This window comes from Podarcis bocagei (assembly GCF_964188305.1).
Source record: "Podarcis bocagei genome assembly, chromosome: 17".
Classification (NCBI taxonomy): domain Eukaryota; kingdom Metazoa; phylum Chordata; class Lepidosauria; order Squamata; family Lacertidae; genus Podarcis; species Podarcis bocagei.
The window spans coordinates 8,759,305-8,884,705 of record NC_138143.1 but is presented as its reverse complement, the minus strand read 5'-3'; the positions used below and the strand labels follow the sequence as shown (position 1 = coordinate 8,884,705).

The window sequence follows — 125,401 nt, the reverse complement described above, 5'->3', positions numbered from 1 at the left end:
CGGGATGGCGGCGCTCCGCTATCCCGCTTTTCCCCGACCTGATCGGGAGGCTGGGGGAGGGAGAAGCAAGCCTGCTTCTCCCCCCCCACATCCCCACAACCTCCAGATCAGGTCGGGGGAAAGCGGGATGGCGGCGCTCCGCTATCCCGCTTTTCCCCGACCTGATCGGGAGGCTGGGGGAGGGAGAAGCAAGCCTGCTTCTCCCCCCCCACCATCCCCACAACCTCCAGATCAGGTCGGGGGAAAGCGGGATGGCGGCGCTCCGCTATCCCGCTTTTCCCCGACCTGATCGGGAGGCTGGGGGAGGGAGAAGCAAGCCTGCTTCTCCCCCCCCCACCATCCCCACGACCTCCCGGCTTCAGGAGAGCCCCACCGCCAGCCCCACAAGCTCGGGGGACAGCGGGAGAGGCGCAGCGCGCCATCCCGCTGTCTCCCGACATGGTTTGGAGGTTGGCGGAAGGCTTCCTCCTCCCCCAGCCCCGCAAGTTCCCAGAGCGATGCCAAAGCATGGCTCTGGGTCCCGTTCTGGGGGAGGGGGAAGCTCGGGCTTCCCCGCCCCAGCCCCGCGCCTGGGGGGGGGGATAAATTTTTTTTGCCTTTATTTCCCCCCCCCCCAATCTAGGTGCGTCCTATGGACCGGTGCGTCCAATAGTCCGAAAAATACGGTAAGTTCATTAATTTCAGTGGGTTTTCTCTGAGAGGGCCTTAGTTGAATACTAAGTTAAATAATCCAAACCTAAATGAAATGCTCAAAAAAATGGTAAGGAAAATGGCATAGGATAAGCTTGCAGTTTCATAGAAGCAGAATCTTAGAATTTTAGAGTTGGAAGGGGCCACCGAGGCTCCTCTTGTCCAATCCCCTGCAATTTAGGAATCTCAGCTAAAGCTAAAGGAGCCAGTGTGGCGTGGTGGTTAAGAGCAGTAGACTCGTAATCTGGGGAACCGGGTTCGCATCTCCGCTCCTCCACATGCAGCTGCTGGGTGACCTTGGGCTAGTGACACCTCTCTGAAGTCTCTCAGCCCCACTCACCTCACAGAGTGTTTGTTGTGGGGGAGGAAGGGAAAGGAGAATGTTAGACCTTTAAAGCCCTAAATGGCCTCGGTCCAGTATATCTGAAGGAGCGTCTCCACCCCCATCGTTCAGCCCAGACACTGAAATCCAGCGCCGAGGGCCTTCTGGCAGTTCCCTCGCTGTGAGAAGCCAAGTTACAGGGAACCAGGCAGAGGGCCTTCTCGGTAGTGGCGCCCTCCCATCAGATGTCAAAGCGATAAACAACTACCTGACATTCAGAAGACATCTGAATGCAGCCCTGTTCAGGGAAGTTTTTAATATGTGACTTTTTAGTGTATTTTTCATCTTTGTTGGAAGCCGCCCAGAGTGGCTGGGGAAACCCAGCCAGATGGGTGGGGTACAAATAATAAATTATTATTATTATTATTATTATTATTATTATTATTATTAGCCGCTTTGAGACTCCTTTGAGTAGTGATAAAGCGGGATATCAAATCCAAACTCTTCTTCTGACAGATGGCCACCCAACCTCTGCTTTAAAAGCTCCAAGGAAGGGGGGTCCACAACCTCTTGAGGGAGTCTGTTCCACTGTCAGCTCCTATTGTCAGAAAGTTTTTTTTCCATATGTTTTATCCAACAGTTTCAACAGAAGCCTCCAGAGCTCTCTTGCCTCATCAGAAAAGTAGGCTCCTTACGCAAGCAAATGTCCACTTTTTTCTCACATCCATCTCTGCAAAGGAGAAACGCTGGGCCCTGCATGAATTTTTCTCACCTGAGTTTTGCGACAGAAGAAAATTAAAACTCCCTCCCCCCCCCTTTACCTCAATTTCAGAGGAGGGATGGCAAAAATGTCAACAGTTTGGGCCCTGTCCCAGGGGCTGGGCAAGAACCGCTCCACCCAACCCTCTCCCCTCCAACTCCTTCCCTCCAGAGCAGGGGAAATACTCTAAGTCAAGCTACATCAAGCAATCTTTTCTACTTTGAATAATAAAAGCAATTATGCCAGATAAAATCTATATCCCTCCCTGAATGTGATTGCAAGCTTTTCTGGCACTTTTGGTAGTGAATACAGAGCAGCAGGTGGAAAAGAGGAACCAGAAAGCAAAGGAATTTCATGGGCATTTTCCAAGAAAGCAGAAATTCCTCTGAGTCACACAGGATGGAGTTTCCTTCTGACAACGGTGAAAAGAGCACCTAAATCTCCACTTTCTTCACTTCTGGTCTGCTTCAGTTACCTCAAAGTAGAATCTATGTATGGGTGAGGAATTTGTCCAGACTTGCCAACCGCAGGAGCTACCAAATTCTGAATCAGGGGTTTTCATCCACCTGCTCAGAAACTAAAGGGACTTGCCAAATACTGTACAACTGAGTGCAGTAACGGATATAGTAGGCGCACTGCTCATTTCAAAGCATCGAGGGATGGAAAAGTTTCATAATAATTTTTGCACACACACACACAAATACACACACATGACTCGCCAGTCAGAAAGAGGAGAGTGAGAGACACTATAAAAACTGATTTACCCCTTCTTCAGAAATAAACTTCGGGGAATTCCTCCAGCTAATTCATTCAAATGTTATTATGGAGTTGTTGTGACATTGTTTTTCAAAACAATTTTGTAGCTGAGGACCTTAAAAACTGCATGAGCAATTTTTATCATAAACTGTCATCATCAGTGAAATCCAGGTATATTTTTTTAAAGTTATTTTGCTGAAATAGTGATGCCATTTTTTGTACTCTGGGGTTCTAAAGAACTGCTGTGTTGAACTCATCTCCTTGTTAAAAGTGCTTTGGTTTATCTTTTTTTCTTTTTCCTTTTCCTCCAACCCTTTGCCATTGTTTACAACCACAATTTTCATCTCAGTGTTGCCACCCCTGCTCTACTCAAATTTCTGTTGAGTAAAAGGAGGGACACTGTTTAAAAAGGGAAAGTTTGACTGTATTCAAATTGCTCTTAGCATTTCATTCTTCTTAAAGATACAGCTTATTCAGTCTGCTCACTGTTGGTGGGCCATATCACCTGGTCACAGTCTCCCCAAAATGCTGAGATGATGATGATGATGATGATTAATTGAATTTATATACTGCCCTACAACTGGAGGTGTCAGGGTGGTTCACAGAATAAAACCAAAATATAAAACCACAAAATACATAATCAGAATAAAAACAACCCAATAACCCCCCACCCAAAAAAACACATTTGAAAAGGGCCTAAGATCCACACAACATTTAAAGTAAGACAATTAACAAACCTGCACGAGAGCCATTAGCTGGAAAGACCACAATCTCAGAAATATGCAGCAAAATTTATTTATTGGCAACCAAATTGGCCATGTGCCAATTTGGCCAAGTATTTGCATCTTCCAGACAGTCAAACTAAATGACCCAATGCAGTTCACAAACAACGTAGTTCTGTTCCAAAGTTGCTGGAGTACTGAAGTTAGCCTTCTCGTGTACCCAGATATATTCTGGATCCTTCAAGCTCAGCCGGGCCAGGTCCTTCACCGATTTTGTTTGCGTGGATGAGAAAAACAGAGTCTGGCACATCTGAGAAAGGTTTTGTATGATTGCGCTCATCTACCACCTCATTTGCAGTGATCTGGGAGTAGCTCTGCTGCAGCCTGGCAATGCCTGCCTTCCCCACCTCCCAAGCGGGGCACTTCTTCTTTTGGGGCTGCTGGCGCAGCCGGTCCATGTGCTTGGCGTAGTTCCTCCAGCTGTTGAAGGTGTGTACCGGGCCCGGACTGGGCCCACCGAGGATCCCCCCAGCTTTTTTCCATTTCCTCAATTCAGCAGGCTGCAATTCCTGCTGATACACAGGGCAGCGAAGTGATGAGCAGGCTTCAAAGTTCACATCCCACCCTACAGAAATGGGGAAGACCCATTTATCCATGTTTCCAGAGGTGGTGTGCACCCAGGGGTGGGGCTAGCCGACCGCAGGGCGCATCCCAGAGGGGAGCCCCCTGCCGTGAGCGTCCCAGGGGGTGCCGCCAGCAGCAAGCGGCAATTGTCCCGGGGGGGGGTGCTGCCCACGGCGAGCAGTGAGCAGCCCGGGGGGTGTGTGTGTGTAGCTATGTCACCCTCCCTCAGGGATGAAAAAGGGAGCCAGTTGTTATTTGGGCAGTGTGGGATAGAGAGACAGAGAGGGATAGAGAGGGATAGCAGTTGCATTGGAAGTAAGCATGGACACCGCAGGGGCTTGAACCCCGTCCTGGGAACCGGGAGTACCAACCACCAGTGTCTTTTCCTTTTTTTTGAGCAATGCAACAAGGGGAAAAGCAAAACCTGAGAGAACATTCTGTGAATGTTCTCTCAGGGGGGGGGGACCTTAAGATGTTAAGTAGAGCTCTGTGGAGAGTCCTGTGGAGAGAGCAGAAAAGAAAATGGGAAAACACAATGGAGATTTTCTCGCTAGCCAAGCAAGGCATGCTCTGGGAAGCCTGATTAGAAGAAGAGCTGGAACAAAAGGAAAGAAGAAGTGTTGCAGAAGTACTGCAGGTGAGCCTTTTCTTATCACCATGACTTCTGGGACCCTCCAGCAAGAGGGGTTCATTTGAGGCTTCATTTGAGGGTTGGGAGCTCTTTGGAGAGACCTGTGGAGAGACCAGCAGAAAAGAAAATGGGAAAAAGGAGAGGCCAATACAAAAAACATGGTCTTGGGAAAAAAGACCACTGAGTGGTGGAATGTGAACTTACCTAAAGCAGCACAGCCCGAATGCAGGTGACTCTCACTTCAGTTACAATGAACTCTTGAAAACTTGAAGGGCTGCAACAAAAGAAGAAGTGTTTCTCCTACCTGCAGGTGAGCCTCATTGTGGTGACCCAGAATAGGGCCTCTTCTGACAACTCAGTCATCGCAACCTGAAAGATTCTTAGCACAATGAGTTGCAGACGGAACCCCATATTCTTCCTAGTCAAGCAAGGAATACTCACCTAAATGTCCTTCAGTCATGGAATACCATTTTGACTGCCATTTTTGATTGAAGCTGGATTAGCCATTGATCTAGAGGGGCACAACAGAGAAATGAGATGCAGACTTCAATCTCTGCCATTAAGCTTGGGGTGGAAAGATTGCTCAGTGGTCACCCTTTTGTTTGTCCATTTGAGATACGACCTCATGTTTCTGAGATCTAGAGTCACTGGTTTGTCCCCAGCCACCTTCTACCACTCCTACAGAAAATGTGTTTCTAAAAAAACAAAACATCTTTTCTTACCACCATGACTTCTGCCCATGCCTCCTCTAAACACACACACACACACACACACACACACACACACACACACACAGACGTCACTTCCAAGCCCATCATTTTCATGCTTGTATTGGATTCCTCTCCTTCTGCGACTCCCCACCCCCCACCTTCAGATTGTAACACCCCCATAACCTCCTCTGTGTGTAATAGGGATCCTCATCTTGGATGGAGAAGCCATGCCTCTTGATTTTAAAGCTCTAGCCAACACCCCCCCCCCGCCGCCCTCTTGCCACTAGGTTCCATCGACAGATGGGTTCCCCGCCCCTGCCTCTTTGAGCCACTGGGAGCCAGCTAGGTGCGCCCGCCATCCTGCCCCACTTCAAATATTGGTCCTTTATAGGGAAGGATTTCCTCTACTTGAGTGTCTGATTGTGTGTGTGATGGACGCTCCTAATGGCTCAAAGGGGCAGGGAAACCTGGGGTGTGTGTGTGTGTGTGTGTGTGTGTGTGTGTGTGAATCTTCAGGTGTTGTTGAGCTACAACTCCCATCATCCCTGACCACTGATCCTAGTAGCTAGGGACGGTGGGAGTTGTAGTGCAAAGAACACTTGGGGATCCAAGTTTGAGAAAGGCACACATCTGTATAAGCGCACGCACACACACACATTCACAGTTCTCTTTTCTGAACCTGTTAAAAAACATTCCTATTTAGACAAATCTACCCAGATGCTTAGAAAGTTGCGTTAATTTTAATATGCTTTATTATTTTAACTTTCGTGTGTTTTAAAGTACGATGGTAATTTTTGCTTGCTTTTACTGGCTTATCCATTGTAAAACACTTTGGGGGGTTTTACAATCAAGCGGTGTATAAATTTGATAAAATAAATGAACTCAAACAAACATATGTAGGGCAGTATTTTGTCTTATAGAATCATAGAATGGTAGAGTTGGGAGGAAATCTAAAGTCATCTAATCCAGCCTCCTGCAATGTGGGGGGGGGGGGGAGAAAACGTAATATTTCATAATAGATGCCTGTTGTTTTAACTATATAATTGTTAACTAGATTTTAGTAAATCTTACTCAGCAGCATAAGTAGGAATGCCAAGCAGAAACTAACAAGTATTATTCTTAATGATATTTGAATGAACAAGCACATTTTTAATCTAGAATGGAATACTTTAAAGTTAATCCAGTCACTAATAGGATGAATGGAGGGTGGGGTAGGGAGAAGGAGACCAAGACAACTTCCCAACCAAGTGGATGTCAAGCCTGTTTTAACCTTTTAACCCGTCTAAAAATTTGTTCCTTTGTTTTTATTTGATAAAATATGTCTGACCCAAAGAGTGCTTTTTAAAAAAAGAAAGAAAGAGAGAATGAAAGTAAGAATACCAAATTGTTTCGTAGAACTTTGCACTCTTATATAGGGTAAAGTCACCCTCCCTGGAGTGCTGCTTCTTGGTATTCTTCAGGTCAGATGCTGGAAATTGCAGGTGGGGCCACCAACAAGTAATTGGTTAAGAACACAATATCCAAATAATTTCATCAAAATAATCCACTGTTTGTATGGATTGCGTTTTTGTTGTAAACTGCTTTGAGAGCCTTTTTGGCAGAAAAGTATGGTGGAAATAAAAAAAAGAGATGTCAGCAGTTTGTTGTTTAACTCTTGAAACAGGTCTACTTTCATGGGAATAAACTACCTCCCGCCTTCTCCTCCCCCCCAAACCCCCCCCCCCCAACAGCTATAGGTATCAGGGCTGAAATAAGAGCTGGAAATCATGAGGACCTGTGAACTTGAAAATTTTGCTCTCCTTTCCTCTTGATTACTAGTGTTAGTGGCCCAAAAAAGCACATTCCTAAAGCAATTGCTACTATTTCACATTGCTGTTGTTATACTCATCATCATTAATGACACAGCCTTTACCAACAGGTCCCAGAGTGGGTTACAATTTAAAATTCAAAATTTTAAACAGTTAAAACAGTTAACAATCAACGGAATAGAATGGGCCCTGAAAACCCACATCTCCAAGGTTCATCTCCATCTTTTGCCCAAAGCCACACACATATCTGTGAGGAGGGAATTCCACAATTTAGGGAATTCCACAGAGAATACCATCTTCTGGGCCACCCCCACCCCCGAATCGTGAGGGCTGTGAAACTCCCAAGAGCTTCTCCTCTGCTGACCTTAACACCTGTGAGGTTTTGCAGGGAAGGAAGAGGTCTTTCAGCTGTGTGGGGCCTAAGTTACCGTATTTTTCGCTCTATAACACGCACCCGACCATAACACGCACATAGTTTGTAGAGGAGGAAAATCCGTAGGCATGCCACCCGTAGGCATTCCCTCCATAACACGCACAGACATTTCCCCTTACTTTCTAGGAGGAAAAAAGTGAGTGTTATGGTGCAAAAAATACGGTATTTAGGGCTTAAAACACTCAAGTGAGTACAAGAAATTGGAGCCAGAAATGAACTGGCAGTCAATGCAGCTCTTAGAACAGGGCCTATATGAGGTTATGTTCAGACTTTATTTTCATACAATCCAGTCTGAGGGAGTGCATGGTTCTGGGACAGTTAGCTTAGCACAGTATTTAAGTGTGCTCTGTAGCATTCTGTTCAAAAGGACATAGTGAATCATCATCATCATCATTATTATTATTTAAATTTATTGGTCTTTTCTACCATGGTAATTCAAAGCAACTTTCAATATATGTACCTACAAGCACATACATTGAAAGCAGCATGAAAGAAAAAATAAAGGAAAATCCTATTTTTAAAAGGCAGGATTAAAACATTCCACCCACTCAAGGCCAAAGATAATTGAGAGGCAAAGGCCTGGTTAAAAATGATTTTTATATAATGATGGTGCCAGAACATTCCACAAACGGAGTCACCACCGAAAAGGTCCATTCTCACATTGCCACCCTCCAGATCTTCCGGCTCTCTTTGGCAGAGGGGGGAGGGGGGGAGGAGGCAGGATCTGCACCCAGATCGCCTGAATGGCTCTCTTTGACAGATTTTAATTTCAACGTGTGGGGGGGGGGGTGAGACAAAAAAAGTCCACACCGGGTACCACCTGCCCTTGCTGCGCTGAGGCATCAGATCAAGGCCTGCATTTTAAAATGAGCTTAAAAATATATTTGCAAATGTTTGTATGTTTTATGCCAGGCATAAAGCAGCTGGCTGGGTGCTTTGGCAGATGTTTATCTTCCTAAACAGGGCCCCTCTGATCTATAGCAGTGCCTCGGGGTTGTAAAAGGAAATTACAGGCTGGGAGCAAAAGGTCACACTGACCATACAAATTACAGAATACAATCAAGCTGCAAAAACACTAATTAAGAGTTGGTAAATAGTAAAATTTATTGTAATACCATGTGCCTCCCATTAGACTTGAGCCACATCTTCCTAAGGATAAAGGGCAAGAGCTAATAGAAACAGCAACTGGCTTGAAAGGGGAGTTGTAAATTGAAGAAGTTGCTTTTAGAAACAGCAGCTGGCTTGAAAGGGGGGTGTGGATCTAAGGGGTTGCTTTTGGAAACTGTTTTTATTAAAGTTCCTTTTTACTTTGAAAAGGCCTTTCCTTCTAAAAATCTATCTATGTTATGTATGAAATATACTGGCTTAAAAATGTAATTATGCAAAGGATTTAGAAAGTAAGAAATGTTAGATTCTTATGTTAGATTCTTATTTCATTGATGGTGTGTGAGAAGGTGAACCCAAGATCTCTGTTTAAGATAAAAATTAAAACCATTAGCCATCTGTTTTGGAGTGAATAGGGCAATAGGGCAATGATGATCTGATAATTAAGGTGCCTGGTCGAGGCAAATGTAAGATACCGTATTTTTCGCTCCATAGGACGCTCCTGACCAAAAGACGCACCAAGTTTTTAGAGCAGGAAAACAAGAAAAAAAATCTGACTCAAATTTTGTACTAAACTATTTAAAACAGCAAAGTGTGTGGCTTCTGTCCACTTTGCTGCTTTAAAGCGAGCCATGGTATATAATGATGAGAATGGAAAAAGGACACATTCCATTATAATGTAGCTGTTTTCATTATCACTGGGAAGTCAGTATTGGCAGCAGTCACAAAAACTAAAATTTGAGCATTTTACTGTTAATAATCAAGAATATTAATAGTCAGGGAGAGGAACCAGGGCTGTGCAAATGAGAAGTGCTTGGAGTATGGAGGAACAGCAAAAAAATGATGATGATGATGATGATGATGATAATAATAATTTATTATTTATACCCCGCCCATCTGGCTGGGCCTCCCCAGCCACTCTGGGCGGCTTCCAAAAGAATATTAAAATACTGTGAAGCTAAAGATCAAATGATTGTGCTCCAGTTCCTAAATCTCTGAAGTTTTCTCAAAACAGGCATGGTTGTTTTGAAAGGAAGATTCAAAATGGAGTGACTGAGCAAGGAACAGAGGAGGAAAAGAGGGCAGATAAATAGCTTCCATTCAATACCAAGAGAACACAATGTTTTTGGTTTAGTATAGGTGGACTGTACTTGTAAGAATTTGTATAATGAATTATAGAGTTGGAGTGGAATATCAGAGCCTCTTTTCAGCAGTAAAGATTAGCTACTAGGAACATGGTCCACACACACACAGGATGTCTGGTTATAGCTGTGCAGTTTAAACTGTTCCTGAGCCAGATACCTGCTCAGTTTTAGCTGAAATTACTATTACTGGTTTGTAGAGATGCTTTGCATGTATTTATGACTATTTCCCCAAAACTGCTACTTGAAGAAATCCCCAAACTTACTATTTTTAAACTTCAAATGGAGCTCAGAATCCAGTTAGGCAATCCTTTGCAGTTGAATTAGGAGGCACTGAGAGACAGCAATTTGCTGCTCCCCACCCCCACCCTCCACCCCAGGAGCACACAGCCTTCCCTCTGCTTGCAAACCTTGTCCGGACTTCAGGGGAAAGCAAAGTCTGTAGGCAGAGCAGTGTAGCTCCCCACCCCCACCAAGCACCCCAGCAGCACACAATCTTCCCTCTGCTTGCAAACCTTGCAAACCTTGTCGGGACTTCAGGGGAAAGCAAAGGCTGTAGGCAGAGCAGTGTGGCTCCTCCCCCCACCCCCAAAAAGCACCCCAGCAGCACACAGCCTTCCCTCTGCTTGCAAACCTTGCAAACCTTGTCGGGACTTCAGGGGAAAGCAAAGGCTGTAGGCAGAGCAGTGTGGCTCCTCCCCCCCACCCCCCAAAAACACCCCAGCAGCACACAGCCTTCCCTCTGCTTGCAAACCTTGCAAACCTTGTCGGGACTTCAGGGGAAAGCAGAGGCTGCCGGTAGAGCCGTGTGGCTCCTCCCCCCACCCCCCAAAGAGCAGCCCGGGGGCGCACAGCCTTCCCGCTGCTTGCAAACCTTGTCGGGACTTCGGGGAAAGCAGAGGCTGCCGGCAGAGCACCGTGGCTCCCCCCCCACCCCCAAAGAGCAGCCCAGGAGCACAGGACAACAGCGATTTGGCTCCAGGGAACACACATTCGCTCCATAAGACGCACAGACTTTTTCCCTTACTTTTTAGGAGGGAAAAAGTGCGTCCTATGGAGCGAAAAATACGGTATATGGCTACTTGTCTGCCATTTATGGATAGAAGGAAATATAGCTCTTTGTCTCCCATAAAAGGTAATAGGAAATGGGTGTATCTTTTATGATTGGTTCTAGCAAACAGCCAATAGGAATTTCAACCAGGCTGATTGGACAGAGGCAGCCAAAGGAGGAGCAAGGGGGCTGGGCTGAGGGAATATAAGTGCTGGCCATCAGGGCTGGAGTGGGCAGAGCTTTGGTAACCATATACCACTGTGTCTCTCATTTATTTGTCTGACAAATAAATTATTATTTTAATTTCTCTATTGCTGCGTTGAATATTTCATTCCAGCTAAGCGTTAACCACAAGCAGGGTGCTACAGCGCCACTGGTCCACAATTGACTGTCCCTCTTTGATTAGGATTAATTCTTCTTTGGTCTTCTATTTTCTTTCCGTTTCCATTTGGTTTACAAATTATTGCCTCTCCTAATACTTTTTAGAAAGATACCATATATGTGTATGTATATGTATATGTACAGTGGTGCCTCGCAAGACGAAATTAATCCGTTCCGCGAGTCTCTTCGTCTAGCGGTTTTTTCGTCTTGCGAAGCAACCCTATTAGCGGCTTAGCTGTTTAGCGCTATTAGCGGTTTAGCGGCTATTAAAGGTTTAGCGGCTATTAAAGGTCTAGCGGCTATTAAAGGATTAGCGGATTAGCGGCTGAAAGGGTATTAGCGGCTTAGCGGCTTAGAAAAAGGGGGCGAGCAAAAAAAATCGGAACACTTGCAAGACGTTTTCGTCTTGCAAAGCAAGCCCATAGGGAAAATCGTCTTGCGAAGCAGCTCAAAAACGGAAAACCCTTTCGTCTAGTGGGTTTTCCGTCTTGCGAGGCATTCGCCTTGCGGAGCACCACTGTATATGTATATGTATATAAATGTTTGTTTGTGTGTGTGTGTGTGTGTGTGTGTGCTCACATATGAAAAACTTGTAGCTCTTTTTGAAGTTATAAACAGTAATGTTTCAGTAGAATAAAAAAATCTTTAAAAATCTAACCTAAACTGTTTTCAGTTGTGTTTACAAACCTGTTTCACCTTCATCAGCCGGGTCTCTTTCCTAATCCCTCGGCCCCTTAACTCCTTCAGCTTTGACCAGTGAGAGGGCTAACACCGGTAGTATAGCCAGGGACAGGCTCACTCACTGGACTGTGACTTGCTCCCTCCACCACCTGTTGGTCATAATGACACATAAAAAAGTCCCTTGCAGCATTAATCCAGTGGGTGCAAATGTCTTCATTTTCAGCATGCAATCATTGCAGGGCTTGGGTGAGAAATTAGTATTTTCTTCCCACATAAATACATTCTGGATATAAATAAGTGTGTTTCACACTGCTCCTTTCATCAGCTGGTATTTCCTTAGCTGGTATTTCTTCCCTTTTCCATCTTTGGGCAGGTAACATCCTAGCCGCAGTCGTGGCAAGACTAAAGAGTTTCTTCTTTCCTCTTGGCAGCTCTGGCCCTGAACTCCCCTTCCCGCCCCCCCTTCGCCTGCCAGCCAATCCGCTAGCTGGGGGGCGTGGCCGGGCCCCATTTAAACCGAGGCGCGAGCTTCCTCCAACTGCCGGCTTCTGCCTTCCTCGGTCTCCCTTGCTGGGGCTTGGCTCCTTCTGCCGCTGCGGGGAGAGCTGCTGCCCCAACCCCCGAGCTACAGCGGAGAGCAGATCTGGGGGCGCCCTTATAGCCGCTCTGCCGCTGCGACGGGAGGGAGAGCCGCCCATTGGAGCCATCATTACACCCCCTTCTACACTTAGGTTGCCCAGCTGTGTGAGTGAAGGGCAAGGGGCTGCTTCGTGGCTCTGCGCAGCCACTGGGACCTTGCCTCAGACCTAAGAGTGTGTGTGTCCGTGTCCCGCCTTCCCTGCATCCCATATAGTCCATTTGCTCCATTTCCTCGCTTGGCCTCCTGGGCGCCTGTCGGTCTTTGCTTGCTTTGGGAGAGCGAAGTGGGTTAATTTCGCGGAGCTTTATTGGGGGGGGGGCAGTTGATTTCCTTCCGTGAAAGTCAACCCTCTCTTCGCCCACCGGCTTTTGCTGTGTTATTCTGCCGGCTGCAGGGCTTCCTCATAGCGAGCTTCCCTTCCTTTCCTGACAGTTAACCTCTGGGCGAGGTATAAGTAATTTATTATTATTATTATTTCTTCGCCCACCGGCTTCTGCTGTCCTGAGGCGTCCGTGTTGTTTTTGGCCACGTGGGTTTCATTACAAGCTCTCTTAACGGTTTACCGTTTACGGTTAACGGTTACGGCGGCCATTTTTGAAGTGGGCAAACGACCTATATTCTACAGGTCTGCGAAGCTTGGCTGTGGGCCGCCATTTGGTCGCAGTCGTGGTCCGAGGGCGACCCATCAGAGTCTGTTATACACGTAGTCGCATTCAGCTGCAGCAATAGTAGCAGGCGTGTTAAAACTGCTTTTTGGCTCGGTTTTCTTGTGCTTAAGGCTTTGGCTGGGGGAAATTTTGCGCCGCTGTGCGGGACTGTCAGGTCTTCTTGCTGCATTGGCCCCTAGTGAGCCGCTTCCATTATGAGTAATTGTGTGCTGAAGTTTATTTATTTACTTAATTTTGATTAAATATCACTTTTTTATTTTTACACAATTAAAATTGATTTCCAGAATTTTGATTCTAAGTGAAGCTTTAAAGCATAATTAATAATAATATAAATAATAAATTTGAAATAAAAATAAAAGAAACAAATACATGTAAGTCTGCGCTTCACTGCATTGTCCCTCTGTATTTGAATCTGGTTACTTTGCTTATGTGGTTAGCACCAATCATGTGGGTTGCTGTTTTGTTCGGGTGTTTTGCATTCAGTACAGAGGAATCCTTTTAGTGGTGCAGCAAGAAAACTGCTGGCACACTTGCAAAGCTAAGCAGCGCCCTGGATGGTTTCAAGTTGGATGGGGCACCACATTTGATCTTCAGACCTGATTTAGAGGATGTAATTGAAGGTTAACTATACAACAGCTGGTTCATTTTATCACTTGGGTTCCTTGGGTGGGCTCACTTTATCAGGCTGCGGTGTGTTTAAGAAGAGTTTAGTGGATCAAAACGCCTCAGCTTAGTTAAATCACTTAGAATTTTTATTGCTTAATTTGGTCTAGCACTAATCACTTACAGGCACTCAGGATATTTGGCAGTCGAATCATTTGAAGATTGCTTCAGTTCATATTGTAACTGCCTGGTCAATAATTCTGAGCCAAGCTTGCCTGCGCATCTGGTTCTGAACCAATCAGGGCAACAGGTTTTTTCTGTGGTAGTTCTAGAACTGCGATTGGGGTTGTCTCATGGCTCCCAAGAAGAACCAGGCATCCGCTGCTGCCGGCACTGGGTCGAAATGTGCTCCGGCTACCAGGGCCCGGTCCCAGTCAGCCCAGTAAGGAAGGGGTTCCTCACTTGCAGGGCAGGCAGTAGGGCCATTGGAGTCAGCATTGGCAGGTATGGCAAAAGACCCACGGGCAATGCGCCAGGTTTTTGCTGAATTGGATACCTTGATGCAGCAGTTTAGGCATGAGGACGTGAGCCAAGATGCAGACCCTGAGTCTACCCCTGATTTTATTCCTGACACTGCAGCCAGTGCTTCCAGTGGGTCTCAGACCAGCGATGAGTCTGAGGAGCTGCCTGGTACGTCCTAGGCTCCCTCTATTTAGTGATATGCAGCTTTCCGGCTCGGCATCTCGGCCTACGTCTTCTGCACCCTAGCCCCGGAGTAACACGCCCTCCACTGCATCGCACCCGTGTCGCACGAGAGTCTTCCAATGCTCAGCATGGGGCGGCAGAACAGTCATGGCGCACAGGCGCTAGGGTCACCTGATCCACAGGCAAGACAGCTTCTCCTCCTCCTTCCCAATCGTCCTCTGGGCGGCAGCCCTCTCTAGCATCGCTCTTGACTTATTTCCTCAATCTCCTTCCCTCCCTCCCTATTTTCAGGTTTCTAATTTGGCCTTGCTATGGACCTCGGTTAGTTGCCATTGAGGGGCCTGGTAGGAATTTTTCCACTTGGCAAATTGGCATGGGCCATTGGGTTTTTGCCTATCTCGTAGTAATAATCACAACTTTGTAAGGTTTGGCGGTTAGGCATTGGTTTATCTTATGATAGAGGAAGGGTGGTGTGGCCATCACCTGCCCCTTCAATCTTAAAGGTATTCCGTTAATGGAATCCGGGGGTGTGGACCTTGTCCGAAGTCCAGGACTAGGCTCACCCTACAGAAAAATAGGAATACCTATTTATCGTGTTTCCAAAGGTGCTGTGCACCGGGGGTGGGGCTAGCCACCTGTGGGGGCACCGCCAGAAGTGAGCAGTTAGCGTCCCAGGGGGGTGCTGCCCGCGGTGAACATTTCGTTACTTCTGCGTCGCCGTGGAGTGCAACCCGAAAGTGCTCAGCCTGAAGCAACTTCAACCCGAGATATGACTGTACTTAACTTGAGGCTCATGCCTCAAGTTTATTAAAAATCTTTGCATCCTATATCTACTCAAGTATTTTTATCTCCCCTTCAGCAGATGTAGACCAAGTCTGATGCATCATAAAGGCTACAATCCTACATACACTTAGCTGGGAATAGGTCCCTTTTGAACCAATTTGGGTTTACTCCAGAGTAGATAAGCATAGGGTTGCATTGGAAATCCCTCTGTTGACACTTTTTATTTCAAAAATATCTTTTTAATTTGCAGGCTTGCCACGTGACCTCCAAAAACAGACTCACCGTTATGAGAAAGCACATCAAATCTAGCCTTGAAATAGAGGCCTCCTTGCACAATAGTTGGGTTGTACCTGCCAATCTGAAAGCAAGCAAACATAGACACTGAACTTTCTAAGTTGCCAGAACACCTGTCATCAAAGTTGCATCTGCACCTGCATCACACAAAGTTGTCAACAAAGTTGCATCTGCCAAGGTCTCTCCTCAATTCTCCTTGCTTCATGATCCACCATTTACTGACAGAAGATTGGTAAGCAATTGATCATGAATTGTTAAAAAACAAAAAAACATAAACACCACCCTACATAGCAAGCTCCACAGCATGTTTCCCCCATAAGGTCACTTTGTCTGTTACCTTTGCAGGGAGAATTGCTCCTCCAGTAGTGTCTGGAATGCAGACAGACAAGGTGCATAGAGAGACTTCTCACACCAGTGAGTGGGAACGCTAGGAGGAGAAGCAGGCACTGGATTCAGCCGACCTAGACACACACCAGTGATGCATCAAGTGAGCATCTTCCCAGCAACAGCACATTGGCGTGGTGCTTGAAATGGTCCTTTGGTCCAATGGTGGAGTTAAGAATCAAGCTCAGTCACTGAAGTCACCCCCCTCCCATGCTAATACTTTGGCTTAAGAAAAAGGGAGCCAGTCGTTATTTGGGCAATGTAGGATAGAGAGGGATAGCGAGACAGAGAGGGATAGCAGTTGCATTGGAAGAAAGCATGGACACCGCAGGGGCTTGAACCCCGTCCTGGGAACCGGTAGTGCCAACCACCAGTGTCTTTTCCTTTTTTTTGAGCAATGCAACAAGGGGAAAAGCAAAACCTGAGAGAACATTCACGGGGGGGACCAGGACCTTAAGATGTCAAGAAGAGCTCTGTGGAGAGAGCAACAGAAAAGAAAATGGGAAAAAGGAGACACTAATACAAAAAACATTGTCTTGAAAAAAGACCACTGAGTGGTGGAATGTGAACTTACCTAAAGCAGCACAGCCCAAATGCAGGTGACTCTCACTTGATGTACAGTGAACTCTTGAAAACTTGAAGGAAAGAGGAGCTGGAACAAAAGAAGTGTTCTCTCACCAGGTGAGCCTCCTTGTGGTAACATGGAATAGGGCCTCTTCTGACAACTCAGTCACCGCAACCCGATAAGAGTTTTGGCGCAATGAGTTGCAGACAGAACACAGTAGAGATTTTCTCCCTAGCCAAGAAAGGCATACTCTGGGAAGCCTGAAGGAAAGAAGAGATGGAACAATAGAAGAAGTGTTCTCCTACCTGCAGGTGAACCTTTTCTTACCACCATGATTTCTGGGATGCAGCTGGAAGAGCTGGCTTCATTTGAGGGTTGGGAGCTCTTTGGAGATACCTGTGAAGAGACCACCAGAAAAGAAAACGGGGAACAGGAGAGACCAATACAAAAAACATTGTCTTAAAAAAAAAGACCACTGAGTGGTGGAATGTGAACTTACCTAAAGCAGCACAGTCCAAATTGTGAACTCTTGGAAACTTGAAGAGCTGCAACAAAAGAAGTGTTCTCCTATCTGCAGGTGAGCCTCATTGTGCTGACATGGAATAGGGCATTTTCTGACAACTCAGTCACCTCAACCTGAAAGAGTCTTAGCACAATGAGTTGCAGACGGAACACAATAGAGATTTTCTCCCTAGCCAAGCAAGGCATACTCTGGGAAGCCTGAAGGAAAGAAGAGATGGAGCAAAAGAAGGGTTCTACCTGCAGGTGACCCTTTTCTTACCACCATGACTTCTGGGACTCAGCTGGAAGGGCTGGCTTCATTTGAAGGTTGGGAGCTCTTTGGAGATACCTGTGAAGAGACCACCAGAAAAGAAAATGGGGAAAAAGGAGAGACCAATACAAAAAACATGTTCTTGGGGGGGGAAGACCACTGAGTGGTGGAATATGAACTTGCCTAAAGCAGAACATTCCAAATGCAGGTGACTCTCACTTCAGGTACTGTGAACTCTGGGAAGCCTGAAGGAAAGGAAAGATGGAACAAAAGAAGTCTTCTCCTACCTGCAGGTGAGCCTCATTTTGGTGACACAGAATAGGGCTTCTTCTGACAACTCAGTCACCGCAACCTGAAAGAGTCTTTGCACAATGTGTTGCAGACAGAACACAATAAGAGACTTTCTCCCTTGCCTAGGAAGGCATACTCACCTAAATGTCCTTCAGTCATGGAATGCCATTTTGACTGCCATTTTTGTTTGAAGCTGGATGAGCCTTTGATCTAAAGGGGCACAACAGAGAGATGAGATTCAGACTTAAATCTCTGCCGTTAAGCTTGGTATGAAAGAAGGAAGACTGTTCACCCTTTTGTTTATCCATCTGAGGGTGACATTGTGTCCTGCGGATCCCATTCTTGGTCTGCGATCTAGAGTCGCTAGTTTCTCCCCAGCCACCTTCCACCAATCCTACAGAAAATTTCAAAAAAACCACAGCTTTTCTTACCACCATGACTTCTGGGACTCTGCTGGAGGAGCTGGCTTCATTTGAGGGTTGCGAGCTATTTGGAGAGACCTTTGAAGACACCACCACAAACAAAAATGGGAAAAAGGAGAGACCGATACAAAAAACATTGTCTTGAGAAAAGACCACTGAGTGGTAGAATGTGAACTTACCTAAAGCAGCACAGCCCAAATGCAGGTGACTCTCACTTCAGGTACAGTGAACTCTGGGAAGTGTGAAGGAAAGAGGAGCTGGAGCAAAAGGAGTGTTCTACCTGCAGGCGAGCCTCATTGTAGTGACACAGAATAGGGCTTCTTCTAACAATTCAGTCACCGCAACCTGAAAGAGTCTTAGCACAAAGAGTCGCAGATGGAACACAATAGAGATTTCCTCTCTAGCCTGAGATCCAGAAACACTAGTTTGTCCTACCAGCAGGTGAACCTCATTGTGGTAACACAGAATAGGACCTACTCTGTAGTGGCACCCTGATGGCAGAAGTTCCTTCGATTGGAAGCACAGATGATGACCACATTGGCTTTTCAAGTTCTCTTCTGAAAAAAAATGATTGAATGAACAGGATTGCTCAGTACAGGCCCCTTGGGAACCTTCGTTTGTATTTTATGTGTTACTACATTTATAGCCTACCTTTCGTCCAATGAGCTGAAGGTGGTGTGATGGTTGTATCGTGACCAAGAAGAGCCTTAGCAGAAAGAGCTGCGGATGGAACACAATATAAATTTTCTTTCCAGCGAAGCAAGAGATGCTCGCCTAGATGCCATTAATTCAGAATGCATCTGTATTGTTCCTATCATTATGATCTAGCATTCAGACATCACTTGTTAGGTATTTGTGTGTGCTGCCACCTCTGAAAAGTCAAGAGTATTTGATAGTTACCTTCCTTCAACAAGTGAGATGTTAAAGGCAAAACAAGCAATTAGTTAGATCTAGTTTTTAAATCGTTATTTTAAAAGTATCACCTTGAAAACGGAAGTACTGGAGATGATCCAAGGTTTAATATTATAGAGTCAATGCTGTGTGAGCTATGAACTAAATAGCTTTTCCTAGAAGTTGCTTAACAAAAATAAAACAATTTTTAAAATCCAAAAACATGGTTGCAGCGTATGAAATTTTCAGTGAAACTGTAGGCTGTAATGAGAGTTATTGAGTTATTGCAGTCACAGCCACATTGTGTACTGGTGATGGTTTTGCCTGCCCTGTTTGCATTGTTACCTTTTGAGGTCCATTTCCCATATTTTACATAATTTTCTGCACAGGTGGTATAATGGTCCCCCTCTATTTCATCCTCACAACAACCCTGTGAGGTAGGTTAGGCTAAGAGGCAGTGACTGGCCCAACGTCACCCAGGAAGAGCTTTCCTCAGAGAAATAATACACTTTCACGCAGGGTCCTGGAGTTGCTACGTCCCTGAGTAGTTGCTCTGCATTTCCTCCTCCACAGGAGCCAAAGACAAACCACCTCTTATTGCCATCAGCAGCTTCATCCTCCAAATGCCTTCTTTGCTTTTCCACACTGGAATTGGCAAAGTCACCTTCAATTTGCTTGTGGTTTTTCTCTTCCTAAAATGTGGGCATGTTTGGGACCTTATGGATTTAGAAACAGCTCAAGGAACAAAAAACCCTCAACAATATTTTGGTGCCCATCTTCTGCAGTTCCCCCATAGCTTCAAATTAGGTAAAATACTCTGACCTGTGATGAGTGCATTTTGCTGTTGCTGCAGCTTCTGCTGCTATTTGCGGCACTTGCTATTCCCCAAAATCTTGGCACACTCATCCTAAGAGAGTCTTACAGATGCTAGATGCCACTCTCAGGGCTAGTTAGTTTGAAAAGTAAACAAAACTTGATTTATCCCTTTCATATTCCTTCATTTTCTCTTGGCTGCTCCAGTTGTCACATGGTTTTTTTTGTTTTGGTGATTATCCTTAAAATCTTCATCTTGGGATTTTTCTGAATTTTCAGTTTAGATTTTACTTGGCTAAGCTTTCTTTTGGGGACTTTTGTTCTCATCCTGAAGCAAAGTTCTTAACCCGAGGTACTATTTCTGGGTTAGCGGAGTCTGTAACCTGAAGCATCTGTAACCCGAGGTACCACTGTAATCAAAACCTTTCTAACTAAATGAAATTTTATCTTCCCACAAAGAAAAGAGGTGCAGAAATGTGCAAAGAGAAAAACAAGAGCCAAAGAATGATTTGCCCACACACAACACTTGATACTGCTTCTTCTTTTCTCTGCCATCCCTTCTTACAAACAACCCTTCATCTCATGCACTGCCAGGTTTTTTAAAGTAAAAAAATTCCTTCCAGTAGCACCTTAAAGACCAACTAAGTTAGTTCTTGGTATGTGCTTTCGTGTGGATGCAGAAGAATCTGGCAACTTCTGTTTCAGTGTATCTGAAGAAGTGTGCATGCACACGAAAGCTCATACCAAGAACTAACTTAGTTGGTCTTTAAGGTGCTACTGGAAGGAATTTTTTTTATTTTGACTATGGCAGACCAACACGGCTACCTATCTGTAACAGGTTTTTTTAAACTTCTGGGTCATTGCAATCTTTATGAGCATTCCATAACACCTCAGCAGTAGAGCCAATGGGTAAGGAAGGCTGTTGTCTTTATGTGTTTGCTTACATACCCAGATGTGTCTCATTGCAACCTCAATCAAACCAGCTCTGCAGAGATGCTTTCCTGAGAAAGAGGCTCAAGGCTGCAACTATCATTTATATTAGGGCTGAGCTACATAGTATGTTGGGGATGCAGGTGGCGCTGTGGGTTAAACCACAGAGCCTAGGACTTGCCCATCAGAAGGCTGGCGGTTTGAATCCCCACGATGGGTTGAGCTCCTGTTGCTTGGTCCCTGCTCCTGCCAACCTAGCAGTTCAAAAGCATGAAGTGCAAGTACATAAATAGGTACCGCTCTGGTGGGAAGGTAAACGGCGTTTCCGTGCACTGCTCTGGTTCGCCAGAAGCGGCTTAGTCATGCTGGCCACATGACCCGGAAGCGAGATGAGCGCCGCAACCCCAGAGTTGGCCACAACTGGACCTAATGGTCAGGGGTCCCTTTACCTTTACCTTACATAGTATGTTATTCACATACTTTAAAAAAGAAGTGTGCATAGATGAAACATTTTTATTTTGTAGAACAGAGCAGCCATGGAGGGGTGATTTTTCACTAGTCTGCGAATATATTAGGTTTATGGATGCTTATTTTTCAAAACAAAATTGGCCAGTTTAAGTGATCTTCCCATCCTCTTCTGACCTTCGGCCACTCTGGCTGGGACTGTTGGGCAACTGCCAACAACATCTGTAAGGCCACTATTTTCCCATCCCAGTGTCTTTTTGACCTGCAGCTCCTGATAGACATGTGTTTACTTAGCTAAGATTTCAAACTGTGACCGCAGAACAAATTCTTTAATAGGCCTACAAATGAAGACATTGTGCACTGTAGCCTGTACTGCCCTTATTATAATAAAAAAATTCCTTCCAGTAGCACCTTAAAGACCAACTAAGTTCTTGGTATAAGCTTTCGTGTGCATGCACACTTCTGAAGTGTGCATGCACACGAAAGCTCATACCAAGAACTAACTTAGTTGGTCTTTAAGGTGCTACTGGAAGGAATTTTTTTATTTTGACTATGGCAGACCAACACGGCTACCTATCTGTAACTGCCCTTATTATATTCCTTATGCGTCTTCCCCACCCCCTACCCCGTTACTGTCAAGCACCTTGAATGTTTGTCATCAGGCAGAAAGGTAAAATGAAAATATTTCAGATAAAATAAATAAAACAAATACACAAACGCCTTATCAACTTCTCCCCTGCCTGAAGATATTCCATTTCAAAATACACATTTCCCCACGATCAACAGCAATGTGCCATTTTTGTCATGTGGAAAAGACAGGGAAGAACAGGCCAAATCTATGCAACGACGTTTTTCTTAGAGGGGAACAGCCAGGGGTTTAGGAGGCACTGCCCCAGCACATGTCACAAGAGGCCTTCACCTCACTTTGCTGGTCCTGGAAGGGATGAAGCCTTTGCCTCCAGCATGGATCAACCAGCTTAAATCTGCCCTTGAAGCAGCTCCTTGGCATCTGAAAATAAAAGATATGGCTCAGACTTAAAGCAGCACACCAGCCAGCAGCTTTTCTCTGGTTCTTAATGACCACAATGGCAATTTGAAAGAGGTGTTCCCGCTCCCCTGAGCTTGCCTTAAGTGAAGGCAGAACTGGCACAGATAAGATGATAAGATTTTTCACTCATTGTTTGACATTTGGCCAAGGTTAATTGTGCGTTTTCCCTTTAGTGGTTAACTACCATTGCCTCATCACTTACTGAGATGATCTTTCCAAATATAGCCACATACAGCTGCAGCAGAGGGAACAAAGTGAAAGCTGGGCTCCCATCCGCTTTTCCGAGAAACCAGCTCCATCAGAGTCCTCTCTCCTATCAACAGTCATCTAACAGCAGCCATTCTCGGTGATCTCAGTGGCTCAGTGTCCATTGCCAACTTCAGCTGGTGCACTGCTCTCCCCCTCATCCCTCCCAACCCTTTTTCCTTTTGTGCCACACCTTTTAGAGTGCAAACCTGAAGACAAGGGCTGTCTTGCTTTTGACCTTTGTAAGGCACTCTGAGAGCATGGGGGGGGGCTTGAAAAGTGAGGCAAATATGCTCCCCCCCAAAAAAAAATTATTCCATGTTCTTCTTAAGACAAGTACCCAAGTCTGCATAGTTTATATGCTCAAACGCACTAATATATACATACTATGTAAATCACGTAAGGGCATCATGCAATGTGTGTGGGGAAAACACCACTTGACAGCTTATGAATGAGCCCTCACCATCCACTGAAGGGAGTGGATTGACATTGTGAACTGGTGTCATTCATTATAGAGGTGTACAGTGGTGCCTCGCAAGACGAAATTAATCGTTCCACGAGTTTTTTCGTCTAGCGAATTTTTCGTCTTGCGAAGCACGAAATCCCATAGGAATGCATTGAAATTCAATTAATGCGTTCCTATGGTCAAAAAAAGTCCAAACAAGGCCAAATTTGGTACAACAAGAGTTTATTAAGTGCTCTTTAAAGTCACACATACTGTAAAGAGCATTTCAAAAATTGAAGGAACAATAAATTCAAAAATTGAAGGAACAATAAAAATCAGAAAAATTCAGAAAAAAACCACACAAGCTTCCAGATTCTTGCAAACCCTTCCTCAACTGTTCCCCCAGCCACCCACCACACAGAAATTCAAATCCAGATTTTTTAAAAAAAAACCAGCAGAGTGGCCCAATGGTCACAGAAAATCATAAAAATGCAGAAAAAACACACAAGCTTCCAGATTCTTGCAAACCCTTCCTCAACTGTTCCCCCAGCCACCCACCACACAGAAATTCAAATCCAGATTTTTTTTTAAAAAAACAAAAAACAGCAGAGTGGCCCAATGGTCACAGAAAATCATAAAAATGCAGAAAAAACACACAAGATTCCAGATTCTTGCAAACCCCTCCCCAACACCAAGTCCTTGAATTCCAAACACCCCAACCCAAAATCCAAAAAACCCAAAAAAAGTTTTAAAAGTTTAACTTACCAAATGGCTGCAAAAGAAGTTTTGGAAAAGCTTCAAAAATCACCAAAGTCTTCAAAAACCTCAAAAAAGGCTACCACACCGCGTGCTATGAGTTGCTCCTCAAAGTCTGCACCTCTTCAAGCAATGCACCCTATATTACTGTAACAGTTTTAAGAAAAAGGAAACAAACTTGCAAGACATTTTCGTCTTGCGAAGCAAGCCCATAGGGAAATTCGTCTTGCGAAGCAGCTCAAAAAACGCAAAACCCTTTCGTCTAGCGAGTTTTTCGTCTTGCGAGGCATTCGTCTTGCGGGGCACCACTGTATTAAGTTACATCTGGCAAAAGGTAACCGTTTTTTTTTTCCTTTTACAAGCGACGAAAGAGCTCTGAGCAGCTCCACAGCACCATCTACTGTGTCGATAATGAATAACACCAATTCACAATGTCAATCCACTCCATTCATAAACTGTCAAGTGGTGTTCCCCACACACACTGCATGATGCCCTTGCATCATCTCTACATAGTACAGTGGTACCTTGGTTCTCAAACTTAATCCATTCTGGAAGTCCATTCCAAAACGTTCCAAAACCAAGGCGTACTTCCCCATAGAAAGTAATTCAAAATGAATCAGAATCATAGAGTTGGAAGAGACCACAAGGGCCATCGAGTCCAACCACCTGCCAAGCAGGAAACACCATCAGAGCACTCCTGACATATGGTTGTCAAGCCTCTGCTTAAAGACCTCCAAAGTAGGAGACTCCACCACACTCCTGGGCAGCAAATTCCACTGTCGAACAGCTCTTACTGTCAGGAAGTTCTTCCTAATGTTTAGGTGGAATCTTCTTTCTTGTAGTTTGGATCCATTGCTCCGTGTCCGCTTCTCTGGAGCAGCAGAAAACAACCTTTCTCCCTCCTCTATGCGACATCCTTTTATATATTTGAACATGGCTATCATATCGCCCCTTAACCTCCTCTTCTCCAGGCTAAACATGCCCAGCTCCCTTAGCTGTTCCTCATAAGGCATCGTTTCCAGGCCTTTGACCATTTTGGTTGCCCTCCTCTGGACACGTTCCAGTTTGTCAGTGTCCTTCTTGAATTGTGGTGCCCAGAACTGGACACAGTACTCCAGGTGAGGTCTGACCAGAGCAGAATACAGTGGCACTATTACTTCCCTTGATCTAGATGCTATACTCCTATTGATGCAGCCCAGAATTGCATTGGCTTTTTTAGCTGCCGCGTCACACTGTTGGCTCATGTCAAGTTTGTGGTCAACCAAGACTCCTAGATCCTTTTCACATGTACTGCTCTCAAGCCAGGTGTCACCCATCTTGTATTTGTGCCTCTCATTTTTTTTGCCCAAGTGCAATACTTTACATTTCTCCCTGTTAAAATTCATCTTGTTTGTTTTGGCCCAGTTCTCTAATCTGTCAAGGTCGTTTTGAAGTGTGAGCCTGTCCTCTGGGGTGTTAGCCACCCCTCCCAGCTTGGTGTCATCTGCAAATTTGATCAGGATGCCCTTGAGTCCATCATCCAAGTCGTTGATAAAGATGTTGAATAAGACCGGGCCCAAGACAGAACCCTGTGGCACCCCACTAGTCACTCTTCATGGATTAATCCGTTCCAGACTTTCAAAAACAACCCTTAAAACAGCAATTTAACATGATCCATAAAATGAAAGCAATAAACAATGCACTGCAGTCACACAATCAATCAGTAGCTGAACTGGGTTCCACACAGTCACAAAACCAAAAAAAAGCCGCAAAAACAGACAGACCTCAGCGTATCAATCAAATTGGAAGCGTAACACTCAAAACGGAGCATGTTCACAAATCGGAACACTTCTGGGTTTGCAGTGTTTGGGTTCCAAGTTGTTTGAGTACCAAGGCGTTTGAGAACCAAGGTACCACTGTATGTAAATAAGCCGAAGAATCCACTGTAGGTAAAACAATAAAGTTTATTATTTAGACAAGGAATAAGGTGATGATTTAAGTCTATATATTCTATACGTTGTTAAGCTACAAAAAAATTTCCAAGTCTTGGACTCTCTTGAGATGCTCCTTTGATACTACCTTTTCACATTCCTAAGGATGTGTTGCCCACTGTTTGTTCCTGCAAAAGACAATAATAAGTACCGTAATTGTTAGCATGTTATCGATATTAGGATGTAAGGAAAAACAAAAACAGGAACTGGCAGAAAGACATTTTTGAGGCAACAGGCTGAAACCCATCCATGCCTGACTCTCCTTTTGTCTCTCCGTTTTAAGGGTTGTAAAGGTAAAGGGACCCCTGACCATCAGGTCCAGTCATGGCCGGCTCAGGGGTTGCGGCGCTCATCTCGCTTTATTGGCCGAGGGAGCCAGCGTACAGCTTCTGGGTCATGTGGCCCACATGACTAAGCCTCTTCTGGTGAACCAGAGCAGCACACAGAAACGCCGTTTACCTTCCCGCTGGAGTGGTACCTATTTATCTACTTGCAATTCATGCTTTCGAACTGCTAGGTTGGCAGGAGCAGGGACCAAGCAACGGGAGCTCACCCCGTCACAGGGATTCGAACCACGACCTTCTGATTAGCAAGCCCTAGGCTCTGTGTTTTAACCCACAGCACCACCCGCATCCCTAATGGTTGTATAAATGCTAAATAAAAACCCACAGACACTTGAGGAGGTGTCAATGACTTACCTGTAACCTGTGAAACTTACCTGTAACTATCCAATGTCCCTCCTTTCTATGACGTATTTCTGATGTATGACTGATGTTCTTGCAGGCCAGGCCGCGGGCAGATCCGACTCAAAAGGTATAAAAATTCTGGTTTCCTTTTGTTCTGGGATCTCCTCCCTTCTGTGTGTAGGGACCCTGTTGCAACAGCTTATTTTCTATTAGGGCGCGGGTGGTGCTGTGGTCTAAACCACTGAGCCTATTGGGCTTGCTGATTGGAAGGTTGGCGGTTTGAATCCCCGCATCGGGGTGAACTCCCATTGTTCGGTCCCAGCTCCTGCCAACCTAGCAGTTCGAAAGCATGCCAGTGCAAATAGATAAACAGGTACCACTGCGGCGGGAAGGTAAATGACATTTTTGTGCGCTCTGGCACTCGTCACGGTCCTCCGTGCACCAGTAGTGGTTTAGTCCTGCTGGCCACATGACCTGGAAAGCTGTCTGTGGACAAACACCAGCTCCCTCAGCCTGAAAGCAAGATGAGCATCACAACCCCATAGTTGCCTTTGACTAGACTTAGCCATCCAGGGGTCCTTTACTGTTTACCTTTTAATTTATTTTAATAAAGATTTGGTTTATTAGCTGCCTACCTTTCAGATACTCTTCTTGGCCTCTGTTTCTTCTCTCCAACCAATAGAGACTTTCCTGAGGGAGTCTATATGGGGCTCTAGAAACCCCATAAGGGAGATAGAGGTTTTTTCTTCTTCTTATAACACTACATTTAACATAGATAAGAGACATCAGAATTACAGCCTGCTCCAATTTATAAACTAAGAGAAAGGCATGTTAAACAAATGGGCAGCAGGGGGCGCTCAGCCTCCACCTGGTCTATTTTTAAATGCTTAAAGTCAGGTATGATTTAATTTAGTTACAGTGGTGCCTCGCAAGACGAAAAGAATCCGTTCTGTGATTCTCTTCGTCTAGCGGTTTTTTCGTCTTGCGAAGCAAGCCCATTGATGGATTAGAGCTATTAGCGGCTTTTAGCGGCTTATCTGCTGATCGGATCAGCTGATAAGCGGCTTAGCGGCTTAGAAAAAGGGGGGGGAGGGAAAAAAACCAGCAGGAACTCGCAAGACATTGTCGTCTTGCGAAGCAAGCCCATAGGAGATTCGTTTTGCGAAGCACCTCCAAAACGGAAAACCCTTTCGTCTAGTGGGTTCTCCGTCTTGCGAGGCATTCGTCTTGCGGGGCACCACTGTAGTTAGTTAGGTATGATTTAATTGGTCACAGGTTCAGCTTAGGTACAGAGCACACAAGCATGGACTTTATTTCTGACATTTTATAATGTCAAACTCTTATAAATCCAGATAGTTCCAATGCTTACATGGCAAAATCAGAACTATTGGTATTGACTTGGAACTCTTTCAAGTGTGCAATATATTTATTATAATATTCAAATCGGATTAAGGGACATTGAAAAACAAAACATTGAGTCAACTGTAAATAAAATTTGCTCCCCCAAATTTTATGGTTTAAATCCGACAAATAACAGGGTCACTTATATTTCAAAATTAATAATTGCAGTCCAATGCAGGGCCTTTACGTTAGCCCAACTGAATGTTTCCCCTCAGCTATTGTCAAGGGCAGATATTTAAGCATCCCCAGATGTTTTTTGAATGTGCCGGGCACAGTAGAACATATTCTTTTCTACATTGTACAACCAGCTACACAAACACGTCCTATCCCCTTTTCTGGGTAGTCTAACATCATGGAATAATGAAAATATCAGTTTCTATCTGTCTGACATTAACCCAGAAGTAACTGCAACGGTGGCTTGCAAGAGTTTTTATCAATAGTATCTCTTGGAGTGGTGAATGGCACTATTTAGCGGGAGGAAACCCCAATGAAAATCCTCGTTATTGCATATTTTTACATGGCTGTTTATTTGTATATATTTAAAAATTTTATACATGGACATTTTTATGATGGCTTTTATTTGTAATGCCTAATAAAGGTTTGGCAAAGTAAATAAGTAAGACAACATTCCTTTTTGCCCCATGTAAAATGCCCTCTGCTTTTAGGTTGGCCAGTCTGGAGAATTTCCCACGAGCTTCAAAAATGGAATAAGTCACATCAGGCAAGAGAGAGGGCAAAAAGTGGTACATTGGGCACCTGTGCAGCAATTGAAACGTACCAGCAGACAAGAGTCTGGAAGAGAATGGGCTAGACTCATGTTAAGTTCTGAAGTGATCAGTATGGTTCTGCTCATGCCTTCCTTAAGGAAAATCTTTTCCCCAGTAGCTGGATTGTCAGAGTTTTAAGGTATTATTAGTTGAAGCAGTGCCAGATTTACACATAAACTAAACAAGCTATGGGGACGCGGGTGGCGCTGTGGGTTAAACCACAGAGCCTAGGACTTGCTGATCAGAAGGTCGGCGGTTCGAATCCCCGCGACGGGGGTTCAGTTCCAGCTCCTGCCAACCTAGCAGTTCGAAAGCACATCAAAGTAGATAAATGGGTACCGCTCCGGTGGGAAGATAAACAGTGTTTCCGTGCGCTGCTCTGGTTCACCAGAAGCGGTTTAGTCATGCTGGCCACATGACCTGGAAGCTGTACGCCAGCTCCCTAGGCCAATAAAGCGAGATGAGCGCCGCAACCCCAGAGTCAGCCATGACTGGACCTAACAGTCAGGGGTCCCTTTACCTTTAAACAAGCTATAGCTTAGGGCCCAACTCTCTTGGGGCCCCAAAAAAAATTTAAAGGAAAAAAACCTGCATGTACATTTCCAAAATATAAGATAAAAAACAAATAAAATAAAACCTACATACAACAACAACAGTGTTTTGTGTTGTATAGGCTCCTGTGATGTAAGTAATGGGTCCCGCCTGCTAGCCTGCTCCCTAAAATATCATTGCTTTGCTCATTCCTATACAGTGGTGCCTCGCAAGACGAAAAGAATCCGTTCTGTGATTCTCTTCGTCTAGTGGTTTTTTCGTCTTGCGAAGCAAGCCCATTAACGGATTAGCGGATTAGCGCCATTAGCAGCTTTTAGCGGCTTATCAGCTTATGGGATCAGCTGATAAGCGGCTTAGCGGCTTAGAAAAAGGGGGGGAAAGGGAAAAAAACCTGCAGGAACTCGCAAGACATTTTCGTCTTGCGAAGCAAGCCCATAGGAGATTCATTTTGCGAAGCACCTCCAAAACGGAAAACTCTTTCGTCTAGCGAGTTTTCCGTCTTGCGAGGCATTTGTCTTGCGGGGCACCACTGTATATAGAGTACCTATCCTATTTTGTTATGTGCAAATGACTTTAGATACCTATTGGGTCCATAAATTACCATATACAGTGGTGCCTCGCAAGACAAACGCCTTGCAAAACGAAAAACTCACAAGACGAAAGAGTTTTCCGTTTTTGAGTCGTTCCGCAAGACGAATTTCCCTATGGGCTTGTCTTCCAAAACAGGGTTTTAGCAGTGAGTCCATAAGTGACTGTGGAGGCAAATTCTGGATCCACATGTCCTTCCATAGCAGGGGCCTAGATTTCTGGGCAGGAGTTAATCACAGTGAGGGTTTGCCAAGCACCCCTTCCTCTTAGCACATTTCTCCCTTTCATCCTGAGTTCGAGTGTCTTCAAAGCTCATGACACCTTTGGTAAAGGCTGTTCTCCAGCTGGAGCGCTCGCAGGCCAGTGTTTCCCAGTTGCCGGTGTTTATACTACATTTCTTTGGATTTGCCTTGAGAGAGTCTTTAAACCTCTTTTGTAGACCACCAACATTCCGCTTTCCATTTTTAAGTTCAGAATAGAGTAGTTGCTTTAGAAGACGATAATTAGGCACCTGAACAACATGACCAATCAACGAAGTAGATGTTGAAGAACGATTGCTTCGACACTGGTGATCTTTGCTTCTTTCAGTCCACTGCCATTAGTTCGTCTGTCTTCCCAAGTGATGTGTAAAAATTTTCAGACACACCTTTGATGGAATCTTTCTTTTTTTTTTTAATTTTAAAAAGTTTTTATTATAATCCAACATTTAAAAACACATATACCTTGTTAACAAAAGCAAAACAAAAAAGAAATTACAAAAATCAGTATACAATCTTTTATATTACATAGCTTCCCACCACCACGACGTGACCTTTATCTCAACACTATATACCGCAGTATCTTTTGTTAATCCGGATGCTCTACCTCACGGTTTTTATATTATACCGACTGTTATTTTAACATTTCCTGATGTCTTCTCTATATACGAAAAAAATTTGTTCCAATCGTTAATAAATTTGGTATTTTTCTGTTGCCTAATCCTCTGAGTCATTATTGCCAAATCGATATATTCAGTTAGCTTATTTTGCCAGTCCCTGATCGTTGGAATGTTGGGTTTTTTCCAATTCTGCGCTAGGAGTATCCTAGCGGCAGCTGTCGCATACTGGAATAGAGTTTGGTCGTCTTTGTTGATCTCGTTCCCCACCATTCCCAGAAGGAACGCCTCGGGTATTTTTGGAAAGGTGTACTTTAGGATCTTTTTTAATTCATCATAAACCGCACCCCAGAACCTCTTTACCTCATCGCAGGACCACCACATATGGAGGAAATCTCCCTCTTTCTTTTTGCATTTCCAGCAGGTATTGTCTCCAGTTTTATACATTTTAGCTAATTTTGTTGGGGTGATGTACCAGCGGTACATCATCTTTTCCATATTTTCACGGAGACCAACACAAGCTGAAAATTTCATATCTTTATTCCATAGTTTTTTCCATTTTTCATAGTCTAAGGGGTGTCCTAAATCTATAGCCCACTTAATCATAACCTCTTTAATTTCCTCATCCTTGGTATCCCAATCTAGTAGTTGGTTGTACATTTTAGATAGGAGTTTGGACTTCCCTTCTATTATTTCCAATTGGAATTTGGACTTGTTCTTACACATACCGGCTTTTTTGTGTACGTTCCATAAAGAATTAATTTGGTGGAAATGCATCCACCCCGATAGTTTGTCTTTTAGTTCATCATAAGGTCTAATTTCCCATCCTTTCTCAGATCTTGTCAAAAGGTCGGCATATGTCCACCTTTTGCCTTCCATATTTAGTTTTTTGATTCCTAGAATGTCGACGGGTGACAGCCACAGTGGAGTTTCATTTTCTACCAAATTCTTACATCTATTCCACACCTCTAGCAATGCCCCTCTTATGATGTGATTAGAAAAACTTTTATGCACACTCCCCTTATCTTGCCACAGGTAAGCATGCCACCCAAACCTGGCATTGAAACCCTCTAAGTCCAACAGGTCGGTGTTGTCCAAGACTATCCATTCCTTGACCCAGCATAGACACGCGGCCTCATAATATAGTTGTAGATTCGGGACCGCAAACCCACCTCTATCTCTTTTATCAGTAAGCAACTTATATTTAATTCTGGCCCTTTTGCCCTGCCAGATGAACCTAGAGAGGGTCCTCTGCCAGTCCTTAAACATAGTCGTGCCCCTGATTACTGGGATGTTTTGAAATAAGAATACCATTTTTGGAAGAATGTTCATCTTAATGGCCGCCATTCTCCCCTCCCACGACAGGTGTAGTCTGCTCCAACTATCAAGGTCTCTTTTACATTCTTTCCAAATTCTGCTGTAGTTGTCCTGCACCAAATTTATATTTTTAGTTGAGACCCAAATACCCAAATATTTAACCTTTTTTGATATTTTTATCCCAGATTCCACCTCGATTTTATTCTTTGATTGTTCGTCTAGGTTCTTTACCAGCATTTTTGTTTTTGTTTTATTTAGTCTAAACCCCGATAACTCCCCAAATTCCTCCATTAAACCCATAACTGTATTTATTGTTTCTAGCGGTTCTTCTATTGATATTACTAGGTCGTCAGCGTATGCTTTGACTTTATATTCTTTTTTGCCTACCTTAATCCCTCTTATTTCTGATGTTCCTCTAATCTTATTCAATATGACTTCCAGGACCATAATAAATAACAAAGGTGATAATGGGCAACCCTGTCTTGTGCCCTTTGTAATCGTGAATGAGTCTGTTAAATTACTATTGATGATAAGTTTCGCCCTTTGGTTTGAATAGATCGCTCTGATGCCTTCTAGGAATGGCCCTCTTATTCCTACCCTTTCCATACATTTAATGAGAAATTGCCAGGATACATTATCGAAGGCCTTTTCGGCATCTATAAAGATTAAGGCGGCAGGAATATCAATTTTAAGGTCCAGATACTCGATTATATTGACCACATGTCTTACATTATCTTTTGTTTGTCTACCGGGCAGGAATCCGGCTTGATCTTTATGAATCGCTCTATTAAGATATTTCTTTAATCTATATGCCATTATTCCTGCGAAAATCTTATAATCTATGTTAAGCAGAGAAATTGGTCTATAGTTTTTTATATTAAGTGTATCTGAATCTGCTTTGGGTATTAATGTGATATACGCCTCTCCCCACGAGTCGGGTATTTCCCCTCCTAGGAGGATATTGTTAATTACGTCGCGGAGTACCGGAGTTAAATGTTCCTCTAAAGTTCTGTAATATTTTTGCGAAAGGCCATCTGGGCCGGGGGTCTTCCCGGGTTTCATTTTCTTAATTGCATCCCTGACCTCATCTATTGTTACCGGCTCGTTTAGGACTGTCTTTTCTTCGTCTGATAGCTGCGCCCCTTCGTTCCTCTCCAAATACCTTCCTATTTCAGCTGTATCCTCATCCTCTTTCTTCTTGTACAGGGTTTCGTAGTATTGAAGGAACTTTCCCTTGATCTCACTGGGGTCCTCTATTAATTGGTCTTCGAGTTTAATTTTGTTAATCACCTTTGTTTTTTTTTTCTTCCTCAATTGCCACGCTAGCAGCTTACCGGTTTTATTTGCTGATTCAAAGTACCTTTGTTTCATCAATTTTATTCCCCACTCTATTTCCTGATTCAGCAGTGATGAGTATTGGGTTTGTAATATTTTACAAATTTGTTTGAGGCTCTCATCACCGGGTTTTATTGTTAGTTTATCCTCTACTTCTTTTAATTGTCTGATTAGTTCTTCCTTCTTAGCCTCTCTCAAGATTTTTCTATATTTGTTCTGTTGAATCAGAAAACCTCTAAGGACTGCTTTGCTGGCATCCCAAACCACATTAATCTTAGTTCCTTTATCCAAGTTATGATCAAAGTATTCCTTCAAGATGTTCTTTGCCCTACCGATAATCTCGTCTTGTTCCATTAGGTAATCGTTCATTCTCCATCTGTATGTACCTGATGGGATACTCTTTATTTCCAAAAGGATTGAGCTGTGGTCCGATAATGTTCTGGGCTCTATTATACATCTCCCTGCTCTTAACAAGAGATCTCTGGAGACCCAGATCTGGTCTATTCTGCCCCAGCTCTGATGTACTCCGGAGAAATGTGTGAACTGTTTTCCTGTTGGGTTTTTGTGTCTCCAAACATCAATTAGGTCTAAATTTTCTTGAAGGTCCTCGAAGGTTTTGGGGAGTTTCCCCTGTTTCCCTTTCCTTCTCTTTTCACTTCTATCTATTTCGGGTTTAGGGACTCCATTCAAGTCACCTAATAAAATTAATTTATAGTTTTCTAATTCTAGTAATGTTTGTTCTAGTTTTTTGAAGAACTCAAATTTGTTTGTATTAGGGGCATAGACCGACACCACATTAAACCTTTCCCCTTGGTGGGTGATTTGGATCCCTAAAATTCTCCCCTCCTCATCTTTACATATTATTTTGGGTTCCAGCTTCTCTTTAGCATAGATGACCAACCCTCTCTTTTTATTCACCTCCGAGTTTATAAACTCCATTCCCAGCTTTTTATTAATCAGTATATGTTTGTGTTTTTTGGCCACATGAGTTTCTTGGCAGCAGATCACGTCACATTTTTTATTTTTCAAAACTTTCTCTACTTTATTTCTTTTTGATTTCTTATTTAGACCATTAACATTCCAAGTTAAAAAGGTTAAAGACATAGTTTGGGTAGAGCGTTACGTTTATAACTAATTTCAATTCCTAGTTTCTTCCTCTTCCTCTGTTTCCTCCTCTTCCGCTACGTCTTCCCCCTCTTCCTCCTTTCCCTCACCCTCCCCCTCCCCTCTTCTCAACCTCGCCCTCCCCCCTCCCTCCCCCCCCCCGGCGTCCCCTCTATCTGTTAATCCATCCTCCTTTCTACTAAGCTCCTTCTCATATCTTCTCAGGAACTTTTCTACTTCCAAGGAACTAGTCAGTTTAAATCTCTTATCTTTAAAAAAGAAAGCAATTCCCTCAGGGAATTCCCATCTAAATTGGATATTGTTCCTTCTTAAGACACCTAATATATGTCTATATCCTTCCCTCTTGCGTAATAATCTGACCGGGATCTCTTTCAGGAATCTTTCGAGGAGTTGGAGATGGCGTTTATAAGTGGTCCATGCTTTACAAGCATACAGTAAGGTTGGTAGTGCAATAGCTTTGTAAACAAGCATTTTGGTTTCCCTGCAAATGTCCCGGTCCTCAAACACTCTGCACTTCAGTTGGGAGAAAGCTGCACTCACAGAGCTCAGGCGATGCTGGATTTCAGTCGGCTCAGGTAGTGAAAGTGATGTAAGTTTGATATAAGTTGCTTATTTTAAAGTTATTGTGACTTTTATATTGGATCAGATTGTTACTATTAATGTTTGATGTTTTATTATGTTTTTTTTTGTCTTGGAAGCCGCTCAGAGTGGCTTAGGCAACCCAACCAGATGGGTGGGGTATAAATGAATTTATTATTATTATTAGGCAGAATGTGTATCTTTCATATTTCATGCCTCAGGCATCAAACTGTCTAAGTTCTACATCTCAGTCCTACTTCTCCTCGTTGTTTCCATATTTTCCACATCTCGATTTTGACACTTTATAATTCCCGTCCCTGAGTTCACAATTGTCAATCATGTCAAGCATCATATACTTTCATCCATCAAATACAGCTTTGGTAGTATACGTTTTTCCAACTGTCTTTTTATCAGCGCAGCTTCCTCTGACTCCGTTCCGATCTGGGATGTTGTCCAAGTCTGTTATCTGAAGTTTAATGCTGCAGCAACTCCCAATCATTAACATGCTTCAGGGATCCAGACTGCGGGGAGCCCCGAAAAATTAATAATTATAATTTGGACTATAATTTGGTCTTTTTATTTTAGTTTTTTATTTTAATTGGAGTATTATGATTGGATATATTAATTGGATATTTTTTATTGGAAAATCAATAAAAATGATTTTTTAAAAACCAAACTGTCTAAGTTCCAAGTCTGAACTTTTCCAGAATGAGTTGCACCTCTGCTGTTGATCTGAATAGCCAAAGTTTTCTCCTTTGGCAGCAATGGAACTCATTCAGTCAGGAAACCACTGGGTGTCCTTGTGTTTATTTTCAATCTGTTTCTGCTACTGTATAATAGTTGTCCTGTGGTTTGGAAGTTCCAGCTCAACTTGGCTCCCTTGGGAAGAATTGTTCCACTACTACACCATCCGCACAAACCAGACTGTTATTGAAGGGATTTGCCCACAAACCCTACAAGCACTGTTTTTGGTTGCGTGCAGCAGGAGGAGAGCGCAAAATATGGTTTGAAGCTCAACATAAAAAAAAAAAACGAAGATCATGGCCACTGGTCCCATCACCTCCTGGCAAATAGAAGGGGAAGAAATGGAGGGAGTGAGAGATTTTACTTTCTTGGGCTCCATGATCACTGCAGATGGTGACAGCAGCCACAAAATTAAAAGACGCCTGCTTCTTGGGAGAAAAGCAATGACTAACCTAGACAGCATCTTAAAAAGTAGAGACATCACCTTCCAACAAAGGTCCGTGTAGTAAAAGTTATGGTTTTCCCAGTAGTGATGTATGGAAGTGAGAGCTGGACCATAAAGAAGGCTGATCGCTGAAGAATTGATGCTTTTGAATTATGGTGCTGGAGGAGACTCTTGAGAGTCCCATGGACTACAAGAAGATCAAACCTATCCATTCTTAAGGAAATCAGCCCTGAGTGCTCACTGGAAGGACAGATCGTGAAGCTGAGGCTCCAATACTTTGGCCACCTCATGAGAAGAGAAGACTCCCTGGAAGAGACCCTGATGTTGGGAAAGATGGAGGGCACAAGGAGAAGGGGACGGCAGAGGACGAGATGGTTGGACAGTGTTCTCGAAGCTACCAGCATGAGTTTGACCAAACTGCAGGAGGCAGTGGAAGACAGGAGTGCCTGGCGTGCTCTGGTCCATGGGGTCACGAAGAGACGGACACGACTAAACAACAACAACAACAACATGCAGGAGGATAGGGCAACATATTACAACGGCGCATTTTACAAAATAAAAATATTCTGCTTCAATTTCTTCCTCGTTGCACATACTGCCAAAACATTCCTTTGACATTCCTGCAAAATGCACGAGTTTCTTCTCTGTCCACAAGCTGGCACTGTTTTGCATCCTGTTTGATTCTCTGTGCAGGAAGGAAAGTGGATAGCTGGATGCAGAATTCCAGTCCTTTCCTCAGCCTGACTCAACATCACCCCCAACAGGGCAGAATGAGACAGCTGTACCAGGCTGCAGATTTTGGGCAGCAAATTGTTAGTTACCGTATTTTTAGCTCTATAAGACGCACCAGACCACAAGACGCACCTAGTTTTTGGAGGCGGAAAACAAGAAAAAAAATATTCTGAATCCCAGAAGCCAGAACAGCAAGAGGGATCACTGCGCAGTGAAAGCAGCAATCCCTCTTGCTGTTCTGGCTTCTGGGATAGCTGCGCAGCCTGCATTCGCTTCATAAGACGCGCACACATTTCCCCTTACTTTTTAGGAGGGGAAAAGGGAGTCTTATAGAGCAAAAAATACGGTATTTAACCCAAGGGTCCCAACTCTACAATTGATTCTATGATTCTATGGACCACCTGAAAACTGAGTGTCTTGGTGGCTCGCTTAATGATTTTCCCACTTGTTGCAATTGTAATGCATACTAAATGCTGTGTGGGTTTTTTATTGCTTCTTTCATTTCTTATACAGCGGTGCCTCAGTTTAAGAACAGCCATGTTTATGAACTATTCAGTCTACAAGCTCCACAAAACCGGAAGTAGTGTCCTGGTTTGCGAACTCTACCTCGGTCTAAGAACGGAAGCCAAATGGTGGAAGGGCACCAGCGGCGGGAGGCCTCATTTGGGAAATACTGTATATTGTATTTCGTTGCATTACATTTTGAATTCCATTGAATTAAGTGAATTAAGTGTCCTGAGTCAGCCTTCTGAGCCCATCTGGGCGATCTCAGTCATATTATTCTATGCCTACAAAAATACCCAAAATCAGTTTTCAAATTCATTGGTAATTCTACCTACCAGGGAAGCAATATGGATACATGATTTCTTCCTCAATGCAGAAACACTGGTCTGCCAAATAGCTATTAGACCTTCCTCCTGGAAAGTTCACGTTAAAGTAAATCATGTGGATCAGAATTCTCCCATGTTGTAGAGATAACAACCATAAAATCATTACTCATGAAGTCCTGTTCTCTCCCCTGATCCATCTCTAAAGAAACAGAATGCTACAGAGCAAAAGGCATTTGGGTATCATTAGCAAATTCCAATTACCCTGCCAGGTAATATAAAAGTGTTGTCATTTTTGTTGTTAAACTATACTTTTCTATGCAGCTCACATGCATAAAATGCTAACATGCAATTAAAATAACAATACAGCGGTACTTTGGTTCTCGAACTTAATCCATTCTGGAAGTCCGTTCGACTCCCGAAACTGTTTGAAAACTAAGGTGTGGCTTCCAATTGGCTGCAGGAGCTTCCTGCACACAAGCGGAAGCTGTGTCAGACATTCGGCTTCTGAAAAACGATTGAAAACCGGAACACTCACTTCTGGGTTTTCGGCGTTTGGGACCTGATTTGTTCAACAACTAAATAGTTCGAGAACCAAGATACCCCGGTATCCTAAAATAAAAACTTGCAGCAAAGAAACTCCAGCAGAGAGAATAAGGTCAAAGTAAATAAATAAAAAATGTACAGCCACATGAAACAGTAAAAAGTAAAATGTTACTAACTGGGACCGTTTTTATGAAGTCTTGGTGCAGGAATGACCAGGCAAGCCTCTGCAGGGAGGCTATTCTACAGTGGTGCCATCACTGAGAAGGCCGTCTCTCTGGTACGTTTACCTTCCCACTGCAGTGGTACCTATTTATCTACTTGCACTGCCATGCTTTCAAGCTGCTAGGTGGGCAGGAGCTGGGACAGAGCAACAGGAGCTCACCCCGTTGCAGGGATTTGAACCGCTGACCTTCTGATTGGCAAGCCCAAGAGGCTCAGTGGTTTACACCACAGCTCCACCCACATTCTACTCTGGAGTAAGAATATGGGAGCCAGCTGTACATCATCTAGCCTAATGAGAGGACCCTTCCCCTCTGAACTGCATTCAATGGTAAAAAGAGGTGTGGGATATAGCTATTAATGATAAATTAACATGTGCCATTAAGGTAAGATGAGGAATATGCAGGAGAAATTATTTTGAGGAGATGTGGAAGGTGTTTGTAGAATTTGTACTGTTAAAACGGAAAGGGGTCAAACCATTGCAAGAGGGGCTGAAATTTTGGGAGGTTGGATAGTTACAATGGAATGGTCTCAGCAGTGGGGTGTACATTTTTATTCTTGTTTATTTATGATTATTACTTTGATAAAATAAACTAATTTTTAAAAAGAGTCAATTAAAATGTGTTTTGTTTTTTTAATTGAACTGCATTCAAGTCAGGCTCCTTGGAATGTAGGAAGACCAATACCAGAAACTTTATTGTCAGTTAACTTGTGTTTTGATTTGCACTTACGTACATAATCCTAGACCAGTTTTCTTAAAAATAATTATAATATTTATAATATAATTTTATTATTTGAAGCCTGCCCACCTGACTGGCTTACTCCAGCCACTCTGGATTGCTTCCAACATATACAAAACCATAATAGAACATTACACATTAAAAAGCTTCCCTATTTAGAAATTGTTGGTTTTTGGCCTTTTATATATATATAATTTACTGATGTGCTCTGTATTTCATATATTTGCATTTTTTGAAAGTTTGCTGTGAGCCAGTTTGGGAAAGTGACATATAAGCAAACTCAATCAATGGTATACAGCATGGGTAGGCAAACTAAGGCCCGGGGGCCAGATCCAGCCCAATCGCCTTCTAAATCCGGCCCACGGACGTTCCGGGAATCAGCGTGTTTTTACATGAGTAGAATGTGTGCTTTTATTTAAAATGCATCTCTGGGTTATTTGTGGGGCCTGCCTGGTGTATTTACATGAGTAGAATGTGTGCTTTTATTTAACATGCATCTCTGGGTTATTTGTGGGGCATAGGAATTCGTTCACACCCCCCCCAAAAAAAAATATAGTCCGGCCCCCACAAGGTCTGAGGGACAGTGGAAAAAGTTTGCTGACCCCTGGTATACAGTATAAGCCTAAGGTGATAAAAGGTGATCTGATCTACAAAGGCCACTTGGTCCTGTAACGACAGGACTGGATCAACAAGCACCCCAAACTGGGAATCAGATCCTTACACAGGATGCAACCTGCTCTAGAACAGGGAATAGGCAGAAGGTAGCTTGGAATTACTTCCAGAACTCAGTGCGGCTTGCGGTACATTGGCAAGGATTTCTACCCTCTTGTTAAACAGCAACAACACATATACACAAAATTAAGCTGCCAGAATGAAGAAAACGGGGGAAGGAAAAGGGGTGCTGCTTTAGTGCAATGGGTATCCTCTATCATCATACTGGTGAGGAACTGCCATCATTTTGTCTGACATCATTTGGTCTTACTACCAGCCTCTGGATTTGGCCATTTTGGGTAAAAAACATTCACCTTTCTCAAGCTGGAATTCAGCTGATGTAGCTTCATTAATGTGTGACCCCGAAATTCCGGACCCCACCCAATTGATGCCAAAGTTTGGTGCTAATTTTGTGCCACAAACCCGTTTTGTGCCACCCCCCCAATCAAGCAATTGACACATCAAATTGGGGTCACAGGTTAACGCCAACTGACTTCAAACATGTCACATGTGGGAAAGCTCCGGGACCCCCTTCTAAATCCAAAGAGTGCATTCTTTATTCTTTCGTTACAGCTGTCGCTTAAATTGGGTGCTTTTAAAAACTACTGTAGTGCCTTTTTCTAACACCCATGGCAACAGAAATATGCACCAGCGTCAAAAAGTCCAGAATTCTCGCCTCTTTCCCCCGGCCTTTGATACCTGGGACATGTGCTCTCAGGACACACACACACCTCAAAAAAATTTCCGCGACTGCAATTTGTTTCAGGGAAGATTCTGGAGCAGATCATTAAGCAAACAGTCTGTGAGCACCTAGAAAGGAATGCTGTGATCACCAATAGTCAGCATGGATTTCTGAAAAATAAGTCATGTCAGACTAACCTGATCTCGTTTTTTGACAGAATTACAAGCCTGGAAGATGAAGGGAACGCAGTGGATGTAGCCTACCTTGATTTCAGCAAGGCATTTGACAAGGTGCCCCATGATATTCTTGTAAAGAAGCTGGTAAAATGCGGTCTTGACTATGCTACCACTCAGTGGATTTGTAACTGGCTGACTGACTGAACCCAAAGGGTGCTCATCAATGGTTCCTCTTCATCCTGGAGAAGAGTGACTAGTGGGGTGCCACAGGGTTCTGTCTTGGGCCCGGTCTTATTCAACATCTTTATCAACGACTTGGATGATGGACTCAAGGGCATCCTGATCAAATTTGTAGATGACACCAAACTGGGAGGGGTGGCTAACACCCCAGAGGACAGGATCACACTTCAAAACGACCTTGACAGATTAGAGAACTGGGCCAAAACAAACAAGATGAATTTTAACAGGGAGAAATGTAAAGTATTGCACTTGGGCAAAAAAAATGAGAGGCACAAATACAAGATGGGTGACACCTGGCTTGAGAGCAGTACATGTGAAAAGGATCTAGGAGTCTTGGTTGACCACAAACTTGACATGAGCCAACAGTATGACGCGGCAGCTAAAAAAGCCAATGCAGTTCTGGGCTGCATCAATAGGAGTATAGCATCTAGATCAAGGGAAGTAATAGTGCCACTGTATTCTGCTCTGGTCAGACCTCACCTGGAGTACTGTGTCCAGTTCTGGGCACCACAGTTCAAGAAGGACACTGACAAACTGGAATGTGTCCAGAGGAGGGCAACCAAAATGGTCAAAGGCCTGGAAACGATGCCTTATGAGGAACGGCTAAGGGAGCTGGGCATGTTTAGCCTGGAGAAGAGGAGGTTAAGGGGTGATATGATAGCCATGTTCAAATATATAAAAGGATGTCACATAGAGGAGGGAGAAAGGTTGTTTTCTGCTGCTCCAGAGAAGCGGACACGGAGCAATGGATCCAAACTACAAGAAAGAAGATTCCACCTAAACATTAGGAAGAACTTCCTGACAGTAAGAGCTGTTCGACTGTGGAATTTGCTGCCAAGGAGTGTGGTGGAGTCTCCTACTTTGGAGGTCTTTAAGCAGAGGCTTGACAACCATATGTCAGGAGTGCTCTGATGGTGTTTCCTGCTTGGCAGGGGGTTGGACTCGATGGCCCTTGTGGTCTCTTCCAACTCTATGATTCTATGTTCTTAATACTGAATTTTAACTTGTAACCCGCTTTGGGACCCACTGATGAAGTTTAGCACGCTACACCTCACGGTCCACAGCGTGGACTGTGCGGAGGCCCAGACTAGGACAGCACTTTTGTCCTGGGGGCGGGGCGGGGGGGAGAACTTCCCCAGTTGCAGCTTCCCCCTTCTACCCTACCAACACAGTTTTCCCAAGGCAGCGAGAAATGGCTGGGATTCCCCCCTGGCTTTTACGCAGAGCCTTCTCCCTCCGGCCTCGGACGTGGCAGCACAACTGAGAGCCAACGGCTCGGCTGGCTTTCGTCGGGAGCAGCTCCGATTGAACCCGGGGAGCTCGCTTCCAAGTCGATGCGGCTTGGATCCCATCCGGCTTCCTTTTCCCTGGACGGAGCCGGGCTGCGCCGGGAGGAGCGACCAGAGCGGGGCTGGCCGGACCAGGCCAGGCTGGAAGAGGGCGGTGGGCGAGACCCACTTCGCTTCTGGCTCCGGGCCTGGAGGAGCGACGCCCAGGCGGGTCTCTGCCCCGAGGCAGCTGCTGCCGCTGCAGCCACCGCCCCCGAACACGCTCCGCCCCTCGACGGGACGCTCTCGCTCCGCCCCATCGGGTTGCCCGAGCATTTCGGGGGCGGGGGGACCCGGAGGAAAGCTTCGCCCAGCGCCTCCGGGGCCGGCGAGCGCGGGGTTGGCTCTCCCTCCGCCGCCCGTCCGCCCCGTCGTGCCGGACTTTGGCCCCGCTCCTTGGCCCCGCCTCGTGGGGAGAGGCGCCAGGGGTCCTTCCCAAGTGGCCCCGGCCCGAGGTTGCTGCGCTCTCGTGCGCTCTCGTGCGCCCTGAGCGCCACCGGGGCTGCTCTTTGTTCCCGGGCTGATGCCGAGGCGAGGAAACTTTGTTTGTTTGTTTGTTTGCGCTCCTTGCCAGGCGGCCCGCCCCTCCCCCCCTCCTTCGATCCCTGAGAAGATCCGGATTGCAGAGGACTTCCAGGAGCCGACCGGAGCCCCTGCCCCACCCTGCCGCTCCAGGTCCTGCTTTCTGCCCTCTCCAGCCGCTCTCACCAGGGACTAGAAGACTTGGCGTCTTCCTCCCCGGTGACTGAACCACAGTGCGGCTCTGCTCTCCTCCCCCAGGGACCCGAGGCTCCGGAGTGGGTTTGAACCGCATGGACTAACGAGCTGGATCCCGCCCGATCCCGCAGCGGCAGGTTGCTCTGCAAAGATCATGCAAAAAGATCCCGACGCGCTCCTTCACGTCCTGTCCCGGCAGCCGCTCAGCGCGGAGCCTCTGGCTTGGCCTCGCCACCAGGGCGACGTCCAGGTGACGGTGCGGAGGCCCAGATCCCGAGCTGGGGACTTCGCTGCTCCCAGGGCTGCGCTGAGGAAGACCTTGGTGGCTGTGGATGTCGTGTGCCTGCTCGTGGGTGAGTGGGGCGCGGAGGGGCTGGGACTTTACTGGCCAGGTAACCAGGAAAGTGGGAATTTGCCAATTAGCTTTCTCGAGATGAATCTAGGCAAAGGTTTCTCTTAATCCCCCTAATTAGTGATTTGCAATTGCTTAATTTTTTTGTTTGTGTTGGCGTCTTATGGCGTGTCGCTCATTTCACCTTCTGGTTATTTGCACATCTGGTAATGCAGCCTGGAGCTTGGTACAGTATTAAGATCACCAGGCAGCCAGTGCTCATTTCTCCAGCGTTTCATAGAATCATAGAGCTAGCAGGCACCCTGAGGGTCATTTAGTCCAACCCCCTCCAATGCAGGAATCTTTTGCCCAACATGGGGAGCTAACCTACAACCCTGAGATTAAGAGTCTGACTGATGCCAATTCTGCAAGCTGGAAGGGTCTATCTAAATCGGAACATGTGCAGCCCAACACTCTGCTCAAATATTATTGTAATTCATGGAGCACTTTGCTTTGATCCTTGGCAATCAATGCAAGGGACATTAAAGGTAAAGGGACCCCTGACCGTTAGGTCCAGTCGTGGACGACTCTGGGGTTGCAGCACTCATCTCGCTTTAAAGGCCGAGGGAGCCGGCGTACAGCTTCCAGGTCATGCGGCCAGCATGACTGAGCCGCTTCTGGCGAACCAGAGCAGCGCATGGAAACACCGTTTACCTTCCCGCTGGAGCGATACCTATTTATCTACTTGCACTTTGACGTGCTTTCTAACTGCTAGGTTGGCAGGAGCTGGGACCGAGGAACGGGAGCTCACCCCGTCGCGGGGATTCGAACCGCTGACCTTCTGATCGGCAAGCCCTAGGCTCTGCGGTTTAACCCACAGCGCCACCCGCAAGGGACATTAAGCCTCCATATATTCAGCCCAGCTAGTACAGGAATACCTTAATCTCTTTTCCACTGAGAATCAAATTTAAGACACTAACAGCAGCATAGTTCTTTCTTTACCCTTTTGACCAGTGCTTTGAGTTGTTGGGCCAGAGGCTGCTGTTGAGATCCCAGCTAAGGAGTAATAATAATAATAATAATAATAATATATTATTATACCCCACCCATCTGGCTGTGTTTCCTCCAGCCACTCAGGGACCATGCTGGATACCTGGAAGCCATGTGGAGGATTTGAGGAATTGTAGCAGTGGCATTTCTTGCCTGGCTCTTTAATTCCAGATGCCATTGCATGATTCCTGATGGGGAACTGCTATGATTAAAACATCCTGGCTGGCTGGCGCGCGCGCGCACACACACACACACACATCTTTGCATTGGAAGCTCTTCAGCTTTTATTCCTGACTTTTGGCCCTGTTCCTCCCTGGACGACTTTTAGCAACACATTGCAAAGATGTGCACATGGAAGAACCCAAGGCACCTGGTTTGTGATCAGAGGTGACCTTGCTTTGAGTCAAGGTGAGGAGGCTGCCTTCAGGGCAGAACTACGCATGAGAAGGAGCCCATACAGCTTTCCTGGTTAATGATAATACAGAGGAGGGGTCATCTTCAGAGGAGATCTGGTGGGTGGAAGGGCAGGGCTTCCTGCTTCCTCACACCCACTGGTTTTCCCAAACCGCCCCTCCCCTTCTTTCCCCAGTCAGGCATATTTCTGGTCACGGGTCATGGGGGAGAACTGGTGAGTGGAGAAGGGTTAATTACCCCTGAAATCTGTGCTTTTGTAAGGAATCACAGGGTTGTGATAACATCTAGTTTCTCCCTTAGATGTTGGATTTTCAGATGCCTGGCCCATGGGGCACAGTTGCTCTATTAAGCCCTGGTGTAATCAGTAATAATAATAATAATAAATGTATTACTTATACCCCACCTATCTGGATGGTCCTCCCCAGCTACTCAAGGCGGCTCTCAGCAGAATAAAACATCAAACATTAGAAGTTTCCCTAAACAGGGCTGCCTTCAGATGTCTTCTAAAAGTCAGATAGTTATTTATTTCCTTGACATCTGATGGGAGGGCCTTCCACAGGGCAGGTGCCACTACCGAGAAGGCCCTCTGTCTGGTTCCCTGTAACTTCACTTCTTGCAGTGAGGGAACCACCAGAAGGCCCTCGGCGCTAGATTTCAGTGTCTGGGCTGAATGATGGGGGTGGAGAGGCTCCTTCAGGTATAGTGGGCCAAGGCCATTTAGGGCTTTAAAGGTCAGCACCAACACTTTGAATTGTGCTCGGAAACGTACTGGGAGCCAATGTAGGTCTTTCAGGACCGGTGTTATATGGTCTTGGCGGCCGCTCCCAGTCACCAGTCTAGCTGCTGCGTTCTGGATTAATTGTAGTTTCTGGGTCACCTTCAAATGTAGCCCCATGTAGAGAACATTGCAGTAGTCCAAGCAGGAGATAACTAGAGCGTGCACCACTCTGGCGAGACAGTCTGCGGGCAGGTAATAAACCTATGGTCAGAGTTTAATGAAACGTCATGCTGGAGTCATTGCCCTAGTGCAGTGTTTCCCCACCTTTTTTGGGCAAAGGCACACTTGTTTGATGAAAAAAATCTCGAGGCACACCACCATTACAGCCCCGTGACGTCAGCGTGCAGCGTCACGCCAGGAGGGACGCACGAAAGTGTAAGTTTCAATTTTTTCCCCTCCCCCTTGCCGGGGAACCTCCAAGCTTTGGGGGTGGGGGGGGAGGAGGCAGCAAAGCGAGGCAGGAAGGAGAGCGCGGCTTGGCTGGGTGAGCTTTGGCAGGGGCAGGGAATGAGAGCCGCGAGGCGGGCGCTGCGGACGGAGGCGCTGCCCGCCGAGCTCGCAGGCAGCCAGGCAGGCAGATGGCGAGAGCCCCGCGCTGGGCGGCCTCTCCTCGCCGCCGCCGCCCCGCCTCTCGCCGCCCGACTCGCCCGCCTCCCTCCAGGCAACATCTCACGGCACACCAGGCAACATCTCGCGGCACACTAGTGTGCCGTGGAACAGTGGTTGGGAAACACTGCCCTAGTGCACCCAGCCATCCTATCTTACTTTTAGCTTGCTCTGCGTGGTTTAATGCAAATGTTGGTTTCCGATTCAGCTAAGTATGGAGAAAGGCAAAAAGCTTTGGGGGTTCAAAACTCAACCCCTAGAAACCTAATCCAGCAACTCTTCTGGCTTATGCCATTCCCCCAGGCACAGCCCATTTGTTCCCTAATCATTGCTCCAAAACCTCAGGGCTAGAAACTTACTTGGTTGCAGTTTAATTAAAACTGATTCTCCCAGGGAACTCAATTCTATCCCCCAATACCAGATTTGGGGTTTATACAACCCCTTAATTACCTGCTGGATGGTGTTGATGAATACATAAGGGAGTTGAGGGGAAACTTGGGAAGGCACCTTGATCAAGGGGCTGGGCTCAGAAGCAGGAAACGCAAGTTCAAATCCCTGCTCAGCCAGAGAACTCTTGCTCCCGTCTCTTTAAATCATTTTCTGGCCAGGTTCCCAACTGGAAGTAGCTTGGAAGTAGAGGAGGGAGGAGGTGTCAAGAGGGAAGCATTTGAGAATTGAGACTGATGGGAAGTGGAAGCCACTGGGGTAGGAAACCATAGCTCTAGCGCAGGGGTCAGCAAACTTTTTCAGCAGGGGGCTGGTCCACTGTCTCTCAGACCTTGTGGGGGGGCGGACTATATTTTGAAGGGGGAAAAGAATGAATTCCTATGCCCCACAAATAACCCAGAGATGCATTTCAAATAAAAGGACACAGTCTACTCATGTAAAAACACACTGATTCCCGGACAGTCTGCGGGCTGGATTTAGAAGGCGATTGGGCCCCCGGGCCTTAGGTTGCCTACCCATGCTCTAGCCCAGGGATCAGCAAACTTTGTCAGCAGGGGGCTGGTCCACTGTCCCTCAGACCTTGTGGGGGGGCAGACTATATTTTTTGGGGGGAGGAATGAACAAATTCCTATGCCCCACAAATAACCCAGAGATGCATTTTAAATTAAAGCACACATTATGCTCATGTAAAAACACCAGGCAGGCCCCACATTTTAAATAAAAGGACACAGTCTACTCATGTAAAAACACGCTGATTCCCCGACTGTCTGCAGGCCGGATTTAGAAGGTGATTGGGCCGGATCCGGCCCCCGGGCCGTAGGTTGCCTACCCCTGCTCTAGCCGCTAGTAGGACAGGGGACAGGGTGGCTCCATTCATTCCCCACCTCTTCTACAGCAAGGGCAAGAGTCTTCCGCTGTAGAACAAACAAAGCTGAGGCAATGTGTCATGCAAGAACCAACGCCTGTCTTCTTTCATGCTTCCCTGGTTATTCTGGCCCGGATGTCACCAATATGCCACTCTGTGGGTGCCTGCAGAGGCCTTCCACATTGTCCATAGGTTGCCTTTCCCTTTCCTCTGATGAAATTAGGCCTTTCAGGGGCTATTGCAATAGGTTGGGTGCGAGGTGTTTGGTGTGGTGCCCATAACAGTTTCTGCAGTTTGCAAATGAGCCCATGGGCCCCAAAAGAGGGAAACGTGAGTCACCTGAAATATTTACTGGATATCTCTCCTTTTTTTATATAACAATTTATTGATTTAACAAAAAACAAGAACAATACAGTGGTACCTCTGGATGTGAACGGGATCCATTCCGGAGCCCCGTTCGCATCCAGAAGCGAACGCTATTTGCGTCTGCGCGGGTCACGATTTACTGCTTCTGCGTGTGCGTGTGACATCATTTTGACCATCTGCGCGTGTGCTAGTGGTGAAACCTGGAAGTAACGCGCTCCATTACTTCCGAGTCACTGCAGCGCACAACCCGAAAATACTTATCCTGAAGCTACTCCAACCCAAGGTATGACTATACAAAAACAAAGCAAAACAAAACAAATTGACTTCCCTCTAGTCCCTTCCTTGGTTCCATAATTTATCAATATACTGCATGTCCATTGTTCAGTTTGAAACCTTATTTAAATTACTTATTATCCATTCATAACAAAATTACAAGTAATTAAAAAACCCTGCTAATGTATTAACTGTGCGCAATGCTTCTGTATATATGCAACAAACACCTTCCACTCTTCCTTAAATTCATTGTCATCTCTTCCTCTTAGTTTCATTGTCAGTTCTGCCATTTGAGCATATTCCATTTATTTAACTTGCCAATCTTCTTTAGCTGGGACTCCTTCTTCTTTCCAGCGTTGTGCTAATAATGTCCGTGCAGCTGTAGTTGGATACATAAATAAATTCTTTTGTGATTTTGGTAGATCCACTCCTATAATACCTAATAGGAAAGCTTCTGGTTTTTTTAAACAAAGTTTATTTTAAACATCTTCTTTTCATTATAAATCATTTCCCAGTATTTCTTTACGATTTTACAGTCCCACCACATGTGGAAAAATGTCCCTTTACTGGATATCTCAAAAGGACATTCTCTCCAGCCCAGCATCCTGTTTTCCACAGTGACCAACCAGAGGCCTAAGAGAAGATCATGATCATATAATACATTTGATGGTTTTTTTGTTTTTTGTTGTTTGTTTTTGTGTTTAAAAACACATTGTTTTGAGGTAAAAACACCTGAAAAATCAGTTAGTCTGTTGCATTGTAAGCTGTAGCTGTAGCTGTAGCAGAGGGAAAGAGAGAGAAGGGAAGAAAGGAGAGGAACTGCTTGTACCATCGCTGCCATGGTAAGGTTATCAGTTTCCATAAAGTTCAAGGAAGCCTGTGTTTCAGTGGGCTTCTGTCTATAAAGGCAAGCATTTACCGGATTTTTTTGCTCTATAAGACTCACTTTTTCCCTCCTAAAAAGTAAGGGGAAATGTGTGTGCGTCTTATGGAGCGAATGCAGACTGCGCAGCTATCCCAGAAGCCAGAACAGAAGAGGGATTGCTGCTTTCCCTGCGCAGCGATCCGTCTTGCTGTTCTGGCTTCTGAGATTCAGAATATTTTTTTTCTTGTTTTCCTCCTCCAAAAACTAGGTGCGTCTTGTGGTCTGGTGCGTCTTATAGAGCGAAAAATACGGTATATAGTTCTTTAAGGTGTTCAAATGGCTTAACGGCAACTAGATTTTTTTAAAAAAAATCTTTTAACAAACCTGTAAGTTAGATCAACTGTGTTATACCCAATTTGCAGATACAGCAACTGAGGCTGAGAAAGTAGATTGCCTAAGGGCATCCTATTAGTTCATGGCGGAGGAAGTAAGATCCTTAATTGCTGGCTGTAGATGTTTAAGGGCAGAGGGTTCACCTCATTCTAGTGCCATAATAATAGTACAAGTGTTGTTAACCAGGGTTTGAAATTAGCAGGCGCATTTTGCGCCTAACGATTCTCCATTTGCATGCACCTCAAAAAGTCTGGGTGCCATTTTTTGTGCCTGGCTGACACTCAAGGATTACTGAAATGAATGTGCTTTGAAGCCTCAAAGTACATTCTAAGGATAAGCAATATGTTAAGGAGTTTAACAATAAAGGGTAGAGTGTTTTGAAAACTCAAGTATGGTACCAATATTTTTATTGTAAACACCAAATTAAACATGTATTAACCATTTATGTTAAAAAAGTGATATTCACAATGTGTCACTTATGTGAATTATGTATTAGTTCATGCTTATCAAAATAATAAATAAAATGTGTTGCTGATACCCCCCTCTCCAAATGGTGACTAGATATTCTGTTTTGGCACCCACAACCCAGGTCCCAGGAGCCATTTGGCTCCTAGCTTTTCTATCCCAGTTTCTAACACTGTTGTTAACGTTTAAATGTGGCCATATCCCTGTGAAAGAAGCTGAGTAGATTGGCTGTGCTCTGTTTGCATAGAAACCAATAGATCCTTTCTCCCTCACTTAGCTATTGCCAAGGCAATATGTACTCAGTGCTTAAAAAAAAAAAGTCAAAGTTCCGTACCAGAAATGTCTGGATTCTGTAACCTGGGAATATACAAATTAAGCAAAATGTGCCTTGGGTTTCAAACATAATCTGTTCCGGAAGGCCGTTTGACTTCCAAAACATTCGAAAACTGAGAGGAAGCCTCAATTCGATAGGTAAACTCAAAACGGAAGCTGTGTAGTACGTTCAGCTTCCAAAAATCGTTCAAAAACCAAAGCAATTATTTCCAGGTTTTCGGCATTCAGCTTCCAAAGTGTTCGTCAACGGAGCCGTTCGAGAACCAAGGTTCCACTGTATATTTTTTTCCTTGGTTTTAATGTATCGATGTGGTTTTGGTTTTGTTTCTTTGGTTGCAAGTCACTTTGAGTTGCCTTGGGCAAGAAGAAGCAACTGACAAATGTAATAAATAATAAGTTGGCAAATTTTGCATGGTTTGTAATCATCTAGTAGGCAAAAGGGACACACAAGAGGTGTTCTCAGACCCCTGGAAAGCCCAATGGAAACTCACTTGGTGTCTGAAATTCCTCTGAACATTTAAGTGCCGGGTGGGGAGAATATGAAGAGGAGTTACTTAGGACTCCCATTTTTTGCCCCATCACCTAATTCTCCGCTTATGTGCAACATGACGGAATTTCACAGTGCCCAGCCCTTGGCACTGCGAGCCTCTAAAGGGCTAGAAATGCCAGGAGCAAAACTATCCTATTAGAGGGGGAGGAGTTGTCCCTTGACACTGATCCTTGGATGCCAGTCCTGTGAGCTGCTGCCTCTATACAGCTGGGCCATCAGGGAAGGACTTAGCAGAATGAACTCGCTATGTTTTGAACCAAGGGAAGTACCGTATTTTTCGCCCTATAAGATGCACCAGACCATAAGACACACCTAGTTTTTGGAGGAGGTAAACAAGGGGGAAAAATATTCTGAATCCCAGAAGCCAGAACAGCAAGAGGGATCTGGCTTCTGGGATAGCCTCTTGCTGTTCTGGCTTCTGGGATAGCCACGCGAAGCCTCTTCCGGGCAGGCTAAGCCAGGATGAAGGCTTCCCCTGCCCGGAAGAGGCTTCGCGCGGCTATCCCATAAGCCAGGACAGCAAGCAGGATCGCGGCGCAGCGATCCCTCTTGCTGTCTTGGGTTATGGGATAGCTGCGCGAAGCCTCTCCTGGGCAGTGGCGTAGCGTGGGGGGTGCAGGGGGGGGCCGGCCGCACCGGGCGCAACATCTGGGGGGTAGGGGGCGCAAATCCACGGGTTAGGGGGCGCATATCCACGGGTTAGGGGGCACAAATTACTTGCCTTGCCCCGGGTGCTGACAACCCACGCTACGCCACTGCTCCTGGGCAGTGGGATGAAGGCTCCCCCAAGAGCCGTGCTCCCTTTAAAGAGCGTGCGGAGCATGTGTGCGGCTCTTGGGGGCTTTTCCCTGAGGAGGGAGTAGGGCACACTCACTCCATGTGGCTCTTTAAAGGGAGCAATGAGCAGAGCCTCCTGCCTGCATTTGCTCCATAAGACGCACACACATTTTCCCTGATTTTTTAGGAGGGGGAAAGTGCGTCTTATAGAGTGAAAAATACGGTGATACACAAGCCCTTCCCATCTGAGGAAGGAGCCCTGCAAGGCCACTTGAAGTAAGCTGTGACCATGCACAGTCCTGCTGACAGGAGCTTCCAACCAGAACTGCAAACCCAGATTTCAGCAGTGGTATGATGGCCTGGGACTCGGGCTCAGACTCGGAACCAAAGGAGTCTCAGTCTGCACCAGATCCTTTGCCTCAGGCATCATCTGAACCGAGTCAGGGGCCTGAGCCTGCCCTGGCTCCAGATGCGGGGATTACCTCGTTGCCTTCAGCTGGGCCATCACTTACAGCTGCTCCACTACCGGTTGGGTCAGGGGAGGCTGAGGCGGCCCCTGGGTCTAGTAACCCACCAACGTCTCCCAAGCTGCAGAGACTAAGGTCTGAGAGAAGGAGAGACCTGAGTACTCGCAGGAGGAGTGCTCGCCTTCGGGCGAAACAGGGAGGTGAGTCGCCGGGGGATCAGGACCGGCCGTTACACCGACAAAGATAAAAGGCTGTCGGACCTCGCCCCAGGTTGCGGGAGCAATATTGCTGTATGCTAGATCCTGCCTGAGATCCTGTACCTGTCCTTGCCTGGTTTCCTGCCTTGTATCCTGCCTTGACCCTGTCAGACTGACCTTCGGATTCTGGACCCAACATGGATCACGGTTCTCAGGTTACCCCCAGGCCCATCACAAGTGGTCAGCTGCAACCGAGAGTTCCCAGTGAGATTTGTAGGGATCCACTGGAGATCTCTGATTGGGAGCTACCAAGTGAAGCCACTTGGTATTTGACACCAGCTTTAAAAGGTGCCACCTACAGTCCCTGTTGCCAAGGAACAATCAAGAGCTCGTTTACGCTTTCCCAGCCAGCCACATCTTTTATATGCCTATTGTCTTTGTCCACGGAGTTTTCTTTCCTTTTTTTATAAAATATTTATTATTAAAGTTTCAGAAAAAGGAGTTACATAAAAGCAAGAAATACAAAAGTACAAGACAAAAATAAAAATACAAGAAAAATAGGGAATAAAAAAGAAAATAAATACACTTACAGAAAAAAATAAAAAAATAAAAAAATCAACCTTTCCATATCTTACATTCATATCCTTGTTTCCCTGACCTCCTCGTACCTCCCTTTTTTGTGATCCAATTCAATTAATTAATTCAGCAATTTCTTTCCCTCTTTATTATCCTGATCTTTGATCTTAATATATTATAACATTAAATTTTTACCTATTTAGAAATCAAATTTTTCCATATTCTTTTATATCATTACAGCTAGAAACCGCTTAACTTCAATCAAACATCATTCTAACATTCATTAATTGTCCATGGAGTTTTCTTGGCAGGGATGCTGGAGTGGCTTGCCGGTTCCTGCTCCAGGTGGATCACGTTTAGTCAAAACTCTCCACTATGACCTGTCCATCTTGGGTGGCCCTGCACGACATAGCTCATAGCTTCTCTGAGTTATTCAAGCCCCTTCGCCACGACAAGGCAGTGCTTTTTCTTGGGTTCCATGATGGTGACAGCAGTCATGAAATTAAAAGACGCCTGCTCCTTGGGAGAAAAGCAACGACAAACCTAAACAGCATCTTGAAAAGCAGAGACATCACCTTGCCAACAAAGGTCCATATAGTTAAAGCTATGGTTTCCCAGTAGTGATGTATGGAAGTGAGAGCTGGACCATAAAGAAGGCTGATCGCCAAAGAATTGATGCTTTTGAATTTATGGTGCTGGAGGGAACTCTTGAGAGTCCCATGGACTGCAAGAAGATCAAACCTATCAATTCTTAAGGAAATCAGCCCTGAGTGCTCACTGGAAGGACAGATCCTGAAGCTGAGGCTCCGATACTCTGGGCACCTCATGAGAAGAGAAGACTCCCTGGAAAAGACCCTGATGTTGGGAAAGATGGAGGGCACAAGGAGAAGGGGATGACAGAGGACGAGATGGTTGGACAGTGTTTTTGAAGCTACCAACATGAGTTTGACCAAACTGCGGGAGGCAGTGGAAGACAGGAGTGCCTGGCGTGCTCTGGTCCATGGGGTCACAAAGAGTCGGACATGACTAAACGGCAGCCACATCTTTACCTGTCCCATAAGATCTGTGTGACAGGCTGATAGGGTGTGGTTTGGGGGGAAACAGCCTTGCAGACCAAATTAGGGTCCCTGACAGGCCTGATCCAGGGGTCAGATATCAGTTTCCTTGAGAGTTAAAGGCATGGTAATTAATTTTGGACCTGGTGAGTTACTGGTGCCATCCTTCTTCTCAGTTTCTTCGCATATCTGTTGTGTGTAGGCAGGTATGTGGGGAAACTGTTTTGAAATACAGTTTGGGGTTTATGCCTAAAGTTGTCTTATCTGCTTTTGTGATGGTAGCCTGTCGTTCCCACAGGATTCCTGATTCAAATCCCTGCACACATTTTTGGGGAGAGGCTCATAGCTCACAGGTAGAGTGTGTGCCTTGCACAGAGGCCTATAGTTCATATCCTTTGCATCGCCAGTTAAAAGGATCTTGAAAAGCAAGGCTGGGGTAGAAGATTGCCTGGAGAGCTGTTGCTTGCCAGAGCAGGCAGTACCAAGCCAGCTGGACCAAATCAGTGGTTTGGTATAGTTCATTGTTTATTTATTGAAAGTACAGTGGAGCCTCTACTTACAACCATAATCCGTTCCGGAGGTCCGGTTATAACTAGAAATGTACATAAGTAGAGGCGCACTTTTCCATAGAAAGTAATGAAAAAGTGAATTGATCCGTTCTAGACGATGAAAAACACCCCTAAAATAGCATTTTAACTTGGATTTTACTGTCTAACGAGACCATAGATCCATAAAATGAAGGCAATAAGCAATATACTGTACTATCAAATAAATAAGACAGTACTGTAGATGGAAAAAATTAACTTTTTTTTCCTTATGTGCGCTGAGGGTGCGTGGGCTTACCTGGCTACAAGCTGGGGGTGGGGCAAGGGTCAGTAAAGAGCTGATTCACTTTGGCCAGGGTCACCTTTTTTTCTTGCCAGGCCAGGTTCTTCTCTGGACTTCCTCAGGTTAGTTCCTTGGTGGGGTTTGGGGCTGCAGTGCGCCCTGCTGTGCCTCTTGCAAGCAGCACCTCTTCCACAGCTTTGGAGGTGGGATGGGGCCCCTCTCCCTGGCAGCAGGAGCCTCAGCGTTGCCCCGCAGCCAGCCAGGCGAGCTCCGGGCTGCTGGTAAGGCCTCTGTTCATATTGAGAGGAAAGTTCATAAGTTGAAGCACCTACTGAAGGTCGTAACTGGAATCGTACATAAGTAGAGCCCTACGTAAGTCGAGATTCCACTGTATGTATAGTCCACCTTTCAGGGCAATGCCCAAGCAAGTGACATACTCTAGAGAGAAGATAAACTTGTTACGTCAAAATAGTATACAGCACTAAGAGGCAGCTCTTTGGTACTGTAGGCCTCAATGGAGCTATAGGATTTTGTTGTAGAAAAAAGAGCAGTTGGGGAGAGAAATAACTCAGAATCACATAGCCTACAGCTCCTGCTCATCTTGATGAGACTTTTTCAGAACTTCTTAGCAGGTTGTACAGGTGGAAGCAGTGTTAGAAACTCAGGTATTTAAGCTAGGCGCCAAATGACTCCTTACACCAAGGCTACAGTTGCCAAAATGGAAAGTCTAGTTGCCTTTTGGGTAAGGTTACCAGATTTTTTTCAATGAATCCGGGGACACTTTTCAACATCAATAGATTTTGTATGGGGACTAATTTGTAAATCTGGGGACTGTCCCTGGGAAACAGGGATGTCTGGTAACGTTACTTTTGGAGCAAGACGTCTCCAAAGTCTTATTTTTCAAAGGACTGACTGACTGTGATTGATTATCTGGCTAGTTCAGATGACAACCTTGAGCTCAGTTAAGAGCTTTGAGAACTGAAAGAAGAAAACTCTATCCAGGGACAGTCCACGTATATATTGGGCTATTCCTATCTCTTTTTCTTAATGGTGACACAGACCATTCATAACATAGGAATATTCTTCACAACTGTGAGCAGGGCACTGGGGTGGGGTAAGTGAAGACAAGCAGCAATAATTAACTATAACATTGTTCACTGCTCCTGCCCGGGCTGCACAGAAAAAGCATAGTTCCTGAAATTCATTCTGATTGTGCAGATAAAATATACGTAACTGATAAAATTCTACAGGATGTAGTATTAGTGTGTGAAAGCAGCCAAAATCCAATGACCTCCAGGTATGCACCTCCAGATGGGGGAGATGTCAGGCACAACCCTGATGCCCAGGCATCTTCACTGGGTCACAAGTGGTTGATAGCCAGGTGAAAATGCACCTAGCGCCTGACTAATTTCTAACATTGGGTGGAAGGCGTGACTTGTAGCTTGTCTGTGGCAGGAAGAAGGGCTGTCTCTCTGCCCTGTGGAAACTTTGGAGTTTAGAGAGTTTCCCATCCTTACCTTTGTTGGTGATGCACTGTGGGGTGGGCAGCCGTAGTATGGACCCTGCAGGATAGGAATCCATATTGGAATACATTGGTACCTTGGGTTAAGAACTTACCGTATTTTTCGCTCTATAGGACGTACCTGACTATAGGACGCACCTTGTTTTAGAGGGGGAGAACAAGAAAAAAAATTATCCCCCTCTCTGCGCAGCGCCCCTTCAGCGAAGCGGCAGGGGAAACGGAGCCCCTTCCATTTCTCCTCCCGCTTAGCTGAAGGGGCACTGCACCTTAGCTGAAGGGGCACCTACCCTTCAGCGAAAGGAACCCAAAGCCTGGAGAGCGAGAGGGGGTCGGTGTGCACCGACCCCTCTCGCTCTCCAGGCTTCAGTGAAGGCAACCCGAAGCCTCCGGAGAGCGGCGGGAGCGCTCCCACTGCGCTTCGGAGGCTTCGCGTTGCTATCGCTGAAGCCAGGGAGCCTGCATTCGCTCCATAAGACGCACGCACATTTCCCCTTAATTTTTGGAGGGGAAAATGTGCGTCTTATAGAGCGAAAAATACGGTAATTTGTTCTAGAGGTCCGTTCTTAACCTGAAACTCTTATTAACCTTAGGTACCACTTTAGCTAATGGGGCCCACCACACTGCCGCCATGCGATTTCTGTTCTCATCCTGAAGCAAATTTCTTAACCCGAGGTACTATTTCTGGGTTAGTGGAGTCTGTAACCTGAAGCATATGTAACCTGAAGCGTCTGTAACCCGAGGTACCACTGTACAGCACTGGGACATGTGCTCCGCAAACCTAGACAGAGAACCCGGGGAGCAGGTTTGCCTTAAGGTTGCAGAGGAAGGGCAATCTGAAGGCAGGACTTGATTGCAGGAAAATGTTTCAGGGTTGGGTCCGATTGATTTGCAGTCTGGCAAGAACAAGGGCTTAGGGAAGCAGCTGGCTGGCAGGCAGGCAACCTGGTAGCATTGGCATTAGGGAGATCGGGTGGCCATGGAACTGGCTGGTGCAGAGGCAGCCAGGAAGAGGTAGAGTGATAAATCTCAGCCCAGGGGGGAAATGTGGTCCTTCAGGGTTCTCCACCTGGTCCTCAGGATTCTATCTAGGCCACGCACACTTGCCAGGCCACACCCCTCACCAACCCACCTCAAGTGTCAGGAATGTGTCTTTTAGCTGAGGTGTTGCCCTGCTTACTTGCCTGGATGGAGAGGTGAGGCTTAAAGGGTAAAGGTAAAGGGACTCCTGACCATTAGGTCTAGTCATGACCGACTCTGGGGTTGCGGTGCTCATCTCGCTTTATTGGCCAAGGGAGCCGGCGTACAGCTTCTGGGTGATGTGGCCAGCATGACTAAGTCGCTTCTGGCGAACCAGAGCAGCGCACGGAAACGCCGTTTACCTTCCCACCAGAGCGGTACCTATTTATCTACTTGCACTCTATGCTTTTGAACTGCTAGGTTGGCAGGAGTAGGGACCGAACAACAGGAACTCACCTTGTCACGGGGATTCGAACCTTCTGATCGGCTAGTCCTAGGCTCTGTGGTTTAACCCACAGCACCACTCGCGTCTCTTTTGAGGCTTACAATAATACAAATCTTTATTACGGTCATAGACCAGCATTTAAAATCTAAAAAGCACTTTAGAAAGCTAAAAAGTATTAAAACACAAGGTGAATATAAAAGTCTGTAAGAATTTAAAAGAAGCTAAAAGAATCCAAAAGAACGCTCAGGAACATTGGGCAGGTGTGGAAGAGCGCAAAAGGCTGATATATAAAGGCTTTAACTATCATTTACAGAGCACTCTGATATGTTCATCAAAACTGATTTGTGGCACAGGGCATCCTACTAATCTTGAGCGCTGCTGTGCGGAACAGAGCAACCCTGTACGTTGCAGCAGGATCAGTACCCAAGAACAGCAGGGAGGTGTAAAATTGTCCCGTACTTATGAAGTAATGGGGAAATAAGGCTAGTACGAATTGGGGAGCAGGCCTTGACATTTTGAGGGTTGAAATGTGTGATACTGTGGAAAAGTAATTTATTGATTACATGAAATTTATATACTGTTCGATTGTTTGAAAACAAACAAAACGAATCCTCAAAGCAGTATACAAAACAAGAAAATCCAGGGAAAAATTACAGCAATGCTTTTTTAAAAAAATACAAAAAGTTAAAGTGGTAAAAGAGTTTAAAATCCACACCAGCATTTCTAAGCATCTGTGCAGGCTTGCCAAAACAGGAATGTTTTTAGCATGTGCCGGAAATGAACAGAGCGAAGGCGCCTGCGTGATGTGAACCAGGCAGGGAGTTCCAGAGTATGGATCGCGCTTTCACATTGCTGTTAATCTTGTCCTCATTTGCCCCCCTCCCCCAGTTGAGGAAGAGAGTACAGTGGTACTGTTGTGTATTGAGTCAAAGGATTTTATATCTGTATTATTATTGTCTGTATTTGCATTAGGGTAAAGTAACTGCCTTTTGGTTTCAGAGGGTACAGCTACTATTGGTTCATTTAAGCTGCTGTATTTGGATCCTCTGTCTTATTGGTTTCCTCCAAAAGGCAGGACTGTGATTGCCTGATATTGTTCCCTCCAAAATGTATCCTTCCTAATTAGTCCCCTGTCCCTATAAATGTAGCTTTCCCCTCCTCAGTCTTCAGTCTTGTTGCTTTAATAAAGAAGTGTTACTAGAGAACTGTCTCCAGCATAGTATGTCAAGAGAGCTGAAATCACAAACCCCACGTCACAACAGGTACCTTGGTTCCTGAACTCAATCTGCTCTGGAAGTCCGTTCGGCTTCCAAAACGTTTGCAAACCAAGGGGCAGCTTCTGATTGGCCCCGGAAACAACGCTGAACGCCAAAACGGACGTTCGGCTTCCAAAAATCATTTGCAAACCAGAACACTTCTGGGGTTGCGGTGTTTGGGAGCCTATTTTCGGCAGCCAAGGTACCACTGTAGAGGGCTAGCCAAGCGAGGCTGGCATCTGGTTCTTCCTCCTTGTTCAGAGTGTGGACCACTGGGGAATAAAGCCATGGTGGAGCAGGAATTTTGGTTGGTGGGAAGTAGACTGTGGGACAAACAAAGCTTCCATCAAGTGTCTCTCCCCAGTGGGTCACAGAGTAAGAGGCTCCTGGTTTTTTTAGCCCTGGTGGTCCAGCTTGCCTGCTTTGCCCCCTGTCTGGCAGTGTTCCCAACCCCTGTGGGTGTCCCCTCGCTTCCTTCCAGGGCCAGCCCTGTTTTTCTATCCCTCCCCCCCCCCTTGCACTGAGGAAGCACCACAGGTTGAGTCTTGCTCGCCTGGGTGTTGCTGTGGGAGGGGGCCAGGCAGGCTGCCACTTGTTCCCAACAGATCAGGAGCAACACCCAGCAGAAGAATGCCAGAGGAATGTCGCTGAGGGCACAGAGCAGGTCCCTTTGGCACGAAGCAGCTCCATCCAGGAGACTGAGCCGTAACAGGCAGCTGCATGGCAAGGATGGGAACTCTAGCGTGGAGGTTGGCAGTCACGCAGAGCAACAGCGAAAGAAGTCAAAGGATGGCAGTTCCAGATCCGCAGCTCGTGGTGCCAACTGGGTGCTTCGTGCCTCGTGGTCCCTGGCACCCAGTCACTGGGCCTCTCCCTCTCTGGACCGCAACACCTGAGCCCTTTGCTCTGGGCAGCTGACCAAGCAAGGCAGTGTGAATGTCTCAGTGCAGCCAAGAGCCCTGTATATTAATAGCCCTCTCCAAGTGCCAGGGAATCTCTGCATGCATTGAGAGGGCCGAGGCACCATATAAGGTGAGATGAGTAGTGATTATTCCAAGCAAGAGGGCTATTGTGGGAAGCTGGAAAGTTTATTGTGAGATGACGAGCAGGGCCTTTTTAATTTTTATAAGGGGGGGGGAGTGATATTTGTAAAAGTTAATCATAATAAATAAATGGAAGACGAGTACAGCCTACAGTCGTACCTTGGAAGTTGAACGGAAGCCGTTCCGGAAGTTCGTTCGACTTCCAAAACGTTCAGAAACCAAAGCGCGGCTTCCGATTGGCTGCAGGAAGTTCCTGCAGCCAATCTGAAGCCGTGTCGGATGTTCGAATTCTGGGGTTACGGCGTTTGGGAGCCAAAATGTCTGAGTACCAAGGCGTTTGGGAGCCAAGGTACGACTGTACATGTATTCTTGCTTCTTGTGCCGAGGTACGTTTTTTCAGATTTCTCGTCTGTACAGTTCTAAGCAACATCTGGAGAGCCACAGGTTCTAAAAGAAAGTGTGGTGATCTTTAGTCTGTCCACAGATCTCCCAGCTGCAAGCTGATAAGCAAACGGATGTGGTTCTCTTGTCCCTCCAGGGCTGACCTGCCCACCAGGCAAGGTGAGGCAGTTGCATCAGGCTGGCAGGCACTCAATACCTGGAAGAGGTGGCAGATCTGCCTCCTGAGCTTATTGGCCACCTCCTCCTCATGCCCACTGGTGCCATTCTTCTCCTGCATCTTCCACTGTGCCCACCCCCGTGTGTGCCCACCGTTGCCGCTGGGTGGCAGTGGGCAGGTGCGCAAGGTGGGTGCAGAGGTATGGTATGCAGCAGAGGAGATGAGGGCATTTTCTGTTTGGCCACTAGCAGCCAAATGGCCATTGCTGAACCTGCCATAAATATACCGTAATTTTCGCTCCATAAGACACACCTGACTATAAGACGCACCTAGTTTTTAGAGGGGGAACGCAAGAAAAAAAATTTTTTTTGAGGGAGCGCTGAGCAAAGCCTGTATGCATCCCAGGCTCTGCCCGGCGCTCCCTTTTAAAACATTTTTTTTCTTGCATTCCCCCTCTAAAAGCCAGTCAGTCCCTTCTCCCTCCTCGGGGAAAAGTCCCCAAGAGCCACGCGGAGTGTGTGTGCGGCTCTCGGGGGCTTTTCCCGCCTGCCTCCTGCCTGCATTCGCTCCATAAGGCGCACACACATTTCCCCTTACTTTTTAGGAGGGAAAAGGTGTGTCTTATGGAGCGAAAAATACGGTAATTCCATCTGGGTTGAGAGCTCATTCACTCCATGGCTTTCTCTGAAGGGACGTGCTCTGGTAAGCAGGCCACTCCAAGGAGGCAAGGCCCATGTTTCTCTGGTGTCTCTGGCTGGAACAGACACTGATCCACCCCAGATCTGTGGCTCAGGTCCTTCATCTCTTTGTGTTGGTTGCTTTGCCCTAAATTTAGCCCTCTTCCTTCTCCCCTCTGCAAACCTTCACGTCCATCTCGCTGCCCCTGAGAAGGGCAGAATGGCAGGAGTCCAACGGATTCCGCTGGAAAACCAGAGGCTTCTCAAAGAGCTCTTTGCATGTGCCGAGCTCAGCGGATGCCAAAAGGCTTGGCTGTTTGACAGAGAACCCTGATTGTCTTGGCCTATGGCGGTCTTCGCCTTGGCGTCTCCTGCGGCACAGCTGTCTGTGCAACTTGACCCTTGCTGGACCACTCACACCCTACAGGGACCTTCTTGCTTTTTAAAAACCTTTCGTTTGTCTCCTCCTCTTCCAGGGAGGCTAAAGTAGAGAGAGCAACTTCGAGGGAGGCTAAAGTAGAGAGAGCAACTTGCTCAAGGCCCGGCCGCTCAACTTCTTGGTCACACATGGGAATTTGGCTGAGGTTTCCCACTCCCATACTCTAGTGCAAAGGTTTTCAAGTCCATAGCTCCCTTGACCAACTCCATTCTTTCTGCAGCACCCCTGTGGGACTCAGGAGCCCAGTTCTGTCACCCCTTCCCTACAGAACTAGCAGCCTCTCACCCTTTTTCAAACACCCTCCCTCAAAGCGGCTAACATTCTCCTTTCCCTTCCTCCCCCACAACAAACACTCTGTGAGGTGAGTGGGGCTGAGAGACTTCAGAGAAGTGTGACTGGCCCAAGGTCACCCAGCAGCTGCATGTGGAGGAGCAGGGAAGCGAACCTGGTTCACCAGATTACGAGTCCACTTCTCTTAACCACTACACCACACTGGCTCCCACCACACTGCAGAGTTTGCATCAATAAACAGCTGCTGCAACAAACAGCCACGCCAGCCTTTGGGAGGCAGAGATGCAAGAGGGCATCAAAGGAGGGAGGGAAGAAAAGAGGGACAGAGGCCAGTGTTGCCCGCGGCACCCCTGACCATCATTCAAGGCACCCCAGGGTGCCATGGCACACTGGTTGAAAACCACTGCTCTAGTGACTCAGTTTCATGACCGCTTCTTGTTGTGTTGTTCTTCCATCTGTAGCATCCATGCAGTAGCTGAGAAGGGAGTTGGGTCTGCATGCCTTGTATGTTGGAAGGTGGGGGGTCCAAGCAAGTCCTTTCCACCCATGCTGACCCCCTCCCATCCATCTGGCAGGTGGAGTCAGAGTCAGTTACTAGGGCATGGCTGGGGAGCATTTGGGCCTTCCAGATGTAGCTGGACTACAACTCCCATCATCCTTGAGCAGGGGTCAGCAAATATTTTCGGCAGGGGGCCGGTTCACTGTCCCTCAGACCTTGTGGGGGACCAGAAAGGGGGAAAAAGAATTCCTATGCCCCGCAAATAACCCAGAGATGCATTTTAAATAAAAGGACACATTCTACTCATGTAAAAACATGCTGATTCCTGGACCATCCGTGGGCCGGATTTAGAAGGCGACTGGGCTGGATCCGGCCCCTGGGCCTTAGTTTGCCTACCCATGTCCTTGGGCTGGGCTGAGGCTGATGGGAGTTCAGGTCCAACAATAACTTGAAGGGCTACCAGGTCCCCCACGTAGGGAACAAAAAAAAAGTAGTATTACTTGGTGGCAGGAATAAAGAACGTGCATTGTCCCCAAAGAACGGTTTGATCCAAAATGTGTTGGGCTGCAGCTTTCTTTCTTTCTTTCTTTCTTTCTTTCTTTCTTTCTTTCTTTCTTTCTTTTTACAATAACCCACTGAAACGCACATGCAGAGGTTATACTTCCAATTAACAGTTCCAGCGACAGACAACTGATGCCAGGGAGGGAGTGTGTTCCCGCAGGTGGGGCAGGTCCCTGCTATGCCAGTCCATTTGGTTTCCTTGCTAGTTGCAGAGGAAGCAAAATCTCTTCCCCCACAGCTAGCATGATAACCAAGTCAGCTGATGGAGGAGAAACAGATTGCTCTTCCACCATCTCCCCATCTCCGTCTTGTTGAAAGGCATTTCCCACTTCCGGCCTCTTGATTCCTTGCCGACCATGGAGGGAAGGGGGCTTCTGCTGTTCCCTGCTGGCTGCTAACCTCTTAAAAGGCTTGTAAATATTTTTTGCAGGCTAGTTATTTTGTGTGCTTATTCACAAGACTGCAGAGGGATATGGAAAGTGCCGCAGAGAAGCAGACTTGGGCTCCCCTTGCAAATGTTGCTTTATGAAAACCAAGCATTACACCAGGCAGATCCATGGAGGAGTCTGTTGCCATGAAAGCAACATGGAACCTCCACAGTATAGGCAGTATACCCCTGAATCCCAGATGAGGGAGGTAAAGGTAAAGGGACCCCTGACCATTAGGTCCAGTCGTGGCCAACTCTGGGGTTGCGACGCTCATCTCGCTTTATTGGCCGAGGGAGCCGGTGTACAGCTTCCAGGTCATGTGGCCAGCATGACTAAGCCGCTTCTGGTGAACGCAGTTTACCTTCCTGCTGGAGTGGTACCTATTTATCTACTTGCACTTTGACATGCTTTTGAACTGCTAGGTTGGCAGGAGCAGGGACCGAGCAACGGGAGCTCACCCCGTCGCGGGGATTCGAACCGCCGACCTTCTGATCGGCAAGTCCTAGCAAATGTTGCCTATCATCTTCAGTGTATGTGGAAACGACAAGTAGGTGTTTGGCATTGAGAAAGCTTTTGCCATGTATATGAGCCAATGGGGTCATTTCTAACAGTTCTTCCTGGGTTCTTAAGTGTTGCACCATACTAGTCCTGCTTATGGTAACTGGTGATCCCTCAGGGTGCGTGGGGGGGAGTTCGTTATGCCAAGGCCCTAGTGTTAATTAGGACAAATGACACACATTGTGTCCCATGGGCCAAGCTCTTGGGCAGAAAGAGCTGCGGCTGAAACACCTTGTTCCATGTTTGCCCCAGGGCTTCTAACGTGCCTGGGTTCACATTCCAGTCCCCAGTGTGTGGCAGACATCACTTGTTTCTTTTGCCAGGGGATTTGATGGAATGGATGGAAAACCCTATTTTTGTGGACCATTTCACTCCTGTCAGTCAAATCTGCTTCCTTCCCACAGCTGCCTCCCAGAAGTCTGCCTAGTTGCAAACCACTGGGGCTAAATCTGCTTTGTTGGAAGAGCACGAGACCCTTTGTCTCAGGGTTGTGGGTTTAAAGAGATTCCTGCATTGGAGATGATTGGGCTAGAAGCTGCTAGATGACCCTCGTGGTCTGCTACAACTATGATTGCCTGGAGACCCCATCCACTGAGAATCAAAGCAAGTCCCCGGTTTGCATAGCTCCATCCTGGGTTCTGTTTTTTTGCTCATGCTACAGTAGGATAATCGTGGGATGCAGGTGGCACTATGGTCTAAACCACAGAGCCTAGAGCTTGCCGATCAGAAGGTCTGCGGTTCAAATCCCCATGATGGGGCGAGCCCCTGTTGCTCGGTCCCTGCTCCTGCCAACCTAGCAGTTCGAAAGCACGCAGTGCAAGTAGATAAATAGGTACCACTTTGGCAGGAAGTGCAAGTAGATAAATAGGTACCACTTTGGCAGGCTCTGGTTTGCTAGAAGCGGCTTAGTCCTGCTGGCCACATGACCTGGAAGCTGTGGACAAACGCCGGCTCCCTTGGCCAGTAAAGCGAGATGAGTGCCACAACCCCAGAGTCGTCCACGACTGGACCTAACGGTCAGGGGTCCCTTTACCTTTACAGTAGGATAATAATAATATTATTATAATTTATTATTTATACCCCGCCCACCTGGGCGGCTCCCAACATCATCATCATCATCATAAATGCAATAAAACATCAAACATTAAAAACTTCCCTAAACAGAGCTGCCTTCAGATGTCTTCTAAAAGTCAGATAGTTGTTTATTTCCTTAACATCTGAAGGGTGTTACCAAGAAGGGGTACCAAGAAGGTCCTCAGAGCTGGACATCAGTGTTTGAGCTGAATGATGGGAGTGGAGACGCTCCTTCAGGTATACGGGGCCGTGGCCATTTAGGGCTTTAAAGGTCAGCACTAACACTTTGAATTGTGCTTGGAAACATACTGGGAGCCAATGTAGATCTTTCAGGACCAGTGTTATATGGTCTCGGCAGCCGCTCCCAGTCACCAGTCTAGCTGCCGCATTCTGGATCAGTTGTAGTTTCCGGGTCACCTTCAAAGGTAGCCCCACATAGAGCGCATTGCAGAGTCCAAGCAGGAGATAACCGCTCTGGCGAGACAGATGGAATGCTGGGGACTAGCATTACATAGGTAGGTAGGGAGATCTGTAATCTGCAAAATGCTGGACTTTGCAGTCCCAGCTCAGCCCTCGGCCTCCAGCCTTGGCCACCACAGCTGTGGATCTCAGAACCCTTCCCTCTCCCTGACCTGCTCTTTCTCTTGCCCGCTTCCTTGGCTGCAGCATCCATCCCGTTCTTCATCTGCGAGGTTGGCCTCGTTTCCCCTATGCGCCGCGGCTTCTTCTGCAACGACAGCAGCATCAGGTACCCGCTGCAGCGGGCTGAGACCGTCAGCGACTCTGTGCTCATCTCCGTGGGAATCCTCATTGCCTGTCTAGTGGTGAGTCTTTCAGGGGAATGAGGGAGGGAACCGTGCCCTTTTGTCCTTTAACATCCTGTGCCGTGCCTTGTTCCTGGCAGCAAAACACCAGCCACCCGACCATAGCATTTTGCTGATTTGCCATACTGTGTGTATTTATTCCATGCCTTTCCATCCCAGGTTCCTCTGAAGAGCTCAGGGTATACAGGACCCTCTCCCCTCTCCCTACCAGACCCCCTTCTAGAACATCACAGCACCTATATCCTGATGCCACATGATATTCCCTTACAGTTTTTTGCAGGAGCCCTTCTTCTGTTTTCCTCCAGCACAGATGACTCTCCATCTCCATTTCATGCACTTGCGGAGGAATGGATCCTGAATCTTCCCAGGAGCAGTGGGACAGTATAGATTTGAAATAGTGGTTGGCAGAGGGATAGTTCAGAAGGCAGAAGCTGGGAAGTACTGGATGGGGAACAGCTAGGAGAAGAAGCACTGGGAGAGAGAGAGTTAACAGACTCACTTTTTCTGGAAAGCGTCCGTCCACTCAGCCCAAGGTCAAGGAGAGCAGATAAGGCGGCTGCTCAGAAAGCGCAGTGGTTGCGAGATCAGGTTACAAGGTGTGGTAGTGACGTGGGTGACTAGGGAGGAAGTGGGTGGAACCCTTAATTGGGAGCACCTTCATTCATAGGAAATGGATTCTTTGTTCTCTCACTATGATCATTAAAAAGGCGCGGGTGGCGCTGTGGGTTAAACCACAGAGCCTAGGACTTGCTGATCAGAAGGTCGGCAGTTCGAATCCCCGTGATGGGGTGAGTTCCCATTGCTTGGTCCCTGCTCCTGCCAACCTAGCAGTTCGAAAACATGTCAAAGTGCAAGTAGATAAATAGGTACCGCTCCAGCGGGAAGGTAAATGCCGTTTCCATGCGCTGCTCTGGTTCGCCAGCAGCGGCTTAGTCATGCTGGCCACATGACCCGGTAGCTGTGCGCCGGCTCCCTCGGCCAATAAAGCGAGATGAGCGCCGCAACCCCAGAGTCGGCCACTACTGGACCTAATGGTCAGGGGTCCCTTTAGCTTTATGATCATTAAAATTTCTAACCGGTAAGAGACTCCTTTCACTGTGTTCTGCTTATCTACTGCCAAAGGGGGGGAGAGGAAGATGAGTCCCTGAAACCTGACACATGCAACCCTTTCTCCAGCGCTGTAGCCAAACTTAGTTCAAAGAGGAAAGTTTCCTCCCAGCCATATTCATTTTTGATTTGGCTAGTGTGGAAGCTGTTCTCTGTGGAAGTCCATTGAACCCATCTGCTAGGTCCAGTAAAATTTTCCTTTCCTTTGGTTCTGATTGGCTAGCCCAGGGGCAGCTTCTTGATGCACAGTGCGAATCGCTGCTTGCCATTAAGAAATGTGCCCCACTGCCAGCGCTGGAATTGCTTGTGACCTTCTGTGTTCAGAGCCAGTGTGGTGTAGTGGTTAAGAGGGATAGACTCGTAATCTGGGGAACTGGGTTCGCGTCTCCGCTCCTTCACCTGCAGCCGCTGGGTGACCTTGGGATAGTCACACTTCTTTGAAGTCTCTCAGCCCCACTCACCTCACAGAGTGTTTGTTGTGGGGGAGGAAGGGAAAAGGAGATTGTTAGCCGCTTTGAGACTCCTTCGGGTAGTGATAAAGCGGGATATCAAATCCAAACTCTTCTTTTTCTTTCTTTCTTTCCAATGCAGATCACCCTGGGCGAAAGCTGCCGTGTGTACAGCCTGCCCCACAGCTCACGCTCCATAGTGTCCAACCGTTACGTGGCTGCCCTCTACAAGGAGATTGGGGCCTTCCTCTTTGGCTGCACCGTGGGCCAGTCACTAACCAATATGGCCAAGGTTGCTGTGGGCCGCCTCCGTCCACACTTCCTGGCCGCCTGCAGGCCTGACTTTGCTCACATCAACTGCTCTGCTGGATACCTGGAGGACTACATCTGCACTGGTGGCCCCTCAGAGGAGAAAGAAGCTAGGTGTGTATGGTGACATCTCTCTCTCAGTTCAGCTGGGAAGAGGCAGTAAATAAAATTGTAAAGGACCCCTGGACGGTTAAGTCCAGTCAAAGGTGACTACGGTGTTGTGGTGCTCATCTGGCTTTTAGTCCGAGGGATCTGGCACATGTCCACAGACAGCTTTCCGGGTCATGTGGCCAGCTGCCTTTCAAACTACCTGGTCCCAAACAGTTGAGGATTTTAATGTCAATTCCAACCCAGGGGAAGTTACTGAGGAACTCAGTGGAATTTAGCACAAGTCATTCTTTGCAGGTCTCAGTTAAGGGGAGGGAGTTGAGGTCATGAGATATGGCACACAGGGACACTTGGTGCCAGAATATCTGGCTACCATCTCAAGATCTGGGAAGGAGAAAGATTCTGTTGCATTAGGATAATCTGGAGAATGAGAAATAGGAAACCTGGCAGCTACGTGCAGAAACTATCAGCGTTGAGTGCCAGGTGTGGGAGACAAATGTGAGAGAAGAGCTGTCACTTTCATGCCCTGTATGTTATCTACTCGGAAATATCTGAGTCGGTGTTTGGAAACTGAGTTTGGAAGCTGAACAAGTTGGGCCTTGGCTTTGACCCACCTGTGCTGCTCTCCTGCTCTCCTGGGACCAGAGCCAGCCCGGCAGTGCATGTAATCCAAGCAGTCACGGGGGCAGCAAGATTTTGGGGTGCATCATAAGTGCTGTGAAGTAGCAGGTGAACTCTGGCAGGTATGCCCCATGCAGTCATTTTGAGCCAAAGGGGTAGGGAAATCTCGGATCACACAATTCGCTCCCTGTCATTTCCACTGGCACTGATCCCCGCTATACACACAGCGAGAGAGAGAGCAATTTGAATAGAAATGAAGAAGAGCACTTCTGTATCAGATTGAACGCCCATTTAGTCCAGAATCCTGTTCCCACAGTGGTCAACAAGATGCCTCTGGGACGTCTACAGGCAGGACCTCTTGCACTCTTGTTCCCCAGAGACTCCTGCCTAGAGACATTCTGTCTCTCGTCCTGTAGGCAGGTATATAGCCAATATTTACAGCCTTTTCCTCCAAGGATTTGTCTAATCCCCATTTAAAGTTGTCCAGGTTGACGGCCATCATTTCCATTTGTGGTAACAAAATCATATACAGTGGTACCTCGGGTTAAGTACTTAATTCGTTCTGGAGGTCCATACTTAACCTGAAACTGTTCTTAACCTGAAGCGCCACTTTAGCTAATGGGGCCTTTTGCTGCTGCCGCGCTGCCGGAGCACGATTTCTGTTTTCATCCTGAAGCAAAGTTCTTAACCTGAAGCACTATTTCTGGGTTAGCGGAGTCTGTAACCTGAAGCGTATGTAACCTGAGGTACCACTGTACAGTCATACCTTGGGTTGCGAATGTGATCCGTGCGGGAGGCACGTTTGCAACCTGCGGTGTTCGCAGCCTGAAGCGCCACGTCTGAGCATGCATGTGACGTGGTTTGGTGCCTCTGCGCATGCACGTGACGTTATTTTGCACTTCTGCGCATGCACAAGCAGCGAAAGCAGCAAAACCCGGAAGTAACCCGTTCCGGTACTTCCAGGTTTGGCGCGATCCGTAACCCGAAAATGCACAACGTGCCGCGTTCGTAACCTGAGGTATGACTGTACCTTGGTTTTGGAACAGATTAGTTTCCGAACGTTTTGTCTCCCGAATGCCACAAGCCCAGAAATGACTGTTCCTGTTTGTGAACTATTTTTTGGATACCGAACATCTGACGGGGCTTCCGTGGCTTCTGGTTGGCTGCAGGAGCTTCCTGCAGGCAATCAGAAGCTGTGATTTGGTTTTCAAACGTTTTGGAAGTCGAACGGACTTCCGGAACAGATTCCATTCGACTTCCAGGGTACAGCTGTACTTTTAACACTGTGGAAAGAAACATTCCCATTGATTCCTGAATCTCTCACTGTTCAACTTCATTGGATGACTTGGGTTCTAGTATTCAGAGTGTTGTCAATAAAATAAAATATAACTAGACAGTGGCTCCTTCCTAATGTAGGCTTACTTCTAGGGACAGGTGGGCTCAGGCCAGCCCATCCTGTAGTATATTTTACATTTCTTCTGTGAACTGGCCTGCTTTGGATAGAGCTGAGGCAACAGACGCACCCCAATTTCCAAAATGGCAAGGCCTGGTGTTTACGTTTATTCTCTTAGTTCTGGAGGGACTCAAGTGAGATGGATGCATCAAGGCTGAAGAGGCAACAGGTATAATTGGGATAGAGAGAGCTTATCCAGTCCAGAGTAGACTTGATGGGAACAGGCCTGTGTGATGAAGCCTGGGCTGCCTCGAATGCTTAGAAGGTGAGATGAGGGTTTTGATTTTAAAAGCTAAAGGGACACAGGCAGTTGGGAGTGTAAAGCCCTCCCTCGCCTGCAACTCACCTCCTTCCCAGCCCCTTTCCTCCCTGCCAAGGCTCCAATAGGGATTTTATGTAGGTTTGTTATCAGCTGGCTGAGGTCATTCACCCTCAAAGGAACAGAGAGATGTTGGGAAGAGAAGCTGGGTCAAAGTTCGATATCCCTTAAAAGAACAATGTGCACATTGTAACATAGAACCTTGTCGCTAGTCACCATTGATCTAAAACCCAAAGACTTAGGTGTCTAGCTTTCACACCTTAACCAAAGACTATTTTATTTTGTTTTGATTTGTTACAAGTACAGTGGTACCTTGGTTCTCAAATGTAATCCGTTCTGGAAGTCTGTTCCTAAACCAAAGCGTTCCAAAACCAAGGCGCACTTTCCCATAGAAAATAATGCAAAACGGATTAATCTGTTCCAGACTTTTAAAAACAACCCCTAAAACAGCAATTTAACATGAATTTTACTATCTAACGAGACCATAAAATGAAAGCATTAAACAATGTACTGCAGTCACACAATCAATCATTCGGGAGCTGAACTGGGTTCCACACAGTCACACACAAAACAAAAACAAAAACAAAAAATAAATAGCAAAAACAGACAGACCTCAGCGTAACACTCTATAAACAAAAGTGTGGCTCTCAAAACAGAGCACGTTTGGCTTCTGAAAAAAGTTCGCAAACCAGAACACTTACTTCTGGGTTTGCAGTGTTTGGGTTCCAAGTTATTTAACTACCAAGGCGTTTGAGAACCAAGGTACCACTGTATATCCCGCCTTTCTGCCAAGGAGCTCAAGGTGGTCTTCCTTGCAAGAAGGAGAGCCCCTGGCCCAAACTCATGCAGTGAGCATCATGGCTGAGTACAGATTTGGGAGGGGCTCTACTGCCCTTGTCCAACATTTTAGCCACTTCATTGAACCTGGGTTGCCAAACAGTTAATATCCGGGATATCTTGGTCTTGTTGAAATGAATGGGTTAGATTGCATTTACCTCAGTGGGACTTACCCAAGCTGTTGCCCAACAGTGTGGTGTAGTGGTTAAGAGTGGTGGACTCGTAATCTGGTGAACCGGGTTCGCGTCTCCACTCCTCCACATGCAGCTGCTGGGTGACCTTGGGCCAGTCACACTTCTCTGAAGTCTCTCAGCCCCACTCACCTCACAGAGTGTTTGTTGTGGGGGAGGAAGGGAAAGGAGAATGTTAGCTGCTTTGAGACTCCTTCGGGTAGTGATAAAGCGGGATATCAAATCCAAACTCCTCTTCTTCTTCTTCTCAGTTGAACCCCACTGCTAGGAAGTAGGAATCGAACAGAGGGAAGCTGCTTTGCATAGGTAGTATGAGAAGTGTCTGAAGGAACAGTGTTGTAAATAGGTTATAGGAACCTCATTGTCATGATCTGTGAGCAGAAATCCTCTGCCTTAATAATCTAGCAGACTGCATTCTCTGTTCTTTCTAACAAAGCAACCATTTTCTCTTCCAGGAAGTCATTCTACTCCGGCCATGCCTCCTTTGCCATGTATACCATGATGTACCTGGTGGTAAGTCCCTATGCGCAGTTTTACGTGGGGAAGGTCTTCGGGTGAGCCACAGGGTAAAAGGGGGCCTGATTCACCATGCAAGCAGCTGCGTCACTGTCTACAGGAAACACAGCTGTTCAGAGCAGCAGCTTCGTGCCATAGGTCTGAGCTGCTTCCTGCATAATTCCAAGAAATATTTACACGGTGTGGTGAAAATAGGTTATGCATATGAGGAGCTGCTTCATGTGGATAGTTTGTCGTGTGAAGCAGCCTCCGCCAAGTTTTGTTTGGCTGCTCGCAGGTGAGTGAATGAGACCTGACAGCTCTACCTAGCAACCCATTCTGGGCACAGTGGTACCTTGGTTTGCAAACTTAATCTGTTCCGGGAGTCTGTTCAACTCCCCAAACTGTTCAAAAACCAGGGCGCAGCTTCCGATTGGCTGCAAGAGCTTCCTGCACTTGGACGTTTGGCTTCTGAAAAACGTTCGCACACCAGAACACTTACGTACTTCTGGGTTTGTTTGTTCGACAACTAAGCCATTCAAGAACCAAGGTACCACTGTACCAGAACATTCCACAGACTGGTGGGGAAATAATTTGGAAATAGACTCTTGGAGAAGTCTTCGTTCTCCAAAGCATCTTTTTGAAGGCCCTTTTCTGCATTCCCTTAACTGTGAATTTACATGTTATTTGTATTTGTTTATTAAAATCGTTTATATACCGCCTTTAAGTAAGAAGATACCATGTGGTCACATCAATATAAAAAGAAATAAATTTAACTTTGCTCCTGGACTTACATTGCCTAGACATCTTGCAGGGGCTTTCCACTCCTTCCCAGAGGAGGAGCAGAAGGAGGGTGCTCTTCAAGTATACCCAATTATCCTTGGTTTATGGGGCACCTCCCAACCCCAAACTTAAATTGGTTTAAGAGTTATTCCCTCCACCCAGACAACATCAGGAATTATAGTTTGGAGGGGGATCTCGAACACAAAACTTTGCATCCTCACCGAGCTACAACTCCTAAGGTGCTGCAGGGAGACCATTCCAGCAAAAACTGATATAAAACTCTGATTAAGTTTGCAGGGTAAATATAGTTGGGATGAGAAAAATCCGTGGAAGAAAGAGTCTGGCACCAAGCCAGGAAAGGCTTCCAAGAATCTCTGGAGCTTTTCCACTGAGGAAGGAAAAGGTGGCTGGCTGGGGTGGTTAATTTCCCTTGCTGACCAAACAATCTAAAATTGAATGTTAAAGAAGTAGAAGCATTAAGACAGAACTGGGGAAACTGTGGACCTCCAGACGGATTTGGGTTGCCGCCAGCCCCTGCCAGCCTGACCGGTGCTTTAGGGATGATGGGAGTTGTTTTCCCACAACAGGTCCGTTTCCCCCCCCCCCCCCCCAAGTTGAACAGGAGAAGTGTTGCTTTTAACAGCCATGTTTTCTTACATTACAGCTGTGTTTTGTTCCTAAATATTGCCGGGGGGGGGGGGTCTGCTGCTACTGAAATTATAATGAAACGATCTTCATATTGATTAGATGGAATGAGAGGGCTTGTAAGCAGATAAAGAGGTTGGAAGTGAAAACAGAAACATTTTATACTAACACATTCCACTTGTTGACCAGGGACTGCCCCCAACCCCCAAATCTGGTACCTGACTGGTCCTAGTGAATCATTGCCCCTTTTGAGGGTATTTTGGAGATACCTCTTCAATTACGTATTAGTGGCTGATGTTAGGTTTGTTCAGGTTTTAGACCTATCCCTTGGGTTTCTAAAACCTGCTTTTACCTGCCCAAACCTTCAGATCTTGCTCTGGGTGACTCCATCAAGTGAAGTGAGGTGGGTTTTTTGTAGCGGCTCCATAGAGAAGGGAAAACCAAGAGACTTTCAAGGACTTTCAGCACCTTTTTATCCACTTAGGCTTTTGAACTGTTTTCAGTCTGTGAAATAGTATTTATTTATTTATACATGCATACATACATACCCATCTGACTGGGTTTCAGTGGTACCTTGTTTTGCGACCAGGATCCATTCAGTAGCCCCAGCCGCTAGCCGAAAAGGACACAGGGCAAAGTGCTACGTCTGCGCACCTGCGCGGAACGGTTTGTGCTTCTGCGCATGCGCGAGCAACAAACCCGGAAGTAACCTGTTCCGGTACTTCCAGGTTTGCTGCAAACGTTCACTGGAATGGACGCTAGACGAAGTGGACGTTCGCAGAGGTATTACTGTAATAATTAAAAAGCGATAAAACATCAAACATTTAAAACTTCCCTAAACAGGGCTGCCTTCAGATGTCTTCTAAAAGTCTGGTAGTTGTTTTTCTCTTTGACATATGGTGGGAGGGCGCTTTGACAGGGTGGGTGCCACTACCGAAAAGGCCCTCTGCCTTTTTCCCTGTAATTGGCTTCTCACAGAGAGGGAACCGCCAGAAGGCCCTCAGCACTGGACCTCAGTGTCTGGGCAGAACAATGGTGGTGGAGGCGCTCCTTCAGGTATACTGGGCCGAGGCCGTTTAGAGCTTTAAAAGTCAGCACCAACACTTTGAATTGTGCTCAGTAACATACTGGGAGCCATGGAAAGGGTATGTGCAGTCTTTGGTTGTTCTTTGCATATAAATAAACTAATTGACACCGGAGTCGTTTCTAGTGCTTGAATAAGTAAATCCATGTGCATGTTAACACCAAAGCACTGTGCTATGTTATACCATGCCATTTCATGCGCCTGGTTCAATTTGAGCTGTTGAAAACCTAATTGCCTTAAAATGATGTTAGTCTGGCATATCCTTAATTAAAAAGCCAAGCACCCTCTTTGCTTTTGAATTGGTACAGGGCTGTCTACCAGAGAGTAAATTAGTACAGCAATGGAAGAGAGCCTCCAGGGATGTCTATGGTTTCGTTTGCACTGGGCAGGGGGAGGGCTCATGCAGTGGTGTTTGAGAGTAGACCTTGTATAAATTATCTTACACATACACAATTGGATCCCTCTTTTCTTCTGTGAAATGTTGGAGGATATGCACATTTATACTAGGCTCTGGGAAGAAAGTGGAATGTGCATGATTCAGATGGAAGTGGATGGGCACCAGGAATTTTGGCTCCAGGTGAAGTTATTGGAGTCAGCAGACATACCTTTCTCTACGGCAATTTCCTGTTATGAAATGCGGAAGACGTAGATTATTATCTCCTCCTTGAGGGCTTGGGCTTAAAGGCTTAGCAGATGTGGATTTGCAGGCTCCTGTGAGCTTTTCAGTTGCAAAGCAAAGAAGGGCATAGTGCAGCCTCAGTGACTTGTGAGAAACTGCCACTAGGGCTTCAGAAAGACCATGCGAGACCAAAATGGGACTCCAGAGTCTTTGGGGCTTTGGTTTGTGCCTCCTATTCCCAGTTTGGCTATTTTTATTTTGTTTGTTTATTATTATTTTTGTTGTTGTTGTGGCTTCTGAGAATCTGTCATGCTTTACTCTCCTATATTTAGAAGAGGGATTTGCCTGGCAACCTAACAGGGACACTTCCCCTGTGGGAGATTAGTCTGGAAACAGGGAGTGGCTGAGAGGAGGAAGCGAGATGGAGATGGAGACACAGGACCTGTCTGGCTGTCTGGTTTCCCTGAAACAGATGTGGGCAGCCTGCGGCTCCTGGGCCACGCGTGGTCTTTAGCCTAATTTAATCTAGCCCGTGGCCTGTTTTCATGTAGGTGTTGTTAAAGGGAAGGGGAGCGAGGAAGAAGTGGTCCTGCACAACTTTGATTCTGACCACGCTCCTCACCAGCATGCAGCTAGGACAAGATTACCTCCAAGGGAATGGGGTCCTCAACAGAAAAAACAAAATTGCTTCCCTATGACAGGGTGCAAAATCTTACCGTACTTTTCGGTGTATAAAAGGTAAAGGGACCTCTGACCATTAGGTCCAGTCGCGGGCAACTCTGGGGTTGCGGCACTCATCTTGCTTTATTGGCTGAGGGAGCCGGCGTATAGCTTCTGGGTCATGTGGCCAGCATGACTAAGCCGCTTCTGGCGAACCAGAGCAGCGCACGAAAATGCCGTTTACCTTCCTGCCGGAGTGGTACCTATTTATCTACTTGCACTTTGACGTGCTTTCGAACTGCTAGGTTGGCAGGAGCAGGGACTGAGCAACAGGAGCTCACCCCGTCGCGGGGATTCGAACTGCCGACCTTCTGATCGGCAAGTCCTAGGCTCTGTGGTTTAACCCACAGTGCCACCCGCGTCCCCTTTCGGTGTATAAGACTAGATTTCCCCCCTAAAAAATCATGCTAAAAAGTAGGAGTTGTCTTATACATAGGTAGTGCATAGGGTGGATGTTAGATTGGTTGCTGCCGCGTCTGTGAGCGGCTATTGTATGTGTTATTGGTTGCTGCGTCAATGGGTGGTATTGATTGGCCGATGCTGCAGTAATTGGGTGGGCAATTGGCAGCTTCTGCCAGTGCGTGGACAGATGAGAGGCAGATTTAGCAATGCGTGCAGGTGAGCAATTTTCGGCATTCCTCTCTTAAAAAAGCTCAACAACTTTTTGCCATCTCCCATTTTCTGAAATTTCAGTGCCAAAAAATAGGGGCGTCTTATAGACGGAAAAGTACAGTATTCTATTTCTATACAGTGGTACCTGTATACATACGCTTCAGGTTACATACGCTTCTAGTTATACACCCTTCTAACCCAGAAATAGTGCTTCAGGGCACTTTGCTTCAGGATAAGAAGAGAAATCGGGCTCTGGCGGCGCAGCGGCAGCGGGAGGCCCCATTAGCTAAAGTGGTGCTTCAGGTTAAGAACAGTTTCAGGTTAAGAACGGACCTCCAGAACGAATTAAGTACTTAACCCGAGGTACCATTGTACTGCCCTTCATCTGACAATCACAGGGTGGTTTACAATATAAAAACCCCAAAATATATATAATAACAAAAGAAAAACCAATCTTCTTGGACTATAACTCACACCAGCCCCAGCCTTAATAGCTAGTTATCAGAGATTATGGGAACTGTAGTTCAGCAAAATCTGGAGAGCTATAGGTATCCTCCCCTGTCCAATGAAATATCTTCAGCCACCCACGTTTGTGAAAACCGAGGTTCAGTGGGCGGCTGGCAAAATCCATTTAAAAAATGGAAAAACACGCAGTGGAAGCCATTTGACTTCCAAGGTGCGTTCAAAAACAGAAGCAATTACTTCCAGGTTTTCAGTGTTCATATTCTGAATCGTTCAGCTTCCGAGACACTCGAAAACCGAGGTTCCACTGTATACCGGAATATATGCACATCTATACATGTGCGCACACAAAGTTGAATAGGAGATCAGTTTTGCAAGGTGAGAGTCAAAGGAACACACCAAGAAAACAGATTCACCGTACATCTGAAACAATCAAGCAGGCAGTTGTCTCTCTTGCCCCTCCTTCTGACAGCTCAGGACAGCATATGCGTGGGCTGTCTCCATTTATCTGTGCTGCGGCCCTGGGAGCTAGGTTTGGCAGAGAGGTACTGACCAGCCCAAGGTCATCCAATGAGATTCATGGCTGAGTGGGGATTTGAACAGGGGCCTCCCCCGTCCAAATCTTCACTCTCCCTACGTTGCAGCGCTCGCTCCCTGCCTTTTGCTCTCTTTACCTAGGGAAGCTTAAGTCACCATAAGCTTGTTATCTTTTGAGGGGCCACCAAATTCTTTGCTGGCTTTGCTGCAGCAGACTTATTGGGGCTGCTGCTCTGTAATTTACCCGTACATTGTAGGTTGAATATCTCCACCTTCCCTTACTAAACCCGCTAATGTCCCATTCCCTTTCTGTAGTCAGGAGCCTGATCCTTCCCTTTGCATGCTTCTGTTGTTTTCCTTTTAAAAAAATGCTTTTCAGGCTTATACATTTCACTTAATTCACAATCATTTTAACATTTCAGAACTTGACTTCCTTCCCCCTCTTTCTGCGGTTCCTTAAATTTCTTTTTAATATCTTCTGCATATCCTAATTAACTTAATTTGCTCATTTATTAATCTATTTTAAATATATACTCTTATAAAACTGTAGGTTGTTACAATAATTCTGCCAATGTTCTTTTCTGTTTCTAATTTATCTGTAAATATTCAATAAACCACTTCCATTCTTTTATAAAAAGTTTGTTATCTTGATTTCTTATTCTTCCGGTAAGTTCCACCGTTTCTGCGTATTCCATAAGTTTTTGTATCCATTCTTCCTTTGCTGGGACTTCTGCTTCTTTCCATTTTGGGGCAAGTAGCATTCTTGCCACTGTAGTGGCATACATGAATAAGTTTCTATACAGTTTAGGTAGTTCTGTCCCTATAATTCCCAAAAGAAAAGCTTCTGGGGTTTTTTACAAATGTTATTTTGAACATCCTTTTCAATTCATTATATATCATTTCCCAGTAAGCTTTAACCTTACTACAAGACCACCACATATGATAAAAAGAACCTTCTTTCTCTTTACATTTCCAACACTTATTTGATTTAGATTTATACATTTTTGCCAATTTACTTGGTGTTAGATAGGGCCTGTTGTTTCCAATGGACTGGGGTCCTTGTAGGTCTCTGGCTGATGTCTCAAGGTTCAAGATGTGTCTAAACCATGGGTAGGCAAACTAAGGCTCGGGGGCTGGATCCAGCCCAATCACCTTCTCAATCTGGCCCACGAACGGTCCAGGAATCAACGTGTTTTTGCATGAGTAGATCGTGTGTTTTTATTTAAAATGCATCTCTGGGTTATTTGTGGGGCCTGCCTGGTGTTGTTACATGAGTAGAATGTGTCCTTTTATTTAAAATGCATCTCTGGGTTATTTGTGGGGCATAGGAATCTGTTCATGTGTTTTTTCCTCAAAATATAGTCTGCCCCCCCCCCACAAGTTCTGAGGGACAGTGGACCAACCCCCTGCTGAAAAAGTTTGCTGACCCCTGATCTAAACGGATTGGCAAAACTTCCCTCAGAAGTTCTCTGTGCTAACAGCCTTTTTCTGCCTCTTCTTCCCCCAGTTTTACTTGCAGGCCCGCTTCACGTGGCGAGGAGCTCGACTGCTGCGTCCATTGGTCCAGTTTGTGCTGCTGATGCTAGCATTGTACACAGGACTGACCCGCATCTCTGACTACCGGCACCATCCATCTGATGTGGTTGTGGGGCTGCTGCAGGGGGCACTTGTGGCTTGCTGGGTGGTGAGTTCTGATTCTGCCCTTAGCTGACCCTTTCTCTTGTCTTTTGGGGGGAGGAGAGTATCGCTCCCTGTTGAGGTTTGAGAGAGAGAGATCTGGAGATGCAGAATCCCCACCTTCTGACTGCTCTGCAAATCTTACTTAGCAGCTCCTCCTCATCAGAGGGGAGAAAACCATTTTAAGCAAGTGAGTTGAGATTCTTCGGGAGTGAAATTCTGCAACCGAAGTTCAGTTCTGTGTGACTTTTCAGTACTTGTACGAAGGCAAAGCATTCCTAACCAAGCCTGCTTCTAGTTCTCTCTGTAGGGATTGGTGTTTCTGGCAAATTGTATTTGTTTATGCATTAAGAACACTTACGTTGCATTTCTGTTAGGAAACGTTAAGAAAAAGCCGCCTGTTTGCAGGAGTGTGAAGGGCAACCACATACCTCCAGGAAGCCCACAATAAGAGCCTGAAGGCAACAAGGCCTCTCCACCATTTGTCCACCAGAAACTCATATTCAGGGATAGACTGCCTCTGAACATGGAGGGTTGATTCAGCTATGATGGCAAATAGCCAGTAACAGACATGCCCAAGAGGGGTTTGTTTATTCCCCTTTTAAAGCTGGACAAGCCAGGAGCCATGCCCACATCTTGTGGCAGCAAATTGAGTCAGATATGGCTTGTGCCAAAATGTTTATGCCGAACCCAGGAATGAAGATTCCTTGCTGCTAAGCTGCTAGCTTCTTTGAGTGACCCTGAATGAGTTCTAGTATTGAGAAGAGAGAAGCTCTAATCCGTCATTTCTTAAATTTCAATATGCTGTCACCTTCTGTCTTCTTTTTTCTAAACTATAGTGCCCCAAACAACATTAGCCTTTTTCTTGTAGGGGAAAATGCCCTTAATCTCTGATTGTTCTGGCTTTTCTTTGCTTCCCCCTTTTTCTATAAAGTTGCAAGAAGCTCTGTGGTTGCAATGCTTGGCAGGTTGTGTTGCGTGTTATACTAAGTGATGCAGAAAAATCCACTCGGATGAAGGGAGCAGGGGTTTGGTGTGAGCCGCCAGGAAATAACTAAGGATGGGCACACCCTTGCTAGCATTGTGTGCAGGCGGCCGGGAGGAAATCCTTCAATTTCCTACCCTAGCTATTGGGATCCCAGCTCCACCCATCAGCCTCCATTCAAGGAAGTATGTTGAACCCTGGAGTTGAGATTCCTAGGAGCAGGGAATAGAATCAAGGAATCTTAGCTCAGTAATCTTATTCCCTCGCTGTGAAGGAGGAATGGGTTCTTAATGTTGATAGTGAGCAGCGAAGAATTATGCACACAGTACACGTACGTGGCTCACTAGTGTAATGGGATTGATGACATGAACCTTTGAAATGTTTTTTGTGCCTAAACCGATGTCAAGGGAGGGTAGGGGCAATGTTTAATTTCTAAAAGGAAAAGTAGAGAGCCATGGAAGGATGCCCTGTTCCTTAACGCCGTGTGTGTTGTGGACAGGCCTGTAAAACAGTTCATTATTATGACCGCTGCATTGAAATCTCTTAGCCAGGCCTTCCATGGGCTCGGCAGTGAGGATATCCTTTGAAAAACGACCAGGTTCTGTAGTGAAGTAGTCTGCGACCAGTGCCAGATTTACGTATAAGCTAAACAAGCTATAGCTTAGGGCCCCACTCTCTTGGGGCACCCCAAAATATTTAAAGGGGGGGGAACACCCTGGATGTTCATTTCCAAAATATAAGATAAAAAACAAAGAAAATAAAACCTACATGCAGCAACAGTGTTTTGTGTTGTGTTGGCTCCTACAATGTAAGTAATGAGCCCTGCCTGCTAGCCTGCAACCTACAATATCACTCATTTCTGTAATAATAATAATAATAATAATAATAATAATAATAATAATAATTTGTACCCTGCCCATCTGGCTGGGTTTCTCCAGCCACTCTGGGTGGCTTCCAACAAAGATTAAAAATACATTAAAATGTCACACATTAAAAACTTCCCTGAACAGGGCTGCCTTCAGATGTCTTCTAAATTTAGGGTGCCTCCATTCTGCATGGACTGGTTGCATGGCAACATATGCAAATGGCTTTAGATACCTGTTAGGTCCATAAATGACCATATAGCATATATTCAACACAAAAAACAGTGGCAATTTGTTGTTGACAAAGGACGGCTGGACATATACAGGGCCCCACTACCTTCAGTAGCTTAGGGCCTCATCAAACCTCAATCCGGCCCTGGCCACAACTTCCAACAGCCCCAGCTGGCACGGCCTTTGGTCAAGCGGGATGGAAGTGAAAATTATCTCCAGCTCACCAGGTTGGGAGAGGCTGCCTTCATGAGATTCTGTGTTCAGTCAGGACTGGCAAAGTTGTGTGCTGTGCCTGCTCCTTCTGCAGCTACCTGCCTCTTGAGAGGGTATTGGGTGAGCCTGGCTATCTCTGACGCCCTCTTTCTCTTCTCTCCATTTTCAGGCCTTCCATGTATCCAGCATGTTTCACTGCAAGCACCAGCCTCGCCACCTGCCGCCAGTCGCCTTGGACACTCCCAGTTCAGACTGCCACACCGATTGCTAGGGCATGTTTGCTGGGGGTCAGAGACGCACTGTTGTTTGGCTGACTACAGGAGCCTTGAACTGCTGCGCCAGTTGCTTGGCACTCGCTGCCCGCATCGGCGCCAGTCTGGGCAGCCACTGCCTTGCCACCTTGCTAGGGGCCACTGGGGAGCTTTTGCTCACTGCCATGCCAACATCCACTACTGCACCAGCTTCTGGAAGCACCAAGAAGAGGGAAAGGCTGTTAGGGCACCTCTGTGCCAGAGATCCCTCTTCTTCGCAATGATGGACAGGGCACTCTTTGTTTTCCCTTTGGGTTTGTACACTTGAGACCACTCCTTTATGAACTTTCCCTCTATCAAAGGATCCATCACCGCTGCCACTTTGGGTTTCCTTTTAGATGATATTCTCAAGAGAAGGAAATCCCCCATCTTATTTTATTTTTTCAACACAGGAAGATCTGCCCTTCCTCCTCTCTAGTACTGGGATGATCTCACCCTTGAAACATTATGCACTCAGGCTGCGTTGCTAGGAGAAAGGCTGGTGGTTCCTTGAGAATCCAGTCTCTGCTGCGCTAGTGATGTCTCTCAGCTGCTTGAAAGGCCAAGCGATGTGTCTTGCAGAAGCATATTCATGAAGGAATGAACCACAGGCTTGGGAGGTGGAGTTGGGAGGAAAGGGCCTGGAAAACCGTGGAGGACCTGCAAGTTCATACCAGGGCACCCTGACGCTGCCAGATACCTCCCACCCTCCACCCCACCCAACGCTTCCGCTCCCCATAATGTGAAACGTGTTGTGTTTTTTTGTAATAAATGGTACTGACAATCATCTAGATTAATAACTGACTTATGGGAGGGTAGACTGCATATGGACCTCAGAACATCCCCCAAAAGCACTGGCGGCGCCGTTTGGATCCTGGGATTCCGCTGGCGCAGGATTTGGTACCTGATACAGAATGAGTTCCTGAGATATTTTACCTTTCACTCAAAACAAAAAATGGTCTTCTAGTCCTCATGGTTGTGAAGATTCAAACCCTTTCCCTCCAGATGTTCTTTCCTATCCAGTCACACCCTTCTTTGAAATCACGCCAATAATGCAATTGTTTTGAGGATAAATGCTATAGGCAGGATTACAGTATAAAGCCGGATTGGGTCCTAAGGAGTGATGAGGAAATAGGTTTGTGTTTCTCAGCCAGCGAGGCATCCCCTCCTGAGGGGCTATGATGGGGGGGGGTGAGTCTTTCCAAAAATATATATGTTACAATTTGAGTAAAAAACTAAAAGTTGTGGAATTTCAAATGAAAGAATTACAGGAGCCAGGTTTGAAGGGTTCTGTGGGGTTTTTATGTTGGCTGAAAGCGGGGGACATGGGTTATAAAGGGTTGAGAAATAAGGAGGAAACAGAGCAGTATCTCTGCATGATCTCCCTTGCTGCTAAGGCAAGCAATGCAACCTTACACATAGAATCATATAATGGGGGATCACTGTATTGCTAAAAAAAAAAGAGTTTGCAGCTACCTCTTATAAGCTGTGATGTTGAACCCAGTTTTAGAGGCTTGGTTCCACCGAAATCAGCAGCCTGAAACTTGTATAACCAGACACAGGATTGTAGCAATCTTTTAAGTGCTGGATGCAGTTCCAGCTCAACTGGTTTGCTTCTGTTCACATGCATTGTTGGAAAAAGTGGAATTTGTCACTGGGTTGCTGCTGCCTCTGATGTGTTCTGGGGGATCCCCAGGACTCTGCATCAATTTGTCTGGGGTTCCTGAGTGAGAAGGAAAATGGCAGATCAGTTCCCCTCAAAGACCGTTTGTCCACCATTACCAATGTTTGCCTGCTTGTACTGAAGCGCCATTTGTGTGTCTCCACTGCTTCAGACTTTTGAACTTTGCTTGAGGCAAACTTCTCTCAAAGGCTGACTTGTCGCTGGTCTAGTTCAGTGGTTCCTAATTAGCTAAATACTGTGGCCCGCCTGTTTTTCAAAAGCCAAGCCATGGACCCCCTACTTTTGATCATTTTGATATCACTCTGGGAGTTTTCCTTATGTGAATGGTGCCACAGATCCCACTGGTGGGACCCCTGGGGTCTGTAGTCCACCAGTTGGGAACCACTGATTCAGTGAATTGAATGGAATAGAAGGCAAAAGGCAGAGGGAGCCAAAATTTGAGCTCGCCTAGGATACTGTTGAAATCTGAAAGATCAAAATCTACCCCTGAAGGAGCTCAAGGTGGTGTACATGGTTCTCCATCCACCCCCCCCCCCCATTAAATTTTCCAAAACAATCCTGCGGCGTAGGCTAGGCCGATAGGCAGCAACTGGCCCAGGCACCTAGTGAGCCCTGATATCTGAAACAGCTACATCACTGGTGTACACCATTGTCAAAGTCACATGCTGCAAGGTGTTTGGGGGTGGGAAGTCCTCAAATCATGACTTTCGGAAACCTGACCTAGTAGAGCCTTGTTTCTGGAACCCTGACCCCTCAATGACTATAGAAGAGAGAAGCAGGAGACACTGTTGTGGACGTGGGATGTGAGTCCTTGGTCTTCTGCAAACTTAGTGCACTTACTAATCCAGCCCAGAGCAGAGGAAAGATCTCTTGGGAGCCAAGTGAAGCAGCTGTTCTGGATGGCTGTGGTGGAGTGTGTGCTCCAAAAGGTTGAGGCCTCTCAAAGCCAAATGCAGCTCGTGGGTTGATGGGAGTAGATGGGCCTCTTTTCTGCTGCTCATTTGGGACTGACAAATTCATCGTAAGTCATGGGTAGGGAATGTCCCTGGTCCAAGGGCCCCATTCCATCCTGAGGAGGCTCCTGAGGGTAAAATGCCAGTGGAGGGCAGGAGCCAGGGACAAAACTGGGTAGAGTAAGGGATGCAAGAAGGCTGATTTAATAATAATAATAATACATTTTATTTATTCCCCAGCCAAGACCGGGCTCAGGGCTGCTAACACCAGGTATAAAAACAATTGATTAAAATACAACTTAAAAACAAGATTAAAATACAATATTAAAATGCAGCCTCATTTCAGTAGAAACTCAAATAAAAAACTTTTTGGGGATGAAAACGTCAAATCTTCACCAAGGCCAACTATCCAGACTGGTCCTACGTGGGCCAGAAAAAAGACAGGGAAGTCCCCAAATAGGAGTTCCATCACAGAAGGAAAAAGGAAAGAGGGGGAGGGGATCAAGTTGATTCCAAGCCAAAGGCCAGGCGGAACAACTCTGTCTTACAGGCCCTGCGGAAAGAAATCAGATGCTGAGGGCCCTGGTCTCATGAGGCAGAACGTTCCACCAGGCTGGAGCCAGTGTTGAGAAGGCCCTGACTGGTTGAGGCTAATCTGACTTCCTTAGGGCCCAGGACCTCCAGGGTGTTGCTATTTATGGACCTTAAGGTCCTCCGCAGGGCATATCGGGAGGGGCGGTCCTGTAGGTACAAGACACACAGACACACCTTTCTGTTCTCCATCCAGGCATCCTCAGAGTTCAAAGTGTTACACCTGTGTTCAGTTGGTTGGACTAGGAGGGGTCTTGAGACCTGCCATGTGGGTGTTCCTGATCTTGGGTAGCATTAAGGACTGTCTTTTGCTGAGTTTGAGCTTTCAAGGGCAGCCAGCCTCAGAGGAGTAGCTGAAAGAAACTGTTTGGTAAGGACGAGTACAAGCTCCGAACCAAACAGAGGGCAGCCCATGTAGCTTTCAGGGGGAGAGGAGAGTGATATACAAAACTGCCATCATGGCAGGAGAGCCGGCTTTGAGACAGCAGCTTGCTCAGAGGCTTAGTAAAGTTGGCCGGTCTGAAAGAGCGGCAGTGCTGCCATTTCTCAGCAGTCCTGTGCCTACTGCAAATAATGTTCAGCCCTAAAGGTGAGGAGCGAAATAATAATAAAAAAACAGAGACACTGGGCAACCGTAACTATCAGGATTGTTCCACAAACAAAGGGGAAATGAGCTTGCTTGCTTTTTCTCAGAGCAGGAGCACTCTGGCTCCATGTGACCAGAACCCAACTTTGGCATTCCTGCCACTGAGCTTCACGTTCATTCTCAACTCATCCCTCATCCAAAGGAGGAGGTGGGGAGCCTGTTTGTGAAGTAGCATTCAGAGAGATGCCAGTCTGCAATCTGAAGTGCTGCCACCCTGGAGCAGGTTTATCACCTAGCGAAGGGACGGGGAACCTTTGGCCCGCTATCCAAATATCACTGAACTACAACTCCCATGAGCCCCAGCATTCATGGCCAATGGCCAGGGATTATGGCAGCTGTAGTTCAGCATCTGGGCAGCCAAAACTGCCAACCCCCCGGACTTAGCACGCTTGGCTGTGAGGTCAGGCATTTTGCTAGCTACTTAAACATGTAAAGCGGCTGCGGTAAACAACTGTATATGCGTCCACCAGAAGGAAGGAGTGTGTGTTCTGGCCCTCTGCAACTTGGCTGTTTACTAGCAGGTTCTCCTCACAGTGAGCTAGTGTGGTGTGGTGATTCAGAGTGGTGGACTCGTAATCTGGGGAACCGGGTTCGCTTCTCCACGTGCAGCTGCTGGGTGACCTTGGGCCAATCACACTTCTCTGAAGTCTCTCTGCCTCACTCACCTCACAGAGTGTTTGTTGTGGGGGAGGAAGGGAAAGGAGAATGTTAGCTGCTTTGAGACTCCTTCAGGTAGTGATAAAGCGGGATATCAAATCCTAAGTCGTCTTCTTCTTCTCCCCCCTTCTGTACCTCAGGCATTTTCCTGGCCAACTACGGCTCCAGATTGCCGGATCAGCGCACAGCAGCCCCAGAGGAGGCTGCATTTCCTAGCAGGGCACAGCCACCTGTGCTTTCATCAGGAGACAATCTGATATCAACTTTCAGCAACACAGTTTGAGGTTTCCCAGCCCTCCTCTCCCACTCGATTGGCTGCACCATCCCCCAGTCTGTTCTTCACAACAGCCTCTCCCAGGAGAGCTGCTGAATCCATTCAAGGCCATTCTCAATGGCTCCTTTATGCAGTGTCCGGGGTGTGCTGGAGGCATGTGACTTCCAGGGCCAAGACTGGGGGTGGAAATAGTCCCAAGCTGGCACCACCGAGTCCTTCCTGGCATCCTGCACAGCCTCTGTTCGAGGCAGGGACAAACAACACTTAACATTTTCTTCCTGGTCATTTGCACAGGTCTCTTCATGTGCAATAGGGACGTGGGTGGCGCTGTGGGTTAAACCACAGAGCCTAGGACTTGCCGATCAGAAGGTCAGCGATTTGAATCCCTGCGACAGGGTGAGCTCCCGTTGCTCGGTCCCTGCTCCTGCCCACCTAGCAGTTTGAAAGCACGTCAAAGTGCAAGTAGATAAATAGGTACCGCTCCGGCGGGAAGGTAAACGGCGTTTCTGTGCGCTGCTCTGGTTCACCAGAAGCGGCATAGTCATGCTGGCTACATGACCCGGAAGCTGTACGCCGGCTCCCTCAGCCAATAAAGCGAGATGAGCGCCGCAACCCCAGAGTCAACTGGACCTAATGGTCAGGGGTCCCTTTACTCTTTTACTTCATGTGCAAAGCGCAAGGGGGGTGGCATGCTGAAGGGCAGCAGAATCTGGAGGCAGAGCAATGGAGGCTCTTTGAAAAGGGGCTTGCTGCTTGCAGTGTGAGGGCACGTCTCACTTTCACCTCTAGTCAACAGCTTCTGAGGGTGGGGTTTTTGTATGGTTTCAGCAACCTGCAAAACTTGCTTGACCAGTGGCAGGCGGGGGGGGGGGAGAGACATGTGTGTGCATCTATGTGTATAATATGGGGTGTAATGCTTATCTCATACATTTTGAAACTCTGATTTAAATCAGTTGCCTTTCTTTAGCCAGAATAGGAAGCAGGCAACACCCACTAGTAAGCTCTCCTGCACCAGCCCATCATGTGCAGGCCTCATCCCTTTTGATAAGGCTTGTGCCCTCAGTAAAAGGGGGGGAGGGAATGGAATGTGGATTTTCCACCTCGGGCACCAAAATCTTGGGTTGGCCTTGGCAATGTGACTTTTAATGGTTATCTGAGTCTCACAGCATTCCTGCCAGGTCAATGTAATTCCCTTTTTTACAGCGGGAGAATTGGAGCTGAAATAGACGATACAGAGCTGGAGCTGGAGCTCTGGGAGGCTGTCCAGTGAAGTGGGTTGACGGTAAATTCTGGACATGCAGCAGGAAGTACACAATTGCGTAAAGCACTTAACGGCCCCAAAGCAAAGTCCAACACCCGCTCGCATAGTTGGCCGGTGTCCAGCAGCACACAGAGCAGAAGCAGCTTGCCAGGGGATTCGACAAAGTCACAAACAGGACTTGTGTATAGAATTACAAGTCTGGAATTCACCTGAAAATCCTGCAGTCCCTAAGACTCGCTGTCGTAAATCACTGGATCCCTCACTCTGCTTAAAACCAAAAGACATGCAACCCAGGTTAATGGTTTATTGAATATTTACAGATAAATTGCAAACAGGTGAAAAACATTGGTAGGATTATTGTAGTAACCTGCAGTTTCATAAGAGTTTATATTTAATGTAGATAATCAAATGAACAAATTAAATGAATTTGGATATGCAGAAGATGTTAAGAAATAAAGTTAAGGAACCACAGAAAGAGGGGAAAGGAAGTCAGACTTTGAAATGTTAAAATGATTGTAAAAATAATGGAACGTGTAAATTTGAAAAGTATAAATAAAAACTTTTTTAAAAAAAATACATGTGACCCAGGCGTCCTGGCTGCAAGCTCCCCTTGAGGAACTTTCAGACAGGAGCTTATTGTGAGATTAGTGCTCCTTGTACATGCAATTTTTTTCACAGCATCTACACAACGTCATTGACATCGAAATGCCACTCCATATTCTCTCCCCCCATTTAATCCAGATTTAATCCCCTCTCTGGAGAAAAATGCAATAAAGTGGTACCTTGGCTTGCATACGTCTTGGTTTGCATACGCTTTGGATTACAAACACGTCAAACCTGGAAGTGCGTGTCCCGGTTTGCAACCTTTTTTTGGATTACAACCCATTTATTTTGGATTATGAACAAAAAAATTTTGGAGGCCCCATTGGCAAAAGCACGCCTTGGGTTATAACCTGTTTTGGTTTACAAACGGACCCCCAGAACAAATTATGGTTGCAATTGTAACCACAGTAATTATTTTTTAAAATGGTTACCAATGACTTGTTGCTTCAATGACCCATTTGCAAATTAAACCACCATCTATAAGCATCTTTGGTCTAGCGCAGTGACTCCCTCACCACAAGTGGAAAAGAAATGTTTGCGTGCTATTGCTGGGAAGGAGACACAACAGGAAGTACACAAGCATTCAATGCTCCCAAAGCAGATGCCTACAAATGTGGTGTGATGGAGAGGTGAACCAGCTTTTATTTCATACTTCAGTTAGCCTCTTTTCTCACATTATCGTAAAGCAGTGATTCCCAAACTATGTGCTATGAGAGTTGCTGAATATGCCATATTTGGAATACGGTCTCAAGTTACAGGGTTTGATTTCCTAAGAATCTCTGCTTCTCAAAGAAGCAAAGTTCAGAGCCTGATTGTGGTGAAGACATACTTCAAAGCATATGGGAGAAGCCTGTTGAAACCCCAGAAGTTGGAGCAGGTGCTGAATAAGATCTCCAGTGTCACTGGTTGGAGCAGGGCTTCCGGGTACTGTATTTACCCATCCCCTTAAGTGGCAGAAGCAGAAAAAAGTCCAGTGTGAAAGCCATAAAACAGCACAAGGAATTATGCAAAATCATGTAAATATGTTGAATTTGCGTAAATTATACTGACTGCAGTATTCAGCTCTTTTTGTCACAGAATTTGGGTTACCTCGATGCAGAATTTTAGGATTGTTTATTTGTTTTGAAAATGATTACAGACACCTCTCCGTGCCAAGTGCACGAAAAAGGTAAAAGGTAAAGGACCCCTGGACAGTTAAGTCCAGTCAAAGGCGACTAGGGTTGTGGTGCTCATCTCGCTTTCAGGCTGAGGGAGCCGGCGTTTGTCCACAGAGAAGCTTTCTGGGTCTTATGGCCAGCAGGACTAAACCGCTTCTGGCACAATGGGACACCATGACGGAAGCCAGAGCGCACAGAAAGCCGTTTACCTTCCCGCTGCTGCAGTACCTATTTATCTACTTGCACTGCCATGCTTTCGAACTGCTAGGTTGGCAGGAGCTGGGACAGAGCAACGGGAGCTCACCCCGTTGTGCGGATTTGAACCGCCAACCTCCTGATCGGCAAGCCCAAGAGGCTCAGTGGTTTAGACCACAGCGCCACGCGCATCCATTGCACTAGCACCAACTTGCATACGCTCTGTTTTTATCAGGGGTAAATGCACTTTCTTTACAAGACATGACATGAACAAGTAAGATTTTGTAAACAAAATCTGCCTTTATTCCCTTATGGGGGACACAAGAGCCTTTATAGAGTCCTTTGTAGGTTCTCCATCGGTAGGAGAAAATAACAGAGGCCAACCAGAGAATATTGAGAAGCAAAGCAGCTAGTAAGCCTGATCTTTATTGAACTGTTGCAACAGGGTGCTCCCCTCACACGCAGGAGAAAGGAGGAGGACCCAGAACAAAGGTGTGCCCGCCCTTATATAAAGGTAAAGGGACCATTGCCCACCCTGGAGTCCAAGACCACCCCCAGAAACCTCATACATACATCACAAAAGGGGTGTAGCCCAAGACCACCACCCCCGGATACATCCTACCTACATCACAGAAAAGGTGGTCTACAACAGAAATTTGAATGTTGTTGTTTTTCCTGTCTGCCATGTTATCTGATAATGCCTTATCTGATTGCCTTTCCTGGTAGTCTGGCCATTCCTTTGAGATGGTAATCACTTAATACCTGAAACAATAGGAAGTTTCCCCCACCCCCTCCCTCCTTGCAGAGAAACATTTGGTCAGTTTAAGGAGCCAAAATGGTGTCAGGACTGTCTTCCTGTGCTGCTCCAGACATGTGGTTTATATATTTATGTACGTGTTTGCTTGGTACATTTATGAACATTTATTATACATATGAGACCTTAATTTTTTTATTACAAATATGAACTTAAAAGCTGGTGGAAATGTGTGGTTTCCTTGAAACAAGTCCATGCAACATCCAAGACAACTTCTTTTCTGCATAAACATCCACCTTGACATTGTATCTGAACGTAACGCTTCCAGGGAAAGGTATTGGTCAGAACCATTAGTGCCTGCCTTACAGAACTGTACTGTGGGAACATTACTCACATATTCATATCTTAGCCCTACTCATCTAAGCTTTCAAGAGATGTCACCAGAGGGGTGGGTGGGATTTTGGCAGCCTGGTGCATTCCTCTTTTCTGCCTTGATTTGTGCTGGATCTCCCCCCCCCCCCTTCTCAGAATGAGTTTCAGGTGATACTGCAGGAACAATTGATCCTTTGAGTTCTTCCTGACACCACCCTCACATTTGCCTCCAGCTCTGGGGCAGAGAGGGGAGTGTCTTCCCAGTCAGTCAGCAGAGCTTGGCTGAGGTTGCCAATGTATGAGGGGAAAGGATCTGGGGGAGAGGGGGTAGATCTTTCTAACTGGGCTTGGACAGAGTGCATCCCTTATTTCTCCTCGTTTCTTTTTCCACACAGGGCAAGCAAGTGGAACTCATGGCCAACAGAGGTTGTGCGAGCGCCAACAGTCGCAGCAAGTTGGGGCAGGAGGGATTTGACTAAACTGTGGCTCCCTGATGCCAGAATTCACAGGAAGTTCAAATATGAATCCCAGGTAACAACGTTCAGAGGCTGAAGTTGTTTAGAACCTCATAACAGAATTGTGAAACCACAAGAGGTAGAAAGTAGCTTAGTTAAAAAGGTAAAGGTAAAGGGACCCCTGACCATTAGGTCCAGTCGTAGCCGACTCTGGGGTTGCAGCACTCATCTCGCTTTATTGGCCAAGGGAGCCGGCGTACAGCTTCCGGGTCATGTGGCCAGCATGACTAAGCCGCTTCTGGCGAACAAGAGCTGTGCATGGAAATGCCGTTTACCTTCCCGCCAAAGCGGTACCTATTTATCTACTTGCACTTTTGATGTGCTTTCAAACTGCTAGGTTGGCAGGAGCAGGGACCGAGCAACGGGAGCTCACCCCGTCGTGAACCGTGAACCGCTGACCTTCTGATCGGCAAGTCCTAGGCTCTGTGGTTTAACCCACAGCGCCACAAATTAAGCTTCCTTAAAGGTGAATTCTAACAAGACAAACATATTTTGAGGTTTTCCTGTGTTTTCCTCAATATCACACAGCCCTGATGGTTAACAGTTTATATTCACCTGAGTTATTCCAATGAAGAATGTGGAAATCTTCCATTTTATTATATATATATATATATATATATATATATATATATATATATATATATATATATGCAGGTTTTGTTGTCTTCGGGTGTCTTCCCGTGTAAGAGTTGGGGTGTCTAGGCGACGTTTCGACGAGGTCTCACTCGTCATCTTCAGGCTGGTGCTTTCGGCTTCTTGTTACTGGAACAGAGCAGGATCTCAGTGTTTGAGTTCCTATAAATACTGTTGAGGGGGTGTGGTGTATAGCCTCCAACGTTCTGGGCAGAGAGGAAGTTCCCAGGTTAGTGTGCCTTTTCTTCTTTTGTTCATTAATTACTTGAGGGATATCCTGAGAGATTTCTTGAGTGATATTCTGAGTACCATTTAGGAGGGTCATTAGGAGTGGATTAGTTGCTAAAGCTTTCGTGTCTTGACCTCTTGAGCTTGTGAAGAGTTTTTTTTCCTGAGAAGATGGCTGTACTGCACTTAGTTGTGCTCTGGCTTGGCTTCGTGTATAGGGGCGAGCTGTGGTTTTGTGCCCTGTGCCAGCCAGATCTGTGTAGGGATTGCAGGGGGGTGCAGCATCCGGAGAAGAAAAAACTAGATAGCTTCCTCACACATCTCAACAGCCTACACCCCAAAATACAATTCACTATGGAAATAGAAGCCAACAACCAACTTCCCTTCCTTGACGTCCTAATCTACAAAAAACCTGATGGCTCCCTAGGACACACTATCTACCGGAAAAAAAACACACACCAACCGCTACTTACATGCACAATCACACCACCACCCTGCACAAATAAACTCCGTAGCCAAGACTCTCATCTCCAGAACCAAACGCCTGGCTGACAAAGACCACTTGACAACTGAGTTACAGAATCTCTCAAATGTGTTAATCGCCAACGGATACCAGCAAAACAGGGTTACGAAACTAATCCAAAAAGAAACACCCCCCAAAAACCAAGACACAGAAGAAAACAATGGCATGGCCCTCCTTCCTTATATCAAGGGCACTACAGATAAAATTAGCAAAATCCTCCATAAACACAATATCAAAACAGCCTTTTGCACCAACCAAAAAATAGCCAATATCCTCAGAAACCCCAAAGATAAAATCCAGTTAGAAAACCAAGGGGTCTATGAAATACCCTGCAAAGTCTGCCCAGCCACGTACATTGGACAAACAAACAGACGAATAAATGCACGTATCGCAGAACACAAGAATGCCGTCAAAAAAAGAAGAAAAAAACTTCCTCTCTTTACCAACACATGAAAGAAACAGGACACGAAATTAATTTTGCAGATTCCAAATTGCTCTTTAACATGGAACACCACCACAAGAGAATAATCATGGAAGCCATCGAGATAGAGAAACACCCTCACAACATGAACAAGCGTGACGACACGTCCCGCCTGCCAGACATCTGGAAATTAGCCCTCCCCACAAAAACCGACACCAGAACCAGAGGCACACAGAACGCCATCTCCAATCAACCTCACCAGACCCAAACCCAGACCCTCTCCACAGATAAATTACAGACACCATCCAGTAGCCAAACCACAGTGGCACCTCCGGATGCTGCACCCCCCTGCAATCCCTACACAGATCTGGCTGGCACAGGGCACAAAACCACAGCTCGCCCCTATACACGAAGCCAAGCCAGAGCACAACTAAGTGCAGTACAGCCATCTTCTCAGGAAAAAAAAACCTCTTCACAAGCTCAAGAGGTCAAGACACGAAAGCTTTAGCAACTAATCCACTCCTAATGACCCTCCTAAATGGTACTCAGAATATCACTCAAGAAATCTCTCAGGATATCCCTCAAGTAATTAATGAACAAAAGAAGAAAAGGCACACTAACCTGGGAACTTCCTCTCTGCCCAGAACGTTGGAGGCTATACACCACACCCCCTCAACAGTATTTATAGGAACTCAAACACTGAGATCCTGCTCTGTTCCAGTAACAAGAAGCCGAAAGCACCAGCCTGAAGATGACGAGTGAGACCTCGTCGAAACGTCGCCTAGACACCCCAACTCTTACACGGGAAGACACCCGAAGACAACAAAACCTGCATTCCTGTACCCGTGAAAATCTACGAAAGCAAATATATATATATATATATATACACACACAAAAATGAATCCCAGGTGACTGAAGCATGATATACAGGCAAGCTTTGAGGTACACACAGCTTGTACAGCTTTTATAGAGAGCTGGTGGTAGTGATTCAAAAACTTGCCATACTGTTTGGCCAGATATGACCAGTGGGCTGAGGGTACATGCTACAATGGGCACAGACTCTGTCAGATCATCTTCAATTTGTTTTTTAAAAAAACAAAGCGGGGGTTTGTGTATATCAGACCACCTGCATGCTCCACTCACCAATTCCACCCCACCCCCATATCGATCCCCTGCCATAGGTGCCAACTCGCTGGGGCCCTGGGGGCCCGAGCACCCACAAAATTCCCCATGAAGGGGCTGGGCAACCACAAATTTCAGTGCCAGGGCAATGCACGCTGCATGGCACCCAAGACCCCTGGCACCCACAGTCGAATGGAATGGCCAAGCTAGCTCTCCTGCCCCCTGCAGTTTCCCCTTCCCACCCCAGGCAACTGCTACTGCTCACTTCCTAACCATATTTTTGAAGCCACATCTCTCTTTTATTATGCAGCCCTGTTTTGCACCTCACTTTAAAATGCCCTCCTGAGATTTACTTTTACTTTACACCCTATAGCAAGCTTCCTCAAACTCAGTCCTCCAGAAGTTTTTGACCTACAACTCCCATGATCCCTAGCTAGCAAAACCAGTGGTCAGGGATGATGGGAATTGTAGTCTCAAAAACATCTGGAGGGCCGAGTTTGAGGAAGCCTGCCCTATAGAATGCAGCAGAATTAGCTTCCACCAGTTGTGGGGGAGAGTTTCTGCTGTGGGAATGCCTATTGATTAGTAGGAGATATGCTGCCTGGAGCAGTAAGCCTTGAAGAGGCACAACATGTGATCTCTGAGGGCAGGTGACCTTGGCATTGAACATGTTTGGATCATCCAGCCACTCCCAATGTTCAAAATTATGTAGAAATTCAGTAGAATCATCTGGCCTCAGACAAGGCTGTGTGGAAAGAGCCACACCAGAGCTATGCAAAAGCTTTTGACTGTTTGATTGGTTTCTTGCAGCACATTAGTCGTGCCCTATGGGGGAATGTCTGGTACAAGTCTTTGGGTGCAGGCTGGCATTTGAGGCCTTGGGCACCATCTTCTGGTTATAATACACATTACATATTGTTTCACTTTCCTTTTTTCCTAGAAGGTAATAGGACTACCTAATTGGTATACTTATTATTATTATTGGTCAGTCCTTAACAATTAATTCAAACCAAATAGTTCTCATCTCTCACCATTATTGCATACAATTATTTTTAAACAATTAGATTCTGGGGCTGAATTCAGAAGCTATATGTTTTGTCCTAGAACAGGAGATTGGATTGTTCTCATCCTAAGTATGTGGAGCAGTCTTCTCAAAGCTGGTGCTTTCCAGATGTTTTGGAATACAACATCCCTATACAGTGGTACCTCGGGTTACAGATGCTTCAGGTTACAGACTCCGCTAACCCAGAAATAGTACCTTGGGTTAAGAACTTCGCTTCAGGATGAGAACAGAAATCACGCGGCGGCAGTGGGAGGCCCCATTACCTAAAGTGATGCTTCAGGTTAAGAACAGTCTCAGGTTAAGAATGGACCTCCGGAACAAATTAAGTACTTAACCTGAGGTACCACTGTATGCTGATGACACAAAGCCCTACTTCTCCTTTACATCCACGGGTGTGGCAGCGGATGGGCTGGACCATTGTCTTGGCTCAACAATGGACTGGATGAGAGCCAACAAACTGAAGCTCAATCCAGATAAGACGGAGGCACTGTTAATCGGTTGTTCCCCAGACCAGATGGCTGGGAAGTGGCCTGCTCTTAATGGGTTTACACTGCCTCTGAAGGAGCAGGTACACAATTTATGGGTACTTCTCAATCCATTGCTGTGACTTGAGGTTCAGGTGGCCTTAGTGGCTCAGGGTGCCTTCCATCAGCTTTGGCTGGTGCCCCAGCTACGCCCCTGTTTAGACAGGGATAGCCGAACTTCTGTTGTCTGTGCTCTGGTAACCTCTAGGTTAGATTACTGTAACGTGTTATATATTGGGCTGACTCTGAAGATGGTTCAGAAACTTCAGCTGGTGCAAACTTCAATGGCCAGGTTGCTCACCGGGGCAAGACAGACTAAGAATATTACTCCGATCCTGGCCCAACTGCATTGGCTGCCAATTAGTTTTCAGGCTGAATTCAAAGTGCTGGTTTTGATTCATAAAGCCTTAAATGGCTCAGGACCACAATACTTCCAGGACTGCCTCTTCCCATATAAATTGGCCCCGACTGTGTGTTCATCATCTGACGCCCTTCTTCATGCCTCTCCTCCCCAAGAGGTCTGGAGGGTGGTAACACAAGAGTGGGCCTTTTCTGCAGTGGCTCCTCATTTGTGGAATATTCTCCCTGGGGAGGTTCGGCTGGTGCATTCATTGTACACCTTTAGGCGCTAGGCGAAAATGTTCCTCTTCAACCTTTGGCTGATTGGCATCTGATGCCCTTTTAAATGTGTTGTTGAAGGGGTGGGGTTATTGGTTTGCTGTTGTTGTTATTTTTACTATGTATCTTGTGGTTTTTATATTGTGATTTTCTGATGTGGACACCCTGAGATAAATGGGACAAAAACTGAAGTGCACCTACTTTCCATGCTGCCAACAAGGCTCATTCGAGGCCAAACGAGCCCATAGGTTCATGAACAAAGATCCGGCGGGGGTGGGGGGAGCTCACATTATCCAAAAGGATGTTGATATGGAACATAACCCTACAGAGAATTCCAAAGGCCTTGCTGGTGTTAGGATTCTTGCTCTGTGTTTGCAGTCATGGGATTGTTGTCTGTCACATGACGGTGTATGTTTTCATTCCACAGTGTGAGAAGTGACGGAGACAGGATGTTTATGTTACCGTGTTCTGTGAAGTGGGACTATTGTCCTGTTAACGGAGAAATCTGAGGGCTCCCTTGGACAAAAAACAAGGACACCAGCCAGGAATACCAGAGCAAAACAGCAGCCAGTAGGCTTGGTCTTTATTGAAGACTGTCGCAACAGGACTCCCACCTGCCACAAGGTGGAACAAGATGGAATCCCCAAACAAAAGAGCCCCCAAACTTTTATTAGCTGCTAATCCCCATGTTACACACACACCCCGCCGCAAACTACATCACGGTTACATCATGAAAGGGGAGGTCTGGTGGCAGTAATCTGAGCATCCTGGACACTGCCCTCCACCAAAACACCCATCAAGTGTAACAAAAGAGATCTTTCAATTTCTCTGTTTCCCAGCCAAGTTAATCACACCCTTTTGTCTTCATCTAGGTTTCTTATTTCTGGAATGGCTACCTGCCTGGCACTCAGGTATCAAGATGCCAGGGATTACCACTCAGGCAGAGGGGCTGCTGAGTAGCTGAGCTCACATGTCTATATGAATTTCTGAAGTTATCCCTGTGAGCCAGTACATAGGAACATTTATCAGTGAATTCTTACATTTGGTATCGTGCAGCAAAGGCCCTTTGAATAGATAGGAAGAAACAGTGATGAAGTGTTTTGTGGGGACAAATCACAAAACTCACAAAAGTGATTGTGCTGATTTTGGTAGTGGGCTGCATGTGCATGATATCTGCTGGAGGGGCAACCCCCCCAACCTGTACATAAATTCCTGCAACAGTCCTTTGTTCTTTTTCTTTGCTGATGAGAAAGGGGAAGGAGCTAAGTCAGAATGCTCCGAGTGTATTATGTGTAAATGAAGTAGCTTAGTGCTTACAAACCCAGCCTAGCTCTGACTGCGTTTTATCTCTGCTGGCACTGGGTCTGTGGCCCCGATCCCTGGGCCCATAACCATATTCGGATGGTCCTACTCGCATGTAGGACCCTGGCAGAGACACATGGCCGGCTGGCATGTTCTCTCCCTCCTAGTTGGTCGTTTGGGAGCTTCAAAAGCTTTCTCCAGCCTGAACATCACAGTGACTGATTCCAAGAGGCATCAGTGCACTTAGGATCCTGCAGAGTATTTGCAGTTTGTGTAACAGACTCAATCCTACACAATATCTGCACAGTGAGAGGAATAGAAACCCAACAGCTGGTGCCCACAAGAGTTAATCATGCTGCTTGGAGCCAGGGAAATGAGACACCCACATACTCTCTTTCTGACAGCAAGAGCCGTTCAACAGATTATCACAAGAGGTTGTGGACTCTCCCTCCTTGGAGGTTTTTGAGCAGAGGATGGGTGGCCATCTGTCATGTATTATCTTGCTGAAATTCCTGCATTGCAGGGGGTTGAACGAGATGACTCTCCAAGTCCCGTCCAACTCTACTGTTCTCGGATTCTATGATCATGCCTGCAAGCAGAATATTGCTTCTCAAGGGCAATGGTTTCCTACCCTTGCCGCATATATATCCCTACCAAAGAGGATAATGCATGTGTTTTGTGGAACCTCTTCATATTGCAGAGGACTGCAGAATTGGCTTTAGGGCATGGGTAGGCCAACTAAGGCCCATGGGCTGGATGCAGTCCAATCGCCTTCTCAGTCCGGCCTGCGGATGGTCCGGGAATCAGCGTGTTTTTACATGAGTAGAATGTGTGCTTTTATTTAAAATGCATCTCTGGGTCTACCAGTGATCTACTGCAGACGTCCAGTGATCTACTGGTAGATCACGATCTACCTGTTGGATGTGCCTGATATATGCTAAAGAGACCACAGTCTTTTTTGACCTTCATTTTAAAAAAAAACAACCCTCAAATTCTGGGTAAGCAATTGGAACCCCTGGAGTCTCAAAGATGAGGGTGTGTGCAGCTATAGAAAGACACTGCAAAGCAGAAACTTTCTGTATATCTAGGGAGATGGGGTGGAAACAACCATGATGGTGGTTTATACAAGCCAGAGATATGTAAAGGGGTCTTTAAAAAATAAGAATAAAGATTGGATTTTCAGATTAAAATTTTACAGTCACATATACAACAAACAACATAAACACTGGACTTCCCTCCTCCCCTTTGTGGGTCCTATTGTTAATCATTTCTTCCTGCATCTTTTATGATAATCCAGATCTTTTACCTCTCCATTATGTCCAAAATTCACCCTTAAACTACAAGTGTTATTCCAATCCTACTAACAATTTTAACTGTTTACAATGGTTTTAAGTTATAAATTTCCCCCATTCCTTATTAAAATTTTGGTCTTCCTGATTTCTGATTCTTTCGGTCATTTTTGCCATTTCGGCATAATCTATCAATTTGATCTGCCATTCTTCTCTGGTAGGGACTTTATCTTCTTTCCATCTCAGGGCCAATAACATCCATGCAGCTGTGGTCGCATAGATAAATAGTCTTTTCTGCTCTGTTGGGATTTCAGCACCTAGAATTCCTAAAAGGAAGGCTTTGGGAGTGTTTTTTAGAAAATGTTATTTTAAACATTTTTTTTCAACTCATTATACATCATTTCCCAAAATTCTTTTACTACCTTACATTTCCACCACATATGATAGATGGTGCCTTCTTTTTCTTTACATTTCCAACATACATTTGACCCTGTTTTACACATTTTTGCTAATTTGCTAGAAGTTAAATACTAACGGTACATCATTTTCATATAGGTTTTTTTTCAACATGTAACATGCTGTGAATTTTAAATCCCAATTCCATAACTTAGCAGGGGGTCTTAGCAGAATCATTGTTAGGGTCTCATCCATGTCCAAAGAATATGTCAGCTGTAATCACAACAGGCACCTGAAAAATGTGAATTGAATGTGTCAGTTCTCACAGCCAGCGTATCCTGGTGTATATATGAGAACAGACATGAGCCTAGGCTGAATTCATGTGACTGTGCCACCACAAACACAACTCATGTTTATCTTATTGTCACAAAGCTAACAGCAACCAACTGCCAGTAACTTTGGCTGCAATGTTTGTAAACGTTGGCCCTAATCTAGCTGTTTGCATGTCTCCCTGGTGAGATCATCAGTAATACCGTATTTCACCGCATAATAGTCACCACTGCATAACAGTCACACCCTTCTGCGGGAGGCCCTAAAATCAGTTCCAAAGCATTCACCGCATAGTAGTCTCAGAGGGATTCTCAATATGCATTCTCAGTACCAGATGAAGGCGTGAGGGGAGCAGGTGGGTGGGAAAAACTGTCATGAGTAAGGCACAAGAAACTTGGATGGCACCAAAACAGTTAGTAACAAATAATAAGCATAAGTATGTTTGTTAGGGACGCGGGTGGCGCTGTGGGTAAAACCTCAGCGCCTAGGACTTGCCGATCGTGAGGTCGGCGGTTTGAATCCCCGCGGCAGGGTGCACTCCCGTCGTTCGGTCCCAGCGCCTGCCAACCTAGCAGTTCGAAAGCACCCCCGGGTGCAAGTAGATAAATAGGTACCGCTTTCTAGCGAGAAGGTAAATGGCGTTTCCGTGTGCGGCGCTGGCTCGCCAGATGCAGCTTGTCACGCTGGCCACGTGACCCGGAAGTGTCCTCGGACAGCGCTGGCCCCCGGCCTATAGAGTGAGATGGGCGCACAACCCCAGAGTCGGACACGACTGGCCCATATGGGCAGGGGTACCTTTACCTTATGTTTGTTAATAAAAATTGTTTCCTCACATAACGGTCATCTCTTGGGCTTTTCACCACATAATAGTCACACACACACCTTTTTTAAAAAAGGAAAAGAAAAATCAGGATTAAAAATGTGGTTATTCTGCAGTGAAATGTGGTAATCAGTTCAGGGGTCGCATGGATTGTCAAGACTATCACTGGCGATCTAACCAGAGCTATTGAATGGCCCTATGTCATAGATGCTCTCTTCCAACTCTACAGTTCTATGATTTTATTATTCTCTATATGCGACACCTTCAGTTCTAGATTGGATCTCTTTTCACACTCGGCCTGAAAGAGGCATACATAGAAACATGCTTCCATCTGTGTGGAACAGCATGAGTATTCATACTGGAGAAAGTTATACACATTAGTCATAATGTGTAATGTGAGGAGCGGCTCTTTGGTTGTCAAATTTTCTAGTTCCAGAGATCCATTTCCTTCTAGGCTGTAGAGGATTCTGGGAAATGTTCTAGTCTCTACACTCTAAGACAACTTCCCACAGCAGGGAAAGATCAATAGCGCTGAGCCTGCTGTCTTGCAGGGAAGCTTCTGAGGAGCGCTGGGATTCCCCATCACTGGGCGAGATTAAAGGGAGCTTTTAAATCAATAGTTATTTAAAGAAAACGGCCCTACTTTGGTATGCCTGTCATGTTTGTCTTCGTGATGAAGTAGAATTACCAAAGAAGGTTTTGGCATTGCTTACAATGATGCAAATTCTCATCTATTTTAATGATTTCCAGAACTTTCCCGAGGTAGTTGTGGTAACCATTTTCTTCTAACTGAATCTCCCCCTTGACTTAAAATAATTGTACCCTTATTAAGTATGACTGATCTCAAAATGGTGGCTGCCGTGGGCGCCACTTCTCTGCTGGTGTTCCTCAGAATTGCCCCCCTGCGTCCACTCACGGAGAGCATCCGTTCCTGCTGCCATTACAAAGCTTTTTTGTGCCTAAAAGCAGTTGGCCTCATATGGCCCAATGTCCAAGAGGTGGCAAGGGGCAGCTTGCTTGTGCCAGTTTTGAGAGAAGTTGAGCTTGTTTGAACTTGGAGCCGTGAGTGAGCTGTTGTGTGGCACAACCAGGCAAAATGCAGCCCACTAGCCATGCCCGGCAGACCAGCTAGGGCTCCATAAGCCTCCAGATTTTGCTGCCTGCCTGGGACTGCAAAAGCAGGGAGCTTATCAAGCACCTGGCTGGCCAAAACCCAAGTCTTTTCCATCTTATCTTATCCCTAGCTAGAGCATCCAAAACCTGGACTGAGAGTTAGGAGGAAAGAAAAAAGCAAAAGGTGGTATCGGGAGCGCTCATAATTGAGAGCTGGAGCAGCAAAAGGAGACTTCAGATGAAAGGAGGGAGGGAGCTTGTTGTATAATGCATAACTTGGACTCGGGCCCAGTACTTTTGCTCCTGTTTGCTCTTTCCCTGGGCTGCTTTCCCAGGCATGTGGTCTGAATCCTGGCCCATTGTGTCAGGCACAAAGTCCCTCTTCCACAAGGAATCAGGTCTTTTGAGGCAGTCTGCCCTCAAGTGACCAGCTACGCAAAAGGTTGTGAGTAGAAACAGGGAGAATCCCAGAGATGTCTGAGAAGGGAGGACTCCACTGCAAAAGGCTCAGTGTGATGCAGAAAAAGCAGACTGTCTGGCACACAGAAAAAGGTGGGATGTAAATAAATATAATATACAAACAAGCAAACCATATTTTATGTTAACTATGGTTTTACATAGCATTTGACCCAAGCCAGTCACACACAGATCCAGTTCCAGTTTAAAATAGTGCAAGTTTTCCACTTGTTATATTTATCCATTGCAATACGTAGATGGTTTTCAACACACAGAATCTGCAGGATAGAAGGGCAAATAGCTGCTTTCGACTTTTACAGGAACTAAGAGTACTATTCTAGCCTTTTTCTTTCTTTCTTTTCCTTTTAGCAAAGGAGGGACACTGGGATCAGAGAAGGTGGAGAGTAAGCAAGCAATTTCTAGCAATGAGTAATTCCAAGCCATTAGGGGAATATATCCTGCCATTAGCTTCCACTGATAAAACTTCAGTCAAGCATCCTGGACTATTAACAAGCCATCAGCCTAGCAAAGGATTATCTCCCAGAACTCATGACAAACTTTCTGTTCTTATTCATGTGGGAATTCTGTATAAGCATAACTTACAGAATGCATGATGTCCATAAACATAATATAAACTTTTATTAACTATTTGCAGAATGAGGAGTCTCTGCTGAAGGAAGCCATAGCTTCTCTGTTGCTAAATCACTCTCCTGCCCACAAATGCCTTCTGGCCTCTTACGCAGGAAGGCGGGCACTTGCTCCTGCTGTGTGCAAACAAAAGTACAGTGGTGCCCCGCAAGACGAACGCCTCGCAAGACGGAAAACCCGCTAGACGAAAGGGTTTTCCATTTTGGAGGCGCTTCGCAAAACGAATTTCCCTATGGGCTTCCTTCGCAAGACGAAAGCCCATAGGGAAATCTCCGGGACAGTGGGGAAGCGCAGCGCTTCTTCCCCACTGTCCTCGGACCTCCTCCGAAGGCTGGCGGTGGGGCGGAAAGCCCTTCTCCCCGCGCCAGCCTTCGGAAGGCTCCTCCGAAGGCTGGCGGTGGGGCGGAAAGCCCTTCTCCCCGCGCCAGCCTTCGGAAGGCTCCTCCGAAGGCTGGCGGTGGGGCGGAAAGCCCTTCTCCCCGCGCCAGCCTTCGGAAGGCTCCTCCGAAGGCTGGCGGTGGGGCGGAAAGCCCTTCTCCCCGCGCCAGCCTTCGGAAGGCTCCTCCGAAGGCTGGCGGTGGGGCGGAAAGCCCTTCTCCCCGCGCCAGCCTTCGGAAGGCTCCTCCGAAGGCTGGCGGTGGGGCGGAAAGCCCTTCTCCCCGCGCCAGCCTTCGGAAGGCTCCTCCGAAGGCTGGCGGTGGGGAGGAAAGCCCTTCTCCCCGCGCCAGCCTTCGGAAGGCTCCTCCGAAGGCTGGCGGTGGGGCGGAAAGCCCTTCTCCCCGCGCCAGCCTTCGGAAGGCTCCTCCGAAGGCTGGCGGTGGGGCGGAAAGCCCTTCTCCCCGCGCCAGCCTTCGGAAGGCTCCTCCGAAGGCTGGCGGTGGGGCGGAAAGCCCTTCTCCCCGCGCCAGCCTTCGGAAGGCTCCTCCGAAGGCTGGCGGTGGGGCGGAAAGCCCTTCTCCCCGCGCCAGCCTTCGGAAGGCTCCTCCGAAGGCTGGCGGTGGGGCGGAAAGCCCTTCTCCCCGCGCCAGCCTTCGGAAGGCTCCTCCGAAGGCTGGCGGTGGGGCGGAAAGCCCTTCTCCCCACGCCAGCCTTCGGATGGCTGTCCTGAAGACTTGCGGTGGGAGGAGGGTTTTCCTTCCCACCGCCAACATTCAGAATGCTGTTCTGAATGTTGGCGGTGGGGAGGAAAAACCCTCCTCCCACCGCAAGCCCTGGGAACAGAGGAGAAGCGCTGCGCCCCTTCCCCTCTGTTCCCATACCTGTCCTGAAGGCTTGCGGTGGGGAGAAAAGCCCTTCTCCGCACCGCCAGCCTGGCAAGCGGTTTCCATAGGAACGCATTAATTGATTTTCAGTGCATTCCTATGGGAAACCGTGCTTCGCAAGACGAAAAACTCGCAAGAAGAAAAAACTTGCGGAACGAATTAATTTCGTCTTGCGAGGCACCACTGTAATACAATACTGCAGAATAACACAACAACTCACCCTAGTTTCTTTTTTCAAGAGGTTGGGGGGAGGGAGTCCTGCTTTTACACGGTTGAAATTGTTGTAAACAAAATCTGTCCTTTCCCCCTTATGGGGTATCCAAGAGCCCGTATGGAGTCCTTAAGTGGGTTCTCTATTGGTAGGAGAAAATAACAGAGACCAACCAGAGAATATTGAGAAGCAAAGCAGCTAGTAAGCCTGATCTTTATTCAACTGTTGCAACAGGGTGCTCCCCTCACACGCAGGAGATAGGTGGAGAACCCAGAACAAAGGTGTGCCTGTCCTTATGTAGACTTTTAGAATTGCCCACCCTCAAACTCCAGACCACCCCCAGAAACATCATACATACATCACAGAAGGGGTGTAGCCCAGGACACCCCCCCCAGTACATCATACATACATTACAGGGGGCGGTCTAAAACAGAATCCTGTGTTGTTAATCTCCTGTCTGGCAGGCTACCTGCTTGCATTACCTGGGTTTTGGCCACTCTTTTGTTATTATAACTACCATATTTTTCACCCCATAGGACGCACTTTTTCCCCTCCAAAAATGAAGGGGAAATGTGTGTGCGTCCTATGGGGCGAATGCAGGCTTTCGCTGAAGCCTGGAGAGCAAGAGGCATTGGTGCGCACCGACCCCTCTCGCTCTCCAGGCTTCAGGAAGCTATCCGCAAGCCTTGCAAGCTCGGCGGGAGTTCCTGCGGTCTCACAAGGCTTGCAGGCAGCAGCCTGCAGCCCCGGCGAGTGTCCGCAAGCCTTGCGCGCCCGGCAGGAGGTCCCGCCGAGCGTGCGAGCCTTGGGGCGGCAGCCTGCAGCCTGAAGCACACGGAGCCCTCCGGAGGGTGCCCCGTGCTTCGGGCAGGTGTGCGCAAGGCTTGGGGCGGCAGCCGCGGTGGCGGGGGGGGATAAATTTTTTTATTCATTCCCCCCCCCAAAAAAAACTAGGTGCGTCCTATGGGCCGGTGCGCCCTATAGGATGAAAAATATGGTGCTTGATTCCTCAATCCAGGTCACAGGCTCACCCTTAAATGTGCCCATAAGGCAGGATTGGTGAGCACAGAGACATTGGGGAGGTTTTTTCATTTCCTCCATCCTTGGACAGAAACATTTGGTCAGTTTGAGAGAGTCAAAATGGTTTCAGGACTTTCTTCCTATACTGTTTCAGACATGTGGTGTATATATTTATGTACGTGTTTGCCTTGAACATTTAATTTATATATTTGAGACCTTAAATTCTTATAACAAAATGATAAAAGGAAGGGCATTGATCTGACCTAGAACATCAAGGAAGACTTTGATAATTTGGTCGCCTTATTCCTGGAATTGATGATAATACGGTCCCAACTCCTCGAGAGGCGTGGTTGGCGTGGTTGCCCCACCAGGCGGCAATCAACAGGGCCAGGAAAATTGCGGATTGTGCCGTGGCACAGAAGGTGCAACTATTGTGGGGCTGGGTGATACGGCACCCCACCATTACATTCGACCAGGAGGCCTTGTTGCACTGTGATGGTGTTCACCTTACCAATGATATTTGGCTGGCCGATATCGTCAAGGGCATTAGGGGTTGGCTGCAAGTATAAGGGTGTTGGTGGCAAGCCTTTTGGCTCGGGTGGCGGCTAAGCATTGGGTAAGCCTTGTCATGGGAGGGGCGGTTGTTGCCTCTGGCCTGTCTCTCCCCTTAAAGGGATCTGGGGGTGTGGTTCCTGTCTGAAGCATGGGCATGGGCTAGGGCCATGCCATGACCCCATCAGTGGCCCTGGGGGTGCTCAATTGATGTACATCATAGGGCTCCCCCTATCAGTGGTTGACCCTTTCGGGTCTCCTGCAGACGGGCAGGAGTCAGGATGGAGCATTGCTTCACCCAGTTGCCTAAGCCAAACCGCTCACATCTGTAACCAATAAAGTTGTGGCCTGATTTATCCCATTAACCCAACATATTGGTGTCTTTCTGTTTATTTCTGAGGGAACTGCGGGGCCCGGGGCCTCGCCACACAAAGGTGCCTGTATGCAAACAAATGAAGACAGGATCACATCTGTATTCAACTTAGCTTTGGGTTAGAGGGGTCTGTTGAGATGCTGACTGGAGTGAAAATGCAATTAGATTTATCTTTGCTGCAACATAGAGTGTGTTTGGTATGGTATCTTTTTCCCCCCTGTACTGCCAGATTTCATCATGACTGTATTATGATTTCAGTTGATTTAGATACATGTACTCTGTTAGCAAAAATTATTAACTTCAAATATCCACATATCCTATTACATAATTAACTGTTATTATTATTTGTCTGCCTCTGGATTATAGTATGAGATATTGCTTTATCTGAATGTCTGGCACAAAACCAATCAGTCAGTTTTGGCGTGGATTGGTCTCTATTTCTTTAATTATATAACTAGGGAAAGTCATGTGATTACTCCTCCCATGACTCACTCCTCATTGTGGTTGAGCTATACTGTATAGACACATCTTTAATATTTAACTGTACTTTGTGATAACAGGTGATAACTGTGGACTATGTCCTACTTGCAACATGGGCATATGCAGAAGATCATAATCATAATAAGGCACTTAAAGATTTTTCCGTGGTAAGTAATCAATCAGTCAAATTAATTAATTAATAATAGCAATAACATGGCTTCTCAGCTTCCATTTCCTTTTCCGGGTTGCAATAGGGAGGAAATAATACTAGGCAGTTTTTCTTTTTCTTTTCTTTTTTTAAAAAAAGAAATCATTTTGGGGCAGATAGAGGGGCGCACTGCTACCAGACCACTACCATATAAACATTTCTGGGTTACTTCATATTCATTATCTCCTACAAACAACTTCCACCACCCTAACAAAAGAAACACGTAGTATAATTATGAAGTCCAGTTTGAAGACCTTCGCCTGATTCACACATCATTTTAAACCATGGTTAAAAGCTTAACTATAGTTTAAAAGTGAATGTGCAGTGTGTTTAACACCTCCCCTGTGTTAGAGTTACGTGACTGGAGTTCTCTGATCTGGGCCTTGGGCCTTGGGCAGAGAGTGAATCGATAAGTTCTCCACACCAAGAAAAGAGTTCCAAAGTTTTACTGCAAACTTCTTTAAAATGGTTACAAAATATATATATTGTAAATGCAAATCGACACATTGCTCTTAAACAATGAGCAATGCAGTCCAGTTTTCTTTAGGTTCTTACTTGTTGATGGTCCAAGAGAGAGATTCAGTTTAGCAAGTTACTTGTTCGATATGCCAGTGGCTTCTGAGAACCAGATATTGTGCCCATCTCTAATCTAGAGCATATTTGAAATATACTCAGAGTCCTGTAGTGATTTCATGCTCTTTAATGCTGCTTGTAAAAACAGTGATTGAATTGCCCCCCAAACCTCAGGCTTTTATATACATTATTTACACAATGAGTCCCGTCTGATTCTGCTTCCCTCCTGAAGCCTGATTGGTCTTTTCTTGCAAGCCAATCAGTTGTTGCATTCTAGGATCCTACTTGCCTATTGTTCTAGGATCCAAGCTTAGAACAGTATTAGTTCAGACAGAGCAGTGGAATGCCCCGACCAGTGCTCCATGTGAACAGACTCTGCACAATCAGACGTGCTCCCAAAGTATTGGCCATGTGCAGGTCTCCTTTGAGAGATATTCATTGGCAGGAAGGAAGAAACAAAGACTCCACCCCCTTGCTGTGGCTTTAGCTACACAAGCGCCTTCTGTACTCGCTACCGTTCTCTGCAGAACAGACATTCTGAAAATGCAAACCTCCACATAGCATTTTAGGCACATTAAACTTTTACGAGAGGAGATATGATAGCCATCTTCAAATATCTAAAGGGTTGTCACATGGAAGATGGAGCAAGCTTGTTTTCCCCTGCCCCAGATGGTAGGACCTGAATCAATGGCTTCAAGTTACAAGAAAGGAGATTCTGGCTAAATATTGTAAAGAAATTTCTGTTTGCCAGTGGAACAGACTCCCTCAGGTGGCTGTGAACTCTTCTTCATTTGAGGTTTTTAAGCAGAGGTTTGATGGCCACCTGTCAGGGATGCTTTACTCACGTTTCACTACATTCAGTGTGGCTTACTCCTAGAGAAATGTGCGCAGGGTAGTAGCCTTAAAATTGCTCTCTGTTTAAAGGCTGTTTGCCTGGCATGGGCCAGGCAAAAGGGCCTGATTCACAGGCTCTTGCGAGCATTTGCAAGCATAGTTGATAGAAAACCCACCTGCTCCGTGCTTTGAATGGAATCTGCCTCTCTGGGTCTCCCCTCCTTTTGTGCAGCTTCCAAGCTTTCAATGGATGCCAGCATATAATAGGATAATAAGGGATAATAGATACTCTGGCGTCCTGGTAATTAATACCCTCAGAATGGCATCCCATGTAGTCACACAATACCAATCAGTTCATCCAGCTTGGGCAGACATGGCAACAAGTTAATAGGAAGCTCTGCAAATACCGTAGTTTTCGCTCCGTAAGACGCACTTTTTCCATCCTAAAAAGTAAGGGGAAATGTGTGTGCGTCTTATGGAGTGAATGCAAGCCGGAGGCTCTGCTCAGTGCTCCCTTTAAAGAGCCGCGTGGAGTGTGTGTGCGGCTCTTGGGGGCTTTTCCCCGAGGAGGGAGAAGGGCAGCCCGTCAGTGACAGTGACACACACTCCATGCGGCTCGTGAAAGGGAGTGCTGAGCACAGCCTGAGATGCATACAGGCTCTGCTCAGCGCTCCCTTTAAATATTTTTTTTTTCTTGCATTCCCCCTCTAAAAACTAGGTGCATCTTATGGTCAGGTGCATCTTATGGAGCGAAAAGTACGGTGTCCAGAGGGTGCGGGGGACCACAACCCCCAAGCCACTAATCTGGAGTGACAACACATCTCAGTTCCTTAAGTCTATGTGTAGTAATCTCTGACCACTGCACGGCTTGAATGCTGCACATTGTGCAAACGTAAGACTTAGCGCACGTTGCCCCTCCCACTTTTGCTTCGGGCCACACCCTCAGACATGCCCACTGCAAGGGAATGTGCCAGGGTCAGTCCAAGACATTTTAGCACCTGAGGCAAACGACAACTGCTTCTCCCCAACAGGCAAGAAGGTGTGAGTGAAGCTCTGCATCAGGAGCAAGGGTGGGAGACCTCCTACTTGCCAAGGTGGCCCTGTAAAGGTCCATGGCAGCAGTGGGTGATGCTTTCCTTGAAGGCCAGATCTGCTGCCCCTGTGGATTCTGCCACCTGAGGCGGCTGCTTCACCTTGCCTCCTGGGTGGACCGGCCCTGGAATGTGCCCTTGAGCTGAAAAAGGCTCCCCCCCTGTTGCTGTACACACACACCCTGAACTCCGAGGCTTGAACATTAGGAGGACCTCTTACCTGTAAGCACTCTTAGACTATATAGAGCAGCCTGCCTCTGGAGGTGGTGGTGATGGGCTCCCTTTTGGGGGGCAGGGTTTAAGCAGAGGCTGGTAGGCTTATCTGCAAGGGATGCTGTGGTTCCATCCTGCGTTTGCAAGACACTGCCTTGAGAATGGGGATGGACTAGATGACCGCTAAGGTTCCTTCCAGCACCATAGAATGACAGAATTCTAATGACCGAATATGCAGAATTAGACCAGTTATCAGAAAGAATAAAAAAAAAATCAAAGGAAGTATTAACCACAAAATGGGAAGCCTTTTAAATTTATTTGAAAAATAGCAATGGCAGTTTGAAGTTTGTAGCAGTATTTGAATAACTTCAGTAGGAGTTTTAAATCTGATGGAAAACGTAGGATAGAATAAATAACATTAAAGCCAAAATATGCTATAATATGGCACTGATTAATGGATGAGAAATAGAAGTAAGGAGTAGACGGGAAGTCAGGTACGTAGGAAAAAGTCATTTTTATGTTAAATATATTGTGAGCAATATTCAATGTATTGGTGGTGTTGTTGTTTTGTATTTTTCTTCTTTCTTTCTTAGTTGTTAGGTGATGGATATCTGTGTATCTTCATATTTTCTTTTTGTATGTGGTGTATTAAAATGAAATTAAAAGCTATTTAAAAATAATAATCACAGAATTCTAATGAAGAATTCGTCTTCTTCTTCTTTTTAAAGTGCCACTTCACTAATGCACACCCTGTGTCTAAATCCAGTGCTGGATTATTTCTGACTGCAAAAAGTATAAAAACAGAACGTTGGGGAACTCCTTGCTCTGGAAAAGAAACCTTTTCCTCAGTGCAGTGGTACCTTGGTTGTCGAACGGCTTGGCTCCTGAACAAATCAGCTCCCAAGTAAGTGTTCCGGTTTGCGAACGTTTTTTGGAAGCCGAATGCCCAACACAGCTTCTGATTGAGTGCAGGAAGCTTCTGCATCCAATCAGAAGCCGCACCTTGGTTTTCGAACAGTTCTAGGAGTTGAACGGAATCCCAGAACAGATTAAGTTTGAGAACCAAGGTACCACTGTATTGGCTATTGTCAGGGAACTGCCATCGGAGCCAGAGGGAGAGGGAGGGCTCCAGAGGGATTCCGGAGAGTGTCCCGGGAGGGAGAGAAGCAGCACGTCTTCTGGGGAAGGAAATCAGCGTAGCACCAGTGGAGAAGGGGGGCAGATGGGGGAATCGGCGAGGTGGCTCCAAGACTCCTCGTGGGGACCAGCGGGGAGAGCACGGGTCCTCCGATGCCCACACCCTCCCTGCGCAGAAGGCTTCCGCGCAGGGAAAATAGGCGGAGACTAGGCGTCAAAGAGCTTCTTTGCTGGAAGAAGTTCAAGAAACGCCCACTGATGTTTAAGGGATTTAAACTTAAATTGCAATTGAAAGTACCAAAGAAACACATGAAACAAGGTTACAATTTGCTGATAAATTTATTATTAAGAATGCATTGTGCGGGAGATGTGGGGAAGTTCGATGGAAAGTTGGAATAAGCTGTTGAAGGGTTATGACTTTTTCTATTTTCTTTTTATATTTTTCTTTCTTTTTTTTCTCCTTCTGTTTTCTGTCTGTGCCTGAAAAAAATGCAATAAAAACTATTATAAAAAGAAAAAAAAGAAACGCCCACTGACGGATTCTGCCAGCGATTGAGACAGCCACAGGCGAGTGGCTGTCCAGACAGAAAGGGTTCACTCAGGCAACCCAGCCAGGTGTGGCGCCGATTTACGCACGAGCAACCCCTAGAACCACTACAGCTATATACCCAAAAGCAGATGAAGATGATTCTATTTGAATAAGTATTATACTCAGTTTGGGGATTTGTTATCTTTCCCTGAATAACTTGGTGCATTTTTAAGCACCCATTGCAGACCCCCAAGCCGCAGGCGTGCATTTGCAACCCTGGAGAACACGGCTCAGCAACACGGCCTAGACTGTCACTGCCATTACAAGTCCTTTCCTCTTGAACGGCCAACGCAGGTGGGCAAAGTCCAGCATCTTGGCAGCATCCTGCTCATGCCGTGCATCCTCAAAGATCCATAGGGAACAGCAGTCAGCATCACAGCACCTCTGAGCTCAAGCAGGGGTGCTTTTCCTGCTCCCCTAGCCCCCCCCCAGTGCCTCAGCACCATGTCAGTTTGCATTTCTTAGTGCAGAAAGTATCGATCTGATCTTTCCTATTCTAATTAATTCAAGAGGGTTCTGGAAGCTTCTACGTGTGGAAGTAACAAGCAGAAGGTTCATGATGTTTGGGTTATTCCTTCAGAGAAGCTGAGTAAGTACAGCTGGCTTAAACTGGTCACCTCTTCTGTCAAGGTCATGCTGACTGTAATAATAGCAGACCAGTATAAAGTAAGCAAGGGGACGCGGGTGGCGCTGTGGGTAAAACCACAGTGCCTAGGACTTGCCGATTGTATGGTCGGTGGTTCGAATCCCCGCGGCGGGGTGAGCTCCCGTCTTTCGGTCCCAGCTCCTGCCCACCTAGCAGTTCAAAAGCACCCTTAAAGTGCAAGTAGATAAATAGGGACCGCTTACCAGCAGGAAGGTAAACGGCGTTCCGTGTGCTGCGCTGGCTCGCCAGAGCAGCGATGTCACGCTGGCCACGTGACCCGGAAGTGTCTGCGGACGACGCCGGCTCCCGGCCTCTAGAGTGAGATGAGCGCACAACCCTAGAGTCTGACAAGACTGGCCCGTACGGGCAGAGGTACCTTTACCTTTTTTATAAAGTAAGCAGCACATAAGCGGCACACAAAACGCTACCAAACCATTCTACGTTCTAAATCTTATATTAATAATTCAAAAATTGAGAGAGCTAAGTACAAGATCTACTACAGAAGCCACAAACTGAAAACTCATTCAAATTGTGTCGGAAAGGAAGATTCAGTCTTTAAAGTTCCTTTAGCTAGGCTCCTGTAGAGATCAACAAAAGTAAGTTTGATCAAATGAAGTGTCGGCGATGTTGCACTCAAAGGTTAGATATCGAGGATAAGTTTGATCAAACAAAGAGTCGGTGATGTTACGCACAAGAGTTAGACAGGGTGCCGGCGTTTGTCACCTGTTTCGCCTATGAAGAGTGTCAGGCTTCTTCAGTAAGTTCTCTCTCACGGTTTATAAACATTCAACTTCATATGCTAAGTTCTTTCTTGACTTGAGCATTTATTCATTTACTAAGACTGTAATAATAGGCCAGAAGGAGCCTGGGATTCACTTTCTTTCTGTCTCTCTTTCCTTCTGTGTGATGTTCTGTAGATAGTATGCTAAGTGTTAAAGCTTGGTCTTATTATAAGTTGTTGTAAGTTTAAGTTAAGTCTGCAGCAACTGGATTTCTTATGGACAGTGCCAGTCCTGAATGTATTGGGATTTGTGACCATTATGCTCATTTGCCTTCAGTAGCAGTAAAGCTCTGCTGGATGAAATACAATTGCCTCTGGTCTATTTTTGGGGGGGATCCCGCAACGCGTTTAAGTTTTTGCTCTGCTAGCTATACGTTGGAGTTCTGCTCTGCATCAACACTGAGTAGAATTACAGGACGCACCACGCCAGGACACAGAAGAGGCCAAACGCTCGGGTGTCTTGGTAACGCGGCCGCAGCCGGGCGGGCTGACAGGCGAGGGAGGCGGGGAGGATCGGCGGCGGCGTCGGCTGCGGCGTCGGGCAGCTTCGGCCCATGCGCAGTGGCGGGCGCCTGCCCTTCCCTTCCCCGCCGGGCCCCATTTAAGGCGCGCGAGCGCAGCGGCCAGAGGGAGAGAAGCGCGAAGGAGCGGCGAGACGAGGATCGGAGTCCCTGCGCAGCGTCCAGCCACCGCCACAAGACCATGAGGGAGATCGTGCACCTGCAGGCCGGCCAGTGCGGCAACCAGATCGGGGCCAAGGTTAGGGCACGGGGCAGGGGACCCGGGGGTGGGGGGACTAGGGCCACGTTCCCATTGCCCCCCCACCGGCCATGGGGCCTCCTGGCTCTCGGGGCGGGCGGGCGGACCCCCCGAAAAGGGCGCTCGGACCCTTCGCCCCCTTCCCAGCTGGGCGGAGGCGCATCGGCTGGTCTCCTCTTCCACGATCTCGGCGCCTTTTTCCTGGGCGGCCTGGCGCGCGCCATGCGGGGGGGGGGGGGGTAAAGAAAACTTAAATCTGGTGGGGGGTCCTCCAGTTTTCCCTGCCCCCTACCCCGACCGCCGTGGGGAATTGTAGCTTGGCGGCTTCCCGGTGGCGGCTCCTTGGCGGATCGTGCCTGGAGCGCAGGGTGGGAACCCGGGAACGATGACGAAGCGCTTGGCTCCGTGCGCCACGGAGAGAGCGGCTGCTTTCTCCGTGGCGCCCAACCGATCCCAGATCGCGCGTCTGGCGCTGCCTTTGCGCGCCCAACCGATCTCAGATTCGCGCGTCTGGCGCTGCCTTTGCGCGCCTTGTTTTCCCGCGTGTGTGTGTGTGTGTGGCGGGGCTGCGGATCTCTGCATTGCGGCCGCCAACATGGCTTCCGCTCTTAGCCGCTTACGAAGGCATCTGGAGGGGGGCGATCTCCTCCGGGATCTTCGCCCCCTTCCTCTCCTGCGCCGCAGACGGATTCCCAGGCGGGGCTCTCCGTCGCTGGTGGAAGGCTAGACACCCCCTTCCCTCCTCCGTGAGATTTTGGCGCAGTCTGGTTAGGTCTGGAGGGAGGGCGAGGCTTGGCCGAGCTGCCCTGCTGCCACCCAGCCGTTGAAGAGATGTGTCTTTTTTATTTGATCGCTTCATCGATCTCCCTCCTTTCCTCCAAATGATGGTCAAGGCGACCTTTTGGCTTCGTCCAGTTTAGTGGGACAGCACTGGGAAGCCTGGAAACGTTTCCCAAAGGAACGTGTGGCGCAAGATTCTCCCTCCCTAACATGGATGCAGAGGAAACCCGAACATGCTGTATAATGCTGCGTGAGAATGCAGCAGAATCAACATGTGCCAAATACACTGCGGTGCTGACGCTGTGCAGCAACAGGGGAATGAGAACTGTGTCAGAACTCTGCCTGGTGCAAAGCAGAATCAAACAGAAGGCATTCTGTCCTCCCCCAACAGTGTCTCCAGGGATGGGGGAACTTATGGCCCCCTGGATGTTGCTGGACTCTTCACCTCCATCAGTCACGGCCAGCCAGGCCAATGGTCAGAGGCGATGGTGGTTGTAGTCAAACAACATCTGGATAGCACCAGGTTTCCATGCAGTGTAGGATGGGCATCCTTTGGGTATGCTTATTGGGCTAAATTAGCACACCTAAAATTGCCTGTTCTGTTTGGTTGTTTACTTAGGTCAGTTCCCATGGTGCTTGAGGGGAGGTACTTTCTGATCTGTGTCATGACAGCCTCCATTATGGCCAGAAGTATATTGGAATTTATTTATTTTTTAATTATTATTTTGGGATTTTTACATACATTATATTATCTCCTTCCAATTTTTCAATTTCCTGTACAGCTTTCCCTCCCCCCCCCCCATCCATTGGAAGGGTTCAAACAATTATCCTCAGCCACGGGCATAGCCTCTTTAGTTTCCACAGAATGTCTTTTGTTCCAGTAGTTTCTATCCACTGAAGATAGGAGTTCCATCTGTTCTTTATCATGGTGGACTTGACCTTCCATGTTGTTTCCTGTGACGTTACTGCGACAATGTCCGACTGAATAAGTTCAAAGAAATAACTATTCCATGCCTCTACTGTCCATTTCTCTCTATCTTTCCAACCTAAAACTATCGTTGCCTTTCCGGCTAATAGCATAGCTTTGAAAGTAAACTGGCCCCCTTTCTCTATAGCCGTTTTCCCAAGTATACCCATTGCCGTCTATTGAAAGCTTCACTTTAAACAGTTCATTAATAACCTTTAGGATTTTATTCCAGAAGAAGTATATTGGAATTAACCATCCCTCGTGTCTTGGTCTGAACTTTGTTGAAAGGAACGCAGTGGGGCCAACTACTCCCATCATTTAGCATTGGAAGATGTCTGTTGCAACTGCAAATTGCCTTAAACCCCTCTGAATTGATACTGTTTCTCTTCTGTTAACCTGCACCTACAAACTGCAGGGTTACCAAACCATCAGAAAGGGATTCCTCCCCACCTTTCTCAGACGGAGAGAGGAAGTAGGTTAGAAATGAAACGCACCTTTCCACCCTGACCCTCAGAAGAGCTCCACCTTTGTTAGTGGTAACACAGAGGTTGCCATCAAAAGCAAGAGTTACTTATTTGTGGAGAGGTGGGTGAGCCTTCAGGTTCTCATGTGGGAGAGCTGCTGATAGTTCCCTTTCTACAAGGCTTTTATTTGCTTTATGAGGAAAATGCATAGGTGGGAGAGTCCTTGCTGCTAAACCAGCTTTCCTTGTAATCTTAATTAAGATACGCTGAGGTCTAACTAAAGCGCACACACGCACATACTCCACTCACACACCAAAACAAATCTCACTACAGCCAACCAAAGACAACCAAATACACCCTAGGTCACCCCAACCTCTCTCACTGCCGAAGAAATACCACAAGCGAATAGTAAGAGTACCCACACAAGTGACGCTGACACAAAACCCCACACATAACACTTAGTAGAAGAATTGCCCCCTCCCCCTCTTTCCCCCTTTTCTTCTTAACCTAACACTGTATGCAACAGTGTCTCACAACAAATGAAACTGATCTGTAGAAAACACAACTTGAAAAAAGAGACAAGGCACGTATTTTTGTAAATTAAGAAATCTTTGATAAAAAATATTTTTTGAAGAAAACACAGGTGGTTAACCTATGAGGATGGCAGGCAGAAGCTTAAATAACTGAAAGCTGCTTTCAAAGTAGTTCTCCACACAGCAAGCTAAAAATTGGGGAGAAGGGCTCTGGCCTTGTCTTCTACAAGGAGAAGCTTTCCATCAGGTACACCCCCACCTGCAATCAGAAATGGTATGGCCCAGACACCAGTTTGTAACTTAAATGAGAGTCAGACCTGAGTCACCATTGCAAAGCTCACTTTTCTTCCATTTGAGAGATCGACAAGGGAGGGATCAATCTTTGAGTCATCCAGAGTTTCTTCACTTGTTAGCCCTCCAGGGGAAGATCGTGCCAGGGCAATTGCTTCTTGGGCCATGTGCCCAGGCCTCTCATCAAGATGGCTATCCCAAGTCCTGGTGACTTTCCTCACTAAGAATGGCTGCAGAACTAGGCTGGCAGCTGTTCTACTGCAATGCCCTTTGAAGATTATGCTGTAGCTCTCCTGACACACACACAAAAATCAGCTTCTCTCCCTCCCTGCCTTAAACATCTGTCTGGTTTTCGTGGCTGGACCTGCTGGGGATCTGAAGGCATTAATAAACCCTGAGGTCAAAGACTTATCTGCTCAGCATGCTGGGATGACCGCAAACATGTGCCCATGTAGAATTGATGCATTCTTGGACAGCAGATTCATCTTGACCTCTAGGCTCAATGCAGCTGTAGCAGCAGAAGGTGGGGCTCTGATAGCGCCACGGGCTTCACGTTGCATTGATGTGTCTCCCTACCCCTCTACACACACACACACACACACACTGTGCTCATAGGGCATTCAGGAGCGATTCTGCACAGAGCCAAGCTGGCTTAAATAGTAGCCTCACCCTTTATGGTAATGAGATCTGGCTTGCTCTCTCCTCACATAACGCACCTCCTGCAGAACAAAGGCAGCAGCTGTGCTCCCAGGCTGGTTTTCAATGTGCAGGGGCATGCTGCTCCAGCAGAAGGCTCCTGGGGAGAAGTCTTGCGTGCTCACCTCTTCCCATTGGGTGGTAACTTTTTTTAAAACAAAAATGGGCTTGGCCTGAAGCACGCAAGATGGGAGGTGGCTGCCTGCTCGAGATGGAAGGCCCCTCTTCATTTTAAGGCACGGCCACATGGAGAAGAAGCTGCCAGCTAGAACTGGCTGTTTGTTTGGGGGACCAAGTGCAGAATGGAAAGCCAGGCGTTCCAGCGCTAATCTGGGAAATGCATGGCCCTCATTTACAGCAGCAAAGTTTCAAGAGCCGTTGCAAGTGCAGGCAGGGTGCTGGAGAATGGGTGTGTTCTTTATGAACACGTCACTGGAGCCTGTGAAGCTCCAGCCTTTTCCTGCTGCCGGGCGAAGCCTGTCAGCCATCTTTGCTGTCAGCCTCTCCAGCACACCAGCCTCTTGGGCTAGAAGCCTCCTCGCTCTCCTCGCTGGATTGATGACTGCAGTGCTCGCCTCTCCCTACTGGTCCAGCTGCTTTCTTGGGTGTGGGTGTGTGCTTGCACAGAGAGGGGTGGCGTTAAAGAGTGCACCAACGTCTCTGTCCACCCTTCTGGACTCTCCTTCAAGCTCTCCCCCACCCTTGGGCTTTTGCAGGCATTGGGTATAAATAGAATCTGCCACTCATAGTGCTGCGGTTCCTGCAGCAGCGTGAGGGAAGCAAAGACTGACAGAGCGACTCCATTTTAGAGCTGTGCACAGTGCTCTGTCTGCAAGGGGGAGGAGGGAGGGGGTATGATATGATTTCAGGCAGTGGGCTTCCTATTTGTATGCTGCTCTGCCGGGGAGATCTACTCTTTTCAGCCTCTCAGACTTAAGTGATAACAGCTTATTCCCAGAGCAGGTTTTGCTGCCTAAGGGAAGGGCAAACATGCAGTGGGAGAGATTTTGGGGAGCAAGTGTGAGCCCAGGGGGTTCTGTCCCAATCTCTTGAGGAGGTGGCCTTCATAATATTAATATAGTATATCAGGGTGTAAAGAGCACGTTCGTCGTCATTGTTGCAGCAACTGTGTATGGTGGGTCTGCATTTCAGATGGGAACTAAGGGGGTTTGGTGCACAGATCTAGTTACAGGCAGGTAGCCGTGTTGGTCTGCAGTAGTCGAAACAAAATTTTAAAAAATCCTTCCAGTAGCACCTTAGAGACCAACTTAGTTATTGGTTTGAGCTTTCGGTATCTGAAGAAGTGTGCATGCACACGAAAGCTCATACCAATAACTAACTTAGTTGATCTCTAAGGTGTTACTGGAATGAATTTTTTTATTTTGTTTGGTGCACAGAGTGAGTGTAGACTTGTTTAAGCCACTTAGTGAAGTCACGGCAAAGAGATTTCCTAGTAGTTCACAGTTCAGTCTTATACCACTGCAATGCTCCCTAGGTTGGGTGGGAGTCAACTGTTTTGAGAGTCACCTGCTCTCTGCAGCTACCATATATCTAAACACCTGTTGTGAACCTGGTGCCAGCACAATTTTGAAACTTCCCTTTACAGTCTGCTTGTCCCTTAAGTCAGGATGAGGGGGAACATGTGGCCCTCCAGATATTGCTGGCCTCCCATCATCCCCGACTACTGGCCATGCTAACTGGGGCAGATGTGGGTTGAGGCTCCAACAGCATCTGGAGGGCTGCAGGTTCCCTTCTCTACCTTGGGCACCCCAGGGCCATGTTGGTCCTGTTATCTCCACTGCCCCATCACTGCAGCTAAAAGTGTAGCATGCCAGCATTGGCCGGTTCCCGTCTGCCCCTTTGGTAACCTGGTTTCTACAAATTGCTTGCTGACAGCTGCCACCCTTTGCCCTTTCACGGGAGGCCCAAGAGAATTTGCGGGAAAGAAAGGAGGGAACTTCTCTCTCTTTCCACTGGGCTTTTGCAGAAGGTGGATGCAGCAAGGCTCTGCTTGAAGCTTCTGTAAAATCCTGACGCTGAACACCTCTTCATTTCCCAAGGTCTCTGTGTGCCACAGGACTCAAGGAAGGGAGGTGCTGATGGCAACCACAAATAAGCCAAGCCAAAAATCTAGGGGGATAGAAGGCGGGAGGAAAATAGTGAATAGAGATCCCAAAGCTTAGAGTCTGTTTCCAAAGCACTGCCTCAGTGGGGAATGTCTGCTGCAGGAACTCTTTTGAAATGAACCAGCAGTGCTCTTGCACAGCTCCTATTCATTTCATTAGAGCTTGTGCCTCATCATTAGTTTTCAGCCTTTGGTGCCGAAATATTTGGATGGGCATGAGTATAGCAGACTTGAAGAGTGGCAAAGAGCACTCGCTCCATCCCTGTTGACTTCTGAACCACTTTTGCCTCTGATTAAATCTGGCTGCTCTGGCAGCTAGAGCCTATCAGAGAACCCGTTGCTTGGGAACATGTTGCAAAAAGGTGGCCTTAGCTGTACATTCTTGCCTGACCTTTTACCTGTGCTCTCCCCCCGCCGCCCGCCGCATTTGCCTCCTTGTCGGCTGTCTCTTATCAGGTGTATGCTGTGACCCTCATATGGTGGGTGCCACTGCTGAAGGACAGCTAGGAATCCTCCTAAATCCTGTATATCTTGGATTTACATGCCCTCCCCCGTTAAAGCAGAATAGCTGAGTTTGGGTTGTATTCCCAGTATCAAATGTCTGGGCACCTAGTACACATAATTCCACTATTTCAAAACATACAAGTGTTTTCTTACCTAGCTCCTGCAACAGTGGACAGGTATCTTCCTTGCCTAGTTATTATTTCCCACTCACGATTCCATCCACCCTGCTTTGCCCATTCCAGTTAGGATTTGGAGACGGGATCCATATTTTCTTGGAAGTGCTCCTGGGATTTCTCCCACACTTGTTGGCTGTAGTGCAGCCAGCATCAAGAAATCCTAGCACAGCATCAGGCCTGGCTAGAGAAGGTCACTGCGGTATTTCTCTGCTGCAAGTTGTGGAAGTTTGAAATGTTTTTTGTGCATAAACTGATGTCAAGGGAGGGTAGGGGCAATGTTTAATTTCTAAAAGGAAAAGTAGAGAGCCATGGGAGGATGCCCTGTTCCTTAACACCATGTGTGTTGTAGACGGGCCTGTAAAACAGTTCATTATTATGACCGCTGCATTGAAGACTCTTAGGGAGGTCTTCCATGGGCTCGGCAGTGAGGATATCCTTTGAAAAACAACCAGGTTTTGTAGTGAAGTGGTCTGCGACCAGTGCTGGATTTACGTATAAGCTAAACAAGCTAAAGCTTAGGGCCCCACTCTTGGGGCCCCCCAAAATATTTAAAGGGGGGGGGGGAAACCTGGATGTTCATTTCCAAAATATAAGATAAAAAACAAATAAAATAAAACCTACATACAGCAACAGTGTTTTGTGTTGTGTAGGCTCCTATGATGTAAGTAATGGGCCCTTCATGCTAGCCTGCTCCCTAAAATATCACTGGTTTGCTTATTTCTATATATAGGGTGCCAACATTCTGCATGGACGGGTTGCATGGCAACATGGGCAAATGACTTTAGATACCTATTAGGTCCATAAATCGCCATATAGCATATACAGTGGTACCTCTACTTACGCACACCTCTGGTTACGTATCCTTTGGGATACGCACGTGGCAAACCCAGAAGTATTTTTCCGGGTTTCGCCACTCACGCATGCACAGAAGCACTCTACCATGCCACGCACATGCACAGAACAAGTACCTTCGGTTGCGAAAACCTCAGGATCCAACCGGAGCTCCAGAACAGATCCCATCCACAAACGGAGGTACCACTGTATTCAACACAAAAAACAGCAACAATTTGTTGTTGACAAAGGACAGCTGAACGTATAAAGGGCCCCATGACCTTCAGTAGCTTAGGGCCTCATCAAACCAAAATCCGGCCCTGGCTGTGATGTTATTTCTTAAAAGGGTTCAGTGCAATAATAATGGTTTCTCACTTTCTCCTAAGACTGGGGAATGGGGACCTGTGGCTCGCCAGAGGTTGTCCCTAGCAGTTGACTGATGGGAATTATGATCCAAAACTTGAGGGCTGTTGGTTCTACATCCCTGCCATGCAACTGACTTAAAATGTGTTAAGGGCACTAACAGGTCGCACCTATTCGTAGCCTCAAAAATCTTGCAAGCTGAAGCTCACGCTGAGCAGGAAGTGCATAGAGCCAACATGTGCAACCCCTTTTCTAATTGGCTCCTTGGGGGCTCACAGCTGACTTACAAACCTTCTCATGACACAATGAATGGGCTTTGTGAAGCGGTTGCCTTGGTACCAGATGGTGGTGACCTGATCCCTCAGTTCAAATGACAACTTGTTGAGTTTCCACAATGGGGTTGCTTCCTTAGTTGCAGTGTTAAATCATGGGTGTGGTTTCTGCAGTCAAATCATGTATCTAAAACATAACACGAAACTGTGTGTGTGTGTGTTGTGTGTTATGTTACTCTGTTGCTATAGTTCATTGTACGTGTTACTTAGCAGTACAATGTGTCTGCCTTATGTAAAAACAAAAAACCACACACACAACATTATTGGTGGCCGCTCTCCCATGTTCAGGTCTCTCTCTTTTATAACATTTTATTAATTTTCCAAAAATAAAACAGTAACAGTGTCAAAACAAAATAACTCCCCCCTAGCAGTGGCGTAGCGTGGGTTGTCAGCACCCGGGGCAAGGCAAGTAATTTGCACCCCCTAACCCATGGATTTGCGCCCCCTAACCCGTGGATTTGCGCCCCCTAACCCCCAGATGTTGCGCCCGGTGCGGCCGGCCCCCCCCTGCACCCCCCACGCTACGCCACTGCCCCCTAGTCCCTTCCTTGGTTCCATTGTTTATGAATGTACTGCATGTCCATTGTAAAGTTACAAACCATTTTATTACTTATTATCCATTCAAAGTTAAATTACAAGTACTATTAAAACCCTGCCAATGTATTAACCTGAGTACATTGCTTTTGAATATATGCAATAAACTCCTTCCAATCTTCCTTAAATTTGTTATCGTCTCTTCCTCTTAGTTTCATTGTCAATTTTGCCATTTCAGCATATTCCATTAATTTAACTTGCCAATGTTCTTTAGCTGGGACACATTTCCATTGCTGTACTAATAATAGTCATACGGCCTCAGGTCTCTCAATCAGATGCACTTGTAGGCAGCTCTTATGCTACCAACATTTGGTCCAAACACTCAGGGAAGAATGTGGTATACAGGGGAACAGGAAGCTGCCTCATACTTTGTCAGACCATCAGCAACGCTGACGGACTGTAGTTCTCCAGTGTTTTGGACAGGGCTCTCACCCAGCTATATGCTGGGAGGTGCCAGGAATTGAACCCGGCACCTTCTGCATGCTGTGCTTTGGTCCCTGTACCAGACTGTATCACTTTCAAAATACATATGGGTGGTTGTTTGGCAGTGTTTCCATATCAAGAGTCTCTAGCAGGTGGAAGCCTAACTTGTGAAGGAGACAAACAATTCTAGAAGCATCCTTCTTGGCGTACTAGACTTCTACATGCAAGGATACTTTGTTGGGGGCCCTTCAAACGAACGCCTTCCCATTCTAGTAGTGCTACAATCTCATGAGGGCTATACCATACACCTCCCTGCATGACCAGGTGACACGGGAGTGGCTAGGAAAGCTGGTTTGGAAGTGGTGGCAGGCAGCAAAGTTAATTATTGGATGGAAGCCTGTGAAATCTGCCCTGTTCCTTGCTGTTGTCCTCTTCAAGATGTGCTTCCTTTAAGAAAAGCTGCACCTTTTCCTCTCTAACTGGAGTGTGCAGTGTTCAGGCTTTGGGGAAGTGTTTGGGTGTGGGTGTGTGCTTGGGGTCCCATGTGACGCCACAAGGCTGCCCCGCTAGGCCCAACACCACCCTGAATTGAATACACATAGTTCCTCACTGCCATCTCCAGCCACCATGTTCCCCTTGCAAAATCAAGTTTGGTGACCACAAACTTGACATGAGCCAACAGTGTGACGCGGCAGCTAAAAAAGCCAATGCAATTCTGGGCTGCATCAATAGGAGTATAGCATCTAGATCAAGGGAAGTAATAGTGCCACTGTATTCTGCTCTGGTCAGACCTCACCTGGAGTACTGTGTCCAGTTCTGGGCACCACAGTTCAAGAAGGACATGACAAACTGGAACGTGTTCAGAGGAGGGCAACCAAAATGGTCAAAGGCCTGGAAACGATGCCTTATGAGGAACGGCTAAGGGAGCTGGGCATGTTTAGCCTGGAGAAGAGGAGGTTAAGGGGTGATATGATAGCCATGTTCAAATATATAAAAGGATGTCACATAGAGGAGGGAGAAAGGTTGTTTTCTGCTGCTCCAGAGAAGCGGACACGGAGCAATGGATCCAAACTACAAGAAAGAAGATTCCACCTAAACATTAGGAAGAACTTCCTGACAGTAAGAGCTGTTTGACCGTGGAATTTGCTGCCAAGGAGTGTGGTGGAGTCTCCTACTTTGGAGGTCTTTAAGCAGAGGCTTGACAACCATATGTCAGGAGTGCTCTGATGGTGTTTCCTGCTTGGCAGGGGGTTGGACTCGATGGCCCTTGTGGTCTCTTCCAACTCTATGATTCTATGAATCCCTCTGCGGGATGGGATAGGCTGAGAAATGGTGACTGGCTCAAGGTCACCCAGTGAGTCTCTTGTCTGAGCAGACATTTGAACCACAGGGCAAGCAGAATTCAAGGGTGCGCCTTCTAGAACCTCTCCCCAAATCCTCTGGTTCTTTGCAAAGCGATCTCTGACAGACAAGCTTATGTGCAAAGCATTCCTTGAGAGTAGAACATTTGGCGATGAAAGAAGAATGGCAGACTAGATAAAATGACAGGAAGGATTTGAAACCTGCGGGACCAGAGATTTGCAGAAGAGTGGAAAAAATATATGAACTATTTGAAGAGCAACTGTAATCAACAAATTATGTTAGTAGGACTACAATAAGTTTTGCAAGGAAAAATATACAAAATATTGCAAAACAGAGAAAGAAGAGAAATTAGTTATGAGATTTAAAGGTAATAGTGAAAGTAAGAAATGTATATTAAGTGATTAGATTGGAAAATTTTCAGATGTGATTGATGGAAGTCCAAAAATATTGTATAAGATGTAGAAGTATGTTTAATTATTTGAAAACTATATGTTAAAAATTTAGAGAGAGAGAAGAACGTTTGGAAACCACCGTGTGCTGAAGCGCTTTGCCAGTTTGCTTCTCCCTGAAGCTGAATGTCTTCTGTCGCCCAAGTTCTTTTGGAGGTCAGGGCTTGTTGATTGAAGAGCAACCAATACCCTCGATTGGCTGCTGCTTGAGATAATGGGAAGCAAATCCAATACACGCCGACTGGTGAAATGATCTGCAGTAGGGGGTGATGCTGATACCTGGCCTACCCTCCTCGGAGGTATCTGAGTTCATTGCTCTCTTGCAATGGATACTACTGGCAGCTAACTGCAGCTGGGACGAAATGCGTCCCTTTGCAATGATAGCCTGCCTGTGAGACTGATGAGGGGAGGCATTTGTGTGACTGGAGCTGCTGAACTGCTGCAGGGATGGGAAATCTGTGCCTTCAAAATACTGTTGTATCTCAGCTTCCCTCGGCCCCCACTCTTTGGCCCTGCTGGCTGGGGCTGATGGGAGATAAAGTCCAGCAACCTCTGGCGGGCCACAGGTCCCCCTTCTCTGTTCCAGTGCGCAAGGTGGTAAAACCCAAATGTTCCTCCCCGTGTTAGCACAGGGGCCCATTGCACTGGGAAGAAACCCACACAGTTCCCACTGAAATAAATGAGAACTAAAAGGTACAGAAGTGTCTTAAAGGCCACCTGAAATCTGCCACTTGCTACTCTGCCTCACAAGAGGCCAAGCTAGACCTGGTTTTCAGAAGGGTTTGGTCAGATGACTCCTCTTAATGTTGTATCCTCCTTTTCTTATCGTTTTTCACCTGCTACAGTTCTGGGAAGTCATCAGTGATGAGCACGGCATAGATCCCACCGGCACCTACCACGGAGACAGCGACTTGCAGTTGGAGAGGATCAATGTCTACTACAATGAGGCCTCAGGTTTGTTCCTGCAGCACTGCTGTCCATTTCAGAGTTCAGAATTCTTTCCTTGTCTCTTTCCACGCTCCTCCGTGCTGCCCAAGCTCCTCTGTATGATCAGCTACTTTCTCTGCACTCCCTCTTGCCTTTCACAGATCAGGGATGGGGAAATTGTGACCTTCCAGATGTTGCTGCATTCCAGGTCTTCTTGGCCCCAGACAGCACAGCCCAGGGTGGGAGTTGTAATCACACAACTGCAGGAGAGTCACAGGTTCCCCATTCTGTCATAGAAAGTGACAGTCCTGACTTTCCCAATTCCTGGCTAACATTTGCTTTTTTAAGAGCAAAAGTACAGTGTTCAGAGTGGCATCTCTGTGGTGCTGTACCCTACTTTGATGAGCTCTATATATGGTTGTGTTCAATTT

The 125,401-nt window shown here is 46.6% G+C and overlaps 2 protein-coding genes and 3 long non-coding RNA genes across 5 annotated transcripts in view; 3 read left to right on the top strand and 2 right to left on the bottom strand.

Moving 5' to 3' along the window:
• Window positions 1–3,716: 3,716 nt before the first annotated feature.
• Window positions 3,717–12,080, bottom strand: LOC308576500. Its single transcript, XR_014003266.1, has 3 exons — window positions 11,822–12,080; window positions 4,607–5,016; window positions 3,717–4,373 (listed from the first exon to the last, which is right to left on the bottom strand). It is a non-coding gene; the product is annotated as an uncharacterized lncRNA (long non-coding RNA).
• Window positions 12,081–12,153: 73 nt separating this feature from the next.
• LOC308576499 lies at window positions 12,154–17,926 on the top strand. Its single transcript, XR_014003265.1, has 2 exons — window positions 12,154–12,559; window positions 15,465–17,926. It is a non-coding gene; the product is annotated as an uncharacterized lncRNA (long non-coding RNA).
• A 24,490-nt stretch (window positions 17,927–42,416) lies between these two features.
• Window positions 42,417–82,063, top strand: LOC308576489 (phospholipid phosphatase 3-like). Its single transcript, XM_081175876.1, has 6 exons — window positions 42,417–43,190; window positions 65,509–65,666; window positions 67,365–67,645; window positions 71,516–71,573; window positions 78,525–78,701; window positions 81,156–82,063. The coding sequence occupies exons 1-6, from the start codon at window positions 42,992–42,994 to the stop codon at window positions 81,255–81,257; spliced, it is 975 nt and encodes a 324-aa protein (XP_081032002.1). The 5' UTR covers window positions 42,417–42,991; the 3' UTR covers window positions 81,258–82,063.
• On the bottom strand, window positions 81,324–85,736 carry LOC308576504. The gene is made up of 2 exons (XR_014003274.1): window positions 83,608–85,736; window positions 81,324–83,562 (listed from the first exon to the last, which is right to left on the bottom strand). It is a non-coding gene; the product is annotated as an uncharacterized lncRNA (long non-coding RNA).
• Window positions 85,737–112,993: 27,257 nt separating this feature from the next.
• Window positions 112,994–125,401, top strand: part of TUBB4A (tubulin beta 4A class IVa) — an 18,775-nt gene continuing 6,367 nt past the window's right edge. Inside the window, exons 1-2 of the mRNA XM_081175868.1 lie at window positions 112,994–113,153; window positions 124,889–124,997. Of these exons, the coding sequence (XP_081031994.1) occupies window positions 113,097–113,153; window positions 124,889–124,997 (166 nt within the window). The 5' untranslated portion in view covers window positions 112,994–113,096. The remainder of the gene's footprint in view (window positions 113,154–124,888; window positions 124,998–125,401) is intronic.

Bases quoted from the DNA above. Each gene is read 5' to 3' on its own strand.
- LOC308576489 (XM_081175876.1), top strand. From the start codon at position 42,992: ATGCAAAAAGATCCCGACGCGCTCCTTCACGTCCTGTCCCGGCAGCCG. The intron at 43,191-65,508 runs GTGAGTGGGGCG...CCTTGGCTGCAG, and splicing joins TGTCGTGTGCCTGCTCGTGG to CATCCATCCCGTTCTTCATC. The intron at 67,646-71,515 runs GTGTGTATGGTG...TTTCTCTTCCAG, and splicing joins TCAGAGGAGAAAGAAGCTAG to GAAGTCATTCTACTCCGGCC.